This window comes from Humulus lupulus, chromosome 9 (assembly GCF_963169125.1).
Source record: "Humulus lupulus chromosome 9, drHumLupu1.1, whole genome shotgun sequence".
NCBI lineage: Eukaryota > Viridiplantae > Streptophyta > Magnoliopsida > Rosales > Cannabaceae > Humulus > Humulus lupulus.
The window spans coordinates 71,912,217-72,056,395 of record NC_084801.1 but is presented as its reverse complement, the minus strand read 5'-3'; the positions used below and the strand labels follow the sequence as shown (position 1 = coordinate 72,056,395).

General features: G+C 41.4%; 1 protein-coding gene across 1 annotated transcript; it reads left to right on the top strand.

The window, feature by feature from the left end:
* Window positions 1–15,629: 15,629 nt before the first annotated feature.
* LOC133799794 (uncharacterized) lies at window positions 15,630–16,484 on the top strand. The gene has a single exon (XM_062237790.1). The coding sequence runs from the start codon at window positions 15,630–15,632 to the stop codon at window positions 16,482–16,484; it is 855 nt and encodes a 284-aa protein (XP_062093774.1).
* The last annotated feature ends 127,695 nt before the right edge of the window (window positions 16,485–144,179 follow it).

Below are 144,179 nucleotides of genomic sequence, written 5' to 3'. Positions count from 1 at the left end.
CATGCATAGTCCTTCGAGATATTCAGCGATTCCCAGCAAGTAGTGTTCCAGGTACTAGGGGAGTTTCAAGCCAAGGGACTTAGGATGATGAAATTCCTAAACAAGGTGAAGGACTTGTTGGAATAATTCAAGAGATACTCGATCACATAAGTCCCATGAGATCAGAATGCCAATGTTGATGCCTTGGCTGAGCTTGGCAGTGCTAAAGATGCGTAAACCCTGAATGTCATTCCCGTTGAATAATTGGCAGAAATAAACATAGCCGAGCAGAAGGCAAATGTATTATATTCGAATTATCTATGTAACAGCCATTGTGGTTCAATGAATTTAATTTCTTAAGCTTCACTTAATTCTTTAAATTTCTTTCAACAAGGGACTGGTCACTTTAAACCTGTCAACCTCATCAGATCATGTTCGATTCTGGTCCTTGAGGGACCTATTGACCCATAAGATCAGACCCCAAGTGATCGAGGAGCACAAGGTACTTGGTCATTTTCCATAGACCAGACCTATTCGAACATTGGAGTTTGTTAAAACTAATAATAAACCTTTTAATATAGCAAAACAACACAATAATGAGAAAATATAATTGGCAAGAATAACTGGCTGCGCACATTTATTTTCATTAACTCATAAAAAATGGACTAATTATGTATGTACAAGTGACCATAATGGGTCTCACACTTATAAGAGAGCAACCATTAAAATTGACTAGTTTTTGTTCAAAACGCGTAAATAAACAACAATTAAACACAAGGCACCCCTTTAAGAAACGAAGTTCATTGATATTACTTTCGTAGGTACTCTCAATTCCAATATCGAGGGATCAGATCGCCATTCATCCAAGCAAGTTTGTAAGTTTCTAGTATTAGAATTTCTTTAACTTGATAAGGGACATCCCAGTTTGGTCCGAGTACTTTAGCAGCCTGGTCGTGAGTGTTTAGAAAAACTCATCTAAGTACTAATCCGCCCACAACAAACTTCATCTCGTGTACTCTAGAGTTAAAATATCAATTGAATTTTTGTCGGTGAGCTTCTACATGTAATTGGATTTTTTCTCGTTGTTCCTCAATTAAGTCTAATGATTATGCAAAAAGTTAGGGATTATCACTCTGGTCGTATGTGATATTTTAGTGAGATGGTGGCTCCAATTCAATCAGTAACATGACTTCATACCCATAAGCCAAGGAAAATGGAGTATGACCAGTTGTTGTTCGGTTGGTTCTTATATACGACCAAAGTACTTTGGGTAGTTCTTCTGGCCACACTCATTTAGCTTGTTCGATCCTTTTCTTGAAAGTGTCTTTCAAGGTCTTGTTTACTTCTTTGACTTGACCATTGGCTTGTGGATGAGCAGCAGAGTAGAAACTTTTATTAATACCATGTCATTCGCAAAAGATTTGTGAACATGTCGCCATCAAATTGTGTTCCGTTGTTTGACAGAATCTTTTGTAGGCCGTAACAACAAATTATGTGTTTGACCACAAAGTGAAGGACCTTTTTTGATTTGATGTTTGCAAGTGGCTCAACTTTTGTCCATATGGTAAAGTAGTTAATAGCTACAACCGCATACTTGAACCCTCCGTTTCTTGTTGGTACGACTCCGATCAGATCTATTCCCCAGACTGCAAATGGCCAAGGACTTTCCATCTGTTTTAACTCGTTTGTGGTTGTTCAAGGGATTTTGGAGAATCTCTAACACTTTTCACATTTTCACACATACTCCATAGCGTCCTCATTCATTATTGGCCATATGTACCCTTAACTTAGTACTTTTTTTTTATAGACTCTGCCCCCCAGCAATGTCACCTCAAAACCCTTCATATACTTTGGTGACACAATGTAAAAGTAGTAGTGAATACCCTCATCGATATAGGATTCCATCTAGTTATATATATCGAGTATATTGCCTTATTAATTTTCTTGACTCGTTCCAACCAGTAGGCAGTATACTCTACTTGAGAAATTTAATTATAAGAGTTATCCATGTATCAATGGCTTGAATAACCATGATTGAGCCTATTTTTTGTATGCTATGAGTTTCTAGGTGCACAACTGGAACAATATTTAGTGTATTTACATCTTTTGAACTAGCAAGTTATGCCAAAATAGCTGCATTTGAATTTTGGTCAAGAGTTACCTATTGTATAGTGTACATATCAAACTGTGCCAGCAGGTCTTTTGCATTCTTCAAGTAAGTAACCATTTTTAATCCTCGTGCTGGATAATTTTATAGTATATGATTCACCACCAACTATGAATCGTTGTGGATTTTTAGTGACCATGCATTGACATCTATTGCTAATTGTATACCGGCGAGTAACAGTTCATATTTTTCTTCGTTGTTTAAGGCAAGAAACCTGAATCTAAGAGCTTATTGAAAGCGATGTCCTTGTGGATTGACCAAACTTAATCCTTCTCTTGATTTGTGTTCATTGGACGAGCCATCAATGAACAACTTCCAGACAAGAGATTCTTCTTTTGATTCTTCCACTATAGGGGTCTGGTCGCTTGTGGGAAATCCTATGTACTCAACGACAAAATCTGCAAGTACTTGTCCTTTTATTGCCTCTCGTGGCCGATAGGTAATCTCAAATTGACTTAACTCAAAGACCAATTTTCATAGGTGACGAGATGCTTCAAGTTTTTGCAAGACTTGCTTGAGTGGCTGGTCAGTGAAAACACTAATGGGATGAGGATGAAAGTATGTTTAATGCCCTACTAATCCAGAGTCGTTACACTATGTGTTCAAAGTAGTTCTTAATTTGCTAAGCGAGTCATTTGGACTCAACATTATAAGTAAAGCTAATCATAGGTTTAGGTATTAAAGATTTTGGTCAAAGATGTAATTTTTTCATTAAAACTTTAAATAATTACATGGGATTCCAAAAGAGTTTTATGCAAAGATACAGTCACAAACATAGTCAGCATAAGCGAAAAAGCTTGACTTATACCCTAGGTCCCTCCGAATCCCTCGATTGTGGTAGCTGAGCCGGCCGAACATGTAAGCGTCGCTCCAAAGCCCTCCAACTCATGGTTGGTCGTCCTTTCCCTTCCCCTTACCTACACTATAGAGAACCCGTGAGCTAAGGCCCATTAAGAAAATTTCTACAAGACTTACAAAATAATCATAGCATGAATATATAACTATTCATATAAATAACAATTTGCATAAACCATAATGTTGGTAACTGGTTTACCATATGCGCAATGGAAACACGAGGTGGTAGGCCCAAAAATTTCAGAAAGAAATTATTTAAATCATCTTTAAATACACAGATCCATTAAGATGCATACCATTAATCATAGAGATAGAAAAAGATGAGGATTTACTAGCTGTAGAACAATCAAGAATCCCGCTATCTTTTAGTACCTCCAACGAACATCCAATCCATAGCAGCCTCTTGAATACTCAAACCAAGATCTTCCAAGATGTATCTCTTCACGTCAAGACTTGTGTGGGCACGTAGAGTAATGGTGGGAAAATATCTGATTCACAAAATGTACTCAATTGATAAGATCTTGCAATATTAGGTTTGAGACTGTTTTCTCTCTGTATGAAAGACTTAAAATTCTTTAGAATATTGTTTCCACTCGTATTACAAAACTGTTTACATCTCATATATTTATAAAAGAATTAACTAAATTAAAAATTAAAATTATAATCCAATTATTAAATAAATAAATGAAATATCAATGACTAAGTCTTGGACCAAGTCACAAGCCAATCACAACATTGTGATTGGTGTGTAGATATCCCAATTTCAGGGATATGTGTCTTAACATCTTTTATTTAGTAATCATTTAGTCAAAATTGTCTAAACCTGATAACTTATATTATCATATTAATTAAGGAATAAATATCATTTCAAATTCAAATCTGATTTGAATTATAAAAAATATCTTTTCACCTTAATTATATAAATAAAACTAACTAATCCAAACTTAATTATCTAAATGCTATTTTGTAAAATCCCTATTTTATTTAAAAAATAATTTTTGAGAATTATATTAATTAATTTATTAATTTTAAAATTAATATATTAATAAATTAATTTTTCTCAATTACATATATGATGAAGAACATATTTCTTCCAAATATGCCTTATTCTTGATTTTTCCCAATTTCAACTCTTACTTGGAATAATGTTGATAGAGTCATCTTGAGGACCTGTGGACCTATAATTTCAAGCTCCATTAAATTTATATTATTAATAAAAATTCTTTAATATAATAATTTTAGTTGATTAATCTCAATGTTATTCCACTAAAATTATGAGAATGCACTCTTGTAATTGTAGACATTTATTTATTGAGCACTTTTAAGTATAAAAAGTGTTCATCAATTTAATCACTACATACAATTCAATCCTCTAACAATTGTTCATAATTATAGTTGGAATTAATTAGCATTTAACCTCTTTAATTATATCTTGTTTCCTTAAGTAGCATTAACTTTACTTGTTAAGGTTAATTTGTAAACTGATTTATGAATTTGAACTCAATAAACTTTCAGTTCAAAAAGTCAACCCTTAAGATAATCATTATTCAATTCCACTCAGAAAGGTATACATTTCATATTTGTATATTATGTTCCCAGCCATTAACATCAATGAGTTCCCAAAACAAATGTTTTCAGGCTTATCGTTTTGACAAACCATAACAAGTAAATCAAATAACTCATATGACATAATCATGAGTTCATAATAACTTCAGGATTCAGATAAATTTGTATATGATCATCTTATTAATATGTTTAATTAATGCTTATAAAGTAAATGGTATTATTAAGTATTAATAACATATTGGGTCCCATTCATGTATAACCACTCTATACAAAATACTTCTACTATGATGTCCTATTACACGTAACGCCTCGGGTAGCCAATACCGTACACTGTGTATTTATCAAGGTGCAAGACTTGCTAACCAAGACGTTTAGTTGAAAATGTGTCACTAAAACCATTATTGAACTAGGGTTAAAAGATTTTGGCCATAAAATACAAATTTCATTATATAAATATTTCAAACATGGGATCCCAAAAGAAATAGAGTGTAAAGGACAGTTACAAAATCTCAAGGTATATACGACTACTGGCCACTCTAAGGGGAAAATAGACATTTAAGGTTCTCCTGTTTCTGTCCATCCCACGACCGTGGCGGCCGAGCAGTTGACTATGTACATTCCACCTCTAGAGCTCTCCAAATCAGAGTTGATCCAGCTTACCCTTGCCTTTGGAAGATACAAATTTGTAACACCAAATATGTTACATTATTTGGATATATCTCATATATCTAAATATTGTAACTCTCTATTATATGTTACAATATGTGACACACTTTGTCACATTTATTTAATCTTAAACATTATATTATAATATAATATAATATTACATTATATTATAAAATAATATAACAATGTATAGGACAAGATAATTTCTCAATAACTTTTCTGGGTAGCTCTTCTAGGTAGCTTTAGGAAATGTCTCTTTGGAGAGGGGAAGGCGAGAGGTTTCTGGGGTGCAAAACACGGTAGCGTAGGGGTCACGCTTCCTAGGCGGTTTTGCTTTTTCAAAACTTTCCCTCCAAGGCAAGCATTATCCTGACCCTTCTGACACACAGATCCCGAGCGATCGGGGATCCATTGGAAATGTGGGCGTGTGACTGTGGCAACGCGTGGATTCACACACTGCGGGCTGAGATTACCTCAGCCCGTGTGTGAAAATTACTTCTCGCATTATATTACCTTTTCTATTTTTAGGTCGCCCATTTAAACTTTTCTTCATCTTTGTTCGTTAGGCAACCATATGGGGCCCAGGAAGAACATACCTTAAAAGAGCGCCACCAGCTCATCATCCCAGCAGGCCCGCAAGGGGAAAGAGATAGTTGCTGAATCTTCAATCCCCCACTTTGGTCCCACAGTGGAGAAAGAGGTCGAGGTGGGACCTCGCCTTCTTCGAGGCAGAGAGGATAGTCTCAAAGATTACGATCCAAGGGAGGGTCAACAAGATCCTGCTGTCCCATAACATCGAAGTTGGGACAGAAACTCTTGTTGCCCGACCTCCCCTCGAGGGCGAGAGGAGCTGCACGCCACTCGATGAGGAGTTCGCGGCCTGGAGCGACGACCACCTCAAGGCCGGGGCCTTCCTACCTCTGGACCAGTACTTCGCGGATTTCCTAAATTACGTGAGGGTGGCTCCCTTCCAACTGCCCCCTAACTCCTACCGTCTACTAGTGGGGCTGAGGTACCTCTTCCTGAAGCATGAGTGGGAGGTCCCTACGCTAGCGAACATCCTTTATTTCATCTTCCTCAAAGCCAGCTCGGGTCAACGGGGTCGAGGCGATAGGTTCTACTACCAGACCCATTTTCCCAACTCTCCTGCAGTCATGGATCTGCCCAGCCACCCCAACGACTTCAAGGACCAGTTCTTCATGTAGATGGGGTTTTGCAACTGCGATCACCACTACATCAACCATCCTCGTAAGTTCTTTCTATCCGAAGCTCGCAAAATCTCCATAGTGCTTTATTTCTTTCCATGTGTATTGACTTGAATACCATCGTGCAACCATTTTTGCGAGGACGGCCAAATTGGTGACCCTCGGGGGTCAATACGATATCTTGGCAGGGCTCCCACCAAGTGAAAAAGACTATCACCAGCTCGTATCTGACGAGACGATGCTAGCGTGCAAGTTAATTTCTCCGAGCCAGACCCTGGCCTTGAGGAGGTCGCGAGCTATCCCAGCAGCTCGCGAGTTGGTGTCCATCCCCGAGGGGGACGCTGTGGTTAATGACGAGCAGGACGAGGAAGACGAGGTGCCGCTCGTGCATCGGAAGCGGGCCCTCGTTGCATATCAAATCCAGTCCGGGGTAGCAGCTGGCCCCTCCGGCCAAGGTAACCCATACTTGTTTAGGGACTTAGACAGGGCTGTTGCAGACCTACAGCTCGCTAGGTTTAACCCAAGCTAGCTCGTACATCGTCATCAAGATGACCCAGACCTTAACATAACCCTCCTCTAGTGTGTAGATTAACTAGTTTTGCGTTATGACATGGGCCGCCCTAAGGGCACGGTAGTAGTAGACAACACCCTGGCTTTTTGGTCAGCCTTTTTTGAGGAGTACGGGACCAACCTTAGGTTGTGGCCCTCCCTTATGGAGGGTGTAGTCGCTTCGGGGCTTAGGCAGTATGTAGAGGAGTCCAGTCCTGAGGTGGATCCTGACCCTGAACCCTCTCTCATTCACGAAGTTATAAACTTAGACTCCCCCATAGAAGCTCTGTGGCTGGAGGTCATGGCAATAGATTCCTCCTCTGGCTCAGAGGGTAGGACCTTTTCAATACATCCTTATATTTTTCTTGTAATCAAGTAACCTTACATGTATCCTAATGCTCCCTTCTTTTTGTTTCAGGTGAAGAGATGGCGTAGCCCAGAGACAACGTCCTGCGGTCCATCTTCTAGGGGGGGGAATCCTCCCTCCGGATTGTCTGGGCCACTGATCAAGAAACCCTGGTTAACCAAGAAGATCCCTCCCTGGACCATCTCCAAGTCTCCCGCTAAGGGGAGGGGCTAGGGCCTTGCACCCGCAGAGAACATGCCCCCACCTCCTCCGTGACCTCCGGTCCCTACTCGAGAACAGGAGGCACCAACTGGGACCCCGCCAGCTCCCACTCCCACCGTGCATATACCAGTTAACACTCAGGCTCTGGAGAAACTCCCCGAGGCCTTCCAAGGGACGGTCTATGAGACCGCGAGCTATACGGTGGAGCAGTAAAACAACGCCACCCCGAGGAACTTGCGGGAGATCGAGACGAGGAGCCCCGAGAATGTCATGGAGTCTTCGCTGGGGATGACCCTCACGGTAAGGTTACCTAGTTAACTTAGTCAATTTTCTCTGCTTTCTCTTTAGCACATGCCTTACTATCTGTCTTTGCAGGTGAATTTGGCTCTACATCGTAGCATAGCTTGGTCTAGGGCCAGGATAGGTGAGATCCAGGGCGAGCTCCAGGTTGCCCAGGCTGTTCTCGCGTTTGCACAATAGCAAGAGCGAGATGCCAAGGCTACCCTGACAGCTGTCAAGGAAAGAGAAAAGGCCACGCAGTTCGCCTTGGCCGCGGCAAAAATCGAACTGGAGGCTGCACAAGTCACCTTGGCCGTGGTGAAAACCAAACTCGAGGCTGCACAGGTCGCCTTGGCCACTGTGAGGATCGAGCTCGAGGAGGCCAAGGCCGCCACCATGGTAGAGAGGGCGTCTTCCAGTTCCTCCATGGAGGCCATGCCATATCACTGCTGGGCCTTCAACCGGGATGGCGGCTTCTCCTTCCTAGCTCTTGAGGTGTGGGAGCCTTTTCTCAAGAAGTTCAAGGCCCGCCTTCAACAGGAGGCGCCCTCTAAGACTGGGGAGACTTCCGCTGCAGGCGAGCAGGAGGCCGAAGGGGTGACCTCAACGGAATGGCCTGAGGGGGCCTAGGACTTTTGTTTTTATTTATTTGTAATCTTTTACCACGAGGTTTTTCTCCTCGAGACAATTGGTTTCCTGAGTTTCATTTTAATCTACTTTTACCATCATTGCTATTTATTTTTAGCGTATTTGGTAAAAACTTAGTTCGCGTTAATTTTTTATTGATATCTCGTGCTTTTTAAGAAAAACATCGATTAACCAATTTGAATCAACTTCTAAGTTTTAGGACCTGATTGTATCCAGGACGTTTATTTTAAAAACGTAGCTCGCCTTAATTCTTTATTGATATCTCGTGCTTTTTAAGAAAAACATTGATTAACAAATTTGAATCAACTTCTATGTTTTAGGACCTGGTTGTATCCAAGATATTGATTTTAGAAATTTAGTTCGCGTTAATTCTTTATTGGTATCTCGTGCTTTTTAAGAAAAACATCGATTAACCAATTTGAATCAACTTCTAAGTTTTAGGACCTGGTTGTATCCAGTACATATGTGCCCCCCAAGTAACCAGGAAAGGACCTTTCATGGTTACTTGGAATGTGCTCTATTAATAGTACGCTCATAAAAATATACAATGATATGAAGAAACTATCTCATTATTTAATAAAACAAGGTGGCTTTCCTAACTAAGCCTTACAAAAGTATTACTGATAATATTTCTTCAGGTGTATAGCATTCCAAATCTATGGGACTGCTTCTCCATTAAGTCGAGCTAGCTTAAAGGTTCCTTCTTTCACAACCTCTATTATTTGATAGGGTCCTTCCCATTTTGGCCCCAACACTCCGTCCTTGGGATCCTTACTGGCTAAGAAGACTCTTCTGAGAACCAAGTCGCCTACGCTAAAGATGCGTTTCTTGACCTTCGAGTATAACGAGTGATCTTTTGTTGATAATACGCGAGCTGTAGCTGCAAAGCTTCTATTTTTTCGTCAATTAGGTCGAGGGACGTGCAGAGCAATTTTTCGTTCAGGTCTTGGTCAAATGTCCGAACTCTATGCGAGGCTATCTTTATTTCGATAGGAAGGACGGCCTCACTCCTGAAAGCCAAGGAGAAAGGAGTGTGACCCATCGAAGTTTGGTGTGAGGTCCGGTATGCCCACAGCACCTGGGGGAGCTATTCGGGCCAAACTCCCTTGGCTTCATCCAGCCTCTTCTTAAGGCTCGCTTTTAGCGTCTTATTCACAGCCTCAACCTGCCCATTAGCCTAGGGGTAGGCCACAGAGGAGAAGCTTTTAACTATGTCATGCCTCTCGTAAAATTCAGTGAAGAGATCGCTATCGATCTGTGTTTCGTTATCCGACACGATCTTCTTGGCAGCCCAAATCGGCAGACAATACTCTTAACCACAAAGTCGAGGACCCTCTTTGAAATAATCGTCGCTAAGGCCTCTGCTTTTACCCATTTTGTGAAGTAGTCTATAGCCACCACCGCATAGCGAACTCCTCCCTTTCCCATGGGAAGGGCACCAATTAAATCAATCCCCCAAACCGTGAAGGGCTAGGGGGACGAGATCATCTTTTGCTCGACAGGAGGGATTCGGGCGACCGTGGCGAACCGCTGGTACCTGTCGCAATTTTTGACATAAGAGATCTAGTCCTTCAATAGAGTGGGCCAATAATACCCTTGCCTCAACACCTTTAAGGCCAGGTTTTGCCCCCCAGCGTGATCTCCGCAAAATCCCTCATGTACCTCCTGCAAAATGGTCTTCGCCTCGCCTGGCAGAACACACCGCAGAAGAGGTCAAGAGAGGCCACACCAGTACAATGTCCCGTCTATCATTACATACCTCAGAGCCTGGTAAAGTACCCTCCTTGCGTCATTTCTCTCTTTAGGTAACTCCCCTGTTGTGAGGTACTTTATAAATAATAATAAACAATCAATATATGCTAAAATATCATTTTAATTATTTATTTCATAAAACATTGTTCAACACATTTGCTTTAGAATGCATTAATCCCAACACATAGGTCATAGCCACATGTATTCAAATAATCATATTAGAATTAAATATCAACTACACCAAGTAATTTGCATGACCAGCACCATATGTATGGTCGATTCCTTGTAGAGTGCATCTCCTGGTACTAAGATTACAGTAATAAAAGCATACTTTGCATCACCAGCACCATATGTACGGTCGATGCCTAGTAGAGTGCGTCTCCTAGCACTAAAAATACGACAATAACCATATACTTCGTATCACAAAAAAAAATGTATGGTCGATTCCTAGTAATAATAGAATACTTATAACAAAATCAATTTCTAATAAGCATAATAAACAAAGCATGCAATAAGGATGCACAACCTTAGCTTATTTTAATATTATAAAGTTATTATCATTTTTAGATACAATAGGACTAATGCTTGCTCTATGTGCAAAGTTACTTTTCTTACCTGTATTCCAATAGTAGCAGAAAAACTACCCAAGTGCAATCCCATTCGAGCGTCTTTAGCAAAACCAAAATACAATCGATCAAAACTGATTAATACCAATCTTAGCTTATACTTCTAACTCCAAAATATTCACAACTAAACTATCATTAGGAACATCAATTTCTGACATCACAGTCAAAAGTTATGAACAAAATACGAAACCCAAAAATCGTGACCTAAAATACGGTTAGCGTCTCGGTGCCCAAAGGAGACCCATTTTGACCTGCGATGCCCTTCTAAAGTGCTAAAGTACCAAAAAATTCAGAGAGAAAATCTTGATCTTGAGAAAATGCATCTGCGTCAATACGCTCACCCAGAGGCCCCGCAGCACCACTACGAAAAACCAAGAAACCTACGATTTCAGAAAATCTAAACCTAGCAAAAACAGACCCAAATCCTTCTTTTATCCAATTCAAAGTGCCAAAACAACCATATAACAGATACACCGCAATCATACATCATATAAGCATCATTCAAACCTACACATTTAAGCTTGCAACTAACAAATTCAGAGATTGGGGCTGAAAATACCCATCTTTCCCATATTTGAAAATCAACCTAAAATCCATAGCTCCCCCAGGGAATTCAAGCTACAAAATAGATGTAAAACTTCTTTCTAACATTAATATACAAATCTAAACAACCTAGGGTCTTAAATTTTGAAAATTTGAACCAAACCGTCAAATCCTTCAGGAGTAATGGAAGAACATCAAGAAGAACGAGAAGCAAGCATACCTCTGCTCAATAAAATCTAAACGCCCTAAGCTTAAGGTGATCCTCAGATGTTGACTATTCCCCCCTTAAGCTTAATTCCCCATGAAATCATCAAAAATCAACTCCATATAACCTTGGAATGGTACTTGATCTTATAGAACACTTTGGTACAAAGTTGAGGGATTGGCTCTACAAGGTGCAAGAGGGAGTGCCTCAACGCTTAACCAAATTTGTCTTATTATTGGTCAAATGACCAATTTACCATTGCCCACCAGTTACCTTCAACCAAAGCCAAGGGCATTTTAGTCCTTTGCCTAAATTCCCATTAAACCTCAAATTATACCTCTTATTCCAAATTTAATTAGTAATCTATCAAATTCAATTATTCCACAAATTTATTTCTTTTATCAATAATTTCCAAAATACCCCTAGGCTCGACCCAAGCTGATCATTTATCCCTGTTTTGACTTTTCTTATTATCCACTCGAAAGGATCCACTCATGGCAAAACTCACAAGTATACTCACATAGTAATGTGGTCTGAAGCACATAGCACATAATAATTACAAAAGATACCCTCACCGGGTCCAAATTACGAAAAATGCCCATTTCTAACAAAATCAAGTCTTTAAACGCATTTAATACACATAACCATGAATACTCAATCATATAATCTCATAAATCAATTAATTGACATAATTAGCCAATGTGCCCTCCCCACACTTTAATCAAAGCACTAATCATATTAGGAGTTTCGATAGACTACAACTATCGCCTCCTAATAGAACTTTCATCCTCAAAATTTACCTAAACAACTCAGGTCATTGATGCCGCATGTCTGACTCTAATTCCCAAGTCACTTCTTCTACTTTGTTGTTCCTTCATAAGACTCACTAAAGTGACAGTCTTATTCCATAAGACTATCTTTTCTATCTTGAATCTCTACTCACTTCTATTCACAAGATAAGTCCCGTTGTTATTCCAGGGTCTCATAACTCAAAATATGTGTAGTATCCGACACCTATCTCCTTAGAGTCAATACAAGAAACACCTTTTGAATCCCTGCCAATGTTGGGGCAAGATTAATCTGTAAGCCACTTGCTTAACCCCTTCCATGATCTCAAAAGGTCCAACAAAACTTGGACTTAACTTTCCTTTCTTTTCAAACCGTTCTATTTCATTCATCAGTGAAGCTTGGAGAAACACATAGTCTCCAACCTTGAACTCAACGTTCCTACGTTTTGATCTGTGTAGCTTTTCTGTTCATTCAGTGAAGCGAGCATGCGTGCTCTAATTCTCTCAATGGTCTCACTGGTCCTCTGAACTACCTTAGGACCAAAATACTTCTTTTCATCCATTCCATCCCAAGAAGTGGGGGGTCTATATTTTCTATCACGTAACATCTTGTATGGAACCGCCCTGATTATTAACTAGTAATTGTTGTACGAAATCCAATCAAGGGATTTTACTTACTCCAGGGTCCTTCGAAACCCAATTTACATGCCCAAAGCATATCTTCTAATGTCTGAATCATCCTCGTGGATTGCCCCTCTATGTAAGGATGATGTTGTTGGTTTTTATAGATAAAATCAGAGATTATACGCAGTGGAACAACAATCAAAATTGTTAATTTAACCCTAAAAGATTTCTAGATCTACTTTTTCACATATATATATATATATATTGAATCAAAGAGATGAATAGAAAATTACCTCAAGTCCTAACTTGCTACTATCTTTTTGTACGGCAAAAATCCTTGAGATCTCACAACAAGATCTTCCAAAATATTCTCAACACACAGAGAACGAGTGTGGGCTCGCTATATAAAACAATAGGCAAAATCTATTTACCAGATGTTCTCAACACATGAGATCTGATAAAGTTTGGACCTAAGTTTGTGAAGAACAATGACCTATGCTTGTATCACTATTCTATTTCTCTCAGGGAGATTTCACGATCTGTTTTCTATCACTGAAAAGTATCGCTCTGAAAAACGGATCTCATATATTTAATATATCCAATATATTAAAAATAAAATATTAATTATTTAAAACAATTTAAAAATAACCAATTAGTTATCTGATTTTGTTTAAATAATGATATTTTAATCATATTACAATATCTCATTATTTATTTAATATTTAAATAAGTAAAATTGTGGAACAAAGAAACTTGTAGAAGCTTCTTGTGCGTGTAGCACAGTGAGTGTGCACTGTTCTACACGTCCACCACATGTCAGGGAAGGCATGCGATTTTTCCCAATTTTCATCATTATTTGAATACCAAAAATCCCAAAAATAAATTAATTCAAAATTATTTATATTTTTGTTAAATCAAATAATTAATTAATTCTCAATTAATTAATTATACATAATTATAAAATAATTATGTTTAGTGCATAGAAAAATATTTTACTAATTAAATAAGTCCTTTTGCCCATTTTTATTTATCTTTGTCAGTGTTTGTTTCAGCCATTTCGGGGACCATGGACCTATAACATTAAGCTCCAATAAATTAAAACTAAATAATTAAACACTTTAATCATAATAGTTAATTTATTAATTTTGATATTTCTCCACTATAAATTCAAAATTGAACTCTTTATGTTATAGATATACTTTTATAGAAATATTATTTTAAGTTGTCTATTAATATAACCATCATACAATAGTTCAACCCTCTAGTTAATTAGTTCATAAATTACAATGGAAGAATTACCATTTTACCTTTCTAATTTACTTCTTATTCCTTAAGTACCATTAATTCACTAGTGAATAATTGATCTATAATCTAATTATAGATTTGATCTCAAAATCATTCAGTTCCAGAATTAACCCTTAAGGGAACCATTATACGATCTGTTAGGAAAGATTAGATTCTGTATTGTTGATACATGTTCCCAGCCGTCCATGATATTAAATCTCCAAAACAACAGTAATTAGCCTCATTCTTTGAAGAGACCTTAACGAATGAATCAAAAGATTTAATAAACATGAACAGGAGTTCATGAACACTCAGGATTTAGGTTGATCTATAAATGATCATCAGTTATGATATGACTTACAAGTCTTTATTGTTAAATGGTTTTTGGATAAAGACTTTTATTCATATCGGTCCATGTCATATATAATCATATTATATAAAGCACCTTTACTGAGATGTCTTACCACATCAATAATCTGAATCTAGATTATTTGTATCAACATGATACTCAGCAAACCGTACTTACAACCCCAATTAAAGAATTCCATAACTTCAATTTGTTGTTGTTGACTATATTTATTCATTCATGTGATCTTAATTATCTCGTACTAATACAAGATCACATCCTCAATAATGAATATGGAATTTTTTGGATATTTACAAAATTATTCAAACAATAATTTAATAATCTAAATATGACAATAATAGACCATTGTATATATTTATTCATCAAAATAATAAATGTCTTTTACATGCTTTTAGGACATACTCCTAACAATCTCCCACTTGTACTTAAAGCAAGTAAGGCATTTCTCAAGCAGAAATTTAAAATAGCTATAGTGAATAAATCTCACCTTAAAGAAGGGGCGTGAAGGGGTTCTCTGGTTCTCTCCATGGCGAGGCGAAAGAAAACCAACCAAAAGCCTGCTAGATCTAGGGTTAATGAGGCTCCAGTGATACACGAAGTTAACGAAGAAAAAGGGGATGGCATCGTCGCTGCTCCACCGGAGGAAATAGATGAAGAGTTCAAAGATTCGATGGTTGAGTTCCCAGATGGTGGGGATCGTGAGCTGAAGGGAACGGATGAGGGTTCAATTGGAGAGAATCAAAATGGTGTTAACTGGAGTGATATGGCGATGGATGAAAAGGATTTTCAGACCCAGGCGAAAGACAAATGGACTCATTTTCGTTCCTTATTGCCGAACCAGGGAGGGGCTAAGCTGAAATATGAGGAACCTATGGTTTAAGAGGGACACAGGATAGCGCAGGTAGATTTGGAGGAGATCCAAGTTGAAGCCTCATTCTGGAACTCAACTGTCGTATGTATGGTTCTAGGAGCCAATCCTCCATTTGCTGTTTTTGAAGGATTCATTAAGAGGATTTGGGGTAAGCTTGGCATAGATAGAATTGCTCGATTGAATGCTGGGTATACTCTAGTGAAATTCAGAGAGGAAGCAACTAGAGATTTGGTGTTGGAAGCAGGGGTGCTACACTTTGATAGCAAACCAGTGATTCTTAAGCCTTGGACTACTGAGCTAGACACGTTAAAGGCAGTGAAATCTGTCCCAGTGTGGATTAGACTTCCAGGACTGGGATTGCAATATTGGGGGACTAAGTGTCTGAGTGCCCTTATGAGTACAATTGGGACTCCGATTCTAGTGGATAAAGTGAATAAGGATAGATCAATGATGCAATTTGCTCGAGTGTTGGTTGAGGTCGAAATTACAGAGAAGATCCCAAAATCCATTCAGTTTCTCAATGGAAAGGGGCAGTTAATGGAGCAATTGTTAGAGTTTGAATGGCTACCAACACAATGTAAAGAATGTAGGGTGTTTGGTCATACTGAGATGATGTGTAACAGGAAGCAAACGGAAGTTTGGAGGCAGAAAAGCAGAAAGGAAGTGGTGGGAACTCAACAGGATCTCCAGGAGCAGCAACAAGCAACTAAGGGTAAAGAGATTTCTAATGAGGGTCCTGATATTGGTCAACAGCAGGCAGATGCTAGGGAAATTAAAGAGAATCAAGATTTGGCAAAGTCCCCTGGTGTTGAGGCAAATGCAAAACTGAAAGATAATCTGGTTTCCATCGAAAGCAATACAAAGGAATGGGTCACACCTAAATGGGTGGGAGGCAAAAGGAGGCCTGTGTCTAAAACTCAGCAAAATGTAAAGAACTCATAAATTGCTCTACAAGAAAAGGTTTTGGGAGTCACAAACGTGGGATTATCTTCAGCTAATCTTTTTCATGGAGAGCCACAACATACTTAGTTGGAATGTGAGAGGTATAAATAAAATGGAGAAACAGAAATCCCTTAGTCAGTTTTGTTTAGTGAATAAAATTGGTCTTGGAACTTTGTTAGAAACTAAGTTGCGAGGGGACAAAATTGAGAAAATGATGAGCATGTTTTTCAGTGGTTGGGAGTTTTATGCAGGTTCAGTTTCTGAAGGGAGAATCCTTCTGGTTTGGCAGAGGCAGTGCGTTTTAGTTAAGGTCCTAAACGAGAGTGATCAATTAGTTCATATTTTTGCTAATGAAGTGAGGACCAATAAGAAGTTCTGTGTAACTTTTGTGTATGGACGGAACACTATTGAGGAGAGGAGGCAATTATGGAGTGACATTTCTGGTTTATACTTTCCAACCACTCCTTGGCTTGTGGCTGGGGATTTTAATGCAGTTTTTGAAATTACTGACAGAGTGGGAGGCCGTGGTATCACTGCTATGGAATTGGAGGATGCTCAGAATTGGAGATCTTTGGGGTTGGTTGATGAAATGCGCACTAACGGGTCTCATTTCACCTGGACGAACAAGCAATCTAATGAGGATAGAATTTATTCTAAACTGGACAGGGTTTTTATAAATGAAGGGTGGGTGGATCTATTTCCTCATACAGTAGCTATGGTTAACTGGGATTTACTTTCAGACCATTGTTCTTGTATTATTAAATCTGAGGCTGCTGTTAACCAAGGTCTTAGACCGTTCAGATTTTTTAACCTTTGGACAGAGCATGATAGGTTCCCAGCTGTAGTGCTTCAGAGCTGGAGAAGGCCTTATAAGGGAGAGGGGTTGGGGACTATAGTTCAGAAGCTGGGCAGACTCCAACATGTCTTACGTCACTTTAATAAGTGTTTTGTGGCTGATGTTGTTCAGAACTACACTAATGCTAAGGAGAAGTTCCAAGTTGCTAATTTGACTCTCCAAAGGGACCCGCACTCAACTGAGTTACAAAATAAGGAGAGGATTGCAGGGGAGTTATTTGCTAAGCATGCTAAAACTTATGACAGCTTTCTTAGACAGAAAAGTAAAGTGAATTGGCTTCGCCATGGTGATGACAACATAGCATATTTTCATGCGTGCCTAAAACAACGAAGGGCATCTAATCGGATCACTTCTTTCATCAATGATTCAGGTCAGTTGGTAGAGAGGTTTGAGGATGTTGTAGACCATTTTGTGAGCCACTTTCAAAAGATAATGGGGAGTCTGAGTAGTGCTGCAATGCCCATTCAGAATTCTTGCTTTAGCTTGGGTCATAGACATTCTGTGGACCAGCAGATTGGTCAAATAAAACCATTTACTAGGAAGGAGGTGGAAGATGCTTTGTTTAGTATTAATGCTATTAAAAGTCCGGGTCTGGATGGGTATGGCTCTGGTTTCTTTAAAGCCATGTGGAAGGATTTGGGAGCAGAAATTTCAGAGGCTATTCTAGATTTCTTTGAGAAGAATATTCTGCCTAAAGACCTAAATATGGCAACCATTACTTTGATTCCTAAGGTGGATACCTGTAACGACCCAAATTCACTAATAAGGCTCAAGGGCCTTGATTAGTGTGCCGGGAGGGCATGATGGGAATTATGTGTGATGATTATGATTAAGATGCATGATTATGATTTTAAGCATGTTATATGACTATGTGAATTATAGTATGTGATAATTATGATGTGTGAATCGTACCACGTGGGTGCTGTGATACTAGTGTGATGCACGTGCCAGGACGGTCCTAGAAAACTAGATAATGGTAACTGGTGATTTGGTAACCTGCGTAACTGTTAGTAACCATAGAGAGTAACAGGTTTTATGGAAAAGTGGTAGAATTGCAAAGCTGATGAAAGGACAGGTATGCCCTTGAGGTCTAGTTAGTAAAGGATATAAATGGAGGGTTAAAGTAGTCTTTTGGCAGGGAATAGATGAGTAAGAGCTGAAGGAAAATACAATACGTATAACATTTGGAGAAAGGGGCTTTATGCTGAATGTTGGAGACCTAGAGGAGCAAAACTAAGATGGAAGGGAGAAGCTGAATTTAGCTCTTGGAAGGAGAATTAAGGAGTGATTGAAGATGTCAAGCAAGCTTAGACCAAGAATATTCAGAGGTAAGATCTTGATTATGATATATCCAAGTTTTAGGTCTGAAATTTTAGATAATGAATGTGAATTGAGGCAAGTTGGTGGCTGGTTTTATGTAATTTCAGAATTGGGAAATCAAGGGGGAAGGAGGTTTAGAGCTGGAGGTTGGACTCATCACTCAAGGACTTTGGAGAGGCTCGAGGTAGAGGACCGTGCTCGCGGCTTCGTGGCATCGGAAACCAGTGAATTGAAAGGTAAGAAAGCTGCACCAGAGTATGTGGTTAGGTTGGGACTAAGTGTTCCCTATGTTTGTATGCATTATTATGTGAATATGAATAATCATGTGGACACGATGGGACTAAGAGCTCCCTATATTTGTTTATCATGTCGTGAGATGGTGTTATTATTCCATGGGACATGCGATTACCGGCCTAAGGGTGTCGGAATCATTATTTGCGCACTGGGGCGCGGCTCAGCCATTGGGAGCTGAGGCAACTTGTTTATCACTGAGCTCGGTTAAGCTGGCCGGAGTCAGTGAGTATTACACTGGGGGTGGCCCTATTGAGCCGAAGACAGTGTGCTAAATAGAGGGTGCGACTAAGGGCGCCAACCCTGAATGTTATTTGATGGGTATGACAATCTATTGGTTATGAACGTGAATATTGCGCCATGAATATTGTTGATTGACTGTCTGGATGACAACTGTTATTACTGATTGGATAAATGTATGAAATGTTGAATTCTTGGTTGAGCATTGTGAAATATTTGTTAAGTGTTGCTGATCTTATTATGTTATCATGCTTTCTTGCTGGGCCTTGGCTCACGGGTGCTACGTGGTGCAGGTTAAGGCAAGGGCAGGTTGGACCAAGCCCGAGGTGGAGAGCTCCAAGGTGAAATGTACATAGCTAGCTGTTCGATCACCACGATCGAGGAGTGGACTAGGACAGGGACTACCTAATTGCTCGTTTTTGCCTTAGTATGGCCAGTCAGTGTATTTAAACTTTGTAACTTTTGTAAATGGCTTTTAAACTGTCATTTTTTGGGATCCCATGTAAATAAACAATGCTTAGTAATGAAAATATAACTTTTGAGACCAAAACACTTTTAACCCTAGTTCCTCTACTATTTCAGTAACACGATTTTACGTAAATGACTTGATTAGCAAGTCTGGCACCTTATAAACACACAGTGTAACGGTCTTGGCTATCCAGGGCGTTACAACTTGGTATCAAAGCGTCCTAGGTTTATGGGTCCTGAAGACTAGCTGGATATGGACATTCGCCGTGGGAGACAAGCTCAACTCAGGGTTTGGTAATTGTATATGCATGATGATGTGCTTAAATGATTTGAGTGAGATATGATTGTTGATATCTGTTTGATGAATAGGAAGCATGAGATACTGATGGGGCCTGGCCCTTGACTGCTGTGTGGTGCTATTTAGGCATGTTGAGTAGTATTGCTCTTGCATGTGGTTGAATACATGGATAATGGCGATATAGGGATTGCAAGTTGTTATATGTTAAATTGAACTTATAAGATATACCCGTTTATTGGCATGAGGGCATAAAAGGTATGAACGCATCTAGTGATAAAGAGATTTGATAATTTATGCATAATATGGGTGTTTAATATGTTTTATGTGTGTTTGATTGTTATAATTGTTTGGATCTGCCCTTGAGTTGGTTTTGGGTATGAACGTCAGGGCTGAGAAGTTTAGTCGGTGAAGACACATTAATTCAGGGTGTATGTATTGAGAATGGTCAATTGGATTCAGTTTTTGTTTTGGTAGGGATAGAAGATGATAGTTGGGGTTTGGAATCCTCCACCTTCCCTAGAGATTCGCAGCAGGTGTTTGTTGATATATGAGTCAGGCTGTGAGGTCTGATGGAATTTATTGGATGGATGAAAAAGGCAAATTACTGAGGAGGAACAGACAAGAATTATTGTACGGAAGTCTTATCCTCTAAGTTTCGAGGAAGGTTTGGGTTTGTTCAGGAATCAATTAGTGAATGGGTGTGGCTAACCCCATTCTTAGTGATATGAGAAGGATAAATTGGGACAAGTAATCTTACTAGGCAATTGTGGTAAAAAAAAGAGGTCGAAAGTGGCAGGATAGCGATAATACATATTGCTGAGTTTGGTGGGTTGGTCCGTCCACTTTAGATTACGGTACAAATGGATGAAGCCGGGGATGATAAGTCATTTGTGAGTTAAACTCTGAGTTGGTTGTTTGTGCTTGGGCAGTAGAGAGAGGGCCTCATTATCTAAGATGAAGGGAATAGATGTGATGATATTTTCGTTCATCGAAATATAGTAAGTGTGGCTACTCAGTGATCGGAAGAATGAGAACCTTTGGTGGTTTTATGGCTCCTGGTTTGGACAGGAAAGGAGTTCAGTGCACAGGTTGGCCATTGAGACAGGGGAGACTGGGATACTTTACTCATTTAAAGCCCAAGGTTAGTTTCTCAGAAGTGACCAGTGGATTGGATAGCCTTTGCTTTGGTTGAGAAGAGAGCTGAAAGGAGTTGGTGTTGTGCGTCTATTAGGAAGGATTCAGATGGGTATATGTTGAGGAAAGTTAATATGTTATATTAGGGACAACTTTGGACAGTCATGAGTATTTCTTGAAGTATATTGATTGGACTGAGTGGGAATTAGATTAGTTAGTAGGATAGTAGATAAGAATGCAGTTTTCGGCTACAGTTTGGAATTTGGGTATGGAAGAAGTTGGTATCAGGGACGCAATGAGAGATGATACTAGGGATGAAGAGTTTAAATGCCTCGTTACAAGACAGGACGGTGTCTTTAGGAGTTGATTATTGATCTGGTTATTACTAGATAAGGATCAAGGAAAGAGACATCTTAGGAAATTATCACTTGTACCGAGAGGGGTGTGATGCGTTACTAGTAAGGAAAGGAATTAAAAGCAAGCCTTAATTGAATTAGCAAAGGATTCTACAGTGTTATGTGTAAGTTTATAGTGATATAAGGATCAAATTTGGACTCTGGTGGACACCGAAATTACATGGAAATTCTGGATGAATCTCGTACCACTCTCTTGGTCCTTTCATCCAGATATTAGGAAAAAGGTACAATAACTTGAAGGTTTTGTATTAGAGGCCTAGATGGAGAGGAATATAATGAATGAGGAACAAAATTCTTATTCCGATAGCAGTTTGTGATAGGCATCGCAACATTTGAGTATGTTATAATGGGAATAAGGAAATATGGTGATAGGTATCGCAGAGAGGTTGCCAAGATAGTGGGGTCATCATGGAGCAGCGTTTGGGGAGAACTTGCTTTTATCAGTAAGAATAATTTATACAGCTGACCAGTACTCAGAACTTTAAGCGAGATGGGTGGTAAGCCTCCATGGAATTCAGAGTTAATTTCATTGAACAAGGACTTTATCTTACTCACAGGTCTTGGGAGGATTAAAAGAAAGGCAATGAACAGATAAGCAGAATCTGACGAGTTTTATTATTTTCAGACTGATGGTAAATCAGAGAGAAAGGGAGTTATTTGGTTATTGGAAGAACACTTGATAAAATGGAATATAAGAAGGATTGTATATCATCCCTTCGTTGGAATGAGACAAGTGATAGGTTGTATTTGGATCTGGAGATAGTTCAGGGGATCATTGAGATTATTAAAGGATTAGAGCATGAAACTCACTTTTCAAAGTAGATGGAAAAGTTTTATTGAATTGGGAAACAGGGGTATGGAGTTTCGAGTAGAAGATGGTAGCTTTTGTGGGATGTCGCCAGAGATAGAGAGGTGAAGAGCTAGATGGACCTCAGGGTATCAAGGCTGTTTGGATCCGGTAGGGGATCAGTGAGGTTGTTTTTAAGTTGACTACATTTTTGGGCATCGTTAGCTATACGCAGTGGATTTTGTATTCCATGTTAGGGACATGGATTGGAGAAACTCATGTGTTAATTGATAAGGATCTACAGATTAAAATGAAGATATTCCATGTGGGGTGACCGGTTTAAGCATGAGATTGAAAGACTGGGGTTTTGAGGAATAAGATTGTACTTTGAGTTAAGGTAACATACCAGAAATGGTAGGGTCAAGGAATGACCGGGATAGCTGGAATGAGTTGTGCGGAATTTGTGTCCTGAATTGCTCAGGTAAATTTCGAGGACGAAATTCTCATTAGGAGGGGATAGTTGTAACGACCCAAATTCACTAATAAGGCTCAAGGGCCTTGATTAGTGTGACGGGAGGGCATGATGGGAATTATGTGTGATGATTATGATTAAGATGCATGATTATGATTTTAAGCATGTTATATGACTATGTGAATTATAGTATGTGATAATTATGATGTGTGAATCGTACCACGTGGGTGCTGTGATACTAGTGTGATGCACGTGCCGGGACGGTCCTAGAAAACTAGATAATGGTAACTGGTGATTTGGTAACCTGCGTAACTGTTAGTAACCATAGAGAGTAACAGGTTTTATGGAAAAGTGGTAGAATTGCAAAGCTGATGAAAGGACAGGTATGCCCTTGAGGTCTAGTTAGTAAAGGATATAAATGGAGGGTTAAAGTAGTCTTTTGGCAGGGAATAGATGAGTAAGAGCTGAAGGAAAATACAATACGTATAACATTTGGAGAAAGGGGCTTTATGCTGAATGTTGGAGACCTAGAGGAGCAAAACTAAGATGGAAGGGAGAAGCTGAATTTAGCTCTTGGAAGGAGAGTTAAGGAGTGATTGAAGATGTCAAGCAAGCTTAGACCAAGAATATTCAGAGGTAAGATCTTGATTATGATATATCCAAGTTTTAGGTCTGAAATTTTAGATAATGAATGTGAATTGAGGCAAGTTGGTGGCTGGTTTTATGTAATTTCAGAATTGGGAAATCAAGGGGGAAGGAGGTTTAGAGCTGGAGGTTGGACTCATCACTCAAGGACTTTGGAGAGGCTCGAGGTAGAGGACCGTGCTCGCGGCTTCGTGGCATCGGAAACCAGTGAATTGAAAGGTAAGAAAGCTGCACCAGAGTATGTGGTTAGGTTGGGACTAAGTGTTCCCTATGTTTGTATGCATTATTATGTGAATATGAATAATCATGTGGACACGATGGGACTAAGAGCTCCCTATATTTGTTTATCATGTCGTGAGATGGTGTTATTATTCCATGGGACATGCGATTACCGGCCTAAGGGTGTCGGAATCATTATTTGCGCACTGGGGCGCGGCTCAGCCATTGGGAGCTGAGGCAACTTGTTTATCACTGAGCTCGGTTAAGCTGGCCGGAGTCAGTGAGTATTACACTGGGGGCGGCCCTATTGAGCCGAAGACAGTGTGCTAAATAGAGGGTGCGACTAAGGGCGCCAACCCTGAATGTTATTTGATGGGTATGACAATCTATTGGTTATGAACGTGAATATTGCGCCATGAATATAGTTGATTGACTGTCTGGATGACAACTGTTATTACTGATTGGATAAATGTATGAAATGTTGAATTCTTGGTTAAGCATTGTGAAATATTTGTTAAGTGTTGCTGATCTTATTATGTTATCATGCTTTCTTGCTGGGCCTTGGCTCACGGGTGCTACGTGGTGCAGGTTAAGGCAAGGGCAGGTTGGACCAAGCCCGAGGTGGAGAGCTCCAAGGTGAAATGTACATAGCTAGCTGTTCGATCACCACGATCGAGGAGTGGACCAGGACAGGGACTACCTAACTGCTCGTTTTTGCCTTAGTATGGCCAGTCAGTGTATTTAAACTTTGTAACTTTTGTAAATGGCTTTTAAACTGTCATTTTTTGGGATCCCATGTAAATAAACAATGCTTAGTAATGAAAATATAACTTTTGAGACCAAAACACTTTTAACCCTAGTTCCTCTACTGTTTCAGTAACACGATTTTACGTAAATGACTTGATTAGCAAGTCTGGCACCTTATAAACACACAGTGTAACGGTCTTGGCTATCCAGGGTGTTACAATACCCCTACGAAAGCAGTCGATTTTCGTCCCATAGCTTGCTGTAATACCATTTATAAATGCATATCTAAAATGCTTTGTGGTAGATTGTCGACAGTCCTTCCTAGTCTCATTAGCCAAAATCAAGGAGCGTTTGTGCAAAAGAGGTTGTTAGCGCATAATATTATAATTCTTCAGGATATTATCAAAGGTTATAATAGGAAAAATATCTCTCCTAGATGTGTTCTGAAAATTGACCTGAGTAAAGCTTATGACATGCTCGATTGGAATTTTTTAGAAGCCATTCTCTCTGCCTTATGTTTTCCGAAAAGGTACATCAATTGGGTAATGACTTGCTTAAGGGACCCTACTTATTTGATATTATTGAATGGTAGGATTCAAGGGGGTTTTAAAGGTAAAAAGGGGTTGCGACAAGGAGACCCTATCTCTCCATTATTGTTTTTTCTAGTGATGGAATATTTCACTAGGCTTCTTAGTCAAGCAGCCCTTAATAAGGAATTCCAGTTTCACCCTAAGTGTAAAAATCTGAAGCTTATTAATTTGTGTTTTGCGGATGACCTGATCATTTTTTGCAAGGGTGTGTATAAGTCAGTGCAGATTATTAAGGACTGTTTCAACGAGTTTAGTTTGGCTTCTGGTTTATCAGCCAACATGGAGAAGTCTCAGGTGTACTTTGGGGGCTTGGCTGACTGTGAGATGAAGCAGCTGCTTCAGAAAATTCAGTTTAATGAAGGGCACTTCCCTCTTTGATATTTGGCAGTGCCTCTTCGCACCACCAAATGGAAGGCGGGAGATTGTGCGTTGATTATTAAAAAGATTCAACTAAAGCTTCACAATTGGTCGAGTCGACACTTATCATTTGCAGGAAGGGCCCAGCTGATTAACTCTGTTCTTCTTAGCATTAGGACGTTCTGGATGAGCATATTCATTCTACCCAAGAGTGTTCTCAAGGAAGTAGACCAGCTTTGCAGGAACTTTCTTTGGGGGCGTAAAGACAGTAGTAGCAATCGTTGCAAAATGCATTTTACATCATGGGATCGAGTTTGCTTGCCCAAATGCATGGGAGGGCTTGGATTTAAGCATGGGGTTACTTGGAACAAAGTTCTTCTTTATAAATTTGTGTGGGCTGTGTCTTCTAAGCAAGATATCTTGTGGGTGAAATGGATTGACTCCATTTACCTTAAGGGGCAGGATTTTTGAAGCCATAAAGTCCAGCAAGATGCGAGTTGGTATTGGAAGAAGATATCTAATATGAGAGATATTTTTTCTTCTCAAAGTTTGGATGAAGCAGTTAAAAATAACAAGATTAATGTGAGAGTTCTCAATAAAAGGTTGCTGAATACTAGTAAAGTTTATTTTGCTAATGTGGTTTGGTGTTCCCTAGCAGTCCTAAACATAGATTTATCTTTTGGCAAGCTGCTCTTGGTCACCTACTTACCCGAGACAAGTTACAGCTGTGCCATTTGCAATTAACATCTGCATTGTGTCCGGTCTGTGAAGAAGTTCAGGAGTCTCATTCTCATCTGTTTTTTCTTGTTCTTTCTCTCATCAACTGAGATCCAGAATGGAGAGTGTAACGACCCAAAATCGCTAATAAGGCTTAAGGGCCTTGATTAGTGTGCCAGGAGGGCAGGTTGGGATTTATGTGTGATTTTATGAGTTAAATGCATGGTTATGATTTAAAGCATGTTATTTGACTATTTTTTTATCTGAGATGCATGACTACGTATATTAGTATGCATGTAGGCCCGGATGGTGTTAGAAGGGCGTAATTGTAATTTTGGCCATGTTGGGCATAACTATATTGATATGTGATATTTGTATTCTGTGAATTGTACCGCGTGAGTGTGGTTCTATTATTGTGATGCACGTGCCGAGACGGTCCTAGAGAGCTAGTTAACTCAGGAGTCACAACGGGATTTCTATACCCGGCTCGGGAGGAGCCTAGGGGTACCTCGGGAATTTTATGGTCAAGTTGAGATTTAGCGGGTAATGGTTATTGGAGATTTAGTAACCTGGGTAACCATTAGTTACTGCTGAGAGTAACAAGTTCTAGATAGAAAAATGGTAGAAATGAAATAGAAGTAAAAGGACTTATGTGCCCTTGAGGTTTAGTTGGGAAAGGATAAGCAAGGAAGGGCAAAATGGTCATTTGGCAAGGGTTATAGGCATTTTGCAGCTGGGATTTAGGGGTACACGGTTTGGGGACTTAGCCATTTGATGCTTTGATATTTGAAGAGAAGGAAAAGGAGAGGGAAAAAGCTAGGGCATGAAGAAGAAGAAGGGAGCTGAAAACTTGAGGACTTAGGGGATGAACCAAGGAAGCTTAAGGTTGGATTCCTCATTTAAGGTAAGGTTCTATGCAATTTTAAGAGTTTTATCTGTTGTGGTTTAAGATTTTGAGGTATGGTTTAGTTTTTTTCAAGCTTGGGTTTGTGTTTTTGGCCTATGGGTTTAAGTTGTTGAAGTTGAAATCAATTGGGTGGATTTGTGAGTGTGATTGTGTTTTGAGCTTGAATCTAGTGTTTATGGGTTGTTAGATGGTCCATTTGAAGTCTTAAATTGATTTTGGGGTTTGGGTATTGGTGTGGTATGAGTTTGGAAGGTTTTAGCTCGGAGATAGTGCAGGGAAAAACCCACAATTTTGGGTCTGCGAAGGCGTGCCGCGACACGGGTTTTTCGTGCCGCGGCGAGGGAGTCCCTGACTGATGGGTGCCGCGGCACAAGGCAAATTTCAGGGTGACATTTTTGGCAATTTTAGGCCTTTGCTCCGGGGGTTCGGGGGATGTCTCTGGGGTGTTGTTTTAAGGTTTTAGAGGTCCCGAGAGTGCAGGATTGGTCCCGGGAAGTGGTTTTGGGTTGATTAGTATTGAGGGATGTTTCTTGTGTGTTGTGACTAGGTTGTTGGTGAGGCTCGTGCTAGAGGACCGTGCTCGCGGCTTTAGTGCATCAGGAGGCTCGGAATGCAGGTAAGAAAACCGTAACACCCGAGAATAGGGCATGGCCCCACTGTGTGATTGTAGGGCATGGCCCCAGATTGTACTATGTGCAAATGTTTAATCTTAAATGAGTCATGATGTGTGTGAATGATTATTTCGAATGTACTATATGTGTGATTATGATGAATTGAACGGCAAGGGCCGGGTACGGCGTAGGCCGGGGCGGCCGTGGGGCCGAAAGTAACACACAGCACATGGGATGCTTATATTCAGGGTGGGACCCAAGGGATACATGAGTTATCCTCGCGGTGAGAACCGAAACTCCAGGATTTGGTAAGGTCTTGCGGGCGGCATGGCCGTACTTGTTTATTATGATGGTTTTTCCTATGTGTCAGTGAATTATGCCAGCTATTTGATTTGCATATGTTATGTGTTATTTGGGTTTTCTTGCTGGGCTTTGGCTCACGGGTGCTCCGTGTGGCAGGTAGTTGCAAGGACTGAGTCAACCAACCATGAGTACGGAGAGCATGAAGCGACGCGTACATGTTTGGCCTGCCCGACTGCTATGGTTGGGGGTTTATTCGAAAATGGCTGTAATAATCTATGATTTTATGATTTCTCAACTGTAACCTTATTTCAAGATGTAATTAGTTTTCAAACCTTATTTTGGGATCCCAAATGTTTAATAATAGAAGTTTTAATGAAACGACGCATTTCCAAAGATTACAGCCTTAACTTTTAATTAGTCACATTTTTGTTTCAAAACCTCGGTTAGCGAGTTCATTGCACACTGTTTTGTCTTAAAAACTCACTTAGTAACGGATCTAAGGAAGTAGTGCGTTACAACTTGGTATCAGAGCGAGCCAAGGTTTATTGGTTCTGGAGATCGACCGAACATGTACGCTCGTTGTCAGTGACAAGATGGACTCAGGGTTGTTTGGTATGATTGATTGACATGTCTGAATATATATTTGAATGCCCTATTTGCCTGCTTATTTATTTGGAGCATGAGGAATGAGATGACATATGCATGAGATACTGATAGGGCTTGACCCTTGACTATTGCATGTTGAGATTGATGCATGCTGAATAACATTATTATGCATGTGGATGAATATTGGCATAATGGTTCGCATATTGAGTGTATATGGTTAATTTTCTGAATTTAATTCATAAGTTATATCTGTTTATTGGCTTGTATGAAGCATGTTGAGCATGGATATACTTAATGGTGTTAAAATCTGGTAGCTAAATGTATATCATTGTGGATTTGACCTAGTATGTGCTTGTGTGTGCATTATACCTGTGGATATTTGGACCTAGTGGTGGTTTGGTTCAAGGTATGAACCTCAGAGTTCAGGAGTTGGTCGGTTTTGACGGATGAACTCGAGTTGTTGGTTCCTAGAAGGGTTTGGGGACCTGATATTATGCTGAAGGGGGGGGTTTCTAGATATAAGTTGGAGTTGAGATCTCCAGTTATTCCTGAAAGTAGCAACAGAGGGTCACTAGTGTGTGAGTAGCTGTGGACTTGTTAGTTGAGACGGGATAGAAGATCGGCGGATTTCTCTGGGGAAATAGCTGATTTTTATGCTTTAACAGTAAAGGTGACCAGTGTTGGTTTACTGTGAGGTAATGACAGATAAGGGTATTATACGAAAGGCGTAAAGGGTGTTATCCTCTAGTGTTGAGGGGGGGTACGAGTTGACAAGGAATTTATCAATAGATGAGCAGAGTTATTTCCACCCTTGGTTAAGAGGATGAGATATCCTGATTAGAGGGTTGTGTTAAATGTTGAAGCAGGGAGATGCCTGGAAAGGGTACTCGGGCTGAGGTACTAGCTTAATGGGTTGGGAAGAACCTAGATGATGAATTGTTAGAAGTTATAAAGACGTGAATTGAACTGTGGAGACTGGTGGACTTATAAGTTTGGTTTGGGCTGATAGAGTTTCAACAGTGTAGAATAATGGGTTTGGTGAATTGGATAATTCATTCTGGGAATTTATACTGACGGATGTATCCGGAAATGGTGGCGACCCATTTAAGGATGGAACTCGGGGATAGTCCAGGGCATTTGGGCCGCTTTGATGTAAGGACTTATCGTCTGCATGTGGATGGCGGAGAAGGCCATATTGTTCGAGGAACTGATGGTTGATGTATAGAGCATGAGTGCTAGAGCCGCAAAGGCAGTGCTTCCTTTGACGGAGTTAGTAAAGAGAGAATTGTGATAGTCAAGTTGATAGAACCCTGGATAGTTCTGTGGCTTCTAGTTTTGCCAGAAAGGAGAAAAGGTCTGGCCGATAAGATGGTACTTGTGTTGATAGAACGCAGCGAGGTCGGATTATCAATTTTGAGGTAGAAGGACCCCAGACAGTGCTTGGGCACCTGATTAGAGATTGGAAAGAAGCCTGAGTGAAAAGGTAGTTATCAAGTTGGTGACAGAAACTAGGGAGGTTATTGTGTATGCATAAAGGAAAGGATGCCACCTGGGAGGAGGTCAGGTGGGGGCGTGACTTCTGCGTAGAATGACTTGAGATGTTGGGGTGGATGTCCCATGGTGAAGGAAATGGAGAACTGGAATGCGTCGATACATTTCAAGTTCGAGGTTGAGTCCTCAAGGATGAGTAGTTAACTGGCGAGCTTATGCTTTGGGCATGTAACGAACTGGAAGGGCTCGGTGTTGAGAATGTTTCGAGAGGGAGATGGATATAGGGAGGAAGCCTCGAAGGTGCTATTCGAGAGGTAGATGATAGTTATACTTATTGAGAAGGAATTGGAAACCTATGGCAGGTGAATTGGGATGCAAGTGATCAAGAAGTTCATAGTAATAATGACAAGGGTTGTCTTAAGGAAGCTTTAGCATGAGTCGCAGTGAGCGAGCTGATTAGTTAAGAAATAATCATGGATTTTTGAGGATATCATCTGGAGTATGTGATTGAGACTGAGTGGAACAAAGCTGACCAGTGGGAAAGCTATGTGGTTATGCAAAGAAAGATTTAGGGGATACTTCAAGGTCAGGCTATAGATAGGATTGGTATAAGGAATGTTGTAAAAGACGGTTTTGGCCGACAGAAAGTCTATCGAAGCAATTAAGGGAATTCAACCTTGGGGTAGCTAGAGTGTTATACTGCGGGGATTGTTAGCATCGTCGAGTTAGAACAAAAAGTTTAATGTTGGATACAAGATGGGACGATGTCCCCAAGAGTCGATCTATGACCTGGTTGTTACCAGTTGGAAACCAAGGATAGAGACATTTCGGGAATTTGTCTAGTTTGCACCAGGTAGGGTGTGAGGGGTTGGTAACAAAGACTCTAGAATGGTTCAAGCTACACCAGCGCGGGTAAGTTCTTTAGGCAGAGAATGCGTGAGCGGTATGGGCAAGTCCTTTCAAGCTCACGAGCAGTGCATGCGGATTACTCCCATACGAAAATGGTGAGCAATGGTTATGCTGAAGACATTGTACACAGAAGGCAGAGTCACAGGTAAGGTTCTACGGAGTGTTAGTTTGGATGTCGCAGGAGTACTCAGACTAGAGCTACAAGGAGAAAGGACAGGTAAGAGAAGAATTGATCTGAAGCCGCAAAGAAGCTAATGAATATCTGAAGAATTGAAGGCATAACAAGACTGGTAAGCGCGTCATCTATTGCACAAGCACCTCCGGAGACAACTACATCAGAGATGAGGAGAACAGTAAAACTCGAGGTTAGACAGACTGAGTAGTGTCACATCAGAAAGAAAGTCAAAAGACAAAGTAAGATTGTTTAGTATCTGGTAATTCTGGAATTTGTGTATGTTAAGGTTAAGTAAAGGGTGATTGCATAAAGGACATGATCTATGGTAAGGACATGGAAGTGGGGAAGTGTACCACGATTTGGGCACGCCCAGGAATAAATTGACGAGAGGATGGATCGAACCTTACGGGAGAAGAAAGAATGAACACGGTTGATATACTTGGAGCATTAAGTTGACAATTATGGATATCATAAGATGCTTGAGTATTGGGTATTAGTAAGAAAGATAACGTTGAGACCCAGATGTGGTGAAAAGTGACTGACGGATGATCAGTGTTTGAATCCTCGATTGAGCGAGGGGAGATATAATTGGAGGCGGAACTCCTAGCTGTGAGACGTGTATCAGTTATGGAATAACACCATAGATTGTGATGGAGGATACAAGGCAACGACTGAGATTGGCGTAACGTTGGCAGGTAGGGTTAGCTGGTGAGTGTCACTGAGCTATGGAATCTGAAGTGTTGGCTTGAGTTGAAACAGGGAAGGACCCTGTCATGGTGGTACAGTAGGATACCAGGATCGAGTGAAGGATCCAGCTAGGATATGGTTTTGAATGAGGATTCTGAATGGACATCATTCCACCTCCTAGGGTACGTTGTACTGGGAGGGCTGAGCGGGTGACAGAGTTTAGGTGATGTGGTAGTGTATCATGGGAATAGACCACATTAGACCTTAAGTAAGGTATTTGGACATGAAAAGTTTTAACTCGGTTGTTTGAGTTAATGTTGATTGGGTCGAGTGAACTGGTTTCAGGATGGAGTGTCGATGATATCGAATTGAGACCCTATAGTATTTTAAATTGTTGGAAAGGATTTAGAGAATAAAAAGAACAGAGTGGGAACCCGGAATTATCAGTGGATTGCAAGTGGAATGGCAATCTGAAAGCTTATCGGATATCTACTGAATTGAGCGCTGAGTATGCAAAAACTTGAGATTTTAAGGGAAGCGTTATCCCTGGTGAGTTAGCCGTGGTGGCAAATGTTGGCGTCTTGTTAATGTAACACGACATGGGACATGGTAAGGTGAAGGATAGTGGATACTACAATTTGGCAATGGCTCAGAGAGAAAGCCGGAGAGGCTGTTGGAATTCTTAAAGCAGGAGTGTCTGCCTATTTGAAAGAATGAAGAGCTGGTAAATTGCTAAGTTATGAGGAAATAAAGTTCCGGGAAGAAAGAGTTGCATCTCTGCGTGGTAACGGACGAGGATCTATAAGGTGTTCAGAGAAAGAAGGGAGAGTTCTGACTCTTAATTCAACATAAAATTTCGAGGTTGTACTAAGTGTTAGGCCAGCGGGGCCTACAAGCTGATCCCACCTAGTAGAGGTGATGACGTTTGAGTATCTATGGAATCAGGAATAAGACAATGAATTGGTCATTGTAATCTAGGCAGACCCTGGGCTTCGGCAGGGTTGTGGTGTTAAAGAGGGGCTATCAAGGTATGGCTATTAGACGAGATCTTGCGTGGCAAGATTGTTACTCCTGAAAGAGTGATGTTGAGAACTAAAGTAAGGCAGTGGACCTTGGAGATTATGGTCAGATTGCGGGTTGTTGACTGGCGTGTTTGGGTAAATTTCGAGGACGAAATTTTTATGAGGAGAGGATAGTTATAACGACCCAAAATCGCTAATAAGGCTTAAGGGCCTTGATTAGTGTGCCAGGAGGGCAGGTTGGGATTTATGTGTGATTTTATGAGTTAAATGCATGGTTATGATTTAAAGCATGTTATTTGACTATTTGTTTATCTGAGATGCATGACTACGTATATTAGTATGCATGTAGGCCCGGATCGTGTTAGAATGGCGTAATTGTAATTTTGGCCATGTGGGGCATAACTGTATTGATATGTGATAATTGTATTCTGTGAATTGTACCGCGTGAGTGTGGTTCTATTATTGTGATGCACGTGCCGAGACGGTCCTAGAGAGCTAGTTAACTCAGGAGTCACAACGGGATTTCTATACCCGGCTCGGGAGGAGCCTAGGGGTACCTCGGGAATTTTATGGTCAAGTTGAGATTTAGCGGGTAATGGTTATTGGAGATTTAGTAACCTGGGTAACCATTAGTTACTGCTGAGAGTAACAAGTTCTAGATAGAAAAATGGTAGAAATGAAATAGAAGTAAAAGGACTTATGTGCCCTTGAGGTTTAGTTGGGAAAGGATAAGCAAGGAAGGGCAAAATGGTCATTTGGCAAGGGTTATAGGCATTTTGCAGCTGGGATTTAGGGGTACACGGTTTGGGGACTTAGCCATTTGATGCTTTGATATTTGAAGAGAAGGAAAAGGAGAGGGAAAAAGCTAGGGCATGAAGAAGAAGAAGGGAGCTGAAAACTTGAGGACTTAGGGGATGAACCAAGGAAGCTTTAGGTTGGATTCTTCATTTAAGGTAAGGTTCTATGCAATTTTAAGAGTTTTATCTGTTGTGGTTTAAGATTTTGAGGTATGATTTAGTTTTTTTCAAGCTTGGGTTTTTGTTTTTGGCCTATGGGTTTAAGTTGTTGAAGTTGAAATCAATTGGGTGGATTTGTGAGTGTGATTGTGTTTTGAGCTTGAATCTAGTGTTTATGGGCTGTTAGATGGTCCATTTGAAGTCTTAAATTGATTTTGGGGTGTGGGTATTGGTGTGGTATGAGTTTGGAAGGTTTTAGCTCGGAGATAGTGCAGGGAAAAACCCACAATTCTGGGTCTGCGAAGGCGTGCCGCGACACGGGTTTTTCGTGCCGCGGCGAGGGAGTCCCTGACTGATGGGTGCCGCGGCACAAGGCAAATTTCAGGGTGACATTTTTGGCAATTTTAGGCCTTTGCTCCGGGGGTTCGGGGATGTCTCCGGGGTGTTGTTTTAAGGTTTTAGAGGTCCCGAGAGTGCAGGATTGGTCCCGGGAAGTGGTTTTGGGTTGATTAGTATTGAGGGATGTTTCTTGTGTGTTGTGACTAGGTTGTGGTGAGGCTCGTGCTAGAGGACCGTGCTCGCGGCTTTAGTGCATCAGGAGGCTCGGAATGCAGGTAAGAAAACCGTAACACTCGAGAATAGGGCATGGCCCCACTGTGTGATTGTAGAGCATGGCCCCAGATTGTACTATGTGCAAATGTTTAATCTTAAATGAGTCATGATGTGTGTGAATGATTATTTCGAATGTACTATATGTGTGATTATGATGAATTGAACGGCAAGGGCCGGGTACGGCGTAGGCCAGGGCGGCCGTGGGGCCGAAAGTAACACCCAGCACATGGGATGCTTATATTCAGGGTGGGACCCAAGGGATACATGAGTTATCCTCGCGGTGAGAACCGAAACTCCAGGCTTTGGCAAGGCCTTGGGGGCGGCATGGCCGTACTTGTTTATTATGATGGTTTTTCCTATGTGTCAGTGAATTATGCCAGCTATTTGATTTGCATATGTTATGTGTTATTTGGGTTTTCTTGCTGGGCTTCGGCTCACGGGTGCTCCGTGTGGCAGGTAGTTGCAAGGACTGAGTCAACCAACCATGAGTACGGAGAGCATGAAGCGACGCGTACATGTTTGGCCTGCCCGACTGCTTTGGTTGGGGGTTTATTCGAAAATGGCTGTAATAATCTATGATTTTATGATTTCTCAACTGTAACCTTATTTCAAGATGTAATTAGTTTTCAAACCTTATTTTGGGATCCCAAATGTTTAATAATAGAAGTTTTAATGAAACGACGCATTTCCAAAGATTACAGCCTTAACTTTTAATTAGTCACACTTTTGTTTCAAAACCTCGGTTAGCGAGTTCATTGCACACTTTTTTGTCATAAAAACTCACTTAGTAACGGCTCTAAGGAAGTAGGGCGTTACAGAGAGCTGGCTGGGAAGGGACTCTTGGCCAAGAAGGTATGAAGATTGGCATTCATGGATGTTGGGCAAGCCTAAGGGTCTGTTGCAAAGAGTTGCTGCTGCATCATTGGCAGCTGCTGTTTATTTGATTTGGAGAAACAGGAATAAATGTTTGTTTGATTTGAGCTCTTGGTCTGTTGATTATGTTCTGCAGCAGATTAGATATTATGTGAAGGTTAGTCTTACTAGGCTTCCTAAGCTAAAGATAAATCATAGGGATTTAGCTGTTTTTGATTACCTGATCCAATTGTAATCTTTTGTTGGCTAGCCGGTTTGGCTTGGTTTGATGTATTGGTGTGCTGTTGGCTGGCCGGTTTGGCTTGGATTGATGTATTGGTGTACTGGTTATTTTTATAATATACTCAGTTTTCATCAAAAAAAAAAAGTAAGGCATTTCTCTCAATCCCATATTACGTACATGACCCTCGAATTGCTTTGCAGGAAGCGTCTTTATAAACGGGTCTTCCAGGTTGTGTTCTGATGCGATTTTCAGAATGGACACATCTCCTCTATGTACGATATCTCTAACTAAGTGGTATTTGCGCTCTATATACTTTCCCCTCTTGTGGCTTCTTGGTTCTTTAGAATTAGCCACTGCTCCTATAGAGTCCCAAACTTGCTAATTTGGCTTAGGGCCTTGATTAGTGTGCCTGTAGGGTAATAAGTGATTTATTATTATAATATGTGAATTTGTATGAATATTTGATTAGAGATGCATGTTTAGGTGAATTAAATATGCATGTGGGCCCCGTTTCGTTATTAGGGGCATGTTTGTATTTTTAGCTCGTTGAGGGCATAAATGTGATAATTGTGATACACTTGTGGTATATCTGTGTTGCACAATCTAATATAGTCCTAGGGAGCCGTTAGCTAGAAAGTTACAACAGGGTCGACAACCCGACTCAGGGCAAGTCGAGGGGTATTTCGGGTATTAGACATTTTATGGGGTTATCGGGTTATGGGAATAAATATTTGGAGATATATTTAAAGATAGAATGTTTAGGAGGGAATATTGGGGAAATTTACCATTTTTCCCTGGGCGACGTTTTTGGTACCCCGAGCCTTGAGGTAACCTTAGAGACTAAGTTAAATAAAATAAAACCAAAGAAATACTCAAAAACTTGGAGAAACCGACCCAAAACATTCTCTTTCTCTCCCATTTTTCTCTCTAAGCCAAACCAAGGGAAAAGCTGCGAATTAAGCAAGGATTTGAGCTCTTGATTTGGGGGTTAACTTAGCATCACTTTGCGGATTTAAACAAAGCCTAAGGTAATCATCAATTGTGATTTTAGCTAGTTAATTCAATGGTTATTTACTGGTTTTCTTAGTTCTTTTGAGGTATTGAAGTTGAAGATTGAATTTTGGGATTGGTAAGTTTTAAAGCTAAAGTTTGTTACGTTTTGCTTCTGGAATCATAGTGGAACATCTGAGATGATTAAATTAAGTTGTTAGACTGATTTTAGGAGTAATTTGCTTGGTTTTTGTAGAGAAAAGGGTGGGGTTTTCTGGGTTCGAGGGGTCGGGCCGCGGCATTGTTCATGTTGAGCTATGGCCCTTTAGAACCTTGGGCGGCCAGAAAGTGGAGGCACGCGTGTGGGCAAAAGGAGGCAGGGCCTTAGGTTGAGCTGGGGGCCGCAGCATGGGTTCTTGGGGCCCCGACGCTTAGTGCCGTTTTGGAATTTAAGGAGGTTTTAGGCTCGGGAATCCAAAAGTTAAGGCTTAGGATGGATTTTATCACCTAGATTGATAGAATTAAAGGTCCCAGAGATTAGAATTATAACTCAAAGATATTTAATGGATTAGAACTTGAAGGATGAATATTTTTGACGCAGTTGTGACTAGGGTTTCGGCGAGGCTCGGACTAGGGGACTGTGCTCAAGACATCGTTACTTGGAAAGCTCGGGACACAGGTAAGAAAACTGATGTACCCATAGAGCAAGGCGAGGCCCTATAGTTTGTATTGTCGAGAGAGGCCCTATTTGATTGTGTTGTAGGGAGTAGCCCCATTGATTGTGCTTATGCATGTTTAAGTATTTGTTTAGTTATGCTATGTGTGCATATATGTGATTGAACAGCATAAGTCGGGAACGGCGAGGGCCGAGAATGGATAGGGTCGGGAACGGCGAAGGTGGAGAATGGCGAAGGGGCCGAGAGCAGCATTTAGCACGCGGAGTGCGAGTTGCCAGGGTGAGACCCTAAAGGATACCTAGGATATCCTCACGGTGTGAACCGCGAACCCAGGGCCTAGTAAAGCGCCTGGGACGGCCTTGCCGTATGTGGTTAGCCTGATGGTGGCTTAATTGTATATTGAATGTTAAGTATGCATATGTTATCTGCTCGTCTGAGTTTTCTTGTTGGGCTTCGGTTGAGGGGTGCTCAATGGTGCAGGTAAGGGCAAGGGGAAAGTCATCCAACCATGAGTACGGAGAGCGTGAAGCGGCACATACATGTTTAACCTGCCTGGCTACCACGACCAGGGGTATTTTGGAAGATGATTGTACTAAACCTAGATTTTGTCGTTTATCCGACTCTAAATATATTTTTTTGAGTTGTAAATATTTCTAAAGAGTATTTTGGGATCCCAAATGTTAAACGCTTTATGATTTTTAATGAATGAACTATTTTCAAAGTACATGACTCTGTTTGTGGTTTAAATACACTTTTGTCTTAAAACCTCGATTAGCGAGTTAATTTCACGTTTTTAACTCATTTAATAATGGCTCTAAGGAGGTAGGGCGTTATAGCTCCACTGTTGTCATAGTAAAGAACAAGTGGTTTCTCCACTTCTGGAACCACATTCAGATCCGTGTAGAACTACTTCTTTAGGTGCTTCACAAGCTGCTATGTATTCAACTTCCATGGTTGAATCAGCTATACTGGATTGCTTAATGCTTCTCCAGACAACTGCTCCACCACCAAGAGTGAATACTGACCCAGAAGTAGACTTTCTACTATCTTTGTCTGATTGAAAATCTGAGTCAGTATATCCAGTAGGTTCAAGGTCACTACCCGAATATACTAGAATATAGTTCCTCATTCTCCTGAGATACTTGAGAATATGTTTCACCGCAATCCAGTCTTCCAAACCTGGATTTGACTGATAATGACTGACAATTCCTACCGCATAACATATGTCTGGTCTAGTACATAACATTGCATACATTAGGCTCCCTATAGCTGATGCATAAGGATACTTTCTCATGTCCTCTTGTTCTTGTGGTGTCTTTGGACACTGATCTTTGCAAAGAGTAATTCCATGTCTGGTCGGCAATTGACCCTTTTTGGAATTTTCCATAGAGAATCTTTCAAGCACTTTCTCAATATAATTTGCTTGTCAAAGTGCCAAGAGCTTGTTCTTTCTATCTCTTAGAATTTTAATGTCTATAACATTGCTCTCTTCTCCCAAATCTTTCATTTGGAATTTGTCAGCCAACCATTTCTTTACATTTGATAACCTCTCTACATCATTTCCAATGAGTAGGATATCATCAACTTAAACAACTAAGAAAACCACAGCTTTCCCTTTAATGTATTTATAAACACATGCTTCGTAAACATTTTGTTCGAAGCCATATGTTTTGATAATTTCATCTAATGTTAATTTCCAAGATCTTGATACTTGTTTCAATCCATATATGGATTTCAACAACTTGCATACCTTTTGATCTTGATCCTTCTTAATAAACCCTTCTGTTTGTTCCATATATATGGTTTCATGAAGTTGGTCATTTAGAAAGGCTGTCTTGACATCCATTTGCCAGATCTCGTAATCATAGATGGCAGCTATGGATAAAAGTATACAAATGGATTTTAGCATGGCTACAGGAGCAAAGGTGTAACGACCCAAATTCAGTGTTTAGGCTTAGGGCCTGGGGAAGTGTGCCTGGAGGGCGTGATGGGATTCTGTGTGTGATTTTTATGAATTTAATGCATGATTATGACTTATTGCACGTTATATGACTATTTGACTATTTGAGATGCACGACTATGTGAATTAGTATGCATGTAGACTTGATTGTCTTAGAATGAGCATGATTGTAATCTGGCCATGTTTGGGCATAACTGTGATAATTGTACTACGTGAATCGTGCCATGTGAGGTGGTGTTTTTATCAGGATGCACGTTTCGAGACGGTCCTAGTGAGCCATTTAGTCTAAAAGTCACAACGGGGTGTTGTACCCGGCTCGGGAAAAGCCTAGGGGTACTTTGGGAATCTTATATGTTGAGTTAGGAATGAGTGGTTAGTTATTGGTGATTGGGTAACCATTTGTAACTGCTGTGGGTAACAAGTTTTAAGATAGAAAGTGGTAGAATTGAAATGAAAGTGTAATGACTTAAGTGCCCTTGAAGGTTTAGCTAAGGAGGGATTATTAGGAAGGGGTAAATTGGTCTTTTGGCAAGGCAAATAGGCAAGTGCAGCTGGGTATATGGGGTGTATGGTTTGGGCATTGGCTCATTTAGTGTCTTGATAAAATTAGAAGAGAAGGAAGGAAGAGGAGAAAAAGGCTAGGGCAAGCAAGAAGAAGAAGAAGAAGAGAAGGAGAAGTGGGAGTCTAGGAGGGGATCAAGGACTTGTGTGGATTCTTCATTTGAGGTAAAGGTTTTATACATATCTAAATATGGATTTTGTTTTGATTTAAGGAATTTAAATGCCTAAGCTAAACATTGTTGGGTTTTGGGGTTAGTTGCTGAAATTTGAAATCATAGGAGTGGATCTTGTGTGTGCTGATGTTTTGGATTTGATTCTAGTGTTTATGGGGTGTTAGATTGTTCATATGAGGTTTGGATTTGAGTTTTGGGGTTTAGGTTTTGGTTTGGGGTGATTTGGAGAGGTTAAAGCTTGGAAAAAATTGCAGGAAAAACCCAGAATTCTGGGTCTGCGAAGGTGTGCCGCAGCAGGGGTTTTGTGTGCCGCGGCAAGGGAGCTTCTGTCTGATGGGTGCCGCGGCACAAGGATGTGGTGCCGCGGCACAAGGCAATTTTCAGGATAGATTTTTTGGCAATTTTAGGTCTTAGCTCCGGGGGTTCGGGGGATGCCTCCGGGGTGTTGTTTTAAGGTTTTAGAGGTCCCGAGAGTGCGGGATTGGTCCCGGGAAGTGGTTTTGGGTTTGGTTAGTATTAAAAGTGTTTTATGTGTGTTGTGACTAGGATTTCGGAGAGGCTCGTGCTAGAGGACCGTGCTCGTGACCGTGGTGCATCGGAAAGCACGGATTACAGGTAAGAAAACCGTAACACCCGAGATTAGGGCATGGGCCCATTGTGTGATTGTAGGGCACGGCCCTAGCTTGTATTGTGTGCAAACGTGTAATCTTAGATAAACTATTGTATGTGTGAATGGCTATTTCATAATGTATGATATGTGTGATTGTAATTGAATGAACGGCAAGGCCGAGAGCGGCAAGAGCCGGGTACGGCAGCGGGGCCGGAAGCAACGCTCAGCACATGGGATGCTATAGCGAGGGTGGGACCCAAGGGATACGTGAGTTATCCTACGGTGATGACCGAGACCCCAAGCTTTGGTAAGGCCTCTGGGGCGGCATGGCCGTGCATGTTTAAATCGATGATTTTCCTATTTATTTTAGTAAATTATGCCAGTGATATTATTGCATATGTTATGTGCTATTTGGGTTTTCTTGCTGGGCTTCGGCTCACGGGTGCTCCTTGTGGCAGGTAAAAGCAAGGAGTCTGTCAACCGGCCATGAGTATGGAGAGCGTGGGGGCGGCGCGTACATGTTCGGCCTGCCCGACTGCTTTGGTTGGGGGCATTTTGTAAATGGCTGTATTGATCCATTCTTTTGATAGTTAACCTGATGTAAATAAATTTTTGAGTTGTAAATATTTTGTAAACCTTATTTTGGGATCCCAGATGTTTTATACTTACGTTTTCAATGAAGTTAAACATTTTAAAGAGTACAGCCTTAAATTCTTATTTATCTACACTTTTGGTTTTAGAAACCACTTAGAGTCAGTCAAAAGCACGATTTCTATTTTAAACTCACTTAGTAACGGCTCTAAGGTAGTAGGGCGTTACAAAAGGTTTCTTCATAGTCAACCCCTTCTTTCTATGTAACCTTTGGCTACAAGCCTTGTTTTGAAAGTCTCAACGTCCCGAACTCGCTATTAAGGCTAAGTGCCATGATTAATGTGCTAGGAGGGTATAATCAGATTTATGTATGGATTTAATTGAATATATGTGAGATTATGTGAAATATATGAGTTATATTAAGATATAACTATTTATGCATGCTTAGGTGTAATAAATGTAATTGCGGGCCTGCTTTTTTCTTTAATCACATTTTCATAATTTTGACACATTAAGGGTATTCTTGTAATTATATTTGTTATGTGATTGGAAGCACATTATTATGTGGATATATTTGTGATAACTGGCCTAACTCGATCCTTTAGAGCGATTTGGCGAAAAAGTCACAACGGAGATTTATACCAGGGTTAGGGTGAGCCAAGGGTTATTTTGGTAATCATGCATAGGTCGGGAATTAGAGGAACATTATTGGGGGAAATAATTATATTTGTAGGGTTAGTACTTTAATGGGGAATTTGGGGGTGTTAATTTGAGGTTTAGTTGGATTGGTGGCAAATGATCAAACTACGCTTTGGATTTGGGTTGGTTTAGACCCAAGGCAGCTACAGCCTTCCCATTCACGTTCTGAGCCCCCTATCTCTCATTTTTGGACATGTTCAAGCTCTCTCTCAAGGAACCAAGCACAAGGGTAGTCCAAGTTTGTGTTGGGAAATTTTGTAGAAGAATTTAAGTAGTTGGAGAGATTAGGAGCTGCCCAAGTTTCTTCCATACTTAGTGATTTTCAAAATTCAGAGTTATGCTTATTGAACTTTGGGATTTTCTTGTGTTCTTGAGCTTTGGGGAATTTATGCTTGGTTATATGCATTTTGGGGATTTCGTGTTATTTAGGTAATAGAATGGTGTTAGTAAATTTTTTTTAAACTGAATTGAGGGTTTGTCTTTCTGCTGGAAATTTCGATTTGTAAAGTGATTCTCAGATTTTTGGAGACAAGCTTAAGTTTGAAACTCCAGAAGTAAAAATTTATGTTCTAATGTGTTTTGATATGTGTTTATGGTGTTTTGACCTGGGTTATAGGTTGTTTAAGTTGTATGAAGCATTTTGTGGCTTAAATCTGCTGAAATACTCAATTAGGGTCAAGTTTTGGATATGATTTTCAGGGAGAATTTGTAAGTCTGAAATTGGGGAAGAACACTATGCTTTTGGGTAATTTTGGTTTTCTGGTGACCTAGCTTGATCGCGCTAGGTTGTCGCGCAACCACACTAGTGTCGCAAAATCTAGGGGATTTTGAATTTTAATTCTTATCTTTAGGTTTCGGACTTAGGGGCGCGACTTCACTAGGCTAGGGCACCACCGCGCAAGTACCCGAGAAAGCCTAAACTTTCTACAGGCATGACCATGCTAGATGTCCTGAATTATGGTATTTTTGGTTTGAGGATTAGGGCTCGAGGTGTTCAAGAATCTTTTCGGTGGCCCCCTTGGGGGCTTAGGGGACAAATCTAACTTCCCAAGAACTGGGAAAAGTAATCTTAAGTGTAAATTCTAGGCTAAGCTTCGAGATTTGGAGTTGATCCCTAATAATAGTGTGTTTATGTTTCGAGTAGATTATCGCAAGGCTCAGGATCAGGATCGTACTTAAGGTTGTATCGTCTATCAGACAAAACTCAAGGTAAGAAAACTGCACCCTAGTTGTGGTCGGGGCTTAGACCCTTGTAAATGGATGTGACTATGGTTATAATATTGATTATTTCGTTAGGAATGATTGTATATGCTACAACTGATTTTGCGTTGTGCAATATATATGATTATATCTATTCTGAAGGCCGGCCCAAGGGCGTCGGGGCCAACAGCAAGCGTGCATAATGCAGCCCGACCTAAGCGTGCTGGGGTAGGCCAGGGGACTCAGCCTAAGGGTGATGGGCCTATATGTTAAATGAATAAACAGAAGTGTTGATTGCACTTAAATAGCTGTATTGATTGTTGAGATTGGTTATGTTTTTTATTGAGCAGGTTACTACTAAGCTTATTGCTTATATCTTGTTGCTGATTGAATTTATCTATTTAAGTTTGCTGTTTATATACTTTTGATCATATGTACTTTTTGATTTAAGTTTTCTTGCTGAGCCTTGGCCCGCGGGTGCTATGTGGCGCAGATAAGGAAAAGGGAGAGTTTGACCAACCATGAGTTGGAGAGCTTCAGGGGCGGTGTGTACATATGTAGACTACTTGAATGCCATGGCCATGATAGCTTGGGAGGAACTAGGGTTGAATCTTTTTTGTCGCTTAGGATGAATAATTTTTATTTTATTTGTTTGTATCAGTTTGTAAACACTTTTTGGGATCCCGTGTATAAGTTTAATATTTTAATGAAAAATAATTATTTCTTTGACGAAAATTTTTAATACATATCCTTGATTTAGTCTTTATTACTCATTTAATTGCAAATGACTTGCTTCACGAGTTAATCACTATTTTAAGCACATAGTGTAACGATCTTGGCCAACCATGATGTTACAACTTGGTATCAGAGCAGTCTAGGGTGAAGGGTTCTTGAAGATTGGTTGTGTAACGTCCCAAAATTACATAATAAGGTTTAGGATCTCTATTAGGGGTCCAGGATTGTAATATATGAAATTATATGTTTATTTAATATATTTGTCTGTGATTCTGTGAGTTATATGATAATATAACTACTTATGCATGTATAGGAATATTAAATATGCATGTAGGCCTGTTTCTTATTATAAGGGAAATTTTCGTAATTTGGCTAATTATGGGCATAATTGTATATACGTGCATATATACGATATATGTGAGAGACCACATTATTATGTGGGTATATTTGGGTTACATGGCACAAGACAATCCTAGAGAGAAAGTTAGCTAGACAATCACAACAGGATCCAATATCCGACTCAAGGCGAGTCAAGGGGTATTTTAGGTATTTAGCATAAAATTGTGTTATCGAGTAATGGGAATGAATAAATGAAGATATATTTGGAATTATTGAGAGTGGGAGGGAATACTGAGTTTTTTGACCATTTTTCCCTCGGGGTCATTTTTGGTACCTCGAGCCTTAGGATTAGCTTAAGTAAACTCAAGCCTTAAGAAAAAAAAAACACTCAAACACTCTCAGAACCGACTCTCTCTCTCTCTCTCTCTCACCCTAGGTTAGATCATGAAGAATTAAGAAGATTGTGGTAGAAAACCAAGGAATTTAGGCTCGGTATTAGAATTCGAATATCTTGTGGCCAAGGGATCACCATTCATAGCTGAGGCAATGGTTTAATCTCTATTTTTAACTGAATTATGTTAGAGTTATAGGCTATTCTTGAGGTGTTCTTGAGTCTTATAGCCCAAGGGTTGAATTGAGCGTTTTGATGAGTTTTGCATCTAGTTTTTAGTTTGGTTTTGTTCCTGGGAAGATATTAAAACTGTTACGTGGATTGAATTGTTGTTTTACGGTGGAATTGGGATGGTTTTGGTTGAGTTATTCTGGAGAAAAAAGGAGAAATTCTGGGTTCGCGAGGTCAAGTCGCGACCCTGTTCTTGAGGGGTCGCGACCCTGTTCTTGAGGGGTCGCGACCCAACCGAACCTAGGGCCCTTGGGGACTTCTGTCTGGGAGGTGCACAGCGACCCTCAAGCGCAGGCCATTGTCCGCGTTCCATTTCCAGAGGAGGAGGGCCTCTGACTTGAGGGCCACACCGCAACCCTCAAAAGCAAGTCATAGCCTGGCAGGGCTATTTTTTCCATGGTGAGTTTTAAGTGATGGGGATTTATTCCCTAAAGCTTGCGATCGATTCTACTACCCAGTTTAGTAGAATTCGAGGCCCTGGAGGCTAGGACCCGGTCCGGAAGACTTTAATTTTACGTTATTGATGGAATCTTATATTATGGTTGTGACTAGGTTATTGCTAGGGGCTCGGAACTACACCCAATACGTGATATATGTGATTAGAACTTGGCCCGAATGTTAATAAGAGTTATGAATAGGGCTTGGGCCCCTAAGAATGAATATGTTTACGTTACCATTTCACTTGTTGGTTAAACATACTTGTATATTCTATACCTGATAAGCGTTACATGACTATTCGCATGGTTTTCATGACTAAGGCTTGGCCCCTTCAAATAAGCATGGTTATTACTATGATTATGATTACTTGGTGATGTTATGTGATTAATATGTATGCATGCTTGTGTTGTTGAAGTTTCTCTATCCATATCTATTTCTGTATCGACATTTGAATACCTGGTTCAGGACTTGACTTATTAGTCAAGGACGACAATAGCGTGCTGCGTGCTGGTCGAAAGGCTTAGGCCCAAATCAGCAATATACTATTATGTTGGTCGACCCAATGGTCGTTGGAGAACAAAAGTGTTTGGCTAGCCTATTGCTAATTACCAAGAGTTAAGGGCGAGGGCTCCAGGTGACTCTGTGGTCACATAGCTAGGGCATAGGGCCCCGAGGTTGACTCTATGGTCAACTGCTCAGGTCAGTGGCCCCAGAATGGTCTAATGACCATTTATTTGTAAATGTATGTCTGTATGAGGAGGTTATTACTGCTGGACATGATAGATAAGTATCTGGAAAATCTGCACTTTCTGTTCATGCACATGTTTTAGTTTTCTTGCTGAGCCTTGGCTCACGGGTGCTTTATGGGGCAGGTAAGGGAAAAGGAATGCTTGACCAGCCATGAGTTGGAGATCTTCGGTGGCGGCGTGTACATATACGGCTGCTCGTCCACCATGACAGAGGATATCTCAGAGGAACTAGGGTAACCCTTATTTTTGTTGCTTAGGTCATCCGACTATAATTCTAATTGATATACACCTTTTTAAAATTTGGTTGTAGTATTGTGGGATCCCATGTATGTATAAACTTTTTAAATAAAAGTCAACAGATCCTTTGACAAAAAAATTTAACCCTAAGCCTTGACGTTAAACTTAGTTACACGTTTATATCCAAAAGACATAATTAGCAAGTGTAACACAATATAAAATACACAGTGTAACGATCCTTTATTAGGAGGGCGTTATAGGGTTGGCATCTAATAACGTGACTATGTGTTTAATTTTTTAAATTGAACATAAGTGCCTTATCTGCATGCTAGGATAGAGAGCATGTCCCATATGTATCTTGTGGGAGCGGGGCTTATTAATTGATGCATGAACATTATAGATTTGTGTCATGGTATGCATACTGTATGTAGTTATTGTGTTGTTTGGCCCTGCGCATGGAATAGTTCTTGACATGATTATCATGGTTGATAGGTTAAGTCATTAACTATAGACAGATTCAAAAGTCATGTATCCAAGGCAGTCAATTGGACCAGGCATGGTCGATATCACGGTTGCAAATGATAGTCGGGGCCAGAACTCTCCATCTGCCCCCTGGAATTGGCAGTAGATAAAGCTAGCATGCAAAAAAGATTGCAAGATCAAGAAGAAGAGATTAGGTGGTTGAGACAGCAAGTTCCATCAGGGAACGTTGCTTCGCATGTTTTGACAACAACGCCACCAGCTTCGGTTCAACCTGAGGGTCTGAATAGATGGGAATTATTGTATGAGAGATTCTAGAAGCATTATCCTCTAGTTTTTGATGGAGATTGGTTCTGTTCAGAGCTGAATGGTGGATGGGCACTACTTGCTCCATCCTTGACTATGTGGGAGTAGTAGGCAATGATAGAGTTGTCTATGCCACATATATTTTGTGCGAGGATGCCCGAACTAGGTGGGAATTGGTATCCCAATCCTAGAATGTTGTCATGATGGGTTGGGAGGAATTTATACAATTGTTTAATGAAAGGTATTACTATGACACAGTTTAAATTGCGAAGACCAATGAGTTTATGAACTTTGTTAAGGGTAGTAAGACAGTGACATAGTATGTCAATGAATTTGATGAGTTATCCAAATTTGCTTTTTTTTTTTGTACCAACAGATGTGGCCTGAAAGGAACGATTCAACCAAGGTTTGAACTCAGGGGTAGCCCAGAGAGTGAAGATCGATCCAGTACATGAGATTTCTACCTACGCACAGACAGTAGGGAGGGCCCTTGCTATAGAGGACATATAAAATGAGATATGGAGTGGGAGTGTTGTAGGGCGGGAAGCTCAGGCAATGGTACCCCCATTTTCAAGAACAGTTAGGGGCGGAGGCCCTAGTAACCAAAAGAGAAAGACTCTTGATATTTTTACTACTACTGGTCCTGACAGGAATAGTCATAGTATTCAGGGTGGTCGTCAGGGCAGCAACAAGGTCTGGAGAAGTTATGTGGTGTGCACTAGGTGCAGGAGACGCCACCTGGGAGAATGCCAAGCGAAGTCATGTTTTCTATGTGGAATAGTTGGGCACATCAATAAGGATTTACTGAAATCAAAGACAAAAGAACCAAGGAGTACATATAGCTCAATCCCAACTCGAGTGTCTGTCTCGACGCAGTTAGAGCTGGAGGCTGGTTCCTCAGAGGCACCAGGTCGGCTTTCTAGTTCTTGATCTTTTATATCGTACTGATTAATTCTTGTATTATGTATCTCTTAGTAGGGGCATATATATGTTGTACATGCTATATGTTTATTACGATATGGTGTTTGAGATCTTAGTGTCTCCCAGGGAAAGTTGGTAGTTTCTAAGAGACGGGTCAGAGTATTATAGGTAGAAAGTTAGCAATAATAATTGATTGAGCTGGTTATATGAGAATTTTATATGATCCTTAGTATGGATTAGTTTTCCAAATAAGGGATAACAATGGATTATAAGAAAGATAATGACATTTGAGTTTAAAAGAGAAGGTCCCGGTTGTGTTCACGAGATTCTTAGCTATTGTGGTAAGTACCACCAAGATTATATCAACTAGATTGGAGGAAACTAGATCGGACAGTGAGGGTTCAGATGGGATTACGATGATTCACCGGGATTGGTGTCATGATTAGGGATTGAGGGTGCGATGGGACTAATGCGGGAATAGAACTGGTATTAGGACATCATTAAGAATGACACTAGCTGAGCTGAAAGAATTAAAGGTTCAATCGGAAGAGTTATTTCACTTAAGGGTTGATTAGACGAAGCATCTCATCATGGGATAGGTCAATGCCATTTGTTAGGAGAAGGCCAAGTCTGGGAGAATGTGTACAACAAATGGATTGCCAAATAAAGTATTTGCCAAGAATGAAGGATTCATTTGCCTGGTTGTAAGGTAAGACGGTGCTCTCAGGAATAGACCCTCGATCTTGTTATTACCAGCTGAGGATCAAGGAAAGAGACATTTCAAGAATTACAACCCGAAGCAAGTATGATGTGAAGGATTTTTAGTGAAGGCTCTTGAACTAGCCAATGCTTCAGCGGCAACGTAGATTCAACAAGTAGAGATTGCAAGGATGTCTTGGACTACTTTTGATTAGAAACAGAATATGAGTAACGCTTTAGTTGACATCAACAAGGCGAAGGAAGCAGGGAGTTACAGGTATGGTTCAACAAGGGATAAGTTTCGATTTCTCCAGAGTATATTCAAGGTCACATTATGGCAAGTGATAGGATTGCGTATGATTTAATCAAGATAGAGACAATAAGGAATTGGCTAAAGGAACGTTTTAGAGGTTAAAAGCACGATAATACTAGCAAAACATATCGGCTTTCACTTAAAGCATCTTCGAGGAATGCCATACCTTTAAATAAAGTAACGTAAGGACCTAAAGTTTTTCTGAATGGATAGTTTCCTGCCGGACTTCAGAAGTTGAAGTAATAGTTGATTACCACGCCATAGGTATCAATATAAAATGTGGTGGACCAATACAGGAGGACAGTGCGATGGACACTGTCGTTGCTTAAAATGTGGGGTTGTAGTGTAGTGTGTCAAGGACTAAAATGCACCCATGTGTAGACTACAAGGGTGATTGTTCTTGCTTCACAGTTGATGAAGGGATAAGAACATAAATTTTCTAAATGGGGTGTTGAGTTGACAGTAATGTCAATAGATAGCCACGGTTTGAATGAGGTGACGACACTTATGGAAAAGGAGTGTGTGGATTAGCACTAAAATTAAAGCATCTTGTCCCCCTTAGGGGTAACCTTGAGATCACACATTGGTGGGAATTGGTGAAGGACTCAAATTGAAATCCTTTATTACTCAGAGAAGACAAATGTGGAGGTTGACTCCTTAAGTGAGAAAGGTTCGTGCCAATTTTATAATTCGTAATGAAATACAGTAAAGTCAGGTGAGGTAACGACTATGATTGGTATAGAACCTTTGATTGATAATTGGAAAATATACCTGTATGAACAATGAAATACAGAATGAAGATCTTGTAGGAATGGCTAAGAATCCTACTATATTAGCATGGATATGTTAAGATATGAGGATTGGATCAACGATCCAATGGATGTTGATATCAAGGTGGAGACTCTCAATGAGTCCTATAACACCCCTCATGGTATTGTATCTAGGAAGGTTGAATGGGTGTTAAGACCTAAAATTTATATACCGAGAGGCACACTGCCTAATCATTTAGCAAGTGAGAGATGATAACCCATAAGCCAGAAAGGCTATTGTGGCTCTAGGGTATTCTATAGTTAGTATGGAGGGATATATTTATGGACCATAAGGGTGGGTCACCTCAAATTTCAAGTGAGATGAGTGGATACGAGAAGTGGGGATTTGACTATTAGGTTAGCGCACTCTAGTTTGGGTGAGTGAGTTATCAAAAGAATGACTATGTTCGATGGGAGACCGTACGTCTCCGTGAGACACCAAAGTCGATAGTGTCGGATTGAGACCCTTTATTTCCCAAGTTCTGAAAAGGGTCATAAAGGGCGATGAGTATAAGATTGGGATTTTGAATTATTGGTTATGTTTAAACGGACTGACAACCTGAAGGAACAACTCAGACTTTAAGCATTTTACCACGAATGTGTATGTTTTTGAAACATTGAGGCAAGTATGGTCCCTTGATTTGATTGTCACAGTGATGGATACCAAAAGATGTCTAGAGTGACTCTAAATAAGAGATTGTGAGAGATAAAATGAGATTTACTCATTCTGGGAAATGAAATGAGGGACAGGAAGTATTCTAGTTCAGAATCGGTTTGGAGGATCAATGAGCTTATTAAGGATTGTTATACCATGAGTGTCTGCTTTATTGAAAAGACATAAGAGTTCACAAATTTTAATATGGGAACGTGGAGTTCCAGGATTGGAGACTTTTTACTTCTCCGAGTATTGTGGACTAAAAAGATAAGCTAGTTTGGAAAAGAAAGAAGAGATTTGACTCTAGGTATCATAGATTTATGAGATCCTAATATGAATTAGGCCAGGGGCCGACAGATTAGCCTTACCTTGGCATGGGTAGAGGCTCATAAGGTGTTACTAGTGCCAATGTCAAGGAAAGAGGTGTCAAGTGCTACTTCTGATTGGGTAAAGAGACCCTAGAATTTAAGTGGAACAAATTGTGTAAAGAAAAGCCAGAGGAAATCCTGGATAGAAGAGATAAAGTCTTAGAGAATAAGACTGCCATTGTTGTGAGGGCGTTACAATGAGATAGTATGGTATAGGACTTGACTCTGAAATTATAGTCAGATTTGCGGGATTAGTATCCCAGGATGATTGAATAAATTTCAAGGACGAAATTTTGATGAGGGGATAATTGTAACATACAGAATTCAGTATTAACGCTGAGTGCCTTGATTATTGTGCCACGGGGGCATAATCAGATTTAATTGAATATATGTGAGATTATGTGAAATATATGAGTTATATTAAGTTATAACTATTGATGAATTCTTATGTGCAATAAATGTAATTGTGGGCCCGTTCTCGTGAAAAAGGGCATTTTCGTAATTTTGACACGCTAAAGGTATAATTGTAATTATATGTGTTATATGATTGGAACTACATTATTAGGTGGATATATTTGCTATAACTTGCCTAAGTCGATCCTTTAGAGTGATTTGGCAAAAAGTCACAACTGAGATTTATACCCGGCTAAGGGTGAGCCAAGGGGTATTTTGATAATCTTGCGTAGGTCTGGAATTAGTGGAACATTATTAGGGAAAATAATTAGTACTTTAATGGGGAATTTGGGGTGTTAATTTTAGGTTTTAGTGGGATTGGTGGCCAATGATCAAACTACCCTTGGGATTAGGCTTTGAGTTTTAGTGAGGCAAAGAGGTAAAATGGTCAATTAACCCTTGGTTTAGACCGAAGGTAGCTGCAACCTTCCCATTCACGTTCTAGGCCCCTATCTCTCCTTTTTGGACATGTTCCAGCTCTCTCTCAAGGAACCAAGCATAAGGGTAATCCATGTTTGAGTTCGGGAATTTTCTTGAAGAATTTAAGTTGTTAGAGGGATTAGAAGCTGCCTAGGACTCTTCCACACTTAGTGATTTTTCAAATTTAGAGGTATGCTTATTTAACTTTTGGATTTTCTCGAATTTTCTTGTGTTCTTGAGCTTTGGGAATTTGGGCTTGGTTATATGCATTTTGAGGATTTCATGTTATTTAGGTTATAGAATGGTGTTAGTAAATAGTTTTTAAACTGAATTGAGGGTTTGTTTACTGCTGGAACTTTTGATTTGCAATGTGATTCTCAGATTTTGGGAGACAAGCTTATGTTTGAAACTCAAGAAGTGCAAATTTATGTTCTAATGTGTTTTGAAATGTTATTATGGTGTTTTGACCTAGGTTATAGTTTGTCTAAGTTGTATTAAGCGTTTTGTGGCCTTAAATCTGCTGAAATACAGAATTTGGGTCATGTTTTGGGTCTAATATTCAGGGAGAGGTCGTAAGTTTGAAATTGGGGAAGAACACTAAGCTTTTAGGTAATTTGTGTTTTCTCGTGACCTAGCGTCACCACGGTAGGCTGTGGCACCACCGCGCTAACCTAGCGCGGTCACGCTAGTGCCCCAGAAACCTGGGGATTTTGATTTTTGATTTTTGATTTTGATCTTTGGGTTTTCGAGTTAGGGGCGCGACCGCGCTAGTACCCCAGAAAGCCTAAAATTTCTACATGCACGACCACGGCAGGTGTTCCGAATTATGGTTTTTGTGGTTTTAGGATTAGGGCTCGAGGACTTCAGGAATCCTTTTGGTGGCCTAATTGGGGTCTCGGGGACGTTTCTAATGTCCAAACAACTGGAAAAAGTACTCTTAAGTGTAAGGTCTAGGGTGAGGCTCGAGATTTGGAGTTGATCCCTAATAAGAGTGTGTTTATGCTGTGACTAGATTATCGCAAGGCTCGGGATCAGGATCGTACATAATGTTATATCTTTTATTGCATGGAACTCAAGGTAAGAAATCTGCACCTTGGTTTTGGTCGGGGCTTAGACCCTTGTAAATTGATATGATTGTGGTTATAATCATGATTATTTGGTTAGGCAAGCTTATATATGTTGCATCTGATTGCATGTTGTGCAATATATATGTGACTATATCTATTTTGAAGGCTGGCCTAAGGGCGTCGGAGCTGACAGCAAGTGTGCGGAACCCAGCCTGGCCTAAGCGTGTCAGGGTTGGATATAAGACCAGAGGACTCAGCCTAAGGGCTTCGGGCCTATACATTATACAAATAAACAGAAATGTTGATTGCACTTAACTAACTATATTGATTGTTGAGATGAGATTATGTGCTTGATTGAGCAGGATATCACTGCTAAGCTTATTTCTTATATCTTGTTGCTGATTGAGTTTATCAATTTAAGATTACTGTTTTTATACTGTTGCTCATTTGTACTTGTCTCATTAAGTTTTCATGCTGAGCCTTGGCTCACGGGTGCTATGTGGTGCAGGTATGGAAAATGGAGAGTTGTACCAACCATGAGTTGGAGAGCTTCAGGGGCGGTCTGTATATATGCATCCTACTTGACCGCCACGGTCGAGATAGCTTGGGAAGTACTAGGGTTGAACCCTATTTTACTTCTTCGGGCGACTAATATATTTTATTTGTGTTTTACTAGTTTGTAAACACTTTTTGGGATGCGATGTATAAACTTAATATTTTAATGAAAAATATTTACTTCATTGACCAAAATTTTATTACCTATCCATTATTTAGTCTTTATTTACACATTTATGCACAAATGACTCGCTTAGCGAGTTAAGCACTATTTTAAACACACAGTGTAATCGTCTCGACTTACCAGGACGTTACACAGAAAGTTCACTAACTTGGTATGTCTATTCATAATCACCCATACAAAGCCATACCACTCAACATTCCTAAGCAATCCATTCATAAAATCAATTGTTAAAACCTCTGATTTCCATTCTAAAATGCCCAAAGGTCGTAATAATCCCACTAGCTTCTAATGTTCAACTTTCACTTGTTGAAGATCTAGGCACTTAGCCACCAATATAAAGACTTCTTATCTAGATACATCTTTGTAGTGTATGAGACTCATCTAGAATCTCTTTCTCAATACCAGCATCCATCGGAATCACATATCCGATCATTATTTCTCCACAAATCCATAACAAAATAATAAAGTCCTTCGCCATTCATGTTAAGACTTTCTCTCTATACTTCACCATTAGTGGATCACTCTTTTGCTCCTCTTTAATTCTTTCCATAGAGGGTGTACTTAAAGGTTATATTCGCCATTTTAATAATTATGAACACTATACCAACACCAATCATTTCCTCAACTAACTTTGATGTGATCTGTTTGGAACTATCCACTTGGCCCGGACATTTCTAACTTAAAGCATCAGTCACCATGTTAGTTTTCCTCTAGATAGAAGATTTCACAGTCATAATCTTTCACCAGTTCTAGCCAATGTCTCTATCTCATATTCGAATCTTTCTGAGTAACTTAACACTTTATCCCTTATGTCATTGTACATCCAACATGTCTCCCCATATAAGTAGTTCCATCACACCTTAATTGCAAATAACACTTCCGCCAACTCATGGTCATGTGTAGGATATCTTTGTTCCTTTAACTTTCGTGAAGCATAAGAAATCCCTTTCCCAAACTCCATAAGGAAACGTCCTAGTCTATGTCGTGCCACACCTCCATACCCTATGAATTTCTCATTTTCAAACAAAAAATTAAACACTAGTGCAGTGATCAGACTTTGTTTCAACTCTTGGAAACTCGGTTCACATCTACCAGTCCACAGAAACCTCTGGTTTTTATGTGTTAATTCAGTCAAGGGTATCGCAATCCTCGAAGATCCTTCAATAAAATACTAATTGTATCCCACCAATCCCGATAAACTTCAAACTTCTGAAGCGTCCCTTGGCCATTCTTTTACTGCTTCTATCTTAACTAGATTAACCATAATCCTATTCTTTCCCACAATGTGGCCTTGAAACATTACTTGAAAAAAGTCAAAACTCACACTTCTTAAACTTTACATGCAATTTATCTTTCCTTAACCTCCATTGTACCAAACGGAGATGTTCTTTGTGCTCTTCCTGTAACTGAGAATAGACCAATATGTCATAAATAAACACCACTACAAATTTTATTCGTCAGATCCATGAAAATCACTGGAGCATTGATCAGTACAAATGACATTTCTGATAAATCCACAATGTTCATACCTTGTACGGAAGGTAGTCTTTGGAATATCTTCTTCCTTGATCCTCAGTTGGTAATAACAAGGTTGAAGATCAATCTTTAAGAACATTGTATGGCCTTGCAATAGGTCAAACAATTCATCATTCTTAGGCAGCGGATACTTATTCTTGATAATCACCTTATTTAATTCCCAGTAACCAATACACAGCTGCAATAATCCATCTTTCTTCGTTTCAAAAAATATCGATGTATCCGATGGTGAAAAACTCGATCTAATAAACCCCAAATCCATTAGCTCTTGTAACTAAACATCCAATTCTTTTAACTCTTTCAGTACCATTCACTAAAGTTCTTTGGATATCAATTCTGTTCCAAGTGCCAATTTTATAACAACCTTGGTCTCTTGGTGCGGTAAGAATTATGATAAATCTATTGGAAACACATTCATAAACAAAAATGGTCTCCTCTAGTCTGAAAATTTCTGTAATCGATCTCCAGCCTTCAACACTTGGATCATCGGAATGTGGAGTCCACCTATAACACCCACAATCACAAAGGAATCCTCTCGTTTAAGCTCAAAATTACCATCTCTTTCCTTTTTAAAAGTTATGGTTGCCCCATACTTGGCTAACCATGTTGGGGTTTTATACCCTAATTAAAAACCCAATTTTTTTTTAATCTAATTTATTATCAATAAAAGAATTGAAATCATTTTTTGACTTGGTCAATCACTTTGGTCACATGTTTTATTTTCATGATTATTTGTTTGATATAAACTTCTATTAAGTCATGAGCATATAACTAATCGTATTTATAGTGACGTAATCACAGTGGAATATTAATATGATTATATGTTCAAAATAAGTTAGTCCTAAGATTAGTAAGTGCACAGGATTTACACTGACTTGCCAATATACGATATGATCTACTTACACATTACAGTGTTATGTTATTTCCAGAACATTAGCAAAGTGGATAAGACCGGATGTATTTGTTACATGAGATTGGATCGATATTGAGAATTGATAGGATAAGTAAACATACCGTTATTATCTATTCTAGTCATATCATATAGTTGACCATAGGTTAATTCAATCTCAATTGTGAGTGGTTAGTATTCTAACTCGTTGTATTATTTGACTTCTTTGACTTGTTCATTACTAGCTTACCCTACGAACTAGCCCATACTTACAGCTTGGGGACTCGGTAGTATAATTGAGTGGGAGTGTTAATCATACATATGAACATATATATCTTTTGATGAAAAAGTTAAACAATGGTTTCCTTTTCGTTTGGCTCAAGGTGCTAAATGATAGAGATCTTTTTCAGTAATTAATATTAGTTTACTGAAATATCATTTACAAGGACTAAGTGTTTTAAGGATAAAAATCAATGAGGGGTAAAACGGTATTTTAGTCCCATCTCATTGTAGACCGTCTATAGAGGATTGAGTGAAAATTATTGTTGTAACAATGGATAATTAATAACATATCTATATTTCTTATAGAGTGTTCTATGCATTCAAGAGTACAATTCTGAGTCTTCAGCGGAGTCACGAGGAATTAATAAGTTAGTAAACTTATTTGTTAGAATTATGATACCTTATTGGAGCTTGATTTCATAGGCCCATTGTAACGCCCTACTTCCTTAGAGCCATTACTAAGTGAGTTTTAAACGTACATTTAACTCGCTAATCGAGGTTTTTAGGTCAAAAGTGTAATTAAATCATAATTAGTGAAATAAACTTTGAAAATAATTCTATTTGCTACAAATCGTTGAGTGTTTGACACTTGGGATCCCAAGATACTGTTTAGAAATATTTACAACATAAAATTTACAAGTTTGAATCGACTAGACGACAAAATCTAAGTTTTAATACAACCATCTCCCAAAACCACTGGCGGTGGTAGCCAGGCAGGCCAAACATGTACACGCCGCTTTACGCTCTCCATACTCATGGTTGGTTCACTTTTCTCTCGCCCTTACCTGCACCACAGAGCACCCGTGAGCCGAAGCCCAGCAAGAAAACCCTCACAAGTAGATAACATATTCACAACAAACACTTAGCATATAATCAGGCCACCAATAGGCTAAACACATACAGCCATGCCGCCCCAGGCGCTTTACCATGCCCTGGGTTCGCGGTCCACACCGTGAGGATATCCCAGGTATCCTTTAGGGTCTCACCCTGGCAACTCACACTCCATGTGCTCAACGCTGCTCCCGGCCCCTTGCCGTACTCGGCCTTGCACTCAACGTGTCGAACGCCGTTCCCGACCCTTTGCTGTTCCCGGCCCTGCCGATCATGGCCTACGCTGTTCCCAGCTCTCACCGAAAATTCACATAATCGTATTCATAGCATAACAAACATGTACTGATTACTAAAAAATTCAATCAAAGGGCTATGCCCTGCAATTCAAACATATTGGGCTCAGCCCTGCATACAAGCTCTGTGGGAACAGTGGTTTTCTTACCTGTATCCCGAGCTTCCGATGCCCCAAAGCCGCGAGCACGGTCATCTAACCCGAGCCTCTCCAAAGACCTAGTCACAACACATATAAACACCCTTTAATGCTAACCAATCCAAAGGGACCAATCCCACACTCTCGGAATCCCCAAATTCCTAAAACAATACATCGGAAACATCCCCCGAACCCCTGGAGCAAAAGTTCAAAATTGCAAAATTGCTATGCCCTGAAACTGGCCTAGCGCCACGGCACTGCCCTAGAGGGCCGCGGCGCCCAGTAAGTAAGAGAGCCTCCCCCTGACCTGAAGCAGCATCGCGCCGCGGCGCCCAAGAACAGGGCCGTGGCGCTCCTTCGCGAACCCAGATTTCTGGGTTTTTCCATGCGTTTTCCCTGAACTAAAACCACTCCAAATCATCCCAAGCAAGTACCTAAGCCCCAAAATCAATTCAAAACCCCACATAGACCATCTAACAACTCAGAAACATCAACAATAAACCCAAACACACAATCAAATCCCCAATTCACCAATTGGCTTGAAACTTTATGAAACTTAAACCAATAAACCAGAAACTTAAACTACCTCAACTAAAACATATCAGAGTTGCATAGAACCTTACCTCAAGTTGAAATTCATCCCTAAGCCTTCTCCAAGTCCAATTCCAAGCATATCCCTCTTATTTCCCAAACTGACCTAGCCAAGCTTCAACCCAAAATCCACCAAACAAAAACACATATATCAGCTCTTAACCTTAGCTTTTCTCTGCAAATTTCAATCAAGTTACTGAGTAAAACTCACCTTTGAGCCTAGTAGACCAATCCCCCAATTCCTATCCTTGAATCCTTTGAGCTCTAGCTTAGAATCCTTCAAATTCAGTCACCTTAGAGAGGGAGAGGAAGAGCATCGATAGAGAGAGGTTGAGTTTCCTTCTGTTAAATGGTTCTAGAGTCCCCAGCCCTCAAATTGAGCATATCCATCCACCCAAAATGGCCATTTTACCCCTCATAGAAACCCTTTCCTAACTAAACCTCAAGGCCATTTTCGTCATTTCCTTTCTTTTACTATTCTACCACTTTCCCATCATAACTTGTTACTCTCAGCAGTTACTAATGGTTACTCAGGTTACCTAATCACCAATAACCATTACCACAAACTCACAACCCAACTCATGAAATTTCCCCAAAGTACCCCTAGGCTCCTCCCGAGTCGGGTATAGAATCCCGTTGTGACTTTTGAGTTATCAAGCTCTCTAGGATCATCTCGGCACGTGCATCACATTAATATCACCACACCCATGTGGTACAACCACATAATACAATTATCACATTTATGCCCTCAACGGGCTAAGATTACCAATTTACCCCTATCATGCAAACGGGGCCCACACACATATTTATACCACCTAAACATGCATTCTAATCACATACTCATTTAAATTCACATATTAGCATATTAATTCACTTATTGCCCTCCAGGCATGCTAATCAAGGTCTTAAACCTTATTAGCAACTTAGGGTGTTACACCCATGGTCCCCACTGTACCTTGGATAAAATTATCTAGATAGTCTCAGTTAATTGATTTAATTATGAATTAGAATTATCAAAGTTGACCATGTCAATTTTTGATAGTTTCACAGAGTTATGTAATTTAGAGAAGAAAAGAGAAATCATGGAAGATTTATTAATTAAGATAAATTGGTATCAAAATTAATAAATAAGTTTAAATAAAGGTTCAAATTATAAATAATTAATTTGATAAAAGGATTTGAATAATTATTTAATTAATTAATCAATAAAAAATGATACATGCCTTGATTTTAATTCCAACAAGCTTATAATTAAATGGGAAATTCCACGGGCCTAAAGCTCATGATAATTTCGACCTAGGGCTGATATTTTCTATTATTTTATTGATTTTTTGAATAAATTAAATGACCTAATTGAGTCTATAAAATGAGTGCGTAGTGAGAGATGATAGGAACATGTTTCTGAGAAGATCAGAAGATCTTGTAGGTTTTAGAATCTCTCTACAAACATAAGTCTTTTTCTAAGCCTCATTATTCTTTTCTCTTCATCTCTATGTATCTATCTCATGTGTTGAGAATTGTCCACTCTAGTCTAGGTGGTTCTAAGGATACTTTGGAAGGCTGTAAAGAAAATTGAAGAACGATTCAGTTTCTTGGTAATACCCTACGACTGAAAGGATATAAGGGTCAAAGAAACTGAATGAAGGACTCTATGATTCCACTACGTATAATGTATGTGTTCTTATCATTATTTCTATTTGAATTCAATTTTAGAAACATGTTTCAGGTTTTGTATAAGTTTCCCAAAAACTAGTCTTAGAGCCTTTGGTAATCTTTATTTTCATGCATGAACATGTTAAAAATTGAATTATTTGATGTGTTTGAGTAATTGGATTGATTTCATATTTTTTACGAAGCATATTGAATTCTATGTGATTATTATCAATTTTTAGTTATTTTGATGTGTTTTCTATGCCATTAATTTTTATATATGCTTTATTTTGTGTAAAACATTGTAAAAATTAATTAGAAAATGGTTTTCTTTGAAAAATTGCACAAAATTTTTTTATAGGAATTTTTTTTTCTCTGGATGCCAGTCGCGCATGTGCCCATCACCTAACAGCCCGTGTAATCATTCCTTGGCAGCCAACCCTTTTGTGCTCGCGTCTCCCTGCTACCCAACAAACAGTGTTCATCCATAAGTTTTTTAATTTTTTTTTTCAATTTAAAGAAAATAAAATATGAAATTAATTAATTATATCAAAGCCAAAAATATAAGATTTATTTTATCATTTAAAAATATTTTTTAAAATAAGATATTTTTGTTGTTTGAGATTTAAATAATTAGATATTTTCTACAAAGATTCAAATTCAAATTTAAGAATAGGCTAACAACTTAATTTTAAATCATTTAATATATTAAAATTAAGATATTAGATATTAAAGATATTTTCTTTTAAATGCTTGTTATTTTTATTAAATCTTTTTTTTGAATATATTAATATCTGTTTATTTTATAGTTTTTAATATTTAAATTATTTGAAATTTGTTAGTTAGATATTTTTATGGACATTTGAATTTGTTAAACTATTTAGAGATATTTTAGGGTTGTTATAACTATTAATATTTCATTTTTTTAAAATTGTTAAAATATTAGCTTATAGTTGTAACAACAGAATATAATTTTTGAAAAACAGTTAAGATATTGTTTTTAAAATTTAAAATTGGTTAAATTTTGAAAAATATTATTTTTTTTCAAACAATTATTATAATATTTTTTTAATGAGATTTAAATTAACTATGGTTAATTGTTGATAAATCTTATTTAAAATAAATTAATATTTTTTTTCAAAATAACCTATACCAAGTTGATTGTTGATAAATGAAATTTAAATTAACATTTGTTAATTATTGATAAATTTCATTTAAATTGACTTATTTTTTGTAAAAATTTAATGAATTGGAATTCAAAATAAATTCTAGAAAATTAATTGTAGTATTTTTGCAAATGAAATAAATTGTGGTATTTTTGCGTAAATTTATAGACTTGCTCATATAGTAACATGATTAGGCCCATCTAATTATAACATGTCAGTTTGCACTATATGTGGTATTTCTGCAATTGGGATTAGATGCATATAGTGGCCCATATGTTTGCTAGATATATGGATTTTTCCAAATAAAATATTCATAAAATGATAGGTTTTATTTGGGCCCATTAAAAAATTTAAAGTTTAAATTCTCCTCTTGTGGGTGGTTCCACTTGTGAAGGCCCATTTGCTTTGCATGATTATAGTGGGTCAAATCAATTAATAACAATTAATAAAACGAAGGATTAAATTCTTATCTTTTGGAACTAGTATGGAAGTATGGGGGTCTTAGTAGTAGGAACGACATACTGGACCCAGCCCTCCTCCATGCAAGACCAATTGTTAAGGCCCATTTGCCTAAGTTGGACTTAATTGTATAGGTTCAATATAATAGTTAAGCCTAAATATTGATTAGCAACAAATTAATTATAATTTAATTGAATTTGTTTCAATGTGACACTTTAGAATTAATAGAAAATTATAGGACATTGGTTTTAAAAATTCTAATCTTACAAGATTTTGAAGAGCCATAGTCATTAATTTTCAAAAATAAATAAATAATAAAAATACTATTTTTAATTTTATAATGAGCTTATTTTAACAAGGTCCACCATTGGTTTAGCAAGGTCCACTCCAAGTTCGTCATAACTGAGGAATCCTCGGAAGTTCCAGCTGAAGGAGCCACTTTGTCTGTGAGGGATAAGAATGAGTGTTGGCAGGCAACTAACAACAAGGCGTGGTACTACATGTTGACTAGTATTGTCGACACTCTCAAGTCAAAGATGGAGAATGTCGAGACGACCTAAGAAATCATGGATCAGCTCCAAGACATGTTTGGTGCCAAGTCAACGCATACTTGTTTTGAGGCCACCAAGAAATATGCCAATGCTCGGATGGCATTGTCTCAACATGTTCGCGATCATCTAATCAAAATGATAAACTACTTCCAGGAAGCTGAACTGCATGGAGGGACAATACATAAGGAAACTCAAGTCGGCTTAATCCTCAACAGCCTCTCTCCAGCATTCCTGCCATTCACCACCAACTATGTGTTGAATAAACTCAACTATGGTCTGACACAACACATGAAAGAGCTTCAAACTTTTGAATCTATCATGGGTGGACCAAGTAAGGGAGGAGAAAAGAAGACAACTACTATTGCTGTTGCTGATCCAGCAAAGGCTGGAGCTAACCAAGCTTTGTCTTCGAAAGCTGGAAACAAGAGGAATCATGGAGAAAACAACAACCCCAAGGCTGCAAAGATGAGTGCACAACCAAATGCATAGACGCCTAAGGGGAAGAACAAAAAAACAAGAAAGGTAAAGGTAAGTGTTTTCACTACAAAGAGAAGGGGCATTGGAGGCTGGATTGTCCCAAGTTTCTAGCAGCAAAAAACAAAGGCAATTATATTATATTTCATATATCTTAGAAACATGTGTTTTATAGAATGATAAATCTGTTTGGATTGTTGATTCTGAATCTACTAACCATGTTTGTAACTCTTTATAGCTTCTTGAATTGTGGGAGAAAGTTAACGAAGGCGGCTTAAAGTTTAGAGTTGGGAACAGAGCGTTCGTTGCGCTCCAAGCTAGAGGACCAGCTCGTTTAAAGTTTGGAAATATATTTTTAATTTTAAATGATGTATTTTTTATTCCGGATTTTAGAAAAAAATTAATTTCAGTTTAAATGACGCAATTAGAATTTATTTTTATGACTTTCACAAGTTCTAATATATCTATTTCTTTCAATGGATCAAAATTGTGTATTGCATGTTTGGAAAATGGGCTTTATATTCTGCGACCTAACAAACCCTTCGCTCTTAATAATAATTTATTCATAGTAACTAAACCTAGGACCAATAAATGTCAAAAGACCAATAACGACAACATGACATATTTATGGCATTTGAGACTAGGTCACATTGGCTATGATAGTATTCAAACACTTACAAAGGACGGGCCTTTGAGGGACTCACCTTAGTTGAATTACTTGTTTGTGAATCTTGTCTAGAATTCAAACTAACCATGCGTCCATTCTCTGCAAAGGGTGATAGGGCCAAGGATCCACTTGGACTTGTTCATTAAGATATTTGTGGATCTTTGAATGTACAAGCTAGGGATGGTTTTGAGTATTTCATCACTTTCATTGACGATTACTCTAGATACTCATGTCTTTACCTAAAGCATAGGAAATCAGAATTTTTTTCTAAGTTTTAGGAATTCTTAGCTATGGCTCAGAACCATTTAGGTAAAACGTTAAAGATCTTGCGATCTAACAGGGGTGGAGAATATTTGGATATGAAGTTCCAAGATCATTTAACTGAACTTGAGATTTTATCACAACTTACCCCTCCAGGTACTCCGCAACAAAATGGTGTAGCAGAACACTGGAACATAACTTTATTGGATATGGTTAGATGCATGCTTTGTTACTCAACTTTACCAACTTTGTTCTGGGGACATGCAATTGAAATCGCGAATGACATTGTTAATGTCGTGTCTTCCAAAATAGCTTTACAACGCTGGAATGGTCGTGAACCTAGTTTACGCCATTATAGAATCTAGGGTGTCCCGCCCACATGATGAGAAAAAAGGAGGGAATGCTAGAACTGCGAACTGAAGTTTGCATGTTTGTTGGCTATCCTAAAGGTACTTAGGGAGGACTTTTGTATAGTCATTTAGAAAAGAAAGTGTTTACTTCTACGAATGCTACTTTTCTGTAAAATGACTATGTCCAAAAATTCAACCACGCAGCAAAGTAGTTTTAGAAGAGATGGTTAAAGAATTTACTCAAACCAATGTTCCATCGTCATCAACGCTAGTTGATGAAGAAATTTCCACTCTTCATGTCCAACCGACGCAAGTTGATTTAAATGAATAAAGTACCACTATTCCTCAACAAACTGTGACAGTCAGAATCCCGTGATCCGTAGAGGGAAAGACTGGGTAAAAAGTTGTGCAATGCCACACTGCCTAGGGAAGGTCAAGTGTGATGATTCTAAGATTGTGTAGGTATAGGACAACACAGTTGAAGAGAACTTAAATGGATTAATGGGTACTACTTATATCAACAAGATGCATCTTCTTTTCGGTTGCCTATCACTTGAGAACTCCAAAGATAAGCGTGCTTGACCTGGAGTAATATAATGATGGGTGACCTCGTGGGAAGTTTTCCCAGGAAGCGTGCAAGTGAGGACAAAGTACGCTGGAAAGACTCGTGCTGGTTTGTAGGGCTAGTCGTTGTTCCAGGAAGTAGCCATAGTGACGTGGGGCGTTACAAAACAGTCACGGAGCCTCATCATAGTGGGAGGATTTCTAGGAACCCAATTCTCTATGGTTTGGATGGTAAAACCAATATGATTTTTGGTGACACTATTGATGATGATTTGTTGTCTTTCAATCAGGTAATGGCTAGCCCTGAAAAGGAGCTATGGCTCTAAGCCATGAAACTGGAAATGGAGTCCATGTACTCAAATTTTGTTTGGGATCTTGTGGAAGCACCTAGTGACTTTACGGCCATTGGATGCAAGTGGATCTACAAGAAGAAATGAGGTGTTGATGGAATCATCAAAACTTATAAAGCTCGATTAGTGGCAAAGGGTTATACCCAAAGAGAAGGCGTGAACTATGAGGAAACTTTTAGTCTGGTAGCCATGCACATGTCCATTTACATCCTCCTATCCATAACAACCGCTCTCAACTATGAGATCTGGAAAATGGATGCCAATACAACTTTTCTTAATGGAAAGCTTGACAAAGCCATTTACATGGATCAACTAGAAGGATTTAAAGTAACTGGACAAGAAGGAAAAGTTTGCAAGTTGAATAGGTCCATCTATGGACTTAGGCAAGCTTCTCATTCCTGGAATCTTAGGTTTGATGAATGTTGTACCCTAATTTTAGCTCGAGTCATCCACTCAGTTCAGGTACATATGGGAAATAAATATAAAGAGAAATACCCAAGGAGATGATATTTGTTTATTATCAATGTAAGCAACTCCGGTTTCACATGGGCACATGTGTTGTCAGGCATCCTGGGTTTAATCCGAGCTACAGACATGAAGGTTGTGAAGCACGAGCTCATAATATTAAAGAAGTATGAACTCAGAGAAATATCATCCAGCTTGTGGTATCTATGATATATTATGTACCCACGGATCCCCAAAGACTCGAGTATTTTTATAAGATTATTTATGACCAGCCTGTCATATTTAATGTCCCAAATATTATGAGAACATTTACTTTATGATCAAATCATATTCTGATATAAATGGGAATAGTTTATATTAAATGTAATAAATATGTAAATCCGTGATTGACTCACGCGGTTACCCAAACCTGTCCATGGAATTTCTCTATAAATACTGAGAATATTGGACAGGTGACAGGACGATTATTCTGTAATACTGAAACTCTGCCAAAATAGAGGGAGAAACAACAATAATATAGACTCGTAGACCAGGTGAATTTTAACCACTGAACCCCGTAAAAGATTTGTGTTCTTGTGAGTTCATTTCATCTTTCGTTACGGTTTATTACTAGCACTAATCAACCTTATTATTTCTTAAATATACTGCTGGTGAAAAATCACGTCAGCAGTTTGGTACTTTCATTGAGAGGGAAATTAGTGCTTTCATCAAAATCCCAGTCAAATCTCATCATGGGGCTCACTCTCTCAATGCATGACAATGAGATAGAACAGTCTGATGGGCAGGAGGCCCATCATACTGTTATTTCAAACGAGCATGGCCCTAAAGTCCAGCAACGTCCGGGAAAGCAACTGGCGGGTCACGACAATACTAAGAGTTTAGCATCATTTCCATCTAATCCAAACCCAAACAACTTAACTGCAGTTGAGTTGGAAAATATACGGTCAAGAAGCCATCTTGCTAAGGCAAACAGGCAAATCGAGGAGGTTTTGGCTTGATTACCCCCTCTTGCAATCGACGTTAATGTCGAAAAGAGGCCAAGTGGGTCTCATAAGTCCCATCGAAATAATCGATCCAAGCTGAGTCGATCAGTCAGAACTGCCACCCCAAGTTCTGCGCTACAGTGCGAGTTTGCCAGAATCCTCAACCCAATGTCCCTCATAGGGGTCATTAGCAGGTTAGTCGATCATTTAGAACCGCGACCCCAAGTTCGGTGCCTCCTTCCCAAGCACCTAGGAGTACTCATGGCAACGAACGAGGAGGGGCTGGGATAGGCTCACAGAGACAAATATATTCCAGAAAACCCTCCTACGTCACGATCGGATCGCCAGGCGCAAAAGGCTAGGAATAATGGGACAAAACAAAGGCAGGCTAATTTACTATGTCTTGATGGGACAAGGATTGCCTCACCAGTTAGTCATCTCCCATCACCCATAAGACATCCAACGCACCTTGTCCTACACGGGACATTCCTGCTTATGGAGATAGTAGGATAAATCCTCCTCCGTCTGCTCATACCTATGTCTCGTGGACACGTGTCAAAAATCCAGATCCACGGCCTCAACCGCAAGCTGTAAGCTTCACAAATGGTAGTTATTGGACTGAAAGTCATCGAAGTGGTAGGTCCGAGTGAGATCTAAGAAATAATCTATGTTTCGCACAAAGCCCTCGATACGATCCACAGCCTGATCTGCATGATCGCCTAAATTTAGAGAGATGAAATTCAGCTCGAGATGAGGGTGTTAGTTATAGTCGTCACGGGGGAGGTCCTTCTAAAGGGAATGCCCCACAAAACTTAGCTCGAGCTTGGAGGGACAACAACCCGTGAAATGCGTACGATAGGATGGGAGCTGTTGAACAACCCCAAAATAACTTAGGGACCAGGGAACAAACCCTTGAGAGGTTAGCTCAGATGGATGAGCAAATGAAGAAGCTCCTATCTGGAACAGATAAAGATGATTGTGATTTTGAGGATGAGCTTGAGCTTTTCTCTTCAAATATTGCGGCGGCCACATATCCAGTGGGCTTCAGAATGCTGCACTAGTCAAAGTTGGACAGAGATGGGGATCCGTCTGATAACCTTGGGATGTTTAACACCATGACGATGGCCCATAATGTCGGGCCCAATCTAAGATGCATCTTATTCGCCTCAACTCTGATTGGGCAAGCTAGGTTGTAATGCCCTACTTACTTAGAGCCGTAACTAAGTGAGTTTTAAAATGTGCTTCCAACTCGCTAATCGAGGTTTTAGGTCAAACAGTGTAATTAAGCCATAAACAAAGGAAAAACATTAGAAATAGTAATTTTTCATAGTAAATCATAAATTTTTTACACGTGGGATCCCAAAATACAGTTTAGAAATATTTACAACATAAAAACTGTACTAAGTCGGCTAATCGACAAAATCTAAATTTACTACAAGCATCTCCCAAAATCCTCTGGTTGTGGCAGCCAGGCTAGCCAAACATTTACACGCCGCCTCACGCTTGCTATACTCATGGTTGGTTGATCTTCTCTTTACCCTTACCTGCACCACAGAGGATCTGTAAGACGAAGCCCAGCAAGAAAACCCACAAACAGATGACATATGCAACACATATAACAAGCATATAAACAGGCCATCAATGGCAAAACACATTCGGCCTAGCTGTCCTAGGCATTTACTAAGCCCTGGGTTCGCGGACCACGCCGTGAGGATATCCCAGGTATCCTTCTAGGGACTCGCCCTGGCAACTCGCACTCCACGTGCCCAACGTCGTTCTCGGCACTTCGCCGTTCTCGGTCTACACCGTTCCCGGCTCTAGCCGTCCATTCACATCATAAGACACATAGCATAACAAGCAAGTATAGAATTCAAGCATATTCAGTTAAAGGGCTACACCCCGCAGTTCTAACATATTGGGCTTGACCCTGCATATCAATTCCATTCAAACACATTGGGCTCAGCCCTGCACACAAGCTCTATGGAAGCAAGGGTTTTCTTACCTGAGTTCCGAGCTTTCTCAGCACCGATGCCCCGAGCACAGTCCTCTAACGTGAACTTCGCCGAAACCCTAGTCACAACACATTAACAACGTCCATCCATCAAATTCTAATCCAATAAATAACTTTGAGTTGTAACCCCAACCTCCGGGACCTTGAATTCTATCAATCCGGGTGATAAAATCCATCCCAAGCCTTACCCCTTGAGTTCTCAAGTTTACAATACCCTAAAACCCAAACTGACACTAAGGGTCGCGGCCCCACCCACAAGAGTCGTGGCTAGCCTCAAAACAGAGGCTATGTAACGACCCAAAATCGCTATTAAGGCTTAAGGGCCTTGATTAGTGTGCCAGGAGGGCATGTTGGGATTTATGTGTGATTTTATGAGTTAAATGCATGGTTATGATTTAAAGCATGTTATTTGACTAATTGTTTATCTGAGATGAATGACTATGTGTATTAGTATGCATGTAGGCCCTGATTGTGTTTGAAGGGCATAATTGTAATTTTAGCCGCTGAGGGCATATATGTGATAATTGTATTCCGTGATTTGTACCACGTGAGTGTGGTGGTATTATTGTGATGCACGTGCTGAGACGGTCCTAGAGAGCAAATTAACTTAAGAGTCACAACGGGATTTCTATACCCGGCTCGGGAGGAGCCTAGGGGTACTTGGGGAATTTTATGGCTAAGATTGAGATTTAGCGGGTAATGGTTATTGGTGATTGAGTAACCTGGGTAACCATTAGTTACTACTGAGAGTAACAAGTTCTAGATAGAAAATGGTAGAAATGAAATAGAAGTAAAAGGACTTAAGTGCCCTTGAGGTTAGTTGGGAAAGGATAGGCAAGGAGGGGTAAAATGGTCATTTGCCTGGGAATTGGATATATGGCAGCTGGGTATTAAGGGGTACACGGTTTGGGGCTTGGTCATTTGATGCTTTGATAATTTGAAGAGAAGAAGAAGGAGAGGGAAAAAGCTAGGGCATGAAGAAGAAGAAGGGAGCTGAAACTTGAAGACTAAGGGGATGAACCAAGGAAGCTTAAGGTTGGATTCTTGATTGAGGTAAGAGTTTTAAACATCCTTGGGTTTTCTTTTCTGTTGTGGTTTAAGATTTTGAAGCCATGGTTTAGGTTTGTCAAGCTTGGGTTGTGTTTTTGGCCTTTGGGTTTGAGTTTTCTGAAATTTGGAATCAAATGGGTGATTTTGAGTGTGATTGTGTTATTGAGTTGGGTTATGATGTTTATGGGTTGATGTATGGTCTATTTGGAGTTTTGAGTTGGTTTTGGAGCTTGGGTGTGAGTTTGGGACGATTTGGGAGGTTTTAGCTCGGAGAAAATGCAGGGGAAAAACCCAGAATTCTGGGTCTGCGAAGGCGTGCCGCGACACAGGTTTTTCGTGCTGCGGCGAGGGAGTCCCTGACTGATGTGTGCCGCGGCACAAGAAAGTTGTGCCGAGGCACAAGGCAAATTTCAGGTTCACATTTTTGGCAATTTTAGGCCTTTGCTCCGGGGGTTCGGGGGATGTCTCCGGGGTGTTGTTTTAAGGTTTTAGAGGTCCCGAGAGTGCAGGATTGGTCCCGGGAAGTGGTTTTGGGTTGATTAGTATTGAGGGATGTTTCTTGTGTGTTGTGACTAGGTTGTTGGTGAGGCTCGTGCTAGAGGACCGTGCTCGCGGCTTTAGTGCATCAGGAGGCTCGGAATACAGGTAAGAAAACTATAACACCCGAGGTTAGGGCATGGCCCCAGATTGTATTATGTGCAAATGTTTAACCTTAAATGAATCATGATGTGTGTGAATGATTATTTCAAATGTACTATATGTGTGATTATGATGAAATGAACGGCAAGGGCCGAGTACGGCGTAAGCCGGGGCGGCCGTGGGCCGAAAGTAACACCTAGCACATGGGATGCTATAATCAGGGCGGGGCCCGGTGGATACATGTGTTATGCTATATTCAGGGTGGGACCCAAGGGATACATGAGTTATCCTCGCGGTGAGAACCGATACCCCAGGCTTCGGTAAGGCTCTGGGGCGGCTTGGCCGTGTTTGCTTAGTCTAATGATTGACTTGTTTATTGTGGATTATCTGTTATGATAAACTGTATACATTGCATATGTTATGTTCTGCATGAGTTTTCTTGTTGGGCTTCGGCTCACGGGTGCTCTGTGTTGCAGGTAAGGGCAATGACTGAGTCAACCAACCATGAGTACGGAGAGCGTGAAGCGACGCGTACATGTTTGGCCTGCCCGACTGCTTTGGTTGGGGGTTTATTCGAAAATGGCTGTAATAATCTATGATTTTATGATTTCTTAACTGTAACCTTATTTCAATATATGATCAGTTTTCAAACCTTATTTTGGGATCCCAAATGTTTAATGATAGAAGTTTTAATGAAACGACGCATTTTCAAAGATTACAGCCTTAACTTTTAATTAGTCACACTTTTGCTCAAAACCTCGGTTAACGAGTTCATTGCACACTATTTCGCCTTCAAAACTCACTTAGTAACGGCTCTAAGGAAGTAGGGCGTTACAGGCTAGCACCACAGTGACCCCCACACGGGTCGCGGCGTGCCCACCAAGCGCCGCGGCGCGCATGAACCTTTCGGCCTCCCATGGCCGCGTGCACACACGGACCGCGGAGCCCCCATTGAACCCAGATTTTCACACCATTTTCCTAACCCTTTCCTAATCCTAAAACTTGACTAATATTCCCAGATATCCAGCTCAGAAACAACAACAAGACCCCATTAAAATATGCTCCAAAACTCAGCTAGAACACCCAAAGATAAATCAAGCTTAGCTAACATGCAATCCCCTATAACCAACAGAAATTTAAGACTAAACCTTAGTAATTAGAGCTTACCTTGCAGAGCGTAGTCCCTGAGTTTGATCCTCAATCCCCAAGCTTCATGTTCCTAGAGTATCCCAGCTGAAATCCTCCTAATTCCAGCCAATTCCTTTGAGTTTCTCTTTGAGTTTTGTCTTAGAGAGTGAGAGAGAGAGAGACAAGAACTATCTTCAGTTCAAAGGAAATATGTGTCAGTTGCTCAAGTTTCTAAATAATTATCCCCTTTTTGTTTTATTTGACTTAAGTCTAAAGGGTTACCTTAAGGCTCGGGGTACCAAAACGTCTCCGAGGGTAAAATGGTAAATTTCCCAAATATTCCCGCCTAGACATTCTATCCTCAAATAAATCTCCAAATATTTATTTTCATGTCCCGATAACCCCATAACTCATCTAATACCCAAATTATCCCTCGACTCGCCCCGAGTCCAGATCTCAACCCTGTTGTGACTCTCTGGCTAACCGCTCCCCAGGACTGTCTCGGATCATGCTGCACAGACATATCACATATATACAACATTTATCTCATTTATCACACTTATGCCCCTAATATCCAGACGGGGCCCACATGCACATTTAAGTCAATTAAACATGCATCATAATCATATATACACATAAATCCACATATAAGCATATTAAACCACTTATTTCCCTCCAGGCACACGAATCATGGCCCTAAGTCTGATTAGCAAATTCGGGTCGTTACAACTATCCCCTCCTTACAGAAATTTCGTCCTCGAATTTACTTGAACAACTCGGGGTACTGCTCCCTCATCTCTGTTTCAAGTTCCCATGTCGCCTCCTCAACCTTGCTATTTATCCACAACACTTTCACCAAGGCGATGGTCTTGTTCCTCAAGACCTTATCTTTTCGGTCAAGAATCCGAACTGGCTTCTCCTCATAGGATAAATTCTGATCAAGTTCCAAATTCTCAAAACTTAAAACATGCGTTGAATCTGACATATACTTTCGGAGCATAGATATATGGAATACATCATGAAGCCCTGATAAAGATGGAGGCATCGCTAATCTGTAAGCTACCTCACCAACCCGTTCCAGAATCTCGAAGGGGCCGACATACCTGGGGCTCAACTTACCCCGAACACCAAACTGTCTCACACCCCTCATGGGTGAAACCCTAAGGAACACATGATCACCAACCTGAAACTCCATGTTCCTGCGTCTCAGGTCTGAATAACTTTCCTGTCGACTCTGGGAAGTGAGCATACGCGCTCTAATCTTCTCAACTGCCTCATTGGTCCTCTGAACCATCTCTGGACCCAAATACCTTCTCTCACCAGTTTCATCCCAATGAATAGGTGATCTACACTTTCTTCCATGAAGCATCTCGTACGGAGCCACACCAATGGTCGCCTCATAACTATTGTTGTACGAGAACTCGATCAAAGGGAGATACTTACTCCACGATCCTCCAAAGTCAAGCACACAGGCTCGCAGCAGATCCTCCAATACCTAAATCGTCCTCTCAGACTGCCCATCCGTCTGAGGATGATAAGCGGTACTAAACCGTAACTGCGTGCCCTTAGCCTTCTGCAGACTCTCCCAGAACATGGATGTGAAGGTGGGGTCTCTGTCCGACACTATCGACCTCGGAGCCCCATGAAGTCGAACAATCTCCTTCACATACAATTCCACGTACTGCTCCACAGTATAAGTTGTCTTAACAGGCAGAAAGTGGGCAGACTTGGTATACCTATCCACAATCACCCACACCGAGTCATGCTGACCCACAGTTCTCGGTAAACCAACTACAAAATCCATAGTAACATCTTCCCACTTCCACTCTGGGATCCCCAAAGGCTGCAATAACCTCGCTGGCCTCTGGTGCTCAACTTTAACCTGCTGACAAGTTAAGCACTTAGCTACATAATCCACCACATCCCTCTTCATGCCCAATCACCAATACAGAGTTCTCAAGTCCTGGCACATCTTCGTTGTACCCGGGTGCAAAGAATAGAGAGTGGTATACAATTCATCCAAGATCTCTCGCCGGATATCAGAATCCATCGGAACACAGATCCGACCCTTATACTTCAGTAATCCCATCTCTGAAATGGAGAAGTCCTTTGTCGCTCCGACTAAGGCATTCTCCCTATGACCTCACAACTGAGAATCCTTCCCTTGTGCTTCCTTGATCCTCTCAAGGAGTGTAGACTGAAGAGTGATGTTGGCCAACTGACCAACCACCAATTCTATACCGGCTCTGGTCATCTCCTCAGCTAACTTATCAAATATCTGCCTCGAGCTAAACAACTGTCCTGGGCCCTTCCGACTCAATGCATCAGCCACTACATTAGCCTTCCCAGGATGGTAAAGGATATCGCAATCATAATCCTTAACCAACTCCAGCCACCACCTCTGGAGCATATTCAGGTCCTTCTGAGTAAAGAAATACTTTAGGCTCTTATGGTCGGTGTATATCTCGCGCTTCTCACCATACAAATAATGCCTCCAAATCTTAAGTACAAACACCACCGCTGCCAACACCAGGTCATGCGTAGGATACCTCTGCTCATATTCCTTCAACTGTCTCGATGCATAGGCTATCACCTTGCCAACTTGCATCAACACGCACCCCAAACCCTGCCTAGATGGATCACAGTAGACCACAAACTTTTCATTCTCTGTCGGCAAGCTAAGTACTGGCACAGTAATAAATCGCCGCTTCAGTTCCTTAAAACTGTTCTCACATCTGTCCGTCCAGACATACCTGATCTTCTTCTTTGTCAACTCTGTCAATGGCGTAGCTATTTTAGAGAACCCCTCAACAAATCGCTGATAATACCCTGCTCGGTCTAGGCCAATCTCTGACCGCCTCAATCTTACTTCGGTCAACCAGAATCCCCTCCTTACTGACGATATGGCCCAAAAATGTAATTCGCGGCAACCAGAACTCACACTTACTGAACTTAGCATATAACTTATGCTCCCTCAACCGCTGTAATACCAACCGTAGATGCTGCTCATGCTCTACCTCTGACTGGGAGTACACTAGGATGTCGTCGATGAATACGATCACAAACTTATCTAGATAATCCTTGAAAACCCTTTTCATCATGTCCATAAAAGCTGCTGGGGCATTGGTTAATCCAAAGGACATAACCAGGAATTCATAGTGTCCATACCTCGTTCAGAAAGCGGTCTTTGGTATGTTCTCCTCTTTAATCCTTAATTGATGGTAACCTGATCGGAGATCTTTCTTGGGAAACACTGTTCTTCCCTGTAGCTGATCAAATAAATCGTCGATCCTAGGCAGTGGGTACTTGTTCTTAATGGTTAACTTGTTCAGCTCCCTGTAATCAATACACATCCTAAGGGACCCATCCTTCTTCTTAACGAACAACACTGGTGCACCCCATGGTGTCAAACTCGGTCTAATGAACCCCAGGTCAAGTAACTCTTGCAGCTGAATCTTCAACTCCTTTAGCTCCGCCGGAGCCATTCTATAAGGTATCCTAGATACTGGCTCCACTCCTGGTACTAACTCTATAACGAAGTCAATCTTCCTCCGCAGCGGCAACCCTGGCAAATCCGCTGGAAACAAATCCGGAAACTCACACACCACCCTTGTCTCACCCGGTCAAACCGGTACCACCCTAGAAGTATCCACAACGCTTGCCAGGAATCCTATGCAACCTTCCTCCATCAGGTCCCTAGCCCTTAGGGCTGAAATCATTGGTACACGCGGTCCATTAACTGACCCCACAAACACAAAGGGTACCTCCCCTTCTGGTTCAAAAGTCACCATTCTGCGCCTGCAGTCAATAGTTGCCCCATACTTGGATAGCCAATCCATTCCCAAAATTATGTCAAAGTCATCCATCTCCAACTCAATCAGATCAACAAACAATTCCTTACCATCTACCTCTACTGGCAATGCCCTAATCCACTTCCTAGAGACTACCAATTCTCCTGTTGGCAACAAAGTCTGGAATCCCCTAGCATACACTCCACTAGGCCTACAAAGCTGATCAATCACTCTAGCAGACACAAATGAATGGGTAGCCCCTGAATCAAACAATGCAGTATACAAAGAACCAGCACTAGAGATCTGACCTGTCACAACTGAAGGGCTAGCCTCCGCCTCAGTCTGTGTCAAAGTGAATACCATGGCAGGGGCAAGACTGTCACTCTGCTTCAGCTCCCCCTTCTTAACTTGAGGGCAATCCCTCTTCAGATGGTTGGCACTCCCACAAACAAAGAAGGCCCTGATCATGCACTCACCCTAGTGTCGACGCCTGCACCGTGGACACATAGGAAAACTCCTCCAATTATCACTGCTACCCTGACGGCCAACAGAAGCACCCTGCACTCTCCTACCAGAACTAGGAGAGGTAAATGAATCTGGAACTCTTCTTTTCTACTCATTGGGGCCACTGCCCCGACTAGTCCCAACAAAAGGAGGCACCGTTCTTCTGGCATCACGCCTAACAGCGCTGTCCTTCCATATCTGATCCTCAGCCCTCTCTGCAGTAAGGGCCTTATCCACAGCTTGGCCATAAGTAGTAGTCGCTGGATCCAAGGTAATATTCACATCGCGGGCGATCATGACATTCAACCCCCGCACGAACCTATCCCTCCTGGCCGCATCTGTCGGCACTAGATCTGGCGCAAACTTTGCCAATCTATCAAACTTTATTGCATACTCTGTTACTTTCGATCGATTCTGAGTCAGATTGATAAACTCATCAGCCTTTACAGCTCGTACTGCCACACTGTAGTATTTCTTAATAAAGATACTCTTAAATTCCTCCTATGTCATGACTGCAACATTCCGCCGCTGACTCACCACATCCCACCAGATGCGGGCATCCTCCCTAAACATATAGCTCGCAAGGCAATCCTTTCACTTCCTTTGACCCTCATATAGTCTAAGATCAAGGAAATCATGTTCATCCACTGCTCTGCCCACAGTGGGTCCGAACCACCCTCAAAGGTAGGAGGTTGTTGCTCCCCGAACCTGTCATACAAAGGTTCCCACTTATTCTCCAAAACAGCCTGAACTGGCACCGGCGCTGCAGCCTGCTGCACTGGCAGCCCAGTAACCTGAGGCGGGGCTTATTGCCTCATCTGACGGAGTTCTTCCTCTGTTGTCTACAGTCTAGCCTCCATTTCGGCCAATATCTGTTGCCAGTACTGTGGGGCAGGTGGAGGGTCCTGACCTTGATTGTCATCCTCGGCCCTACTGTCGCGGAGTCTAGCTGATTGTCGAGGCATCTCAATAAATATTCCTGCAACCAACGACGCCGATCATTAGGCATGATAACAACATCCAAAACCACCTCTGAGTCACATCATTAATCCACACATAATAACTCATACAACATATAACACACAATGGGTCGTGCCCTAGCATCATGCATATGTTAATTCATTCATCATGCTCTATACAAAATAGGCAGGCAAACAGGGCATTCAAACACATATTCGGAGATATTAGCCAATCTTACCAACCAACCCTGAGCTAAACCTGTCACGGACTGCGTGTGTACATCTCCGATCAATCTCCAGAACCAATATCCTTGGCTCGCTCTGATAGCAAATTGTAACGCCATACTTCCATAGAGCCGTTACTAAGTGAGTTTTAAAATGTGCTTCCAACTCGCTAATCGAGGTTTTAGGTCAAACAGTGTAATTAAGCCGTAAACAAAGGAAAAACATTAGAGTTAGTAATTTTTCATAGTAAGTCATAAAAGTTTTACACTTGGGATCCCAAAATACAGTTTAGAAATATTTACAACATAAAAACTGTACTAATTCGGCTAATCGAAAAAATCTAAATTCACTACAAGCATCTCCCAAAATCCTCTGGCTGTGGCAACCAGGCTGGCCAAACATGTACACGCCGCCTCACGCCTGCTGTACTCATGGTTGGTTGATCTTCTCTTTACCCTTACCTGCACCACAAAGAATCTGTGAGACGAAGCCCAGCAAGAAAACCCACAAACAGATAACATATGGAACACATATAACAAGCATATAAACAGGCCATCAATGGCTAAACACATACGGCCTAGTCGTCCCATGCATTTACTAAGTCCTGGGTTCACGGACCACCCCGTGAGGTATCCTTCTAGGGACTCGCCCTGGCAACTCGCACTCCATGTGCCCAACGTCGTTCCCGGCACTTCGCTGTTCTCGGTCTACACCGTTCCCGGCTCTAGCCGTCCATTCACATCATAAGACACATAGCATAACAAGAAAGTATAGAATTCTAGCATATTCAGTTAAAGGGCTACGCCCCACAGTTCTAACATATTGGGCTCGGCCCTGCATATCAATACCATTCAAACACATTGGGCTTATCCCTACACACAAGCTCTATGGAAGCAAGGGTTTTCTTACCCGAGTTCCGAGCTTTCTGAGCACCGATGCCCCGAGCACAGTCCTCTAACGTGAGCTTCGCCGAAACCCTAGTCACAACACATTATCAACGTCCATCCATCAAATTCTAATCCAATAAATAACTTCGAGCCGTAACCCCAACCTCCGAGAGCTTGAATTCTATCAATCCGGGTGATAAAATCCATCCCAAGCCTTACCCCTTGAGTTCTCAAGTTTAAAATACCATTAAAACCCAAACTGACACTAAGGGGCCGTGGCCCCACCCACAAGAGCCGCGGCTAGCCTCAAAACATAGGCTAGCACCACACTGACCCCCACATAAGCCGCGGCGCACACACCAAGCGCCGCAGCGCGCATGAACCTCTCAGCCTCCCATGGCCCCGCGCGCACCCCTCCTAGGGCCGCGGCGCGCCCACCGAACCCAGATTTTGACACCATTTTTCAAAACCTTTCCGCAAGCCAATTCATCCTAAAACTTGACTAATATTCCCAGATATCCATCTCAGAAAAAACATCAAGACCCCATTAAAATATGCTCCAAAACTCAGCTAGAACACCCAAAGATAAGTCAAGCTTAGCTAACATGCAATCCCCTATAACCAATAGAAATTTAAGACTAAACCTTAGTAATTAGAGCTTACCTTGCAGAGCTTAGTCCCTGAGTTTGATCCTCAATCCCCAAGCTTCAAGTTCCTAGAGTATCCCAGCTGAAATCCTCCTAATTCCTAGCCAATTCCTTTGAGTTTCTCTTTGAGTTTTTTCTTAGAGAGTGAGAGAGAGAGACAAGAGCTATCTTCAGTTCATAGGAAATATGTGTCGGCTCCTCAACTTTCTAAACAATTCTCCCATTTTTGTTTTATTTGACTTAAGTCTAAAGGGTTACCTTAAGGCTCGGGGTACCAAAACGTCCCCGAGGAAAAAATGGTAAATTTCCCAAATATTCCCGCCTAGACATTCTATCCTCAAATATATCTCCAAATATTTATTTTCATGTCTCGATAACCCCATAACTCATCTAATACCTAAATTACCCCTCGACTCGCCCCGAGTCTGAATCTCAACCCCGTTGTGACTCTCTGGATAACCGCTCCCCAGGACTGTCTTGGATCATGCTGCACAGACATATCACATATATACAACATTTATCTCATTTATCACACTTATGCCCCTAATATCTAGACGGGGCCCACATGCACATTTAAGTCAATTAAACATGCATCATAATCATATATACACATAAATCCACATATAAGCATATTAAACCACTTATTGCCCTCCAAGCACATTAATCAAGGCCCTAAGCCTGATTAGCAAATTCGGGTCGTTACACAGGTAGTGGTTTAAACAATATAAGAGGCATTCTATTAGCTCGTGGAAGAAGTTTTTTGCTAAATTTAAGAAAGCATTCAGGGCTTCCCAGACAGCTCAGGTCAAGGCTTATTCATTGGCCAATGTAAAGCAGCAGCCTGGTGAACCGTTTATAGCATATCTAAGTAGTTTTGCCAATATCGTTGCCCGACCAAGAGACACCGATGATAGCTCCAAACTCATGGCAATGAGAACATGAATTCTTGTTGGAGGCGACCTGTGGCAAGAATTACAAAAGAAAGGAGTTAATAATATGTATGAGTTCTTGGCACGAGCTCAAAGATGGGTTAACCTGGAAGAGGCACGAGCTTCTGTCCTAGGAACCACCCAGATCCCTGCCCAGCCCGTTGGAGCGGTAACGGATGTCGCAACAACGGCTCAAACCGTTAACCAGAATAACCAGGGGGGAAGTAACAAGAGGAAGGGAACTGGTGAGGGTGATCAGAGGAGAACAAAGAAAATTTAGTCCGGGGAAAAATTCAAACCTGTTTACGCAACCTATACCGATCTCACGGATACTAGAGAGCACATCTTCCAAGACAATTGTACTTGCCTTCCATTGAATAAGCTAGAATGTAACGCCCTACTTCCTTAGAGTCGTTACCAAGTGAGTTTTAAGACAAAACAGTGTGCAAAGAACTCGCAAACCAAGGTTTTTAGAACGAAAGTGTGACTAATCAAAAGTTTAAGGCTGTAATCTTTGAAAATGCATTGTTTCATTAAAACTTTTAGTATTAAACATTTGGGATCCCAAAATAAGGTTCGAAAACTATTTACATCTTAAAATCAGCTTACAGATGATTAGTTATAAAAATCATAGATTATTACAGCCATTTCTCGAATAAACCCCCAACCAAAGCAGTCGAGCAGGCCAAACATGTACGCGTCGCCTCACGCTCTCCGTACTCATGGTTGGTTGACTCAATCTATGCCCTTACCTGCAACACAGAGCACCCGTGAGCCGAAGCCTAGCAAGAAAACTCATGCAGTACATAACATATGCAAATTATACAGTTAATCATATCAGATAGTCCACAGATAAACAGGTCAAACATTAGACTAAGCAAACACGACCATGCCGCCCCAGAAGCCTTACCAAAGCCTGGGGTCTCGGTCCTCACCGTAAGGATATCACATGTATCCACTGGGTCCTACCCTGACTATAAGCATCCCCATGTGCTAAGTGTTACTTCCGGCCCCACTGCCGTTCTCGGCCTTTCGCCGTTCTCGGCTCCATTGCCGTTCTCGGCTCCGTTGCTGTTTCATTCCACTATAATCACATATAGCATAGCTCAAACAATCATTCAAACAAATATCAATTCATTTAAGTCTGCACCCTAACACGTAATGCAATATAGGGTCGTGCCCCGCAATCACACTATGGGCCCATGCCCTATCCTACGGGTGCTATAGCTTTCTTACCTGTCAATTCGATAGCTTTCAACACTTGACTCCTTGAGCACGATCCCACTCGAGCCTTAGCGCACACCTAGGCACAAACATGTACGCGTCGCCTCACGCTCTCCGTACTCATGGTTGGTTGACTCAATCTATGCCCTTACCTGCAACACAGAGCACCCGTGAGCCGAAGCCTAGCAAGAAAACTCATGCAGTACATAACATATGCAAATTATACAGTTAATCATATCAGATAGTCCACAGATAAACAGGTCAAACATTAGACTAAGCAAACACGACCATGCCGCCCCAGAAGCCTTACCAAAGCCTGGGGTCTCGGTCCTCACCGTAAGGATATCACATGTATCCACTGGGTCCTACCCTGACTATAAGCATCCCCATGTGCTAAGTGTTACTTCCGGCCCCACTGCCGTTCTCGGCCTTTCGCCGTTCTCGGCTCCATTGCCGTTCTCGGCTCCGTTGCTGTTTCATTCCACTATAATCACATATAGCATAGCTCAAACAATCATTCAAACAAATATCAATTCATTTAAGTCTGCACCCTAACACGTAATGCAATATAGGGTCGTGCCCCGCAATCACACTATGGGCCCATGCCCTATCCTACGGGTGCTATAGCTTTCTTACCTGTCAATTCGATAGCTTTCAACACTTGACTCCTTGAGCACGATCCCACTCGAGCCTTAGCGCACACCTAGGCACAAACATAGGTCAAAGTCAACACCGAACCCCAAGACCAAAAACCTAGCCTCGGGACCACTCCCGAGCCCCTGGGAAGTCCTAGATCCCCAAAACAAGGTGGCGGAATCGAGCCCCGAACCCTAGGTCAAAATCCCTCTCAAATAGCCCAAAAACCCCTTCTGTGAACAGTGCAGTGCTACAGCACTCTAAAGAGGGCGCTGTAGCACTACAAGCAGAACCACACCCCCAGGAACAGGGGCTAGCGCTACAGCGCCCACTGACTAGCGCTGTAGCCCTAGTTGCAGACCAGCATTACCCAAAATCGCCTCCTACGATTTCCTTCTACCATTTCAACCCCAAACTTGTCCAAATCATTACCAAACTCAAAGCCAAGCATATGAACACTCTCCATTCATCCCAAGCATCCCCAAATCTCAAAACCCAAGTACACACATCCCAAATATCAAGATTCACCATAGATGAACCCTAAACCCAGAAATTCAGTCAAACAACAAAGTTATGGACTTAGAAATCATACGATTGATGCAATTTCGACCTTGATTCAACCCTAGGCCTCCTTAGCTTGCTCTCCCTCAAAGCTTGCCCAGAAATTCCCTAAAGTTCCCATCAACTCGGCTCAAAACACAGCTCAAACCAGCAAAACCCTTAAAACTGAAATCTCTAAAAACTTACCTCAAAAGATGATGTGTTCTTGCTAATCCTTGCCAAATCTTCAAGTCCAACATTAAGATCCTTGATGCTCAGCCTATCCTAGCTCTCCACTGAGCTTTGCCCCAAGAGAAATGGAGAGAAATGGTGCAAGAATGCACAAACCGATCCTTGAGAAAAACCCCTCTGTTTTCTCTCTTTTCTTTCTTTCCTTTTTCTTTCTTTTCTTTCTTTTTCTCCACAGCCAACACACTTTCTCTATAAATCCCACTAAGTGTAAAGCCTCATAAATCAATCTCTAAAAAGCCAAATGACCAAAATACCCTCCCTATTAATTCTAAACCCTTTTGTCCAAGTAGGGCCATTTTAGTCATTTTACTCAATTCCCGCTAATCCTCAAGTGTCTCTAATATTTTCCCGCTTGCTCCCCAATACCTGAAAGTCACCAAATAATACTCCTCGATATCAACATTAACCTCAATATATTCTCTAAATTCGTGCTTATACCCCCAGGCTTAACCCAAGCCGGGTATAAATATTCCTCCTTGACTTTCCGCTAATCTGCTCTCTGGGATCGTCTCGAGTCACAAATCACAGATACATCCACATCACAGTGAGATCTCAACAGTCATCACATATCAATACAGTTATGCCCAACATGGCCAAAATTACAATTATGCCCTTCTAACACAATTCGGGCCTACATGCATACTAATGTACATAGTCATGCATCTCAAATAATCAAATAGTCATATAACACGCTTTAAATCATAATCATGCATTTAACTCATAAAATCACACAAAAGTCCCATCATGCCCTCCTGGCACGCTAATCAAGGCCCTTAAGCCTTATTAGCGAATTTGGGTCATTACATAGAACCACTGAGAAACCAAAGAGCAAAGAGAGATCCTTCGAAGTTCTGCCGATTTCACAATGATATCGGTCATAACACTGATGACTGTAGATAGCTAAAGGATGAGACTGAGACCCATATCAGGGCAGGACCTTTGGCCCAATACTCTAGAAACTGAATGGTCTTAGTCAGCCTGTAACGACCCAAATTTGATAATAAGGCCTAAGGGCCTTGATTAGTGTGCTGGGATGGCATAATTGGATTATATGTGATTTAATGATTTAAAAGCATGTTATATGACTATTTGAATGCTTGAGATGCATGACTATGTGTATTAGTATGCATGTAGGCCCTGATTAGGTTAGAAGGGCATAGCCGTAATTTTGGCCCGTTAAGGGCATAACTATATATATATGTGATAAATTTTTGAGACCACATTATTCTGTGGATATATTTGTAATCTGTGATTCGAGGCGATCCCAGTGAAAGGTTTAGTGAAAAAGTCACGATGGGGATTTATACCCTGCTTGGGGAGTGCCTGGGGGTATTTTTGGGAAATTTAGGTAATATATTGGAGATTATTTGATTAAAAGGTAATATATGCCCTTAGGTGGATTAAAAGGCTAAGAAGTAAAGGGAGGGAAAATTGGTCATTTGGCTTATAAGGGATAAGATTTAAATTACTTTATGCCTTAGTGAGAAAAGTCTAGAGTCTGAAGGAATGAAAAGAAAAGAAGAAGGAAAAATAGAAGTTCATTTTTCTCTCAGTCGGTTTAGGATTCTTCTCCATTCCTTGGGGTCTTTTGGAGCTAAAATTCAAAGGAGTTCTTGGCCAAGGCCTTGTGCTTGAGACCTTGATCAAGTGTGAGAATTCAGCAGGGATTAGGCATCCAACTGAGGTAAGTTTCTAGAGTCTGCTCTTATGTTTCTGGTTTTGGCTGAGATGATTTTCTGAACTGAGTTTTTGTGGGGAATTAAGGGAATTAAAGCTGAGGATTTGAGGAGGAGTAAGCCAAGGACGTGTAGAGGCTAGCTTAAGGTCGAATCTCCATTGAAGTTGTAATGCTCCGAATTCTCCGATGAGGTTTAATGGCGGGATTGGTAGGCCGGGAGGGCCATACTTGCTTAATTATGCCATTAAATGATAATATGCATGTATATGTGAATTATATTATAATATGATGTTAAATATATGCATGTGAGTCCACATTTAATTACAGGGGTGTGATGGTAATTTGGTCCGTTGAGGGTATAATTGAATATTTGTATGCATGTCGGTGATATGTTGCCGAGACCACATTATAATGTGGGTTTGTACGAGCTATTCGGCATGAGATGATCTTGGATTATTGATTCGTGGTCTAGTCATAGCAAGTTTAAGTTTGGGGCTCGGGATGAGTCTCGGGGTGATTTTAATGATTAGAGCGTTACCGGGAATTAAAGGGCAACGAGATATGAATTATTGGTGTTTGAGATTATCGAGAATAGCGGGAATTGGAGAGCGTTAATTATGATTAACGAGATAGGTAGAAAATACCAATTTTGCCCTTGGGAATCTTTTGAAACCTTAATTAGACCTAGGGGTATCTTGGTCTTTTTACCCCTAGGATAGATATAACCATTTTTGCCTTTGAAAGAAGAGAGAAAATAGAGTATACTTGAAGCTTCTCCCGTACCATCCTTTCCTTCATCTTTCTTTGGGATTTTAGAACCATTCTTGAGGATTCAAGCTTGGGATGTAAGCCTTGGGAGTTTGGGAGTGTGTTCCTCCATTGAAGAGCATCATAAGTTGAGCTTTGGGTAAGTTTCTAACCATTGAATTCTCTGGTTTGCCCTGTTTTAGTTTTTTTTGCAGCTGTGATTTCTAGGTTGAGATCTTGTTTTGTTGGGAGTTTTGGATAGGGTTCTTATGGTTGTGATGTTTGGGGTATGTTGGGATGGTTTTTGGATTCATTTGGCACCAAAAATGGGATTTGGAGGATTTGAAATCAAGTTAGAATCGAAGGAGATGAAGAAGAAGGTTTCAGGGGGCATCTGGTCTGGAGGTAGTGCTATAACGCCCACCCTAGGGCACTACAGCACCACACAGGGGTCTTTTGGGCGTGTTGGGGGTTCTGAGAATAGCTCTGGGGTGCTAGGGATCGGTGCTGAAGCGCTACTATGTTCCTTCAATGTCCCGTTTTGTGTGTTTTTAAGGGTTTTTGACTTGGGGTTTCAATCCTTAAGGCCCGAGATTGAATCTACTCACAGTGTGGGCATGTTTCAGGGTCCCGAGAGTGGTGCTTAGGTTAAGACCCTATCTATTTTGATTTTCATTAATGGAGGTTATAATTTGTTGTGATTAGGTAAACGCTAAGGAACCAAAAGATCGATCATTCTCAAGGGTCGTCCTTATAGTAAGAAAACTGCACCCTGTGAATATGTGACATGCATGATTGGTATTGAGGCATGTTAGTTGATAAATGTGGACATGGATTGCATATTAAATGCTAGCAAATATTGTTTACATGTATATGGCACTGACTAGTCAGGGACACTTACCTAAGAATCAGAACCGGCATAAGCATTCTGAACGCAGGGCCGAATGAAGATTAGATCTAATCGATATCAGTGTTGAATGACTCTAAGGCATTAACACTGAACCGACCCTAAGGTCGATGAACTTATAAGCGCTTGGCTAGTCTAAGACTAGTTACTCAGAGCCAAGGCCTAAGGCTTGGGTGACCGTTTGTCACATGGCTAGGGAACGATGTTCCAGGGTTATGACTCTATGGTCATGAGGAAGGTTTTGTTGGTGACTAATCACCATGCACCTATCCTGTTTAAGCTAGTGAAATGCTCACTTATCTGTTAAGCCCTGGTGACCCTATCATCACATGGCTAAAGGGAACTGTCCCCATCATAGTGACTTTTGCGACTGTCACCTATCTGTTTTGGACTGAAAGTCCTGAATGATTATTATGATCATTGTTGATATTATATCATGCTATATTGTGTTTTCTTGCTGGGTCTTGGCTCATGGGTGCTATGTGGTGCAGGTAAAGGGAAAGAAAAGCTCACCCAGCCTTGTGTGGAGAGCTTAGGTGGTGATCTGTACATATGCGGTCGCTTGACCACCACGGCCAAGGAGTTCTCAGAGGAACTAGGGGTTTACCCTATTTTTGCCACTTAGATCGGCGGGGGATGTTAATTTTGAAACAGTAGTGACCTTTTGTACTATAAAAAACTCGTAAATGTTTGGATTGGCTCATGGGCAGTTTATATATTATATGAAATATTTCCTTTCCTTTTTACTGGTTTTCCTCCTGAGTCCTGTAGATTGGCTGGGGATGTACACACGTCACTGAAGTCAAGCTTGACTCATGGTTTGGTAACTATTTATGTAGTTATATGTATAACTGCTTAAATATAGTATATATGCTTTACCTGTATGCATGAGACATCATGTTTAACCATGGCCCTGAAATATTATATCCTCAGCAACTATGTGCTTATTAGTACTGAGATTGCTGGAACATACTTATTAGTATTGTTGTTTATGAACTATTATGTGATACATGCTGAGTGCTAAATGTTATAGACATGTATCTGCCTGTATATTTGTATGGCTGTGGAATGTGATAATTGTCTGCTTGTTCTTGGACCGTAAGGCGGCAAGAGGTTTAGTTATTACTACCTGACTGGCTGTATTGACTATTGTTTCAGCAGGGTATCAGTGATAGAATTATGAATCTAGGGAAAACAGACACTTCAGCTAGCCAGAGTGATCAGGGCCAGAATAATAATAATAGTCAGGGTCCAGAAAATGACCAATCTCAGATTCCACAGCAAGCTTCTGTAAACTGGCAGCAGATAGTCAGTGATCTGCAGGCTACAATATTGAGACAGGGAGAAGAGCTTCATCTCCTGAAATAGCAGCAAGTGCCTGTAGTGGCTAGTGTATCAGAGGCACCTCCTGTGTCAGTGCTAGTAGCTGGGCAGCTGCCTGAGGTTGGAAATAAATGGGAGCCTCTATATGAAAGGTTCAGGAAGCAGCAACCTCTATTATTTGAGGGTAGTGCAGATCCTGCCAAGGCTGAACAATGGATGGGCATGATTTGCACTATCCTTGACTTTATGAGGGTAATTGGTAATGAGAGGTTGGGTTGTGCCACATATATGTTTCGGGAGGATGCCCAGATTTGGTGGGAAGTAATTACCCAGACCAAGAATGTGAATGCCCTGACTTGGAAGAGTTTCAGACTCTATTTAATGAAAAATATTATAATGATGCTACTAGGGCGGCGATGGCCGAGGAGTTCATTAGGCTACTTCAGGGCAACTTGTCAGTCACTGAGTATGCCTTAAAGTTTTATTGTTTGGCAAAGTTTGCCATGGAACTGGTGCCAACTTATGGGACCAGGAGAGAGAGATTCCTTTAGGGGCTACAGCCCAGATTAGCCCAGGATGTACGTATCACCCCTGTGGCTAGGGTTACTACCTATGCACAGGTGGTTAAGAAGGCACTCACAGCTGAGAGTGCAGAGAACCGAATCTGGCATGACAGTGCAGCCAAAAAGGAGATCAAGAGGCCAGATCCTCCATTTGTGGGTTCAGGTAGGGGTGTTGGCCCTAGTGATCAGAAGTGGAAGGTTCCTGATACCTTCCCAGTTCCAGGTCCTGATAGGCGGCCCCATGGTATTTCTATGGGTCGTCCAGGTGGTGGTGAAGCCTGTAAGTCTTATCCTGAGTGCCCCAGATGTAAGAGGCATCACTTGGGAGAGTGTAGGGAAAGAGCCTGCTTCTCATGTGGAGCAGTGGGTCATCTTAAAAAGGATTTCCCTAAGGCAAGGAAAGAAGAATCCAGAAAAGCGGACAACTCGACCCCAGCTCGAGTGTTCGCATTAACTCAAGCAGAAGTTGAGGCTTCTCCCTCAGTTGTTACAGGTCAGCTTCTTAGTGCTGGAACCCCCTATGATGTATTGATTGATTCTAGCGCTACACATTCTTTTGTTGCTAGTAGTGTTATTGATAGACTGTGTAGACCTTGTGATTTTTATGCTGTGGGGTTTGGTACTTTGTTACCCACTAGAGACTTAGTGGTATCCAAAAGATGGGTCAGATCATTGCCAATGACAATGGAAGGCAGAGAGTTGTCAGTGGATTTAATAGAGTTGGTTATGACTGACTTCGATATGATATTGGGTATTGATTGGTTGGCAAAGTATGGGGCAACCATTGATTGTAGAAGGAAGATGGTCACCTTTGAGCCTGAAGGTGAGGATCCTTTTATGTTTGTCGGTGTTGTGCATGGACCTCGTATTCCTATGATTTCTGTATTGAGGGCTAGGGATTTATTGCACGGGGGGTGCATTGGATTCTTAGCCAGTGTGGTTGATACCACTCAGGTCATGCCAGTGAGACCAGAAGACACCAGGTTAGTTTGTGAATTTCTAGATGTGTTTCCAGAAGATTTTCTACGGTTGCCACCGCATAGAGAAATTGAGTTCGCTATAGAACTAGCACCAGGGATGGAGCCAGTGTCTAGAGCGCCTTACAAAATGGCCCCAGCTAAGTTGAAAGAATTAAAGGTACAGTTGCAAGAACTATTGGATTTGGGTTTTATCAGACCTAGTTTCTCACCCTGGGGTGCGCCAGTTCTATTTGTGAAAAATAAGGATGGTTCTCTGAGGATGTGTATTGATTAGAGAGATCTGAAAAAGTTGACAATTAAGAATAAGTATCCTTTGCCAAGGATAGATGATTTGTTCGATCAATTGCAAGGTAAAAACGTATTCTCTAAGATGGACCTTCGTTCTGGTTATCATCATTTGAGAGTCAAGGAAGGAGACATAGCCAAGACTGCTTTTCGTACCAGGTATAGGCATTATGAGTTCCTAGTTATGTTATTTGGATTGACTAATGCCCCTGCTGCTTTTATGGATCTGATGAACAGAGTGTTCAAAGATTATCTGGACCAGTTTGTGATCGTCTTTATCGATGATATTCTGGTATATTCTCAGTCTGAGTCAGAGCATGAGCATCATCTGAGGTTTTTTCTACAAAGACTGAGGGAACACAGACTGTTTGCTAAGTTTAAGAAATGTGAGTTCTGGTTATCCCAGGTATCCTTTCTTGGGCACATTGTCAGTAAGCAGGGGATTAAAGTAGATCCTGCAAAGATTGAAGTGGTCAGAGATTGGCCGAAGCCAAAGAATGCTTCTGAGGTTAGAAGTTTCCTTGGATTGACAGGTTACTATAGGCGTTTTGTGGAAGGGTTCTCAAAGATAGCTAGTGCATTGACTGAACTAACACGCAAGAGCCAGATATTTGTGTGGTCAGAAAAGTGTGAGAACAACTTCCAGGAACTGAAGCAGAAGTTGATTACAGCTCCGATTCTGAGTCTTCCGACAGATCAGGAGAAGTTTGTGATTTATTGCGATGCTTCTCATCAGGTTTTGGGCTGTGTTTTGATGCAGATAGAGAAGGCAATTGCCTATGCTTCCCGTCAGTTGAAGGAGTATGAAAAGAGATATCCTACTCATGATTTTGAGTTGGCGGCTGTGGTTTTTGTTTTGAAGATATGGAGACACTATCTCTACGGAGAGAAGTGTGAGATTTATACAGACCACAAGAGCCTGAAGTACTTCTTCACCCAGAAAGATCTTAATATGAGGCAAAGGCGTTGGCTGGAGTTAGTAAAAGATTATGACTGTGAGATTCTGTATCATCCAGGAAAGGCCAACATGGTAGCTGATGCTTTAAGCCGGAAGGGTCTGGGACAGATTTATGGTATGAGGCTGATAGCCAGAGAGTTAGCAGATGATATGACCAAACATGGTATAGAGTTGCTGGTGCACCAGTTGGCGAATATTACGCTACAGTCTACGCTATTGGAGAGAATTAAAGAGGGTCAGTTGAGTGATCCACAGCTGATCAAGATCAGGGAGGACATTCTGGCTAGAGTATCCAGAGATTATACAGTGTCTGAGATAGGCTTATTGAGGAATAAAGGGCGGATATGTGTTACGCTGGACACTGTTTTGAGGCGGGAGATTCTGGATGAATCTCATACTACACCTTACTCTTTGCATCCAGGCACCACGAAGATGTATCAGGATGTGAGAATGTTGTATTGGTGGCTAGAGATGAAGAGAGATGTAGTTGAGTATGTGGCTAAGTGCTTGACATGTCAGCAGGTCAAGGCTGAGCATCAGAGGCCGGCAGGGTTATTGCAGCCTCTGGATATCCCAGAGTGGAAGTGGGAAGACATCACAATGGATTTTGTGGTGGGCTTACCCAAGACTGTTGGTCACCATGATTCTATTTGGGTGATAGTGGATCGCTACACCAAGTCAGCTCACTTCTTGCCAGTGAGGATTACTTATACAGTTGACCAGTATGCAAATCTCTATGTGAGAGAAATCGTGCGCCTCCATGGAGCTCCTAGGTTGATCATGTCAGATCGGGACCCTACTTTTACTTCCAAGTTCTGGGGAAGTTTTCAGAAAGCCATGGGAACATAGTTGAAGTAAGTTTCTAGAGTCTGCTCTTATGTTTCTGGTTTTGGCTGAGATGATTTTCTTAACTAAGATTTTATGGGGAATTAAGGGAATTACAAATGAGGATTTGAGGAGGAGTAAACTAAGGAGGTGTAGAGGCTAGCTTAAGGTCGAATCTCCATTGAAGTTGTAATGCCCCGAATTCTCCGATGTGGTTTAATGGCGGGATTAGTAGGTCGGGTGGGCCATACTTGCTTAATTATGCCATTAAATGATAATATGCATGTATATGTGAATTATATTATAATATGATGTTAAATATATGCATGTGAGTCCACATTTTAATTATAGGGGTGTGATGGTAATTTGGCCCGTTGAGGGTATAATTTTATATTTGTATGCATGTCGGTGATATGTTGCTGAGAGCATTAATTATGATTAACGAGGTAGGTAGAAAATACCAATTTTGCCCTTGGGAGTCTTTAGAAACCTTAATTAGACCAAGGGGTATTTTGGTCATTTTACCCCTAGGATATATATAACCATTTTTGGCTGTGAAAGAAGAGAGAAAACAGAGTATACTTGAAGCTTCTCCCGTACCATCCTTTCCTTCATCTTTATTTGGGATTTTTGAACCATTCTTGAGGATTCAAGCTTGGGAAGTAAGCCTTGGGATTTTGGGAGTGTGTTCCTCCATTGAAGAGCATCATAAGCTGAGCTTTGGGTAAGTTTCTAACAACTTAATTCTCTGGTATGCCCTGTTTTAGTTCTGTTTTGCAGTTGTGATTTCTAAGTAGAGATCTTGTTTTGTTGGGAGTTTTGGCTAGGGTTCTTATGGTTGTGATGTTTGGGGTATGTTGGGATGGATTTTGGGTTCATTTGGCACCAAAAATGGGATTTGGAAGCATTGGAATCAGGTTAGAATCGAAGGAGATGAAGAAGAAGGTTTCAGGGGGCATCTAGTCTGGAGGTAGCGCTATAGCGCCCACCCTAGGGCGCTACAGTGCTACACAGGGGTCTTTTGGGCGTGTTGGGGGTTCTGAGAATAGCATTGGGGTTCTAGGGATCAGCGCTGTAGCACTACTCTGTTCTTTCAAAGTCTCATTTTGTGTGTTTTTAAGGGTTTTTGACTTGGGGTTTCAATCCTTAAGTCCCAGGATCGAATCTACTCATAGTGTGGGCATGTTTCGAGGTCCCCAGAGTGGTGCTTAGGTTAAGACCCTATCTATGTTGATTTTCATTAATGGAGGATATAATTGGTTGTGATTAGGTAACTGCTAAGGAACCAAAAGATCGATCGTTCTCAGGGGTCGTCCTTATTATATTTCTCGCTCGAACCTGAGGTAAGAAAACTGCACCCTGTGAATATGTGACATGCATGATTGGTATTGAGGCATGTTAGTTGATAAATGTGGACATGGATTGCATATTAAATGCTAGCAAATATTGTTTACATGTATATGGCACTGACTAGTCAGGGACACTGACCTAAGAATCAGAACCGACATAAGCATTCTGAACGCAGGGCCGAATGAAGATTAGATCTAATCGATATCAGTGTTGAATGTCTCTAAGGCATTAACACTGAACCGACCTTCAGGTCGATGAACTTATAAGCGCTTGGCTAGTCTAAGACTAGTTACTCAGAGCCAAGGCATAAGGCCTGGGTGACCGTTTGTCACATGGCTAGGGAACGATGTTCCAGGGTTATGACTCTATGGTCATGAGGAAGGTTATGTTGGTGACTAATCACCATGCACCTATCCTGTTTAAGCTAGTGAAATGCTCACTTATCTGTTAAGCCCTGGTGAGCCTATCATCACATGGATAAAGGGAACTGTCCCCATCATAGTGACTTTTGCGACTGTCACCTATCTTTTTTGGACTGAAATTCTTGAATGATTATTATGATCATTGTTGATATTATATCATGATATATTGTGTTTTCTTGCTGGGCCTTGGCTCATGGGTGCTATGTGGTGCAGGTAAAGGGAAAGAAAAGCTCACCCAGCCTTGAGTGGAGAGCTTAGGTGGTGATCTGTACATATGTGGCCGCTTGACCACCACGGCCAAGGAGTTCTCAGAGGAACTAGGGGTTTACCCTATTTTTGCCGCTTAGATCGGCGGGGGATGTAAATTTTGAAACACTAGTGACGTTTTGAACTATAAACAACTCGTAAATGTTTGGATTGGCTCATGAGCAGTTTATATATTAATTGAAATATATCCTTTCCTTTTTACTGGTTTTCCTCCTTAGCCTGTTAATAACACTTAGAGCATGTTTTTAACCAAAGGACTCTGGTAGCGGGTCAAATTTCCGATTCAACGTTCACCGTAACTGCTCTGGGGTAACAAGGGCGTTACAGAAGGTATGAAATTCTAGCTCTGAAATGATGATGTTTTGGTTGTTTTGCTGAGTTTCTGAGTTTGAGGTCCAGTCATGGGGAATTTTGGGATTTGGAGTGCATGTGCTTAAGTTTTATGTGGTGAGTTAGACATGTTGATAAGCTTGTTTTTAAGTTTGGTCAAAGTTTGAAACGTTTTGGTAAAGTTTGGCTTGGGAAAATCGAAGGAGGGAAAAATGCAGGGTTGCTGTTTTGTGACTAGTGCTACAGCGTTAGCCTTGGGCGCTGAAGTGCTAGGCCAAGTGTTCTAGGGTGTTTTTGGTTCTGTTTGTAGTGCTGTAGCGCCCTCCAAAGGGCGCTATGGCGCTACTCTGTTTCTAGAAAAGGGTTTTTGGGTTATTTTCAAGGGTTTTTGCCTGGTGGTTCGGGGTTAGATTCCACCACCCTGTTTGGTGGAATTAGGGCTTCCCGAGGGCTCGGGATTGGTCCCAAGGCTAGGTTTTGGACTTGAGGTTTGGTGCTAATTCAGATCTATGATTGTGACTAGGTGTGCGCTAGGGCTCAAGAGGGATCGTGCTTGAGGATCAATCGAACAAAGCTAGCGAATCTAAAGGTAAGAAAACTGCACCTGGTTATGTGTTTGTGATGGAACTAAGTGCTCCCGATATCTATATAATTTCATAGATGGTATTACGCCATGGTACATGTGAAAAATGGCCTAAGGGTGCCGTAAATTATACTTTGGCATAGAACGCGGCTCGGCCACTGGTAGCTGAGGACAGCTTAATATTCACTGAGGTAGGTTTAAGCGGTCCAGAGTTAGTGGGACAAATAGAGGGTGCGGCCTAAGGGCGTTAACCCTAGTTGTCATATGTGGATTGATTATTGATATGGAGTGATATACTTCATATACTGAATACGTGGTAAATATGAATGCTTAACCTGTTAAGTACATTCTTATGCGATATGAGATATCTGATTGTCTGTTGATTGTTGGGCCTTGGCTCACAGGTGGTACGTGGTGCAGGTAAAGGCAAAGGCAAGTTGGACCAATCCTGAGATGGAGAGCTGTAGGGTTGAATGTACATAGTCAACTGTTCGGCCGCCTTAGCCGAGGATTGGAACAGGATGAAAAATGCTTAACCGTCTGTTTTTCCATAAAGTGGCTATTTATTGTATTTAGATCTTGAATTGTTTGTAAATAGTCTTTGAATAATGCTTTTGGGATCCCATGTAAAAAGAAAATGTTTATTTATAAGAAATGCAGCTTTTGAGACCAAAAACTTTTAACCCTAGTTCAACTATAGTTTTAGCTACACGTTTTGATTAAATGACTTAATTAGCAAGTCTTGCACCTTTATAAACACACAGTGTAACGGTCTTGGCTATCCAGGGCGTTACAACTTGGTATCAGATCGTCCTAGGTTTAAGGGTTCATGAAGACAGGCTGGATATGTACATTCGCCGCAAAAGACAAGCTCAACTCAGGGTTTCGTAAATTGTGTATACTTGACTACGTGCTTAAATGATTTGAATGAGATATGACTGTCGATATATGCCTGATTAATAGGGAGCATGAGATATTAATAGGGCCTGGCCCTTGACTATTTCATGATAATATTGAGGCGTGCTTATCAACACTGCTATTCATGTGAATGAATATTTGGATTAATTGCTATAAACTCATTGCTTGTGAATGATTGAAGTTCCAGTGATGGATCATGAAAATTATGTGTCCAAGAAAATCTACACGACTAGCCGGCAGGTCTGGGACTAGAGATGATGATAAGGGCCAAATCCCTCCACCAGTCCCTCAGAACTAGCAGCAGCTCATGGCAGATATTCAGTCTCGGCTACAGAGCCAAGACAAACAGATCCGGATTTTGCGGCAACAGGCTCCCTCAGGGAGTGTTTCCCGTAATGTGTCACCTGCAATGGTACCTGTTGTACAGCTGGTAGAGGTTGGGAATAGATGGGAGCCGTTGTATAAGCGGTTCAAGAAATAGCAGCCCCCGATCTTTGAGGGAGGACCTGATCCACTGAAAGCTGGACAGTGCATGACCATGATTACTACCATTCTGAACTTTATGAGGGTAGAGGGGCATGACAGAGTGGCCAGTGCCACAAATATGCTGAGAGAGGATGCCCGGATTTGGTGGGTGGTGGCATCACAGACCAGGGATTTTACTATTTTAACTTGGGAAGGATTCAAGGACTTATTTAGTCAGATGTATTATAATATTGCAATCATGGCAGTGAAAGTAAATGAGTTCGTGGGGCTAGTTCAAGGCAGTATGATAGTTACAGAATATGCCCTAAAGTTTGATAGACTTGCGAAATTCGCACCCGACCTTATGCCTACTGATTCAGCTAGGCAGGACATGTTTATTAGAGGGCTTAATGCTACGATAACCCGAGATGTGAGGATTACAACAGTTCCTGGAGGGACGACTTATGCCCAGGCTATAGAGAAGGCCCTTACCGCTGAGGAAGCAGAAAATAAGATCTGGAGAGAGAGTGCAGTAAGGCGGGAGGGCCTAGGGCAGTGCCTCCATATTCTGGTTCTGGTAGGGGCTGAGGCCCCAGTGATTTAAAGAGAAAGACCCCTGATGCTCCAACCATTCCCTGTTCTGATAGGAGAGGTCGGGGTACTCACGGTGGCTGTCAGGGAGGCGGTGATTCATGGAGGACTTACCCTAAGTGCACGAGGTGTAGAAGACGCCATCCATGCGAATGTCGGGCTAAGGCCCGTTATGTGTGCGGGGTTGTGGGACACCTCAAGAAAGATTTCCCGAAAGTGAAGAAGGGAGACGTGGGGAAGGTGGACAGATTGACTCCAGCATGAGTGTACACCTTGACGCAGGCAGAGGCCGAGGCTAGCCCCTCGGTAGTGATGGGTCAGCTTTCTAGCGCTGGCACTCCTTTTACTGTATTGATTGACTTTGGTGCTACATATTTGTTTATTTCTAGTAAGGTGATTGATAGACTGTGTAGACCTAGTGAGTATTGTACTTCAGGGTTTGTGACTATTTTGCCTACGGGGGAACTGGTAGTATCTCGGAGGTGGATTAGGGCCTGCCAGTGATAGTTGACGGTAGATTTTTTGGTAGATTTGATTGACCTCAGTATGGAGGACTTTGATATGATTTTGGGTATGGATTGGCTGGTTATATACGGAGCTACCATTGACTACAGGAAGAAGATGGTGACCTTTGAGCCAGAGGGCGAGGATCCCTTTGTTTTGTGGGAGGGGTGCTTGGACCCCGCGAACCCAGGATATCGGCGTTGAGAGCCAGAGATCTGCTACAAGGAGGGTGTATAGGTTTTCTCTGGATTGCCGCCACGTAGAGAGATTCAGTTTGTCATTGAATTGGCGTCGGGGACACAGCCAGTGTCGAGGGCACCATATAGAATGGCACCAGCGGAACTGAAAGAATTGAAGATACAGTTGCAGGAGCTTCGGGATTTGGGGTTTATCAGGTCTAGTTACTCGCCGTGGGGTGCTTCGGTCTTATTTGTGAAGAAGAAGGGTGGGACCTTGAGAATGTGTATAGACTATAGGGAATTGAACAAGTTGACTATCAAGAATAAGTATCCCCTACCAAGGATTGAAGATTTGTTTGATCAGCTGCAGGGTAAGACGGTGTTCTCAAAGGTTGATCTTCGATCTAGTTATCACCAGATGAGGATCAAGGACGAGGACATACTGAAGACGACCTTCCGAACGAGGTACGAGCACTATGAGTTTCTGGTCATGTTGTTTGGTTTGATCAATGCCCCAGCAGCCTTCATGGACCTAATGAACAGGTTGTTCAAGGACTTCCTGGATCAGTTCGTTATTGTCTTCATCGACAACATCTTTGTGTACTCCAGTTCAGAGGTAGAGCATGAGCTTCATCTACGACAGGTTCTTCAGAGGTTGAGGGAGCATCAATTGTATGCCAAGTTTAAGAAATGTGAATTTTGGCTATCAGAAGTGACATTCCTTGGACATATTGTTGGCGCAGATGGGATTAAGGTGGATCCGTCTATGGTAGAGGCAGTGAGGGATTGGCCGAGACCAAGGACCGCCTCGGAGGTGCGGAGTTTTCTTGGTCTAGCAGGCTACTACAGACGGTTTGTGGAAGGCTTCTCGAAGATAGCGACACCGATGACAGAATTGACACAGAAGAATTTGAAGTTTATCTGGTCAGACAAATGTGAGGACAGTTTCCAAGAGCTGAAGCGACGACTTATTTCAGCGCCTATGTTGAGTCTTCCTTCGGGGAAAGGGAAGTTTGTTGTTTACTGCGATGCTTCCAGGTTGGGTTTAGGCTATGTGTTGATGCAGAATGAGAAGGTCATAGCTTATGCGTCACGACAACTGAAGGAGTATGAGCAGCGGTATCCTACCCATGATTTGGAATTAGCAGCAATGGTATTCGCACTAAAAATTTGGTGACATTATCTGTATGGGGAGAAGTGCGAGGTATACACTGACCATAAGAGTCTGAAGTATTTCTTAACACAGAAGGACTTGAACATGAGACAGAGGTGTTGGCTAGAGTTGGTGAAAGATTATGAATGTGAAATTCTATATCATCCGGGGAAAGCCAACGTAGTGGAGGATGCATTGAGCCGGAGAGGCCCAGATCAGCTGTACAGTTCCACCCCAATCTCGAGAGAGCTAGCTGATGAGATGGTCAGAGCAAGGATAGAATTGGTGGTAGGCCAGTTGGCCAATATTACTCTGCAGTCAACCCTGCTAGAACGGATTAAATAGGGACAGTTGGTAGACACTCAGTTATAGGAGGTCAGAGGGAATGTCTTAGCAGGAGTAGCTAAGGACTATTTTATTTCTGAAGTTGGTTTGCTTCGGTATCAGGGACGGATTTGTGTTCCAGCTGATGAGGGGATCAGACGAGAGATACTAGATGAGTCTCATACGACGCCGTACTCACTTCATCCAGGTACCTCGAAGATGTACCAGGATCTACGGATGTTATATTGGTGGCCCAGGTTGAAGAAGGATGTGGTGGAGTACGTAGCTAAATGCTTAACCTGTCAGTAGGTGAAAGCTGAGCATCAGCGACCGGCAGGGTTGCTTCAGTCTTTGGGTATTCTCGAATGGAAATGGGAGGACATTACGATGGATTTTGTGGGAGGTTTACTCAAAATAGTTGGGCTTCATGACTCGGTGTGGGTGATAGTGGACAGATATACCAAGTCAGCACATTTTCTTCCAGTAAAGTCAACATATACTGTGGATCAGTATGCTGAGTTGTACGTGAGGGAGATCGTACGTCTCCATGGGGTTCCTAAGTCTATAGTGTCAGACCGGGATCACATCTTTACTTCCAAGTTTTGGGGAGGCTTGCAGAAGGCTATGGGGACTCAGTTGAAGTTTAGCACAACCTTTCATCCTTAGACTGATGAACAGTCTGAGAGGATGATTCAGGTGTTGGAGGATATGCTTAGAGCGTGTGTGATTGACTTCGAGGGATCATGGAGTAAGTATCTCTCATTGATTGAATTTTCATATAATAATAGTTACCAAGCAACAATTGGAGTGGCTCCCTATGGGATGTTATATGGGAGAACGTGCAGATCACCCATTCACTGGGATAAGATGGGTTAGAGGAGATATTTGGGGCCAGAAATGGTTCAGAAGACAAGTGAAGCTATAGAGAAGATCCAAGCTAGGTTGCTCGCCTCACAGAGCACACAGAAAAGCTACGCTGATCCTAAGCGTAGGGACATGGAGTTCCAGGTTGGGGACCACGTGTTTCTTCGAGTTTCACCATTGTGAGGGGTGAGGAGATTTAGAAATAATGGCAAGCTACGCCCTAGGTTCATTGGACCTTTTGAGATCCTGGAAAGGGTCGGTCAGGTGGCTTACAGGTTGGCCTTGCCACCATCATTGTCAGGAGTCCATGAAGTATTCCATGTGTCTTTGCTCCAGAAGTACGTCTCAGATGCGACTCATGTGTTGAGGTATGAAGACTTGGAATTACATACAGACTTGGCTTATGAAGAGCAACCGGTCCAGATCTTGGATCGGAAGGATAAAGTACTACGGAATAAGACAATTCCTCTTGTTAAGGTATTGTGGAGAAATAGTAGGGTCGAGGAATTGACCTGGGAGCTTAAGACAGGGATGCGGGATCAGTATCCCGAGTTATTCAGGTAAATTTCGAGGACGAAATTCTAATTAGGAGGGGATAGTTGTAACGACACAAATTTGCTAATAAGGCTTAAGGGCCGTGATTAGTGTGCCAGGAGGGCATAATTGGGTTATATGTGATTTGCTGATTTAAAAGCATGTTATATGACTATTTGAATGTCTGAGATGCATGACTATGTGTATTAGTATGCAAGTAGGCCTTGATTAGGTTAGAAGGGCATAGCCGTAATTTTGGCCTGTTGAAGGCATAACGGTATATATATGTGATAAATTGTTGAGACCACATTATTCTGTGGATATATCTATAATCTGTGACTCGAGGCGATCCCAATGAGCGGTTTAGTGAAAAAGTCACAACGAGGATTTATACCCAACTCGGGGCAAGCCTGGGGGTATTTTTGGGAAGTTTAGGTAATATATTGGAGATTATTTGATATTGAGGAATATAATTGGAAACTAGTTAGGTGTCGGGAATTAAGTGGTAGATGTTAGTGACATTTGTGGAATTAGCGGGAATTGGGTGAAATGACCAAAATGCCCCTATGTGGATTAAAAGGCTTAGAAGTAAAGGGAGGGAAAATTGGTCATTTGGCTTATAAGGGATGAGAGTTAAATTGCTTTATGCCTTAGTGGGAAAAGTCTAGAGTCTGAAGGAAAAAAAAGAAAATAAGAAGGAAAAAAAAGAAAGAAGGAAAAATAGAAGTTCATTTTTCTCTCAGTCGGTTTAGAATTCTTCTCCATTCCTTGGGGTCTTTTGGAACAAAAATTCAGAGGAGTTCTTGGCTAAGGCCTTGTGCTTGAGACCCTAATCAAGTGTGAGGATTCAGCAGGGATTAGGCATCTAACTGAGGTAAATTTCTAGAGTCTGCTCTTATGTTTCTGGTTTTGGCTGAGATGATTTTCTGAACTGAGTTTTTATGGGGAATTAAGGGAATTACAGCAGAGGATTTGAGGAGTAAGCCAAGGAGGTGTAGAGGCTAGCTTAAGGTCGAATCTCCATTGAAGGTATGAAATTCTAGCTCTAAAATCCTGAGGTTCTGCTTGTTTTGCTAAGTTTCTGAGTTTGAGGTCCATTCATGGTGAATTTTGGGATTTGGAGTGCATGTGCTTAAGTTTTTAAGTTTGGTTGAAGTTTGGAAAAGTTTTGGTAAGGTTTGGCTCGGGAAAATGGAAGGAAGGAAAAATGCAGGGTTGCTGTTCTGTGACTAGCACTACAACGTTAGCCTTTGGGCGCTATAGCACTAGGCCAAGTGTTCTAGGGTGTTTTTAGTTCTGTTTGTAGCACTGTAGCGCCCTCCAAAGAGCGTTGTAGCGCTACTCTGTTTCCAGAAAAGGGTTTTTGGGTTATTTTCAAGGGTTTTTGACTGGGGGTTCGGGGTTTGATTCCACCACCCCGTTTGGTGGAATTTGGGCTTCCCGAGGGCTCGGGATTGGTGATGATTCTGATCTATGATTGTGAATGGGTGTGCGATAGCGCTCAAGAGGGATCGTGCTTGAGGATCAATTTAACAAAGCTAGCGAATCTAAAGGTAACAAAACTGCACCCGGTTATGTGTTTGTGATGGGACTAAGTGCTCCCGTTATCTATATAATGTCATAGATGGTATTACGCCATGGGACATGTGAAAAATGGCCTAAGGGTGCCATAAATTATAATTGCGGATAGGGCGCGGCTCGGCCACTGGTAGCCGAGGACAGCTTAATATTCACTGAGCTCGGTTTTAGCGAGCCGGAGCCAATGGGACAAATAGAGGGTGCGGCCTAAGGGCGTTAACCCTAGTTGTCATATGTGGATTGATTATTGATATGGAGTGATATACTTGGTATGCTGAATATGTGAAAAATAAGAATGCTTAAACTGTTAAGTACATGCTTATGCGATATGAGATATTTGATTGTCTGTTGATTGATTGTGCTTTGTTATTGTGTTTTCTTGCTGGGCCTTGGCTCACGGGTGCTACTTGGTGTAGGTAAAGGCAAAGGCAAGTTGGACCAATCCTGAGATGGAGAGCTGCAGGGTTGAATGTACATAGTCAGCTGTTCGGCCGCCTCGGCCGAGGAGTGGAACAAGACGAAAACTACTTAACCGTCTGAATTGCCTTAGAGTGGCTAATTATTGTATTTAGATCTTGAATTGTTTGTAAACAGTCTTTGAATACTGCTTTTGGGATCCCATGTAAAATGAAAATGTTTATTTATAAGAAATGCAGCTTTTGAGACCAAAATCTTTTAACCCTAGTTGAACTATAGTTTTGGCTACACGTTTTGATTAAATGACTTGATTTGCAAGTCTTGCACCTTTATAAACACACAGTGTAACGGTCTTGGCCATCCAGGGCGTTACACAGCCCGCTGGACAAAACCCTCTATCAGCTCCTGAAGCCCCAATGAATCAAGTCGGAGTTCAAGTGAATCAGGACGACCCTCCTCTGATAATAGGGAGATATATAGCCACAATTTGGGGAGGATCCCATCTGGTAGGCATGAGCAGAGGTGCCCAGAAGAGGTACATTAACGAACTAAAATCCCATAATGTAGTGGAGTTCATCCCAGATCAACAGGTATCAAAACAACAGCAATTGGAAATACAACCAATTATTTTTATAGAAGAAGATGCTTGCCATGTCCAGTTCCCACATAAGGATCCTTCGGTCATAACCGTTCAGCTCACCAACCGGAGAGTACGGAGGACACTAGTAGATAACGGGAGTTCTGTGAATCTACTTTTTAGATCCACCTTGGAAAAATGGGGTTGTTTGTAACAGAACTCAAGGCGAGATCAATGATTCTGTACGGATTTTATGGCGAAGGATCAGCATCCATCAGGATGATCGAGTTAGTGATAACATTGGGAGAAGGCTCGCAAACTGTTTCCAAGTTACTCGAGTTTTTTGTGATCAATTTTCCAGCTGCATATAATGCAATTTTGGGTCGAGCTACGCTGATGGCATTTGAAGCCATAATCTGTATCCGCAACCTAGCTATCAAGTCCCCCTCAGCTGCGGGGATATGCACCGTCAGAGGCGAGCAGCTTAATGCTAGAGAATGCTATAACATTTCAATGAAAGGAAAATCGCAACTCGGGCAACAAGCTATGGCCATAAGTGATGGAGGTGAGGAGTCCCAGGAAGTGGAAGACACTTGTTGGACAGAAGAACCTCATGAAGCAAAGGATAGCGATGTGGTCCCACATGATGACATTGACCCACGAATGGGGGAGGACAGGTCAGAGATCCAGGCCATTGAGGAGCTTGAGGAAGTAAACATAGATCCCAATGAAGCTTCAAGAGTAGTTAAGATTAGAAAAAATCTTGATGATAAAAGGAAGAAGGAGCTGATCAATTTCTTACAAAAGAATCTGTACATCTTTGTCTGGTCACATGAAGACTTGGTGGGAATAAGCCCGAGTGTAATCATGCAAACTCTAAACTTGGACAAGAACATGCCTGCAAAATCCCAAAAACAGAGGCCTTTAGGAACATTCCGAGCTGAAGCACTGAGGAAAGAAGTAGCTCGACTGTTAAAATGCGGGTTTATTCGTGAAGGAAAATACCCGATCTCGGTTGCCAATCCCGTGCTGATCCCAAAGCCAAATACGAAATGGAGGACCTGCATCGATTTCTTCGACCTAAACAAAACTTGCCCCAAGGATTGCTTCCCACTGCCAAGGATTGATCAGTAGGTAGATTCCATAGCAGGTCACGAGCTCATGTCCTTCATGGATGCGTATTCTGGATATATCCAGATCGCGATGAATCATGTGGACCAAGAGATTACTAGCTTCATGACCCCAACTAACGTAAAGTGTTATAAAGTTGTAACGCCCTACTTCCTTAGAGCCGCTACCAAGTGAGTTCTAAGACAAAACAGTGCAATGAACTCGCTAACCGAGGTTTTTAAAACAAAAGTGTGACTAATAAAAAGTTAAGGCTGTAATCTTTGAAAATGCGTCCTTTCATTAAAAACTTCTAGTATTAAACATTTGGGATCCCAAAATAAGGTTTGAAAACTATTTACATCTTGAAATAAGTTTACAGTTGATAAATTATAAAATCATAGATTATTACAGCCATTTCTCAAATAAATCCCCGACCAAAGCAGTCGGGCAGGCCAAACATGTACGCAGTCTTTGCCCTTACCTGCAACACAGAGCACCCGTGAGCCAAAGCCCAGCAAGAAAACTCATGCAGAACATAACATATGCAATTTATACAGTTTATCATATCAGATAATCCACAGATAAACAAATCAACCATTAGACTAAGCAAACACGGCCATGCCGCCCCAGAAGCCTTACCAAAGCCTGGGGTCTCGGTCCTTACCGTAAGGATCTCACATGTATCCTCTGGGTCCTACCCTGACTATAAGCATCCCATGTGCTAAGTGTTACTTCCGGCCCCGCTGCCGTTCTCGGCCTTGCCGCCCTCGGCCATAGCCGTTCATTTCACTATAATCACACATATAGTATATCTCAAAATAACATTCAAACAAATATCAATTCATTTAAATCTGCACCCTAACATGTAATGCAATATAGGGCCGTGCCCTGCAATCATCTCATCATGCAACATGCAATATAGGGCCGTGCCCCGCAATCACACTATGGGCCCATGCCCCATCCTACGGGTGTTATAGTTTTCTTACCTGTATCCCGAGCTTCACAATGCACCAAAGTCACGAGCACGGTCCTCTAGCACGAGCCTCTCCAATAGCCTAGTCACAACACACATAAAACATCCTTTAATACTAATCAATTCATAACCACTTCCCGGGACCAATCCCACACTCTCGGGACTCCCAAATTCCTAAAACAATTCATCGGAAACATCCCCCGAACCCCCAGAGCAAAGGCTCAAATTGCGAAATTTCCCATCCTGAAAATAGCCTAGCACCGCGGCGCTGCCCTAGAGGGCCGCGGCGCCCAGCAAGTCAGAAGCCTCACCCTTCCTGGAAACAGCCTCGCGCCGCAGCGCCCAAGAACAGGGCCGCGGCGCTCCTTCGCGAACCCAGAATTCTTGGTTTTCTCTTGCGTTTTTCCCGAACTAAAACCTCTCCAAATCATCCCAAACAAATACCTAAACCCCAAGATCAATTTAAAACATCAAATAAACCATCTAACAACCCATAAACTCTAGATTCAAGCTCAAAACACAAACATACCCAACAATCCACCCTTAGATTGCAAATTTCAGCAACTTCAAACTAAAACTTTAAAAACTTAACTCAAGCTTTAAATTTCACAAATCAAAACAGAAACAACTCTTAAATATGCATAAAATCCTTACCTTAAGTAGAGAATTCACCCAAAAGCCTCCTTGATCTCCTCCTAAACTCCCACTTCAGCCCCTTTTTCTCTTCTTCTTCTTCTTCTTCTCATTGCCCTAACTTTCCTTCTCTTTATTTTTAACAAAGCCATCAAATAACCCAAATGCCCAAACTGTGTACCCTATAATCCCAGCTGAAAATTGTCTAAACCCCTTGCCAAATGACCATGCTACCCCTCCAAATAATCCTTTCCCAACTAAGTCCTCAAGGGCACTCTAGTCCTATCACTAATATTTCAATTCTACCATTTTCCAACTAAACTTGCTACTCACAGCAGTAACTAATGGTTACCCAGGTTACTCAATCACCAATAACCATTACCCGCTAAATCTCAACTTAGCCATAAAATTCCCAAGGTACCCCTAGGCTCCTCCCGAGCCGGGTATAGAAATCCCGTTGTGACTCTTAAGTTAATTTGCTCTCTAGGATCGTCTCGGCACGTGCATCACAATAATAACACCACACTCACGTGGTACAATTCACAGAATACAATTACCACATATATGCCCTTAGCGGGCTAAAATTACCAATTTACCCCTATCATGCAAACGGGGTCCACATGCATATTTATTTCACCTAACATGCATACTAACCGCGTAGTCACGCATCTCGAATGTTCAATTAGTCATATAACATGCTTTAAATCATAATCATGCATTTAACTCATAAAATCACACATAAATCCCAACATGCCCTCCTGGCACACTAATCAAGGCCCTTAAGCCTTATTAGTGATTTTAGGTCGTTACAACTATCCCCTTCTCACAAAAATTTCGTCCTCGAAATTTACCCAAACACATTAGTCAGCAACCCGCATTGCTGACCATAATTTCCAAGGTCCACCGCCTTACTTTAGTTCCCAACAACACTCTTCCAGGCGTAACAATCTTGCCCCACAAGATCTTGTCTAATATCCATACTCTCGTTATCCCCTCGTTTACACTGCAACCCTGCTGAAGCCTCAGGGTCTGCCTAGATTACAATGACCAATTCATTGTCTTATTCCTGATCCCAGAGATACTCAAAAGTCATCACCTCTACTAGGTGGGATCAGTTAGTAGGCCCCGCTGGCCTAACCCTTGGTAAAACTTCAGAATTTTATGTTGAATCAAGAGTCAGAATTCTCCCTTCTTTCTCTGAACACCATACAAATCCTTGTCTGATATTACGTAGAGTTACAAATCTTTCCCTCCGGAACATTATTTCCTCATAATTTAACAATTCAAAAGCTCTTTATCCCTTCAAATAGGCAGACACTCTTGCCTTAAGAATTCCAACAACCTGTCTGGCTTTCTCTCTAAACGAATGCCAAATCGTAGTATTCACTAACCTTCACCTCTTACCATGTCCTATGTCGTGTTACATTAACAAGACACCAGCAACTGCTACCACGACTAACTCATTAGGGATTACACTTCCCTTAATACCTCAAGTATTCGCCTACTCAGCGCTCAATTCTTTAAGAAATCTGATAAACTTTCAGACTGCTATCCCACTTGCAATCAACTGATAATTCCAGGTTCCCACTCTGTTCCTTTCGTTCTCTAAACCCATTCCAAAATTTAAAATACTATAGGGTCTCCATTCAATATCATCGACGCTCCACCCTGAAACCAGTTCACTTGACCCAACTACACTAACTCGATCAACTGAGTTAAAACTTTTCATGTCCGGATACCTTACTTAAGGTCTATTATGGTCTATACCCGCGATACGCCACCACATCAACTAACCCCTTAGGGTCCAAAGGAAAACACCAGATTCTGTCACCCATTCAACCCTCCCGGTACTACGTACCCTAGGAGGTGGAATGATATCCATTCAGAATTCTCATTCATAAACCAAATCTAATTGGATCCTTCATCCATACCTGGTATCTTAACTTGTACCACCTTGGCAGGGTTCTTCCCTGCTTCAACCCAAGCCAACACTTCGGATTCCATAGCTCAGTGACACCCACCAGCTAACCATTACCTACTAACGTTATGCCGAACTCAGTCATTTCCTTTTCCACTCCATTACAATCTATAGGGTTATTTCCTGACTGACACAGGCCTCCCAGTTAGGAGTTCCGCCTCCAATTATATCTCCCCTCGCTCAATCGAGGATTTCAAACACTGATCATCCGTCTATTACTTTCCACCGCATCTGGGTCTCAACGTTATCTTTCTTACTAACACCCAATACTCAAGCACCTTATGATATGCATAACTGTCAACCTAACGTTCCAAGGATATCAACCATGATCCATTCTTTCAGCTCCTGCAAGGTTCGATCCATCCTCGCGCCAAATGCGCCTGGGCGTGCACAATCCGTGATGCACTCCCACAATTCCATATCCTCATCATAGATCAAGTCCTTTATGCTAATACTCTATACTTAACCATAACACACACATTTTCCAGCATCACTAGACACCAATCAGTTCTTACCTTGTCTTCTGAATTTCTTTCTGATTTGACACCACTCAGTCCGTCTAACCTCAAGTTTTACTGTTCTCCTCATCTCTGATGTAGTTGTCTCCAGAGGTGCTTAAGCAATAGATGACGCACTTACCAGTCTTGTTATGCTTTCTGTTCTTCAAACGTTCTTCATTAGCTTCTTTGTGACTTCAGATAAAATCTTCTCATACCTGTCCTTTCTTCTTGTAGCTCTATTCTGAGTACTCCTGACGACACCCAAACTAACACTCCGTAGAACCTTACCTGTGACTCTGCCTTCTAGGTACAACATCTTCAGCATAATCCTTTGCTCACCATTTTCGTCTGGGAGTAATCCACATGTACTGCTCGTGAGCTTGAAGGGAACTTGTCCATACCGTTCATGCATTTTCTTCCTAAAGAACTTACCCGTGCTGCTGTAGCTTGAACCAATCCAGAATCTTTGTTACCAACTCCTTACACCCTACCCGGTGCAAACTAGACAATTTCCCGAAATGTCTCTATCCTTGGTTTCCAGCTGGTAATAACCAGGTCCTAGATCAACTCTTGGAGACATCGTCCTATCTTGTATCCAACATTGTACTTTTCGTTCTAACCCGACAATGCTAACGATCCCCACAGTATAACACACTGGCTACACAAGGGTCAAATTCCTTCGATTGCTTCAATAGACTTTCTGTCAGCCAAAACCATCTTTTACTACATTCCTTATACCAATCCTATCTGTAGTCCGACCTTGAAGTACCCCCAAATCTTCTTTACATACCCACATAATTCTCCCGCTGGTCAGCCCAGTTTCCACTCAGTCTCATTTTCATACTCCAGATGATATCCTCAACAATCCATCTGCCAGAGTTTCTAATTCCTCTCAATAAGCATTACTGTCCTCAACCTCCCGAATAGCACCTTTGAGGCAACCTCTCTATGTCCATCACCCTCTCGGAGCATCCTCAACACCGTGTCCTTCCAGTTCGTTACATGACCAAAGTATAAACCATTCAGTTAAATGCTCATCCTCGAGGAATCAGCCTTGAACCTTGATTGTATCGATGCATTCTAGTTCTCCGTTCCCTCACCATGGGAAATCCATCCTAACATATCGAGTCACTCTATGTAGAAGTCATGCCCTCACCTGACCTCCTCTCAGGTGGCATCCTCTCCCTCATGTGCATACCAAATAACCTCCCCGGTTCCTATCACCATCTTAGTAATTACCTTTTCAATCAGGCTTCTTTCCATTCTCAAATTAGGTGCCAAAGCACTGTCTGGGGTCCTTTTACCTCAAAATTGAGAATCCGACCTCGCTGCGTTCTATTAACAAAAGTACCATCTTATCAATCAGACTTTTCCCCTTTCTTGGCAAAACCAGAAGCCACATAACTAATCGGGGTTCTTTCAACTTGATTATCACAAATCTATCTTTACTAATTCCATCAAAGGAAGCACTGCCAATGCAGTTCTGGTACTTGGGCTCTGTTCATCTTTCATCAGTTCCTCGAACAACATGGCCCTCTCCGCCATCCACATACAAACGATAATTCCTTACATTAGGGCGGCCCAAATACCTTAGACTATTCCAGATCTCATATCCTTAAATGGGTCGCCATCCATTCCAGGTACATCAATCAGTATAACTTCCCGAAATGAATTACCCGATTCACCAAACCCATTGATTTACACTGTTGTTACCCCCAACAGTCCAAACCAAACTTATAAGCCCACCAGTCTCCATGGTTCTAATCATGTCTTTAAAATCTCTTCTAACCATTCATCATCTAGGTTTTTTGCAACCCATTAAGCCAGTACCTCAGCTCGAGTACCAAATCCGGGCATCTCTCTGCCTCAACATTTAACACAACCCTCTAATCAGGATCTCTCATCCTCTTAACCAAGGGTGGAATTAACTCTGCCCATCTATTGATAATTCCTTGTCAGCCCGAACTCTCCTCAAAACCCGAGGATAACACCCTTTAAGCCTTTCATTTAATATCCTTTTCTGTCCATACCCTCACAGTAAGCCAGCACTGGTAACCTTACTGTTAAAACATCGAAATCAGCTATTTCCCCAGAGAAATCTGCTGTTCTTCTATCCCATCTCAACTAACAAACTCCACAGCTTACTCACACACTAGTGACTCTCTGCTGCTGCTTTCAGGGATAACTAGAGATCTCAACTCCAACTTATATCTAGAATCCCCCCTTTTTAACCCAATATCAGGTCCACAACCCTTCTAGGAACCAACAACTCGAGTTCATCTGTCAAAACTGACCAACTCCTGAACTCTGTGGTTCAAACTTTGAACCAAACCACAACTAGATCCAAATATCCACAGGTATAATGCACACATAAGCATATACTAGGTCAAATCCACAATGTCATACATTTAGCTACAAAATTTTATCACCACTAAGTATATCCACACTCATCATGCTTCATACAAGCCAATAAACAGATATAACATATGAATTTAATTCAGAAAATTAACCACATACACTCAATATGCGAACCATTATGCCAATATTCATCCGCATGCATAATAATGTTATTCAGCACGCATTAATCTCAACATGCAACAGTCAAGGGCCCAGCCACAACAGCATCTCATGCATATGCAACTCAGTTCTCATGCTCCATATAAATAACCAGGCAAACAGGGCATTCAAACATATGTTCAAATATGTCAATCATTCATACCAACCAACCCTGAGTCAAGCTTGTCACTGACAGCGAGCGTACATGTTCGGTCGATCTCCAGAACCAATAAACCTTGGGTCGCTCTGATACCAAGTAGTAACGCCCTACTTCCTTAGAGCCGCTACCAAGTGAGTTCTAAGACAAAACAGTGCAATGAACTCGCTAACCGAGGTTTTTAAAACAAAAGTGTGACTAATAAAAAGTTAAGGCTGTAATCTTTGAAAATGCGTCCTTTCATTAAAAACTTCTAGTATTAAACATTTGGGATCCCAAAATAAGGTTTGAAAACTATTTACATCTTGAAATAAGTTTACAGTTGATAAATTATAAAATCATAGATTATTACAGCCATTTCTCAAATAAACCCCCAACCAAAGCAGTCGGGCAGGCCAAACATGTACGCGTCACTTCACGCTCTCCATACTCATGGTTGGTTGACTCAGTCTTTGCCCTTACCTGCAACACAGAGCACCCGTGAGCCAAAGCCCAGCAAGAAAACTCATGCAGAACATAACATATGCAATTTATACAGTTTATCATATCAGATAATCCACAGATAAACAAGTCAACCATTAGACTAAGCAAATACGGCCATGCCGCCCCAGAAGCCTTACCAAAGCCTGGGGTCTCGGTCCTTACCGTAAGGATCTCACATGTATCCTCTGGGTCCTACCCTGACTATAAGCATCCCATGTGCTAAGTGTTACTTTCGGCCCCGCTGCCGTTCTCGGCCTTGCCGCCCTCGGCCATAGCCGTTCATTTCACTATAATCACACATATAGTATATCTCAAAATAACATTCAAACAAATATCAATTCATTTAAATCTGCACCCTAACATGTAATGCAATATAGGGCCGTGCCCTGCAATCATCTCATCATGCAACATGCAATATAGGGCCGTGCCCCGCAATCACACTATGGGCCCATGCCCCATCCTACGGGTGTTATAGTTTTCTTACCTGTATCCCGAGCTTCACAATGCACCAAAGTCACGAGCACGGTCCTCTAGCACGAGCCTCTCCAATAGCCTAGTCACAACACACATAAAACATCCTTTAATACTAATCAATTCATAACCATTTCCCGGGACCAATCCCACACTCTCGGGACTCCCAAATTCCTAAAACAATTTATCGGAAACATCCCCCGAACCCCCAGAGCAAAGGCTCAAATTGCGAAATTTCCCATCCTGAAAATAGCCTAGCGCCGCGGCGCCCAGAAATTCAGAAGCCTCACCCTTCCTAGAAACAGCCTCGCGCCGCGGCACGCAAGAACAGGGCCGCGGCGCTCCTTCGCGAACCCATAATTCTGGGTTTTCTCTTGCGTTTTTCCCGAACTGAAACCTCTCCAAATCATCCCAAACAAATACCTAAACCCCAAGATCAATTTAAAACATCAAATAAACCATCTAACAACCCATAAAATCTAGATTCAAGCTCAAAACACAAACATACCCAACAATCCACCCTTAGATTGCAAATTTCAGCAACTTCAAACTAAAACTTTAAAAACTTAACTCAAGCTTTAAATTTCACAAATCAAAACAGAAACAACTCTTAAATATGCATAAAATCCTTACCTTAAGTAGAGAATTCACCCAAAAGCTTCCTTGATCTCCTCCTAAACTCCCACTTCAGCCCCTTTTTCTCTTCTTCTTCTTCTTCTTCTCATTGCCCTAACTTTCCTTCTCTTTATTTTTAACAAAGCCATCAAATAACCCAAATGCCCAAACCGTGTACCCTATAATCCCAGCTGAAAATTTTCTAAACCCCTTGCCAAATGACCATGCTACCCCTCCAAATAATCCTTTCCCAACTAAGTCCTCAAGGGCACTCTAGTCCTTTCACTAATATTTCAATTCTACCATTTTCCAACTAAACTTGCTACTCACAGCAGTAACTAATGGTTACCCAGGTCACTCAATCACCAATAACCATTACCCGCTAAATCTCAACTTAGCCATAAAATTCCCAAGGTACCCCTAGGCTCCTCCCGAGCCGGGTATAGAAATCTCGTTGTGACTCTTAAGTTAATTTGCTCTCTAGGACCGTCTCGGCACGTGCATCACAATAATAACACCACACTCACGTGGTACAATTCACAGAATACAATTATCACATATATGCCCTTAGCGGGCTAAAATTACCAATTTACCCCTATCATGCAAACGGGGTCCACATGCATATTTATTTCACCTAACATGCATACTAACCACGTAGTCATGTATCTCGAATGTTCAATTAGTCATATAACATGCTTTAAATCATAATCATGCATTTAACTCATAAAATCACACATAAATCCCAACATGCCCTCCTGGCACACTAATCAAGGCCCTTAAGCCTTATTAGCGATTTTGGGTCGTTACAAAAGTCATGCCCTTCGGGTTGAAAAATGCCAGAGCTACATATCAGCGATTAGGCAACAAAATGTTTGCAAATCAGATTTGGAGAAATATGGAAGTGTATGCTTATGATATGCTTTTCAAATCCAAGACTGTTGATAACCATGTAACCGATCTGAAAGAATGTTTTGAGATCTTAAGGAGATTTGATATGAGGCTGAATCCCCAAAAGTGTACTTTCGGAGTTGCATCGGGAAAAATTATGGGATTCATAGTCAATACAAGGGTGATAGAGGTGAATCCTGATAAAATCATATCATTGTTAGAAATTCCCTCGCCTTGGTCGCGTAAAGAAGTTCAAAGCCTGACAGGAAATGTGGTAGCTCTGAATCGCTTTATTTCAAAATCCACTAAAAAGTGCTTACAATTCTACAACTTGCTTAGAGTAAACAAGAAATTTGAATGGACTGAGGAGTGCGAGCAGGAATTCCTCAACCTAAAAACGTACTTGGCCGAGCCCCAATATTGTCTAAACCTATGTCTGGAGAACCTCTATTCCTTTATTTTACCGTGACAGAAAATGCAGTTAGTGTCGTGTTAGTTCGAGAAAACGACTGTGCTAAAAAACCAGTGATTATATAAGCAAGAGACTTCTCGGAGCTGAATCATTGTATCCACTGATAGAAAAGATGGCTTCTTCCATGAAGCTCCGACCATATTTCCAATCCCATTCAATCAACGTCGTGACTGACCAACCTTTAAGGCAGGTATTGCGAAAACCTGAAACGTCAGGACGTCTTTTAAAATGGGCAGTTGAACTCAGCCAGTTCGAGATATTGTACATGCCACAGACCTCAATAAAAAATCATGCCCTTACTGATTTTGTGGCTGATTGAACCAGATTTCAAGAGGAGCTTTTGAAGGAACTAGTGCAAGAGTTGCGAAAAATATTCGTAGATGGATCATCGAATGAGAACGGATCAGGAGCTGGGATCATATTAATCTCCGCAGAAGGGCATCGATTCCATACCGCTTTGAAATTCAGATTTGAGGTATCCAACAATGAAGCCGAATATGAGGCCTTACGGGCTGGATTGAGAGTGGCGAAGGAGCTCAAAGCGAAGGTTGTCCAGTGCTGTAGCGATTCTCAGCTCGTGGTTAATCAGGTGTTGGGAGAGTATCAAGCTTGAGGCACCAAGATGGCACCTAACCTAGCTAAGGTGAAGGGAGAGCTATCCGAACAGATACCTCACGAGCAGAATTCTACTGCTGACGCTTTGGCAAGGCTTGCCACCACCAAAGAAGTGGAGATCTTGAATGTAGTGCCAGTGGTGTTTTTGGAGAATCCGAGCGTGAAAAAAAAATGGTAGAGGTCGAGATGATCGAGACAAGACCAACCTGTATGACTCCCATAATAGAATACCTCACAATAGGAAGGCTACCTGAGGAAAGAGAGGATGCAAGGAAAATGCTATATCAAGCTCCTAGGTATGTGATAGTGGATGGGACATTGTACTGACGTGGTCATTCATTGCCTCTCCTGCGATGTGTTCTGCTTGAGGAGGCTAAAACAATTTTTGCAGGAAGTGCATGAAGGCTTCTGTGGAGATCATGCTGGCGGGGGGGGGGGGAACCTAGCACTAAAAATATTGAGGCAGGGCTATTTTTCGCCCACTTTAACAATAGACTCTATCTCATATGTTCAGAAATGCGACAAATGCTAGTGCTTCACCACAGTTGCCCGAGCTGCTCCAGTCGAGCTAACAATGATCTCATCCCCATGACCATTTGCGGTTTGGGGAATCGACCTAATACGATCCTTACCTATGGGCAAGGAAGAAGTTCGTTACGCGGTGGTGGCAATTGACTATTTCACGTAGTGGGTAGAGGCTGAGCCTTTAGGAACCATCACTTCAAAGAGAGTCCTGGACTTTGTGGTAAAGAATATTGCTTGTCGGTTTGGGCTTCGTAGAAAGATCGTGTCAAAAAATGGGACACGGTTCGACAGTGATCTCGTCACTAACTTTTGTGAAAAATACGGCGTTATTAAGGGTTTCTCCTCGGTAGCGAATCTACAGGCCAATGGAAAGGTCGAGGCTATGAATAAAACCCTAAAGGCGAGCATTAAGAAGAGGTTAGACAAGGCCAAAGGAATATGGCCCGAACAGCTCCCGCAAGTACTTTGTGTTGGAAATGTGCCTTGAAAGCATATGTAGTAGACATTGTTTTATGAAATAAATAAATAAATTGAATTTTTTATGCATATATTTTATGGACTATATTATTCTGTGATAATATTATGTAAATATCAGGAAAATTCCTAAGTTCATATATGTGATCTCAAACACGTATTGGTACGGGAGGATTGTGTTTGAGATAAATGAACTTTAATAGTTCGCAGTAAAATAAACTTATGGAATGTTTAGATTAATTAGTGCAAGTACGGACCACTAGTATTATGAATACATGTGATCTAGATCCGGATCACTAGTGTGGTAGGACACTTTAGTGGAGGTGCTTTATATATTAGAGAATATATAGCACTAGACCAGATATGTTTATTAATACTTAGTTAAATACCATTTCAAGGTATTAATTAAATATATCAACTAATGATCATATACAAATAGATCTTAATCCTGAAGTTACTATGAACTCCTATTTATGTTATATGAGTTCTTTGATTCACTTGTTAGGGTCTGTCAGAATGATCAGGCTAGAAACTTTTGTTTTGGGAACTCATTAATATAGATGGCTGGGGACATAGTATACAGATATGGAATCTATGCCTTCTCGCAAGAGATTGAATGATGGTTCTCTTAAGGGTTGACTTTTGGGACTGAAAGGTCATTGAGCTCAAATTCATAATTTAGTTATGAATTAACCTTCACTAGCAGAGTCAATGGTACTTAAGGAAACAAGAGATAATTAAAAGGGTAAAACGGCAATTTTATTCCCGATTAATTATGAACCATTATTAGAGGGTCAAGTTGTATGCAATGATTATATCAATGGACGCTTTAGGATTATAAAGTACTCAGCAAATGAAATGTCTATAATTACAAGACTGCAGTCTCATATTTATAGTGGAATAATCATGAGATTAATAAATTAAGATTATTTAATTAAAGAGTTTAATTAATAATCTCAAATTTATTGGAGCTTGGAATTATAGGTCCATAGGTCCCCATAGCGGCTCTATCAACACTGTTCAAGGTAAGAGTTGATATGAAGGGAAAATAGTTTAATGACATATTTAAGAAGAAATTTGTTCTTCGGGCCAAATATGCAATTATATGATAATACTGATTAATTAATTAATTACAAATTAGTTGTAGTTAACAAAATTAATTAATATTTAATTATTGTATAATTTTCGAAATTATATTAAATAATTAAATAAATTTTGAAATTTAATTAAATTATTAATTAATTATAAATTTTGAAATTATAATAAATTAAATATTTATTTTAAAAAATTTTGGATTTAATTAATTGGTAGAATTAATTAAATATCTTTATTTGAGTGAGAGATAATAATCTGATAACTTCAAATTGGATTTGAATTTAAAAGATTAATATTTATTCAAAAAAATTAATTATATTTGATAATTAATTAAAAAGATAATTAATTTGAATTAGTTATCAGGTTGTTAGATCTTATCTGACAAAGTATTTTGAATAAATAATTAAATAAAAATTGAAAAACTAACATCCCTAAAAATTAGGAAGCTACACGTTCACACACAGTCCATGGACTATGTGTGGCGTGTAGGACATTTTCAGGGATGAGATTTTCATTTTTATTTATTTAATTAATTAATTAATGGATAATTCAAAATTTGGTTTTGGATTTTTCATTAATCGAATAATTAATTAATTAAAAAGTAAATTGTAAAATGTAAAATGGTTACAGATTTATTTTTTAAAATTTGAATATTTTCTTTTAAGTATGACTAATCAGAAAAATATTCAGAGTAATATGTGAGACAACTCTAAACATTCACTCTGTGAAAAATAGAACTATAGTTTTCTCTCCCTAAAAATAAAGAACCAATTCTCAGGCCTACTATCTTGATCTCATGAGTTGAGTAAATCAAGTAGAATCACAAATAACATATCCTTCGTTCTCTAATTGCCCACACACTTTTTAAGGTGTAGAGAACGCTTTGGAAGATCTTGGTGTGAGTACGTGGGAGCGGCTTGGATAGGAAGATCGTTCTAAATACGAAAAGATATTTAGGATACTTGATAGGCGTCAAGAGGTATGAATTCTATCCTTATCTTGTTTATGATTAATGTATGTATATTAATGGATCCGCATATTTAAATGTAGTTTAAATATGTTACAAAATTTTTGTTGTACACTGGGCCAACCACACCACCATTCCGCTGCATATTAGGAAACTCGTTCCTAACAATTGGTACCAGAGCGGTCATTAATCTCTGCATACATTAATTACTGTGTGAGCATAATATGCATTCTTATGATATTGTAATATATGTGAATGGATGGATGTATGTATGATAATAGTTTATTCTTAAGGGTCGTTAATTATATGGTGTTTTGGGTTTAGGAAATCTTCTTAAAATTCTAGATGAAAAATGTAAGCCATTTTGGGGTATAGGAATTTTTGTAATTTTAGTTTTCTGTGTTAAAATTATTTGAAAAATTCTATAAGGCCCAAGCCCCGAAGCCCGAGCCTCACCCAGCCGAACTGCTGCGTGCCCAGCCCCTGCGTGCTGCCAGCCCAGGCGCCCCGCGGCCCTGCACACCTGCCCACCGCCTCGCCCAGCAGCTCACCCAGCCCGCGCCCCTACCCAGCGTGTGCCCCTGTGTGCCGCACCCACCAGTAGCCCGTGCACCCCAGCTGCATGCCCCATGCTGAGCCACCATATGCAGCCACCCCTAAGGTTCTAAACACTAGGGCTTGCATCCAAAAATTATCCATTTTAATTTTGGGCTTAATTAAGTTAACCCATAATTAAAATTGTTTTATTTTGAATTAATTGTATGAGCCCAAATTCAAATTTGGTTCTAATAACTTATCGGGCATCAAACCCAAGTTAATTATTCTTAAAAAGTTTTTAAGATAATTAAAAGTTATTTTAATTCAAAATTAAATGGATAAGTGGCTTAATGGATAAAGACTACTTGTGAAGGCCCTAATTAATAGATAGAGATCTATTTAGGTCTTATTTAGTTTCTTACATTTTTGTGTATATTTTTGCAAGTGTTGTAATTTTTCTAGAAATACCCAAGACACCCGACCTGCATTTATTTAGCTAGTATTTATTTATTTAAATGTTTGAATGTGATTAAATTGTTTAATACTTTATCATGCATTTTTTGACATACCATACATATAACCCACACAATATTTAAAATTGTGCATGCATCTCATATGAGTAGAAACATGCCTTAGGATTGTCCTATGTGATTATATGCTGGTCCATATAATAATAAATCTAGTTTTTAACTAGTTCAAGAGCGGAAATAGATTTTAAAAGTTATTTAATTTCTAGTATTTAGTAAAATTGTTTTATTAAATTATAAATGATATTCTTAGTAATTATAGCAAAATAAAATTGAACTAATTAGGGCATAGTTCTATAATTTTAATTTTGCTTAATTTGATTAGTAATTATTAGCATATCATTTGGTAAAAATAGATCACTTTATTTTTACAACCAATTAAAAAGCATAGGATTTTTTGAGAAAACACATGTTCTAAAATAGTGAGTGGGAGACGGAGTTATGACAATAAGTCCCATGGTCTCCATTATTAGTTAGCACCGAGGTAACATGGAGAGGGCCTCGCGGCACCATTGCTTGTGTCCCCCTAAGGAAGGCTTCCGACTGTGTTATTCTCAAGGCAAACTTCTTTTTCAAGAATTGGATTTAATGATGTATTTCAAGTTTGACTGACCCTAAGGCACACTCTTGAGTTAAGTCATTGATCTAAAATAATGGGTTACACTCACAAGGTACATTAGGCTTTCGAGCGGACTAGTGTATTCTTGACCAAACAAGCGGTTGTTTATAAGTCAAAAGAGAAATATTGATTTTAGTTTTAACTTATAAATTTTAAAGCTTGTCTCAAAATTAATTTGGAATTAGTCTGACCTACCCTAAGGCTGGTCCATTAATGTTCAAATTAATTAATCATGGAATTAGTAATTATTTTTTATGTGTTTTTTGTTGCATTCATGCATCACGTTTACTATTCCGAAAATAACTGATATTTATTATATGCATAGATTCATTTTGTTTATTTATTTATTTTCAGCAATTATGTCTAGGTCAAATCATGTATTTTCTTTACTTGCTAATGAAAAGTTGACTGGTGAAAACTTCATGAAATGGAAATCAAACTTGAACATTACATTAATATGTGAGAAGCCTAAAATGTCATCCAAAAGCAAAAAGAACAAGAACACTAAAACCTCCAAAAGGAAGACCCCAAAAGGGACTTGCTTTCATTGTGGAGAAAATGGTCACTGGATAAGAAACTGTTCAATGTATCTCGCTGACCTTAAAGAGAAAAATACAGGTAAATTTGATTTACTTGTGTTAGAAGCTTGTTTAGTGGAAGATAATTCCTCATCCTGGATAGTAGATTCAGGAGCCACTAATCATGTCTGCTTTTCTCTTCTGATTCTTAGTTCAACGAGGAAGCTTGCTGATGGAGAGGTGACTATGAGGTTAGGCAGTGGCCAGATTGTCTCTGTAGTAGCAGTTGGAACAACCCATTTGGAATTTGAGAATAATAAATTTCTTGTTGTAGAAAATGTTCATTATATTCCTGGATTTTCTAGAAACTTAATTTCTATATCTATGTTGCATGAACAAAATTTCAAAATATCTTTTAATAATAATTCGATTGTTATTTCAAGATATGGTTTTAAGATATGTGCTGCAAAATCTATTGATGGGCTTTATAAACTGCAAGCTAAAGAGAAATCTGTAAATAATTCAGAATATTTAAAATAGCCAATCCTAGATCTATTAAACGACAAAAGACTGATTTTGATTGTGATACATATCTGTGGCACCTAAGATTGGGCCATATTGGTCTAGACAGAATAAATAGGCTTGTAAAGGATGATCCTTTAAGAGAACTATCTATTGGATCTCTCCCTGTTTGTGAATCCTGTCTAGAAGGAAAAATGACCAAAAGACCTTTCTCTGCCAAAGGCTCAAGAGCCACAGAACCACTTCAGCTAGTACATATGGATGTTTGCAGTCCACTTAATGTACAAGCAAGAGGAGGTTATGAATACTTTGTCACTTTTATTGACGATTATTCAAGATATGGTTACCTATATTTAATGCAAAGAAAATCTGAAACTTTTGGAAAGTTCAAAGAATTTCAAGCAGAAGCTGAAAAGCAATTAGGTAAATCACTAAAAGCTCTTCGATCTGATCGAGCAGGAGAGTACTTGGATTTTGAATTCAAGGACCATCTATGTGAGCATGGCATTCAATCCCAACTCACAGCACTTGGAACGCCACAACAAAATGGTGTTTCGTAAAGACGGAACAGAACGTTATTAGATATGGTTAGATCAATGATGAGTTTCTCATCATTACCACTGTCATTCTGGGGCTATGCGATTCAATGTGCTCTATACATATTAAATGTTGTTCCATCTAAGTCTGTCCAAAAGACACCCATAGAATTATGAAATGGTTGTAAACCTAGTTTACACCATTTTCGAATTTGGGGGTGTCCTGCACACGTGCTTAAAGGAAAGACCGGGAAGTTGGAATCACGCTCTGAAGTGTACATGTTTATGGGTTATTCCAAAGAGACCAGAGGTGGAATTTTCTATAGTCCAAAAGAAAATAAAACAATTGTATCGACAAATGAAATTTTTCTTGAACATGACTATGTGAATAACCACAAACCTCGCATTAAGGTCGTTCTGGAGGAGATGGTCTCAAATGAAGTTGCAAAGTCACCAGCAACAATTAATGAAAAACGGCAAGAGGAAACTGCTAGTTCTAGTCAGAATAGTAGTGAACCTCTTCGTAGTGGGAGGGTTAGCAAGCAACCCACACGCTATGAACACGAAGTTCAAATGCTTGTGTCTGACAGAAACAAAGACGATCCATTAACATTTAGAGATACGATGAATGATTCTGACAAGGACAAGTGGCAAGATGCCATGAACCAATAAATGGAATCGATGTATTCCAATTCTGTCTGGGTTCTTGAAGATCCACCTGAGAATATCAAACCCATTCGTTGCAAGTGGATATTCAAGAAGAAAAGAGGAGCGGATGGGAAAGTAGAGACTTTCAAAGCAAGGCTTGTAGCCAAAGGTTACACACAGAAAGAAGGGGTTGACTATGAAGAAACTTTTTCTCCTGTAGCCATGCTAAAATCCATTCGTATACTCTTATCCATAGCTGCGTGCATGGATTATGAGATTTGGCAAATGGATGTCAAAACAACTTTTCTGAATGGCTACCTTGACGAAACCATTTACATGTCTCAACCAGAAGGGTTCGAGTTAAAAGGTCAAGAGCAAAAGGTTTGCAAGCTTCTTAGATCCATTTATGGACTCAAACAAGCTTCTAGATCTTGGAATCTTAGATTTCATGACACAATTAAAACGTTTGGTTTTGAACAAAATGTTGACGAACCTTGTGTCTATAAACAAATCAAAGATGGTGTAGTAGTATTCCTCGTTCTTTATATTGATGATATATTACTGATTGGAAATGACGTAACATCATTATCAAAAGTAAAGAATTGGTTAGCTGAAAAATTCCAAATGAAAGATTTGGGAGAAGCCAAATATGTTATGGGCATTAAGATTCTTAGAGATAGAGAGAAAAAAACTTTGGCATTGTCTCAAGGAACTTATATTGATAAGGTGCTAGAACGCTGTAATATGCAAAACTCCAAAAAGGTGATATGCCAACCCGTTCTGGAGTATTCCTTTTCAAAGAGCAGTGTCCCACAACACCTCAGGAAGAGGAAGACATGAGACAATATCCCTATGCCTCAGCAGTAGGCAGTCAAATGTATGCCATGTTGTGTACAAGACCTGACATTTGTTATGTAGTAGGGATAGTCAATCGTTATCAATCCAATCTTGGATTGAGTCATTGGACTGCAGTAAAGAATATTCTCAAGTATCTTAGAAATACTAGAGATTATATGCTTGTATTTTTAGGTGGAGACCTAAACCCCACTGGTTACACTGATTCTGATTTTCAATCAGACAGAGATAGTCGGAAATCGACTTCTGGATCAGTGTTTACTCTTGGAGGAGGAGCGGTAGTCTGGCAAAGTATTAAACAAACCAGCATTGCAAACTCCACCATGGAAGCCGAGTATATAGCGGCTTGTGAAGCAGCTAAGGAGGTTGTGTTGATCAAAAATTTCTATTCCGATCTGAAAGTTGTACCAGATGTGGATAAGCCACTAGTCCGATACTGTGACAACAGTGGGGCAGTAGCTAACTCAAAGGAACCACGGAGTCACAAGAGGGGAATGCACATCGAGGGGAAGTATCACTTGCTAAGAGAGATAGTTCATCCAGGAGATGTTGTAGTTATGAAGATAGCTTCAGAGCATAATCTTCCAGATCCATTCACAAAGACTTTCTCCATAAAATATTTTAAGGAGCATGTAAGAAACATGGGAATGAGAGAGATGCATCATTTGCTTTAGGGAAAGTGGGAGATTGTTGGAAATGTGCCCTAAAAGCATATGTAGTAGACATTGTTTTATGAAATAAATAAATAAATTGAATTTGTTATGCATATATTTTATGGACAATATTATTCTGTGATAATATTATGTAAATATCAGGAAAATTCCTAAGATCATATATGTGATCTCAAACACGTATTGGTACGGGAGGATTGTGTTTGAGATAAATGAACTTGAATAGTTCGTAGTAAAATAAAGTTATGGAATCTTTAGGTTAATTACTACAAGTACGGTCCACTAGTATTATGAATACATGTGATCTAGATCCGGATCACTAGTGTGGTAGGACACTTTAGTGGAGGTGCTTTATTTATTAGAGAATATATAGAATTGGACCAGATATGTTTATTAATACTTAGTTAAATACCGTTTCAAAGTATTAATTAAATATATCAACTGATGATCATATACAAATAGATCTTAATCCTGAAGTTACTATGAACTCCTGTTTATGTTATATGAGTTCTTTGATTCACTTGTTAGGGTCTGTCAGAATGATCAGGCTAGAAACTTTTGTTTTGGGAACTCATTAATATAGATGGCTGGGGACATAGTATACAGATATGGAATCTATGCCTTCTCGCAAGAGATTGAATGATGGTTCTCTTAAGGGTTGACTTTTTGGACTGAAAGGTCATTGAGCTCAAATTCATAATTTAGTTATGAATTCACCTTCACTAGTAGAGTCAATGGTACTTAAGGAAACAAGAGATAATTAAAAGGGTAAAACGGCAATTTTATTCCCGATTAATTATGAACCATTATTAGAGGGTCAAGTTGTATGCAATGATTATATCAATGGACGCTTTAGGATTATAAAATACTCAGTAAATGAAATGTCTATAATTACAAGAGTGCACTCTCATATTTATAGTGGAATAATCATGAGATTAATAAATTAAGATTATTTAATTAAAGAGCTTAATTAATAATCTCAAATTTATTGGAGCTTGGAATTATAGGTCCATAGGTCCCCATAGCGGCTCTATCAACACTGTTCAAGGTAAGAGTTGATATGAAGGGAAAATAGTTTAAAGACATATTTAAGAAGAAATTTGTTCTTCAGGCCAAATATGCAATTATATGATAATACTGATTAATTAATTAATTACAAATTAGTTATAGTTAACAAAATTAATTAATATTTAATTATTGTATAATTTTCGAAATTATATTAAATAATTAAATAAATTTCGAAATTTAATTAAATAATTAATTAATTATAATTTTTGAAATTATAATAAATTAAATATTTATTTTCAAAAATTTTGGATTTAATTACTTGGTAGAATTAATTAAATATCTTTATTTGAATGGGAGATAATAATCTGATAAGTTCAAATTGGATTTGAATTTAAAAGATTAATATTTAATCAAAAAAATTAATTATATTTGATAATTAATTAAAAAGATAATTAATTTGAATTAGTTATCACGTTGTTAGATCTTATTTGACAAAGTATTTTGAATGAATAATTAAATAAAAATTGAAAAACCACATCCCTAAAAATTAGGAAGCTACACGTTCACACACAATCCATGGACTATGTGTGGCGTGTAGGGCATTTTCAGGGATGAGATTTTCATTTTTATTTAATTAATTAATTAATTAATGGATAATTCAAATTTTTGTTTTTGGATTTTTTCATTAATAGAATAATTAATTAATTAAAAAGTAAATTGTAAAATGGTTACAGATTTATTTTTTAAAATTTGAATATTTTCTTTTAAGTATGACTAATCATAAAAATATTCACAGTAATATGTGAGACAACTCTGAACATTCGCTCTGTGAAAAATAGACTGATAGTTTTCTCTCCCTGAAAATAAAAAACCAATTCTCAGGCCTATTCTCTTGATCTCATGAGTTGAGTACGTCAAGTAGAATCACAAATAAACTATCCTTCATTCTCTAAGTGCCCACACATTTCTTGAGGTGTAGAGAACGCTTTGGAAGATCTTGGTGTGAGTACGTGGGAGCGGATTGGATAGGAAGATCGTTCTGAATACGAAAAGATAGCAAGGATACTTGATAGGCTTCAAGAGGTATGAATTCTATTTTTTATCTTGTTTATGATTAATGTATGTATATTAATGGATCCGCATATTTAAAGGTAGTTTAAATATGTTACAAAATTTTTGTTGTACACTGGGCCAACCACACCACCATTCTGCTGCGTATTAGGAAACTTGTTCCTAACACTTTGGGCATACCAAACTTCTCACCGAACCTCCATGGGACACACTCCTTTCTCCTTAAATTTTGGAAGCGAGGTCGTCCTTCTAGTCGAAGCCATGGTAACCACTCATAGGCAAAGGACATTTAGCCAGGAATGGAATGATGAATTACTTAACGCTTCTCTCGACCTGACTGATGAGAAATGAGAGGATTCGCAGTTACAGCTCGCCCATCATCAACAGAAAAAGTAAACCGTTACTTTAATTCTAAAGTCAAGACGCGTAGGTTTGGATTGGGTGACCTGGATATCCGAAGGGTCTTTCTGGCGAACTAGGATCCCAAGGATGCTGTCTTGGGCCCAAACTGGGAGGGACCATATCAGATAGTGGAAATCTTGCGTGAAGGAACCTTCAAGATAGCTCGGCTGAATGGGGAGATAGTCCCACAGACTTGGAATGCCATGCATTAAAAAAAGTATTATCAATAGTACCATCATTGAAGTGTCCCAAATTTTCTAATAAGGCTTAAAGCCTTGATTAGTGTGCCTGGAGGGCAAGAAGTGATTTATTATATTTATGTGTGAATTTGATGAGTATGTGATTAGAAATGCATGTTTAGGTGAATTAAATATGCATGTGGGCCCCATTTGGTTATTAGGGTCATGTTTGTAATTTTAGCCCGTTGATGGAATAAATGCAATATTTGTGAATACTGTGATCTCTACCATGTGTGAGTGGATATATATTTGTGATGCAAGATCCGAGATAGTCCTAGGGAGTCGTTTAGCTAGGAAGTCACAACGGGACCCGATACCCGACTCGGTGGGAATCAAGGAGTATTTTGAGTGAAAGACATTTAATTGAGTTATCGAGTTATGAAAATAAATATTTGGAGATATATTTTAAGTTACAACGTTTAGGAGGGAATATCGGGGAAATTTTCCATTTTTCCCTCGAGGACATTTTTGGTACCCCGAGCCTTTGGATTAGCTTAATTGACTTAAGTTAGATAAGATAAAACATAGAAATACTTAGAATTTTCCCAAAACCGACCCTTTCTCCCTTTTCTCTCCCTCTTGTTTTCTCTATACTTTTCCAAGGGAACCATTAAAGCTTAAGCAAGGAATTGTGGCTCTAGACTTGAGGATTAGCTCAGTTTTAGCTTGTGGATTCTAACAGAGGTTAAGGTAAGCTTTGAATTACGATTTTAGCCAATAAATTCTGTAGTTCTTGGCTGAGTTTTAGTTTTCATGGATCTTTGAAGTTAAAGATTTAATTGGGGATTTAATGAGGCTTTAAGCTAGCTTTTTATTAGGTTTTGTTGCTGGGACTGTTCTAGAACTACTATGATAATTAAATTGAGTTGTGGGATTGATTTTGAGTTAAATTGGCTGGGTTTTGGTTGTTGAAATGGGGGATGTTCTGGGTTCGAAGGGGTCAGGCCACGACACTATTCTTGGTGATCTGTGGCCCTCTAGACCAGATGGGATGCCAAGATGAAAGGCGGGCTACAACACCCCTTTGGTTGGGCCACGGCGCGTGTCTACAGAATGAGGAGGTTGAGCCTTTGCTTGAGGCAGGTCGCGGCACAAGGCCATGGGGCCGCGGCTCTTAGGGGATTTTTGTACCTCGAGAAGGTTTTTGGCTCAGGAACCCAAAAGTTAAGGCACGAGGTTGATTTGATCACCTGGATTGATAGAATTCAAGGTCCCAGAGACTAGAATTATAACCAAAGTTATTTAATGGATTAGAACTTGATGGATGGGTGTTGTTGATGCATTGTGACTAGGTTTTCAGCGAGGCTCGGACTAGGGGTTTGTGCTCAGGATATCGGTGCTCGAGAAGCTTGGGACACAGGTAAGAAAATTGTTGTACCCGTAGAGTAGGGCGTGGCTCTATAGTTTGTATTGTAGGGCACGACCCTATGTGATTGTGTTGCAGGGTGTAGCCCTAATGTTTATGTTTGTATTTGGTTAAGTATTTGTTGAATGTATGTTATGTGTTACATATTTGTGAATGAACGGCGAAGGCCGGGAATGGCGAAGCAGGAAGCCGAGTACGGCAAAGGGCCAGAAACGGAGTTAAGTACATGAAGTGTGAGGCCGAGTACGGCAAAGGGCTGGGAGCGGTGTTGAGCACGCGGAGTGCAACTCACCAGGATGAGACTCTTCTTGGATGCCTAAGCCATCCTCGCAGTGTAAACCACGAACCCAGGGCCAGGTAAAGTGCTTGGGACGTCATGGCTGCTATGTGTTTAGCCTGTTGGCTGCCTTGTTATATATTGATTGATGGTTATACATATGTTGATTGTTTGTGTTGAGTTTCCTTGCTGGGCTTCAGCTCACGTGTTCTCCATGGTGTAGGTAAGGGCAAGGTAAAGGTCGACCAACCATGAGTATGGAGAGGTTGAAGCAACGTGTACATGTTTGGCCTACCTGGCTGCCATGGCTAGGGATATTTTTGGGAGATGCTATGTATTAATCCAAATTTTTTCGTTTAGTCGACTCTAATCATATTTTTGAGTTGTAAATATTTCTAAACAATATTTTGGGATCCCAAATGTATAACGCTTTATAATTTCAATGACTGATTACATTTTCAAATTATATGACTTTTATTACAGTTTAGCCACACTTTTAACTTAAAACCTCGATTAGTGAGTTAATTGAACGTTTAAAACTCATTTAGTAACGACTCTAAGGAAGTAGGGTGTTACAATCATCAATGTAAGGCTTAGGTATGAAAGCCATTTAATTAAATAATAGATGGATTATTAAGTGATTTTTCTTGTTATGATTGTTTTAAATAATTTTTCTTGTTAAGGTTGTAGTAGCTCGTGTATTGATGTTTGTGAAAACAACCAAGAAAGTCTGTACATTCTGGTTACTTAGGGGGCATATAACCCGAGGTGGATCAGAATAAGATCGTTAGATAAGTTTAAATTACTTGAAACTCTGGATACAACCAGATCCGAAACTTAGAAGCCTGGAAAATTTAATATTCGATGGCTTTTTTAAAAGCTCGAGATATTAATAAATCTAGTTTAAACTCATTTTTGATCATTCAAAACCCTGGATACAACCAGGTACAAAACATGGAAACTTAGGAAAATTGTTTAGAATTAAAGGCTTTTAAAGCACAAGTTAACAATAAACCTAACACGAACTATGTTTAAAATATTTAAAATCCTGGATATAACCGGGTCCAAAGCTTGATTCTTAGCAGGTATGATATAAATTAGCACATAAAGTTTGGATATAACCGAGCTCAAAATATCTATCCCGATCTAAAAATCGATTCCTAAAATCTCAAATGTACAAGTCTAAGGAGTCATAAACATGAGAGATAATAAAGGAAAGATAAATAGATAAAAAGTTTGATATATAAATTGAAAATAAAATTGTCCTAAGGAGAAAAACCTCAAACTGAGCCCAAAGGCAATTGTTTACAAACAAATATAAAAAACAAAAACAAAAGGAAAAATATTGTCACTGAGATCCTCACAGTCGCTCAGAGGATGTAACCTGCTCGCCATCCTCCTCGCCTACCACAGAAGCATCTCTCATTTCTGACGGTTCTTGTCAAATCCAAGCTTTGAATTTTTCAAGGTACGGATACCACAGCACGGGAGCCATGAGAGAAAAGTTCCCATCCTGGTTAAAGGCCCAGCAATGGTATAGCATATCCTCCATGGATGACAATGAGGCCACCTTCTCTTCTTTGACTGCGGTCTCGTCCTCGAGCAGTTTAGCTTTGGTTCCATCAACGTCGGCCTAGAGTTCTGCAGTTTGAGCCTGGAGGGCAGCCAAGACAATCTTTACAGCCTTCTCGCTTTTCTGGGATAAGGCAAGGGAAAACATGGCATCATACTTGCTCTTTTAAGCTGCCACAAAGGCAACTTTGGTGGCCTGCTCGCCTTCTTGAGCAGCTATCAGGCCATTCTTGGCAGCGTTTACTTTGGCCTGGAGCTCATCATTTCTAGCCCTAGCCCGGGCTATACTACGATATTGAGCCAGGGCAGGCTGCAAAATAACAAGGCAAGTCAGATATATCCTTATACGCGATAAAATAAAGATGTCACCAAGGAAGGATAACTTACTGTAAGGTTCATCCCTAGGGTTGACTCCAGGACGTTCTCCGGGCTTCGCTCCACGATAGTCCTCAAGTCTCTCGAGCTGTCCTTATAAGCGTGCCCCACCATGTGGCTCACCGTCTCGTAAATGACCCCCAAAAGGCTTAAGGGATCTTCTCTAGATCCTAAGGATCTAATGGTATTTAGACGGTCGCAGCTGGGGCAAGGGGAGCTGGACGATAAACTTATATTACTTGATCCCAAGGAGGCGCGAACCGAGGTGGAGAAGGAGGAGGAATCCTCCTCTTAGTAATGGAAGATACCAAAGTTGTCAAGCTCATGTGTTTCCCCTTAGCAGAGGATTTTGAGGCATTTCCCATTGCCAGAGGGGCCGTCTTCGTAAATCTGGGCCTCTTCACGACGGGGCCCGAGCCTGTTTTCCCAGCCTGGAAGGCAGTACGAAGGTGAGGAGCTCAGGTTTGTTCCATCACTTTGCCTGAAAAGAACAAAAGGGTATCAGTTTACAACTAAAGTTGTCAAAAACACAAAGAAAATAAATAAAGGTCCTACCCTCCGGGCTGGGGGACGAGTCTATAATCACGACTTACGGCCATGGAACTGCTGAAGGAGAAGGAGAGTCTAAGACTAGTATTTCTTGGATCCTAGGAGGTTCAGGCTTCGATTCTACCTCGGTGCTGGACTCATATATGTACTTCCTAAATCCAGGGGCAAAGGCGCCCTGCAGTAGAGAAGACAAGGTCCTACGATTGGTCCCGTACTCCTCAAAGATGGAGGACCTAAAATTTAAGGTATTATCGACAACAATGTTGACCTTAGGGTAACTACTGTCATGACGCACCACCAAGTGGTCTACACACTGGAGTAGGGTGATATTATGGTCTGGGTTGTGAGGATGACGGTGGACGAGTTAATTTGGGTTAAATTTAACTAACCTAATATTGACAACAACCCTATCTAGATCCCTATAAGGATATGGGTTACCTTGGCCGGAGGGCGCTGGCTGCTCCCCCTGACGTAACTCGCTCTAGATTGGGTTCCCGAACAGCCTCGGGAACCTGCCTCTTTCACAAAAGAGGCACCTCGTCCTCTTCCTCTTCCTCACCTTCGATGGCCGGCAAGGCCTCTTCTTGAGAGAATGCAAGCTCGGTGATTACCGGTAGGGTAGCCCGGGTCCTTAAGGCCAATGTCTGGCCTTCGCCAATCAACTAGCACTCCAGCATCATGACATCATTCACGATCTGGCAGGAGTCCTTCTCACTGGGGGCAGCCTAGACAATATCCCGTACTGACACCCGAGGGTCGCAGACTTTTCCGTCCTCGCAAGTATGGCTGCACGAGAAATAAACTTAGTTAATACATGTACAAGGGAAATATCTTGGAAAGAATAAAATTTCATGAACTGAGGTTAGAGAATAAAGAACATAAGACGATGGTTGAAGTATATGTGTTCACAGTTTCAGATTTCGTTCGACATAAAGAACATGTCTTTATAGTTGTTAGGATGGCTTGGGAGCTCGATGACGAAAGCAGAATTGGGGAATCTGGTGAGATAGTAGAACCTGTCACCTCGACTTCTCTATTCCAGGCTGGCATTGAGGTAGAAGAAATATAATATATCTGTCGAAGTGGGGACCTCCCACTCATGCTTCAAAAATAAGTATTTTAGTCCCGCCAAAAGCCTTTAAGAATTTGGGGGGAGTTGAAATGGGGCCAACTTCACAAAATTCAAAAAGTATGTGAAGAATTGGTCCAAGGGGAGGAAGGCTCCTGCCTTCAAGTATTCGTCACTCCATGTCGTGAAATCATCTTGGAGGGAGCAGCTTCGTTCCCCTTCAAAAGAAGGTCAGGCAATGAGAACTCCGGTCCCGACCTCGATGTTGGGGCTTAGCATGATTTTTTTTACCCTCCCCCGGGTCGTAATCTTGGATACGATTCTTTCCCCCTCAAAGTAGGATTTGGGATCAACCACTACGTCCTTTTCCACCACCGGACCAAAGTGGGGAATGGGAGACTCAGGGGCGACCTCCTTCCCCTTTTTCTTTTGCTAAGAGGAGGAGGTGGTTGCATTCTTCTTGGGAGCCATCAAATCGCCGTGGGAATAGAATGACCTAATTAGTAGGCGACCTAAGAGGATTTAAAGGTTACGACGCAGAAGTATGGGGGGAATGGTTTACTTTTAATGTACGAGCTGAGTTAGCCTCAACCCCATCGCATGATGTCACGTGCTACCCTAAGTTACACGCCTCGGTTTCCTCCCATACCCTTTATATTTAAGGATCTATGTGTCAGAATGTCAGGCCACTACTTTCCTCGGGAGGCGGTTTAGTGCAAAACCCCCCAAGAAGTGTGACCCCTAAGCAACCTGGTTTGAACCTTAAAATCTTTTCATCATTTATATCCCGAATGGGTATTTTCTAAATTCGGCATGGATTACCCAACTCTACCCATAAATTACCTAGTTTTATGAATATCGTAGTTCCAAAGAAATTTTACGACATACTCATTGAATCTAAATTGAAGCCTAATTGCTAAAAACAATTGGGAGATAGCCTAACATTGACTACGGTTCCATGCGAAAAAAAGGACTAGTAAAAGGAAAATTTCTTCAAAACCAAAAGACGAGGTACTTACAGTATTTTCTTCGATAGAAAAAAGTAGTTTGCAGGGGAAAGTTCTTGGAAGACTTCTGAGTAACTGGGTGCAACGAACGGTTTTTGGATTTTTCTGAGAAAGAAGAAGGATTCAGAAATAGAGAAGAGAGAAAATATAGAAAATTTTCAAATGAAAGGTGGTGAAACCTGAAAATTGCCTACCATATTTGTATGTAAATTGCGTAAGTTAATTTGGGTCGTCTAATTTGATTAGTACAAGATCCAAAGGCCATGGTTATAAAGACAAAACAACAGCAAAAAGATGACAAGACAATTGTAACGCCCTACTACCTTAGAGCCGTTACTAAGTGAGGTTAGAATTTGCAATAAACTCGCTAAACGAGGTTTTTAAAACAAAAGTGTGATTAAGTGAAAGTCTAGGCTGTAATCTTTAAAAAGTACTCTATTTCATTAAAAGTTCAAGAGTTTAACATTCGGGATCCCATAATTCAGTTTATAAAATATTTACAACTCAAAACAAGTTTATAAGTAATTAACCATCAAAACTAGGGTTTGTACAACCATTTATCAAAAATATCCCCAACCAAAGCAGTCGAGCAGGCCGAACATGTACGCGCCGCCCCCACGCTCTCCGTACTCATGGCTGGTTGACTTTCTCTTTGCCCTTACCTGCAACACAGAGAACCACCGAACATGTACGCGCCGCCCCCACGCTCTCCGTACTCATGGCTGGTTGACTTTCTCTTTCTCTTTGCCCTTACCACACTTCATGTGTCAGGTTTTAGGAATTAATCATGAATGTCACAGAGTTGACATGATAGGTAAGAAGGTCACGGGATGACCTTCTTACCAACTCCCAGGTGCCCTCTCCTATAAATATGGAGACCCTGGGAGTTGCAAAGGGTTGGATTCTATTGTGTGAGGAAATACCCTGTAAAAGAATACCAAGCATATATCAATAATATTGGCTAGTGGAGTAGAAGGATTTTAACCTTTGAACCACCTAAAAAATGGAATTGTGTCACCAGTTCATTTACAAAGATCATTCATCTATTTCGGTTCATAGTTAAGCACTAATCCCTTCCTCTTATTTTCTTAATTACCTGTTGGCGAAGAACCGCGTCAACAGTTTGGTGCTTTCATTGAGAGCTAGTTAGATTGGTGCTATCACAAACATCCAACTATGGTGACCACTCGATCAAGACACGGTAACGAGGCAGAATAACATGATGGGCAGGAGGCTCATCATGCCTCCATCCCCGGTGGACAAATTCCTGAGGTCCAGCAGCCGCCGGGCAAACAGCCGGTGGGCCAAGATGACACTGGAAGTTCGGCGCCCCGGCCACCTAATCCAAACCCAGATTTTTACACTGCGGTAGAGATGGAGAACACTCAGTTGAGGAGCCAACTAGTGAAAGCTAATCAGCAGATAAATGAGGTGTTGGCCCGAATACCCCCTCTTACAACCGACGCTAACGTCGGAAATAGGCAAGGCGAGACTCATAAGTCCTGCCGGGGTAATCGATAAAGGCCTAGTCGCTCGGACAGACCTACGACATCCAACTCTATTCCCTCATCGCACCGTCGAGAGGCAAACTTCGATGAAATGCCTAGAGCCGAACAACAGTATAGTCGTTCGGTCCGAACTCCAACTCCCAGTTCACAACCAGCCTCGAGCGCGCCCAGGAGAGCTCGAGGGAATTCCAGAAGGAGATTCGGGGAGGGCTCACAGCATCAGCCCGTCCCCACCAGCCGTCCTACGCCTCGTCCAGATCGCCAGGCGCGGGACCCGCAGGTTGGCAGGGCCCCACCTAACTTGATCCGCCCTGACAGAACTAGGATTGCATCTCCGGTCAGGCATCCTCTGTCTCCAATAAGATATCTGTCTCCTCCTCGGCCCATCCGAGATATTCTAGCTTATGGAAGCACTAGGAGAAACTCGCAGTCTGCAGGACCTTCCCGGCGTAGCAGGGTGCCGAGAGAGAGCTCGGATCCTCACCCCCAAAGGTGGACTCCGAGCTTCTCTAACAGGAGCTACTGGACCGATGGTCGCCGGAGTGACCTTTTTAGCGGAGACCTGCGTCAACGTTTAAGCTCGGCACAAAGTCCTCAAACCACCCAGGGGGGCGACCTTCAAGATCGCCTTAACTCTCATAGAGGAGAGCCAGAAGGAGGTGGCAGCCATGCTCGCTCAGGGGGAGACCTGTCCGATGTGCGTAACGGCGAGAACGCCCCAAGTAACCTATCTCAAGATAGGAGGGGCAATAACCCACCAAATGTACACAGTGGATCCGAAGCTGTTGAGCAGCCCCGGAATAACCAAGGACACCAGGACAAAACCCTCGAGCGCCTGGCTCAGATGGAGGAGCTAATGAGGAAGCTCTTGTTGGAGAAAGAGAATGACGAGTATGATTCTGGGGACGAGCTGGAACTCTTCGCCCCCAGCATAGCAGCAACGACTTACCCAACCGGTTTCCGTATGCCACACCTGTCCAAATTCAATGGAGATTGGAGACCCGGTGGATCAACTGGGGATGTTCAACACCCTGATGATGGCCCACAACATTGGCCCTGAGCTGAGGTGTCTGATATTTCCCTCCACACTGACTGGACCAGCCAGGAAGTGGTTCAAACAAAGCAAAAGACAATCAATCAGCTCCTGGAAAACTTTCTCGGCTGACTTCAAAAAGGGCATTCCGAGTCTACCAGGTTGCCCGCGTCAAGGCCGACTCTCTGGCTAACGTGAGGCAGCAGCCCGATGAGCCTCTGAAGGCTTACCTGAGTAGGTTCGCGAACGTCGCTGCTCGGGCCAGAGATGCAAATGACAGCTCCAAGCTCATGGCCTTGAGGACTGGAATCCTCGTCGGAGGGGGACTCTGGAAAAAAATACAAATGAAGGGAGTTAGCTCAGTGACCGAATTCCTAAATAGGGCCCAGGAATGGATCAACTTGGGGGAGGCCGAGGCCTCAGCTACAGGGACCAGCCAGGTCCCTGAGCAGCCCGCTGGAGTAGAACGGAGGTTGCGACTGCGACCCAAAACATTACGCAGAATAACCTGTTCGATGGAGGCAAAAGAAAGGGGAACGGCGAGGGAAACCAGCACGGCCCAAAGAAGAATAAGTCCGTAGAAAAATTTAAGCCGGTCTACGTGACTTATGCAGAGCTCACCCACTCTAGGGAGAACATATTCCTGGCGAATTCTACTCGCCTCCCCTGGAAGAAGCCGGAGACGTTAAAGCACCAGAAGGGGAAAAGGGATACCTCCAAGTTTTCCCATTTTCACAACGACGTTGGCCACAATACTGATGATTGTAGGCATTTCAAAGATGAGATTGAAACTCTCATCAGAGTCGACCCCTTGGCTCAGTACGCGCGGAACAGGGTTCCAGCAAGTTGACCTGCTCCAGAAGTCCTGGCCAGTCAGTCCGGGTCTCGGATAGATCAAGATATCCCTCCTCTAGTGATAGGAGGAAAGATATCCACAATCTCTGGAGGTCCGCATTTAGCCGGCGTGAGCAGGGGTGCCCAGAAGAGGTACATAAACGAACTCAAGGCGCATAACGGAGTAGAGTTCATCCCGGAGTAGCGTCTGCCAAAGCAGCAGCGATTAGAGAGACAGCCAATTATTTTTACTGAAGAAGATGCCAACCATGTTCAGTTCCTGTATAACGACCCTCTCGTCGTAGCAGTGCAACTCGCTAATCAGAGGGTTAGGAGAGTGCTGATCGATAATGGGAGCTCGGTAAACCTTCTATTCCGGTCCACAATAGAGAAGATGGGTTTGTCTGTCGCCGAGCTGAAGGAGACCTCCATGATGCTGTATGGTTTTTCGGGAGAAGGATCAGTGGCTATAGGGACTATCGAGCTGGTGATCACCTTAGGAGAAGGGCCTCGAACAGTCTCAAAACTCCTCAAGTTCGTGGTCATCGACTACTCCGCTGCGTACAATGCTATTTTGGGCTGACCTTCACTTATAGCTTTTGAGGCCATCACCTTCGTTCGCCACCTCGCGATGAAATTCCCTACTTCCACTGGAATATGCACGGTCTGTGGCGATCAGCTCACTGCCAGGGAATGCTACAGCATTTCCATGAAGGGAAAATCGAAACCTGGGCAGCTAGCAATGGCCATCCAAGGTGGAGGAGAGGAATATTAGGAACCTTTAGTTGACCTCAGAGCACCGAAGGGGAAAATATCATCTTAAGTGAGGATATTGACCCCCGAATAGGCGAGGATAAGTCCGAGCTCCAGGCTATTGAAGAGCTTGAGGAAGAAAACATCGATCTGCAGAACCCTTCACGGATGGTCAAGCTCGGGAAAAACCTCTGTAACAAGAGGAAAGCGGAGCTGATCAGATTTCTCCAAGATAACCTGAATGTGTTTGCGTGGTCAAACGAGGACATGGTGGGAGTCAGTCCAAATGTCATCATGCACACCCTTTATCTGGACAAGAGCGTTCCTACGAAGTCCCAGAAGAAAAGGTGCCTGGGAACAACCCGGGCTGAGGCCTAAGAGGAAGAAGTTGCCCGGCTCAAGAAATGCGGCTTTATCTATGAAGCCAAGTTTCCGATTTGGGTCGCCAACCCCGTGCTGGTTTCGAAGCCCAACGGGAAGTGGTGGACTTGCATCGACTTCTCCGACCTGAATAAAGCCTGCCCCAAAGATTGTTTTCCCTTGCCAAGGATCAACCAATTGGTGGATTCCACGGCGGGGCACGAGCTCATGTCCTTTATGGACGCGTACTCAAGCTACAATCTGATCACCATGAATCTGGCGGACCAGGAGCACACCAGCTTCATGACCCTGACTAACATTTATTGTTACAAGGTCATGCCATTCGTGCTGAAGAATGCCAGCGCTACATAACAGAGGTTAGTAAATAGAATGTTCACCAATCAGATCGGGAAGAACATGGAAGTGTACATTGACGACATGCTAGTCAAGTCGAAGACTGCCGATAACCATGTTTCTGATCTGGAGGAATGCTTCAAGATATTACTGGAGTATGACATGAGGCTTAATCCACAGAAGTGCACTTTTGGAGTCGCATCTGGACAATTCCTGGGCTTCATCGTCAATACCCGGGGAATCGAGGCAAACCCCGACAAGATCAGATCATTACTCGAGCTTCCCTCACCCAGGTCGCGCAAAGACATCCAAGGCCTGACAGGAAGGGTGGCAGCCCTCAATCGGTTTATTTCAAAATTCACCAATAAGTGCCTACCATTCTACAACCTGCTCCAAGGAAATAAGAAGTTCGAATGGACAAAAGTGTGTGAAAGTACTTTTCACGATCTGAAGGCACATCTGGCCGAGCCACCCGTATTATCCAAACCAAAGGCAGGAGAGCCCCTTTTTCTCTACCTAGCTATCACAGAGGATGCAGCTAGTGTCGTATTGGTCCGAGAAGAAGACCGGGTTCAGAAACCTGTCTATTACATCAGTAAGAGACTTCTCGGGGCTGAATCCCGATACCCATTGATGGAAAAATTGGTGTTCTACCTCATCACGGCCTCTCGAAAGCTCAGGCCGTACTTCCAGTCTTTAACGACCCAAATTCGCCATTAAGGCTTAAGGGCCTTGAGTAGTGTGCCTGGAGGGCATAATGGGATTTTGTGTGTGACTTTAATAAGTTTAATGCATGATTATGATTTAATGCATGTTATATGACAATTTGATTATTTGAGATGCATGACTATGTGATTTAGTATGCATGTAGACCTGATTATCTTAGAAAGAGCATAATTGTAATTTGGCGATTTTGGGCATGATTGTGTTGATATCTGTGATCTGTGACTCGAGACGATCCTAGAATGAGCGGGTTAGCGGAAAAGTCAAAGCGGGAATCTATACCCGGCTTGGGTTAAGCCTGGGGAGTTTATATGAGGATTTGGAAAATATATTGAGGTTAATCTTGATGATGAGGAATGTATATTTGGTGAGTAATCAGGTATTGGGTAGCGAGCGGGAATTATTAGGAACACTTGAGGAATTAGTGGGAATTTGAGTAATATGACTAAAATGTCCCTTTATGGGAAAAAAGGTTTAGAATTATTAAGGAGGGAATTTTGGTCTTTAGGCTTGTTAGAGATAAGTTAAAGGGGGCTTTATACTTAGTGGATTTTGTAGAAAAAGAGTTAAGGCTGAAAAAGAAAGAAAGAAGGAAGAAAAAGGAAAAGAGAGAAAAGCTGAAGGGTTTTGTTCCAAAAGAATCGGTTTGTGGCTCTCCCACCATTTTCCTTCATTTTTCTTGGAGTTAAGCTCAGTGGAGAGCTAGGGTAGGCTGAGCATCAAGGATCCTAAGCTAGACTTGAGGATTGGCAAGGGATTAGCAAGATCACATCAGAAATTTGAGGTAAGTTCTTGGAGATTTCAGTTTTAGGGCTTGACTAGTTTGAGCTGTGTATTTGAGCTAAATAGATGGGATTTTTGGGGAAATCAGGTCAAGGTTGTGAAGGAGAAAGTTAAGGAGGTCTAGGGTTCAACTCAAGGTCGAATTTCTATCTACGGTATGATTTCTAAGACCTTATCTTTGACGTTTGAATGAATTTCTGGTTTGAGGGTTCATTATGGTGGATCTTGAGTTTTTGGTTGCTTGAGCTTGGGGTATGGGTTCTTGGGATGCTTGGGATGAGTGTGAGGTGTTGATAAGTTTGTTTTTGGGCTTGGGAAAGATTTGGACAAGTTTGGGGTTGAAATGGTAGAAGGAAATCGCAGGATGCGATTTTGGGCATTTCTGGTCTGCAACTAGCGCTACAGCGCTAGTCAGTGGGCGCTGTAGCCCCTGTTCTGGGGGGTGTGGTTCTGCTTGTAGCGCTACAGCGCCCTCTTTAGAGTGCTGTAGCGCTGCACTGTTCACAGAAGGGGATTTTTGGGTTTTTGTTGAGGGATTTTGACCTAGGGTTCGGGGCTCGATTCCACCACTTTGTTTTGGGGATCTAGGACTTCCCGGGGGCTCGAGATTGGTCCCGAGGCTAGGTTTTGGACTTGAGGTTTGGTAATGACTTTGACTTATGGATTTTTCTTAGGTAAGCGCTAGGGCTCGAGTAGGATCGTGCTCAAGGAGTCAGGTGATCAAGGCTATCGAATTTAAAGGTAAGAAAACCGTAACACCCGAGATCAGGGCATGGGCCCACAGTGCTATTGCAGGGCATGGCCCTAGATTGTATTATGTGCCAATGTATAACCTTAAATGAGTTATTATATGTTTGAATGATTATTTCTAAAGGTACGATATGTGTGAGTATAATGAAATGAACGGCTAAGGCCGAGAGCGGCGAAGGCCGGGTACGGCCTTCGGGCCGGAAGTAACACTCAGCACATGGGGTGCTTATAGCCAGGGTGGGACCAAAGGGATACATGAGTTATCCTTACGGTGAGGACCGAGACCCCAGGCTTTGGTAAGGCCTCTGGGGCGGCATGGCCGTGCTTGTTCAGTCTGATGGTTTTCCTATTTATCAGTGGGTTATGTCAGCTATATTCTATGCATATGTTATGTACTATTTGGGTTTTCTTGCTGGGCTTCAGCTCACAGGTGCTCTGTGTGGTAGGTAAAAGCAAGGAGTCAGTCAACCGACCATGAGTATGGAGAGCGTGGGGGCGGCGCGTACATGTTTGGCCTGCCCGACTGCTTTGGTTGGGGGCATTTTGTATATGGCTGTATTAACTTATTCTTTTGATAGTTAACCTGGTGTAAATCTATTTTTGAGTTGTAAATATTTTGTAAACCTTATTTTTGGGATCCCAGATGTTTGATACTTAATGTTTTCAATGAAACTAAACATTTTCAAAGAGTACAGCCTTAAATTCTGGTTTAGTCACACTTTTGGTTTTAGAAACCACGTAGAGTCAGTCAAAAGCACGATTTCTGTTTTAAACTCACTAAGTAATGGCTCTAAGGTAGTAGGGCGTTACACAGTCCCACTCAATACACGTCATAACCGATCAACCCTTAAGGCAGGTTTTGCAAAAACCTGAAGCATCGGGACGCCTATTAAAGTGGGCTATCGAACTCAGTCAGTTCGAGATTTTGTACACCCCACGAATTGCTATAAAAAGTCAGGCCCTGGCCGATTTTTTAGTAGAGTGCGCATGATTCCGTGAGGATCCTGTAGAAGACTCACCCCAGCTCACCTCGGCCCAGGCGTCGTGGAGGATCTTCGTGGATGGTTCATCCAATTAGAACGGCTTCGGGGCTGGAATCATTTTCATATCCCCTGAGGGACATAGATTCCACTCGGCGCTGAGATTCAGATTCAAGGCCTCCAACAACGAGGCCTCCGTCTAGTGCTTCAGTGACTCCCAGATCGTGGTAAACCAGGTTCTGGGCGAATATCAAGCATGAGGACCCATGATGGCTGCCTACCTAGCGAAGGTAAAGGTCGAGCTGTCCACATTTGGGCGAGGCTCAATTGAGTAGATACCTCGGGAACAGAACGCTAACGCAGACGCTCTTGCCAAGCTCGCCACCTCCGGGGAGACGGAGGCTTTGGGGTTAGTGCTGGTAGAATTCTTGGAGAAACCAAGTATATAGGAAGTCAGGATGGAGGTCGAGATGATCGACGCTAGGCCAACCTGGATGACCCCCATCCTTGAGTATCTCACTGAGGGGAAGCTGCCTGAAGGGCGTAATGATGCGCGATGAGTACTGTACTAGGCCCCAAGGTATACAATGGTAGATGGGATGTTGTACCAACGTGGGAACTCCCTACCTCTCCTATGGTGTGTTCTTCCAGGCGAAGCAAAGGCCATCCTGTAGGGAGTGCATGAGGGTTTTTGCGGGGATCACACTGGGGGGCAAAGCTTGGCCCTAAAGGTGTTAAGGCAAGGATATTACTGGCCCACTCTGTCCAAGGACTCAATCTCGTATGTCAAGAAGTGCGACAAGTGCCAGCGATTCTCCACAGTTGCCCGAGCTCCCCCAGTCGAGCGGAAGATGATCTCTTCCCCATGGACATTTGCAGTTTGGGGGATCGACTTGGTTGGCGCCCTCCCTACTGGAAAAGGCAGGGTCCGTTACACTGTGGTGGCCATCGAGTACTTTACGAAGTGGGCTGAGGCAGAACCTTTGGCGACGATAACTTCCATAAAAGTCCTCGACTTCGTGGTTAAGAGCATTATCTGCCGATTCGGACTGCCCAAGAAGATCATTTCCGACAATGGGACTCAGTTCGACAGCGACCTAATCACCGAATTTTGCGAAAGGTACGGGATCGGGAAAAGCTTTTCATCGGTGGCTTATCCTCAGGAAAATGGCCGTCAATGAGACTCTAAAGGCGAGCCTCAAGAAGAGACTAGACGAAGCCAAGGGTGTCTGGCCAAAACAGCTCCCCCAGGTTCTGTGGGCATACCGGACCTCGCACCGGACTCCTACGGGTCATACTCCTTTCTCCCTGAATTTTGGGAGTGAAGCGGTCCTCCCCGTGGAGATTAAGGTACCTTCGCATAGAGTCCAGGCATATGACCAGGACTGCAACCACGAGCTACTTTGCGCTTCCCTTGACTTGGTTGATGAAAGACGAGAAGATTCGCAACTCCAGCTCGCACATTACCAGCAAAAAATCACTCGTTATTTCAACTCAAAAGTCAAAAAGCGCGCCTTTAGCATAGGCGACCTGGTCCTCAGGAGCGTTTTCTTAGCCGGCAAGGATCCCAAAGATGGAGTATTGGGACCGAACTGGGAGGGGCCATATCAAATCATCGAGGTCATTAAAGAAGGAACTTACAAATTAGCTCGGCTCGATGGAGGGGCAATCCCGCGAACTTGGAATGCCATCCATTTGAAAAGATATTATCAATGACCCCCCTTGTAAGGCCTAAAAGGCCATTTTTTATGTATTAATCAATGAGAATTAACTTTTCGTTTATGATTGTACATGTTTACAAGTGTAATCTAAAGTAACCACGAAAGACCCTTTCCTAGTTACTTGGGGGGCATATGGTGCCTGGATATAACCAGGTCGCCTTAAAGACTTAGAAGTTAATTCAAATTGATTGATCGTTGTTTTTCTTATAAAACACGAGATTTTGAAAAAGGATTAACGCGAACTAAGCTCTACCCTGGATATAACCAGGTTTTAAAACTTAGAAGTTAATTTAAATCGATTGATCATTGTTTTTCTTAAAGAGCACGAGATATTGATAAAAAATAACGCGAACTAAGTTTTCAAACTAAGTTCCTGCACATAACTAGGTCATAAAACTTAGAAGTTAATTTAAATCGATTGATTGTTCTTTTTCTTAAAGAGCACGAGATATTGATAAAAATTATCGCGAACTAAGTTTTCAAACTAAGTTCACGGACATAACCAGGTCATAAAACTTAGAAGTTAATTTAAATCAATCGATCGTTGTTTCTCTTAAAGATCACAAGAAATTGATAAAAATTAATGCGAGCTAAGTTTTTCAAAGAAGTAACATAAATGCCTAAAGGCAAAAGGAAATAAACCAATCAAAGGAAAAAATTTATAAAAGCCGATTGTCTCGAGGTAAAAAAAAACTCATGCAAAGTTACAAAAAAAAAAAAAAGAATATTAAAGGAATGGGTGCGAAAAAGAAAGGCCCTAAGCTCCACCAGGCTGCTCCGTGGAGGTCACTGTCTCGCCCTCCTGCTCGGCTACAATGGATGCCTCCCCAGTTTCAGAAGCTGCCTCTTGCTGGAGGCGAGCTTTGAACCCCTCCAGGAAGACCTCCCCGTCCGCTCCTAAGAAGGAGAAGTCATCGTCCGGGTTATAGGCCCAGCAGTGGTAGAGCATGTCCTCCATGGCGGTGCTGGATGCTACCTTCTCTGTTTCCAAGGCGGCCTTAGCCTCCTCGACCCCGGCCATCACAGAGTCTAGCTCGACCAGCGCGGCAGCAAGGGCGACTTTGGTAGCCTCGGCCTCTTGAAGCTTGGGACGGGCTTCTTCCAGCTCTGCCTGCACGGCCGTCAGGGTATCCTTGGCTTCTTTTTCTTTCTGTTAGGCCGTCTGAAAGGAAGTTTGATGGGTGGCCACAACCGCCTGATGCTCGCCCCTCATATCCTCAAGCTGGGCCATGGTCCTGGCTATGCTCCAAGGAAGGGCCAAGACGCTCTTCAAAAACGGAGAAGCAACTGCCTTAGAAAAAAAAAAAAAAAAGGAAAAACAGGGCAAGGCATGATAATCAAAAATCATAAAAGGGTAAGGTCAGCTTACCATTAGGGCCATGCCCAATGAAGATTCCATTACGCCCACCGGGCTCCTTGTTTCGATGGCCCACAGCTCTCTCTCATTGAAGCGGTAGAAGTGGTTGACGGCGTACCTCGCCGTCTAATACACCGTCCCCCGAAAGACATCTGGAATCTTCTCAGGTCTTGGGGGTCCACCGGGATACGTACCTCGGGGGGCGCAGTTGCCAAGGCCCCGAGCTCCGCCCCTGTGTCCCGGACAAAGGCCGGAGCTCGCGGAGGTGGTGGGGGCATGTTCTCCACTATAGCAAGAGGTGTAGTTTCCTCGGCCTGGGCAGCTGGGGTCTGCTCTTTCCCCTTTGCAGGGGACTTGGTTGGGGTCCCAGCGGCTTTCTTTGCCACGCAGAGCTTCTTCATTTTGGGCCCAGAAGCCCTAGCTGAGGAGTTCCCTCCGGTGAACATAGCTCGCAGATTTTTTCCCTTGGGCTGAGACATCTCCTCTGGAAAAACAAAGACAACATCAATATGTCAGTAAGCAGTCATGCAAAAACAAAAACAAGGAAAAAAAAGTGAAACTCAAGTATATATATATACTAAAGGGAATCCTACCCCCCGAGCTAGAAGAGGAATCTATGGTCACGACCATCAGTTCCGGAGCTTCTGCGGGGGAATCTAAGACAATTACTTCTCAAGCTGGCGCGGGTTCTAGATTCGAGGCTGTCTCAGGACTAGACTCTTCTACGTATTGCCTAAGACCCGGAGTCACGACACCCTCCCGGAGTGATGGCCATGACCGAAGGTCGGTCCCATACTCCTCGAATAGGACCGACCTAAAGGCTATAGTGTTGTCTACAACTATAGTACCCCTAGGGCGGCTACTTTCGTAATCCAACACGAGCTAGTCGACGCAATGGAGCAGGGTTTGATCAAAGTCTGGGTCACTTCGATGGTGTTGGACGAGCTGTTTGGGATTGAACCTAGCTAGCCGGGGGTCTGCAGTGGCCCTATCTAAGTTCCTAAACATATATGGGTTACCTTGACCGGAAGGACCTGCAGCTGCTCCGAACTGGATCCTCTCCTCGTCCGTTCTTTGGGAGACCTCCAGCGCCCGCTTCCTCATCCTCACGAGGGTCACCTCGTCCTCCTCGTCCTCCTTATCCTCATCCCCCGCGGCCTCCTCCACGGGGATAGGCCTCATCTCGCGAGCTAGGGGAGGCACCCGGGGCCTCCTCAGGTTCAGAGTCTGGCTTGGGGAGATCAGCTTGTAGGCCAGCATCGTCTCGTCTGTCACGAGCTGGCGATTGTCCTTTTCATAAGGGGGCAAGCCTGCCAGTGTCTCGTACTGGCTCCCGACGATCACAGACTTCTCTGTCCTAGCGAAGATAGCTGTACAATTACTCTAAGTCAAAAATGGATACAAGGGGGAGCTAACTGATACTTAACTTACGAGCTAAGGATGAAAGGTACTTATGAGGACTGTTGAAGTAGTGCAAGTCCCAGTTACAAAACCCCTTTGACATAAAGAACTGGTCTTTGAAGTCATTGGGGTGGCTGGGTAGCTCGATGACCGCAACCGTATTTGGAAACCGGGTTAAGTAATAGAACTCTTCGCCTCGCCCCCACTGCTCCGAGCTGGCTTTGAGGCAGAAAAAGAATAAAATATCTACCGGAGTGGGGACCTCCCACTCCTGTTTCAAGAACAGATATCTCAACCCCGCAAACAAACGATAGGAGTTGGGGGGGAGCTGGAAAGGAGCCAACCTCATGTAGTTCAGGAAGTCGGCGAAGTACTGATGCAGCGGGAGGAAAGCCCCGGCTTTGAAGTGCTCGTCACTCCAAGCTGCGAACTCCTCGTCGAGCGGCGCGCAGCTCCGTTCACCTTCTGCGGGAGGTCGGGCGATCAGGGCGCCCCTCCCCAGATCGATGCCATGGGAAAGGAATAACTTATTCACTTTCCCCTTGTCAGTGATCTTCGAGATGATCCTTTCAGCCTTGAAGAAAGCATCGAGCGCCACCTCGAGCTCCTCCTCCACGGCCGGCCCGATGACAGGGATTGAGGAGTCCGTCATCACCAGCGGTCCTCTTTGGAGCGTTCTTCTTGGGTGTTATCTGGTCGCCTAGCGAACAAAAGAAAAGATTTTCAGAAAAGGCGACCTAAGCATAAGGAAGAATCAAGAGAAGTGTTTCCTTTGAACGAGCTGAGGTAATCTCAGCCCGTGGAGAGTGAGACCACACAGTTCTATGAACACGCGCCTGTGCTCCCAACAGATCCCCGATTACTCGAAATTCTTATGTCAGGAGGGTCAGGATAAAAATTTGCCTTGGAAGGAAAGTTTCAGTAGGCAAGAGAGGCAAAACCGCCTGTGAAGCGTGTCCCCTAAGGTACCTGGTTTTGCTCCCAAAATAGTGGATATTTTAAACAAGCATACCAAAAATCCTACCCAAAAAATTTCCCCAGAAAATGCACCCTATAAACCGTGTTCCTGAATGGTTTTCTACTACAAGAGATAACCTAACCTAAAGGCTTTCTCCCTTCATGCCCACAAAAAACCAACAAAACCTTGCATGCGGCTACAGTAAATATTTACCTAGGCTACAGTGAAAAATAATTTCAAAACATGCAGTCAGGGGACTTACGGAGTGTTCTGGTTGAGAAGAGGATGAAGGGGTCATCTGAGTTAGGGCCTCGTCGGAGTAGTTGATACCAAAGCTTCAAGGGAGCCCTTACACCTGAACTTCTTGAGTGCTGGGAATGGCGACCGAAAAGAAGAGGCTTTTTTTCTTTTGAAGAAGAAGAAGAGAGAAGAAGAAGAAAAATTCTGAAAAATTTCAAATGAACGGGTGGCCCATGCGTAAGGTGGCCACCCCTTTTATATACATGAAAGGCCACGTGAGAGGGGCCATTGGATTGCCCTGATGTGGGATCCAAAGCTCTCCACTCGAAAGGCGAGACGACGGCTGAGTATAGGCTAGGCTATTTAATGCGGTTCTCGGAAGACGTACCGTCACCAACCATGATGTTCCACGTATTCGGCGCCTGCGTAAAATTTGGAATATGAAGAGCTCATGGGGAAACCTAAAAGACCCTACTGTGGCCCTACACGACGTCGTGTACCATGAGCAGGGGCTTGGGGGGCAAATGTACACCCTGATTTTCCCACGGGCTATTAGCGAGCTGAGATACGGCCTAAATTATATTAGCCACATGGATCCCCCGTGACCGAAGCTGTTGTTGTCAGGTCCTACCTCATTAGCTCGGGGTATCCAAAGGCTCGCCAAGATTACTTAAGGACTGAGTCTGGACTCTGAAGGCCACAGGTCGAGGGAAGCATCCAGATCGTGGTACTAGCTAGAGTTGGAGGCTATGACCTTTTATAAAGTCAACCATGCAAGGTAAACGTGCATATATCAGACATCACGTGTCTGATATATCCCTGACTTCTCGAACACGCATCATGAACGTGCGTATTCAGACACCCACGACTGGGTTGGGCCATGCGGCCCATTATCCCCCTTACCTATTGATTAGACCACACTTCATGTGTCAGGTTTTAGGAATTAATCATGAATGTCACAGAGTTGACATGATAGGTAAGAAGTTCACGGGATGACCTTCTTACCAACTCCCAGGTGCCCTCTCCTATAAATATGGAGACCCTGGGAGTTGCAAAGGGTTGGATTCTATTGTA

Coding starts and splice junctions, on each gene's coding strand:
- LOC133799794 (XM_062237790.1), top strand. CDS start 15,630: ATGGTTCTAGGAGCCAATCCTCCATTTGCTGTTTTTGAAGGATTCATT.